Source organism: Pholcus phalangioides, unplaced genomic scaffold (assembly GCF_987345545.1).
Source record: "Pholcus phalangioides strain wild (caught in Gottingen) unplaced genomic scaffold, Ppha-v1.0 ptg000017l_1, whole genome shotgun sequence".
In the NCBI taxonomy this organism is placed as follows: Eukaryota; Metazoa; Arthropoda; class Arachnida; order Araneae; family Pholcidae; genus Pholcus; species Pholcus phalangioides.
In genome coordinates this window covers 49,133,352-49,277,530 of record NW_028301610.1, presented here as the reverse complement: position 1 = coordinate 49,277,530, position 144,179 = coordinate 49,133,352, and the positions used below count along the sequence as shown (strand labels likewise).

The window sequence follows — 144,179 nt, the reverse complement described above, 5'->3', positions numbered from 1 at the left end:
GTTACACATATATACCGCGTTTCTCCCCGAGTATAAGACCCGGTCTTATATTAAATTTTGCTCCAAAAAAATGCACGAGGACTTATTTTCGGCTTATGTATTCAATTTTTTTGTCCGAAAATACGTATACGTTACTGTAATTATCAGTGAATATTTTTTACGAATTTCAGCTTGAACAACTTCTTACGACTTCTTTACTGAGAACCATTGGCCTTAATCTCTTATGTCCAGCAAGAGAGCTCTCCTGAAATGAGAATTTTTTTCTACCCGGCACTGCTCCTAGAACAATAGCATAACAGCTGTCATTGATTTGATCCTTGGGTAGGCTCCATGCGTTAAAACGGCCCTGCTTTCAATAGTTTGCTTAGTATTTCTGCAATGTCACAAATCTCGAGATAAGAAGTACTTTCTACGTGAATCCTTACTTTAGAGCAGCGATTTCCAACGTGGGCGTTAACGCCCCTCGGGGGGTGATGGAATGTTTCTGGGGTGGTAGAAGCTACAAGTATAACATAGAATCCTATGGGTTAGATTGCGTTGGGAGAAAAAAATTTCTGAAGGGGGCGATGGGACAAAAAGGTTGGGAAACTATGCTCTAGAGCAGTGGTTCTCAACCGGGGGCCATATGGCCCCCTTGTGGTACTGGGATACTTCAAGGGGGCCATGGAAGTAAATGGAGAAAGGGGCCATGACAGGTGGTTTGGAGAGCTGAGAAGAAAAATTAAGGTGTGAAGAAATAAAGATTTTATATTAGTGACTAACACTTACAGTGAGGGAGAGAATCCAACAAAACCACCCATAAAACCAGGGCCTTCTTTAGGGCATGGGCCCAACCAGGCTTCACCGCCTACATTTTGCAACAAGTTCCCTAGGATGGGGTTTTTCTTAAGTCCCCGGCTAAATTTTTCAGACCCCCTTCCCTATATGAAATTTATTGTATGAAAAAAAAAAAAATTAAAACCATATTAGGCCCCGGGCTGTAGCTCTGTCAGTCCTATTCTTGTGAGGGGCCTCATGCGCATAAGTGACCCCACATTATGATATTTTGTATAGTACAATTAATTTTGAAAATAAATAGGAAATATGTAGGCTGTTTATTTTAAGCTAAAGTATGGGACTACCATAGCACCACTTTGCCTAAGGAGGGCCCCCCCCCCCCATGATATTGAGACGGTCCTGATAGAACTCGGACTAGCGGGGAGATCAATAAATTCTAGGCTACTGGTCTGGAGGCCAATTTTCTTTGCAAAATTTGCGTCCAGTATAAATTCACTGAAAAAAATAATTTCAATACGTATAAAGTATCTTGCTTCTAGATGAGAGTTGAAAACTCTGGGTAGGACAGGGGAGCCACGAGAAAAAAAATATGGTTCAAAGGGGGCCACGGGCAAAAAAAAGTTTAAGAAACACTGCTCTAGAGCATTTACCTTTCGTCTAAGGAACCTATTTGAGTATTTACAATTTATTTGATTAATATTGTCATCTATTTAAATAAAACAATACAAATGGTATAATAAACTAAATAATTAGCAAATAATAATAAGCTATAAATAAGTAAATGGTAATCGAGTAATAGAATTTATATATTAATACATTAAACCTCCTCTAACGGTCACCTCCGAATAACAGTAATCTCCGAACAATGGCCACATTTGGTTGGAACCGAACGCGTCCCATTGATTCAACATTACTAGTAACCTCCGAACAACGGCCACTTTCGATATGGAGTCGGAAAAAAAAATCGCATATCGCGATGAGAAAAAAATGTCAAATGATTTTTAAGGGAGTTTTTCCGCCCTTTGGGGGGGGGGGGGGAAATTATGTATGCTTTCTTTTGCTGGTCACAAATGCTAGATGGGTTTATTGAAGGCAGTGGAGAGGAGAAAAAGGGCTACTTAAATTATCTATAGTTGTGCCGCGGGTCACTCGAGTGATCTCCAAATGTGCAGCGAGCCAATTAAGGGATCTCTGAATGAACTGTGGTTCTTTTATGTGGTCTTTAAATGGGCTACGAGTTACTGAAGTCTTAAAAAATTAGGTTTGAGATCACAGGCCACATTAGACGACTCCGAGAGCCACATTTGGCCCGCGCATTATGGGTTGAACCACGACCACCTAGATAACGTTATATAGGAGGTCGTGGTTGAACACGTATGGTCTAGTTCAGGGGTCGGCAAACTTTTTTGGTTGTGGGTCAAAATCAACCAAAATGTGTGTGTTAAGAAGACGCTTCGGGTATATACTTTATATGCCCGAATATAATTACGCTTCATTTTCGAAACTCAAATGGGTCACACGGTGGCCCGCGAGTCATAGGTTGCCAAGGCCTGGTCTAGTTGATTGTAGGTGGGAACTAAGAACTATTTGGGGTTGCTGGTACACCGTTTTGGGGGGAAGGGTTCCATATCAGTTTTTTTTTCCGCCAAGTCGTTTCTGTTGTGCTCCATCTCAGCATTGCGGGCCTAAATTTTAGGATGGCAAAATAGCGCACTACAGATCGATTAATAAATTTGTATAATATCAATATAATCATTCTAATATAATTATCATGTATATACACATGTACAAAATATTTTATCATGTGTATATATTGTTTATAATTTGTGTTAATTGCATTTTTAATGGGGTTGCTGTATTTTTGAAACATATGACATCCATATTTTTATGGGCATCTTTTTATCAGCCACCTCGTTGGGCATTTTGCCTGTTGTGGCGTTGTATTTGTATTTGTATTTGTAATTAATTGTATAATTATCGTAATTAATTGTATAATTATCGTAATTAATTGTATAATTATCGTAATTAATTGTATAATTATCGTAATTAATTGTATAATTATCGTAATTAATTGTATAATTATCGTAATCAATTGCAGAACGGATTACCATTTCACATGTTATATAGATTGAAAATTATAGTTGTTTTTTTCCCCTTCAGAATGAAAACGGCTATTCCCAATAACGGCCACATTTTCACGGTCTCGTTAGTGACCGCTGTTGGGAGGTTTTACTGCAGAATTATTTTATAATAAATTCAACGCATTTGTCAAATGAAGCGGCAGACGTAAAAATGTGTCCCCCCCCCCCGGCTGAATATTTTGATTTGGGTTTATTTTCGGAGTATAGGGCTGAAATTAGGAGCTTCGTCTGAGTCTCCCAAACCTTTCTTTTCCATCGCTCCTATCTTCAAAAGTATTTTTGTTCTCATCGCCCCCCAACCCAAGCCAACTCATACGATCAGTGCCGTCTTAAGGCATGGGCCCACCCGGGCCCAAGGTAAGAGGGGCCTCACAAAAATGTTATCTGGTTGAAATTTTCGAGAATTTTCCTTGTAGGGCCTCAGAAAAATCCCTTGGCCCTGGGGCCCATGATGCTCTTAAGACGGCCCTGCATACGATCCTATACTACACCCGAGCTTCTACCACTCTCTTCCCAGACCATTCCATCGTCTCCGGGCGATATTGACCACTTTGGGAAAGACTGGTCTAAATCATAAATACAAATACAAATACAACGCCACAACAAGCAAATTGCCCAACGAGGTGGCTGACTTAAGAACATCATGGATCCCCGAGCCCCTACCTACTACTGCTACACCACACATGCACCCCTCCCCCCCGCGGAACCCCCCAACGAATTGATACATGCGGGAATGTGCGTGTACGTGTAGTGCAACCTGACGTAAATTTTGTTTCTGTGTAATGCTTGTTATGTGTAGTGCTGTCATCTGCCCCCAGTTTTACTAACTATGAGTGAAGTGTTATGGTTGAATGATTCTACTGTTGTAGGACTGTTGCTCTCTGTGGCGAGACTTTTTAACGGGGAGATCGGCTCGCATTTGCGCCTTGAAGTTGGGAACCACAGAAAACCAACTTCAGCCGACCACCACTGTGGGGTTCGAACCCGGATCCTCGCATCACGAGTCCGGCATTATAACCACTCGACCACCACAGCGGCCATCTTGACTCCTAGCTTGGTGTGGACGTCCTACACGAGGAGCGGCAAGGATACCATGACCTCAAGTCATCCGCCAGTTCCACCTCCCAATGAAGCTGGGTTACACGAATCAGCCACGACTCGCAGCCAAAAGGAACTGGGTCTGACTCATCTGGCACCCTTGCCCTCGGTATCCTGTCACGAACGATGTCCCATTACTGCTCGATGAGGAACACTTGGTCTCTGTAAATCCCCCTTCGCTTTGGATGGTTACTGTAAAGCCCTGTAATAACTTCTTACCTTGACCCATCAAGCGCCCCAGAAGAATTAGGGGCCTCCTCCCATGCTAGGGCTTATTTTGTGGTTAGGTCTTATTTTCCGGGAAACACTGTATCGACGTCATCTGATATTTCCATATACTCACAAGTTCAATTTTCATGTTAATTATTTCAGCAGCTCAATATACACGTTCCATTTGCCCTTTCCCACTGGGCCACTTATTTTCAGGGAAGTAATTAATAGTCATACAGCGGAACCTCTATAACGGACACTCCCCCGTTAGCAGACAACTCCCCTAAACGGACTCTTTTGAAAACTGAAACGGGGCCTCAATATATTTTGTTATATATTAACGGGCACTTGCCGTTAGCGGACAGAAATGTCAATACCATGGTGTGCGTTAACGGGAAGTACCACCGCATAAAATTTCTAATTTGAGCAGTTGACGTTCGTTATAACGACCCCCCCCCCCATCGTTCCACAGAAAACGAACCTCATATATTAACAAGCTATATAGCAGACGTTATATCGGGGGTCGTTATATTGGAAGTTTAAAAAAAACCTAAGAGACTATCACATTTGGACGGAGTAAAATTATTATATTAACCATTTTGTTCAATGCGAGTTAGTTGGGATGAAATCACCAAATCAAAAAATATTTAAAACGTTTTTTTCCCGCACATCTCTCTCCTCTCTAGAGCTCTTTTTTCCCAACTTTCCTCCGTTTTTTCGAATACTTCAGTGAATATTGCACTTACAGTTAGAAACGTACAATTTTTTTTGTTGGCATAAGGGAAGACAAGGCAACAACTTTCTACATATAGAAATGTCCTCTCCACTTGTCAATACAAGATTCATTGAAAATCTGGTTATTTGTGGAGATGAAGATTACAAGGAAGAAAATTCATCACTGCCCCCACGGGGACTCGAACCCCGGTCTCTCGCTTACCGGACGAATGCTCTCGTGGTTCGAGTCCCCGTGGGGGCAGTGGTGAATTTTCTTCCTTGTAATCTTCATCTCCACAAATAACCAGCCTTTCAGTGAATCTTGTAACAACTTTCTAACTGGGTTTTTGAACACACGGGGACTGTATAAAATGTTAATTCCTTCATTTTCTTGTGTACACGACTTTAAAATAAATTTTCAGACTTCCCATCCAGAAGAATGAAAGAACTTATCGGCAAGAAGTTTATGGTTAAAGAAAATGAACTCCCTCGTCTCTTCTTTTGTCAAAGAAGTTACTGATAAGTAAAGCCCGGATTATATGCACTACAAAAGTGGCGAAATATGCTAAAAAAATATGCAAATATGCACCTAAAATATGCAAATATGCACTTAAAATATGCAAATATGCACTTAAAATATGCAAATATGCACTTAAAATACCAAAATATGCTCAAAAAATATGCACTTAAAATACCAAAATATGCTCAAATAATATGCACTTAAAATACCAAAATATGCTCAAAAAATATGCACTTAAAATACCAAAATATGCTATTAAAAAAATGCTAAAATATGCATTAAAACTCAAAATATACACTAAAAAAATCCCGGGAAAGTTAACAATTACCAAAAATGAGAAAATAAGCATTTAAAAAATCACCATGCAATAAAAGCAGATATGCTTTTTAAAATGAATATTTTCTATATCTTAGTGCATATGCATTTACAAAAAATATTCCCACATATGTATACACTTGCTTATGTAAAAAAACTTCCACATATTTTTTATTTAGGCATTTTTTTATTTCTAGTTTGTTGTAATTGCTCAATAACGGAATACCAGAAACCAAAGATTTTCGACGCTATTTCTAAAAAAATTGAACGCTTTTGACATATCTCTAGAAATAGCCTTACTTATAAATAGAACACTTGATATGCGGAAAATACGAACATCTCTGTTAATTCACTAAATTCCACCTGCGGCAGAAAAAACCCGATTTTATAAAGATAAAGTAAAACCCTCTTAACGGACACCCCTCAGATGCTGTCACTCTTCTTTTACGATCAAACAATATTTTCCCCTTGTTTAATAGAAGTATGCATTTCAAATCCTTGATCAACGGTCGCCCCTCTTTTGCGAACAAATTTTTTTGTCCCGTCGGTGACCGCAGAAGAAAGGTTTTACTGTATTATTAGCAATATATTTATTTGAAAAATTATAAAAAAGTGAAAATGCTTAAATCAACCTTCAAAATTATGCACTTATTCTGAAAATTATTTGATTTTATGCATTTATATGCTGGAAAAGGCCAAAACATGCAAATGCATTTGCATATAATCCGAGCTCTACTGATAAGCAAATCCATCTAGAGCAGTGTTTCCTAGAGAAGGCGCTAGAAAGGTCCAAGGGTGGTAAAACCTACGGTATAACATAGGATCTTATGGGTTGGCTTGGGTTGCGGGGGCGGGGGGAGGAAATGATTAAAAAATATTCTGAAGAAGGGGGCGATGGAACAAAAAAGTTTGGGGGAACCTCTGATCCAGAGTTATGCACTTAGCTCCATATCTTGGAGTAGAGCTCCTACGGGGCTGGAATCTTTGGTGGATCCCTGGGTCAGACGTTTCAAGGGACCTTTATAGTGTGAAGAAAAAAAACTTATGAGAATCACTCCAGATACAAGGGCTGTAGCCCTGTTTATTTCGGTTTTTAACTCTCTCTTTAAAAACATCATAATCTCACCTGAAGGCCCCACCCTTGCATACTCCAGTGGCAACTGGAAGAGAAACAGCGAAATAATATCCGGATATAAGAATCAACCGCTCATAAGAATCAAAATTTCTTAATCAAACGTGGTTCTTCTAAGAAGCGGCTACTGTATTTCTTATCCTCGGCCAATTTGTAGCAGTTTCAACGATAATTGACAATTTCGCAATCATTTGGTATTGTTTTTTTTTGACAATTCCTAAACATTTCGAATTTTCCCGTATCTCCGATCCCGAGAGGAATTTTCCGGATTTTTTAATATTTTTCCTTACTTTATATCTCTCAAACACTACCTTCACACAAAATTTCATGTTTCTAGGGTTACTGAAACTGATGATTGGAGAGTGAATGAGTCAGTCAGTGTCAAAATACCCAAACTTTGAGTTCAAATTTCTCATTAACTACATATAACAGAAATGTGAAATTTAGAAATTTAATTAATGTAAAAGAACTCTAGATATGCCAAGTTTCAGATACCTGAAGAACTCCAGTACGGAGATACAGGGGGGGGGGGTCTAAAAAGTACCTCGAGTTGATTCCAGAAAAGAATGTGCAAATGGACATTATATTGAGAGGCCGTTAGGGGCCGTTCAAGTATTACGTCAGCAAATTTTTAGCCATTTTTGACCCCCCGCACGTCAGCAAAATTTCGTCATCAGATCTGCCCCTCTGAATCCTAACGCATATTGGAATATTGGAGGGATTCGGGAGTGGAGGGGGGGGGGGCATAGGAGAACTCGACCCTCCCCCCCCCCTCCCCGACGATCAAAAATTTATATTTTAATCCAAAAAAATATTTTTTTAAATTTAAATTGCGGGAAACAAATACCTTTATATGTTAATATAATCAATTTCTGAAAATTTAAATGCTATTCGAAGTCTATGAACTCAAAATTTATCTTTAATAAATTCATTGCGACCCATCCTCTAAGCCATATATGGTAAATCGCCCTGGGGGTTATCTGATGCGGCCTGCAATCCTCAAATCCAATTTTGTAAAAATGAACTGAGCGGCATATTTACAGATCGCTTAAGTAACCCGTGGTACAATTCCCGAGCATTTAAGCGGCCCGTGGCACATTTTCAGATAACTTAAATGACCCGGGACGCAGTTCCAGAACACTTAAGCGATTCACGACACATTGAGAGATTCCTTGAGTGACATGTGGCATAGATTTAGAGCACTTGAGCGGCTCCCAGTGCGGTTCTACATCACTCAAGTTACCCGCGGCACATTCGCAGATTGTTTAGGTGATCCACAGCATATGATTACGGACCACTTGAGTGATGCGTGGCACAGTACCAGAGCACTTAAGCGGCCGGACACATTTCCAGATCATTTGGATCCGCTAAACATTTAGAGATCCTGAAGTGGCTCTGTAGGGCACTTATCAATGGGATGGGGAGGGAGGGGGGGGGTGTTACTTAAAGTGCCCCACAAATTATCGAAAAGGTTTTTTCGCTTTTGGTGCACCGAGGAAGATCCATCAAGAATGTTTCATATTTTCAATAGATTTTCACATTTACACTGATTCTATGTCATCATTACTGATACTCGGGCGTCGACAAAAACAGGATCCAGATGAAATACTACAATTTAAGAAAGTAACATACCATTGGGTTAAGGGACACTCAAATAATCAAAACAATGATCTTGTTGAAAGACTTGCAAAAACCGGCACGAGAAACCCAAATATACAAGCAAAATATAGTAAAGCTCAAACCAGAAGAATTCTCAACAACGAATGCTTGAGAGAACGGCAGGACAAATGGAGTACATCTACTAAGGGAAGATCCGTTTTTGCTATATATCCAGAAATCAGTGTTAAAAGAACTAAGGGAAACTTCCTTAATAATCACAGAACACGGATCCTTGGCCTATTATCAATCATGGAGACGGACGTGAATGAAGGTGTCTTTTTTGCAGAGAACAGAGACCCGAAGACACCATTATGTATACACATGCCCATACTGGGAACAAAGAGAAGAACCTTATCAGTCAAATACCTTCTACGAATCAAAAGCGTCAAAGAAGTATTGACAGAAACAATATAAAGACACCTCACTGGAACTTTACCTAGAATTTCCGGTATAAATCATTGGATAAAGTTAATTAATTATTAAAAGAGAGGCAATACCACAATATTGTACTGAATATAAATATATATAAACTATATAGCGAGCCTCAAGAGACTGTGCGTTGAAACTGGATATTGCAAAGCATGTGCATTTTACAAGTGTAGCATGTATCAAATCTGCACAAAAGAACGAAAATTTTGATATAGAAACCAGAACGAATTTATTAACCTATAATTATAGTTAGGGAAATAAATAAGCCCCAATAATATTATATACTTTTCATTTCTTATTTTGTTAATATTTGATCATTGAATTGCAATTGATTTTATACCTGAGGTAGATGCTGAATTCATACGTGAATTGAATCGATTTTTCTTGATTTAATGCCCAGAGTGGGCATACAATTAGCAACTTTGATTTTGGGTATATAAGTGACTCCCGTTTATACATTTAACCTAACATTTTGGTATTAAGGAATTCAGTTTCCTATATTGATGCAAACGTAAACTTGGAAACTAAAATTGCACTTTTAGGTGCTAAACTTTGTGGATGCACACACACCCTGTATACTTTTGAATCAAATAACTGGATGTGTTGATACGATACCTATTTTTTGATACAGATTCAAATGACCAAGCTTTAAATGTAAGTATGTAATAATGAAACCAAACATTCGCGTTTAGTATAAACTTAAAACTGTATCACAGGTGACTTGAAAGTATGAACTATATGATAATTACCTCGTAATATGCTGTTGTGCAGTTTTAACTCGACGGTTTTTTGGATTTAAGACAATGTTAAGGGAACGCTGAATCTTTATATGTTCTTGAAACAAGTATCGTGTATGTATGCACTTGAATTGCACGGACATGGAATTAACTCGAATAGTTAACGACCTGAATATTGGCGCTGGACATGCGAATCTGTACAAACTTCGTGTTGACTTTTTTTCATCAATATTATTTAGCTGTGTCTCCGCTTCGTTTCGAAAGATTTCGGGCGTGACGTGGTAACTTTGGTTTTCGCGCGCGTTGTGTGTGTTTTATTTTATTTTATTTTGGAATCGAGACTACGCGTCTCTTTATCAAACTAATTAACCTTTGGCGTTCGACGCTACTTAATTCTTAACCGTAATTCTGAACGAAACGGCTCTAGAGTGGAACTGGATCTACGGATTTTGTCGCATATCCCCTCAGGGGATGGGACGAGTCTGCTACTTGAGCATATCTTTAATATTGGTTCACACAAAGAAATCATAATCTCTTAACTGTAATCTTGCGTTACGAGACAGAGAGCAGCTCTGCAAATGCGCTTTACTCTGGTTATTTCTCCGTGCATGGCATCTGCTCAATGGCATCCGGAAATTTCGCTTTTGACATTTTGCCCTGGTAAGTTTCGTCCCCGGTTCATTTCGGGCACTCATTCGTCCACGCACACCGTGTGGTCACTCACCCAATGAGTCGTCCTCTCATACGACCACTCACGCCTTCATTCATATGGTTAAGCACTTGATCAATCATGCAGTCATCCACCCACTCGGTCAGGGAAGGTAAAATGTCCGGGAGAAATGTCGGAGACGAAATTTCCATTAAACACATTGACAATAACATATTAAATGTATCATTTAAATGAATACAACTTGTGTCTAACTGTACGTTTCGTTCATTGATCCAAGGCAAGACGGACCCACCGATTGGACAAAACAAACCTTCACCGAAGACGTCTCTCAGCCGTAAGTGTTACTCTTTATCGAAAAAAAGCATTTAGTTTCAAAAATCTTAGTGTATAACAATAACTATCGCCCAGTATATTCGACCCAATAAAACTGACGCATGCTTCTAGTCCGCAAGTTATCAAACCCTTTGTTCACCAATAAGGTGTTAAGCTAGATGACTCGCTCCGATGGATATTCTATATTTTACATATATAGAATATAGATTTTCTGTATCCTGTATCTTATTCATTATTACAAGAGAGTCAACCTGAGTGCCCACATTGTCAAAGTCCATTAACCATTGCTCATGCTTTTGCCTGTTCACATCATCGTCATCATTTTACGACCGCTTTTGGTCAGAATCATCTTTCACTTGGCGATATTTTAAATGACCACTGTGATGCATCTCGCATTTTGAAATTCATTAAAGCCATTGGTTTTTAAAACAAATTATAGTTTTTTGCAATTCATCTGATTGTTTTTCGTTTCACTTTTTATCATGCGCAGTTTTAGTTTTTGACATGACAAAAGGACGATTTTTATATAATTTGTTTTGGCGCAGTTTGACCAAATTGGTTCTTGCGGCAATAAATTTAAAATCAAATCCAATATTTTATGGCCATTCCAAAAATAAACTATATTATGAAAAATGTGCCATTCTTTCCTTTAAAAAATGCATTCTTTCCGCCTGGCTGTCCAGTGGTTAGGGAGCTAGCTTCTGACTGTGCAGGTCTGGGTTCGAATCCCGGTTATGGCATGGATGTCTACTAACACTAACAAATTCTCAGGACAGATCGTAACGATCTCTTGGGAATACATGCTGATAAAAAAAAATAATAATAATCAGCACTCATTACTGTAGACCATTCTCCTAAAACATATATGCCCAACCTATGGCCCATAACACATTTACAGAACACGTAAATTATCTGCGGCACAGTTTCAGAACATTTGAGCAGACCTCGGTAAAGTTCCGTGGCACAGGTCGACCACAGGTTACACGATAAACTTGAACAGATACAGAGAACAGCATTGCTATCAATCAGAAAATGCTATGACTGTAGCAAACGAGTCGTTGACAGTACTCTTGTTGGCTGCATACCTATATATTACTTAGCAAAGGCCAAAAGAAAACAGTTCTTATTATATAACCTACAAGTGGGCGGAGAGATCTATACACCTGATATGGTCCAGCGAGTCAATCTATCCAATCTATGTCAATGTTTCATTAGCTTCTCTGGCTGTCTTGGCTCAGCGCGGAGTTAAAAAATTTGATTTGAAAGTTAACCACAATTGATGTAGCGAGTCAATCTGATTCTATAGGAACCATGGCAGATGAAAACTATTAAAAGGGATATGAATGACCTTGATAACCGGAAATGGTCCATCTACATAGACGGTTCCGGAATAGAAAATAGAACAGGATGTGGGTTTGCAATCTTTAATCACGGAGAACCAGTGGCTGAAAAAAGTTACCGAATAAGCGATAACTCCACAGTTTTTAGATGACCGCAATACGACTTTCTTAATTAGAGACATAGAAAAAAACCTAATTGATTTTCACATTTACACTGATTCTATGTCATCATTACTGATACTCGGGCGTCGACAAAAACAGGATCCAGATGAAATACTACAATTTAAGAAAGTAACATACCATTGGGTTAAGGGACACTCAAATAATCAAAACAATGATCTTGTTGAAAGACTTGCAAAAAACGGCACGAGAAACCCAAATATACAAACAAAATATAGTAAAGCTCAAACCAGAAGAATTCTCAACAACGAATGCTTGAGAGAACGGCAGGACAAATGGAGTACATCTACTAAGGGAAGATCCGTTTTTGCTATATATCCAGAAATCAGTGTTAAAAGAACTAAGGGAAACTTCCTTAATAATCACAGAACACGGATCCTTGGCCTATTATCAATCATGGAGACGGACGTGAATGAAGGTGTCTTTTTTGCAGAGAACAGAGACCCGAAGACACCATTATGTATACACATGCCCATACTGGGAACAAAGAGAAGAACCTTATCAGTCAAATACCTTCTACGAATCAAAATCGTCAAAGAAGTATTGACAGAAACAATATAAAGACACCTCACTGGAACTTTACCTAGAATTTCCGGTGTAAATCATTGGATAAAGTTAATTAATTATTAAAAAGAGAGGCAATACCACAATATTGTACTGAATATAAATATATATAAACTATACAGCGAGCCTCAAGAGACTGTGCGTTGAAACTGGATATTGCAAAGCATGTGCATTTTACAAGTGTAGCATGTATCAAATCTGCACAAAAGAACGAAAATTTTGATATAGAAACCAGAACGAATTTATTAACCTATAATTATAGTTAGGGAAATAAATAAGCCCCAATAATATTATATACTTTTCATTTCTTATTTTGTTAATATTTGATCATTGAATTGCAATTGATTTTATACCTGAGGTAGATGCTGAATTCATACGTGAATTGAATCGATTTTTCTTGATTTAATGCCCAGAGTGGGCATACAATTAGCAACTTTGATTTTGGGTATATAAGTGACTCCCGTTTATACATTTAACCTAACATTTTGGTATTAAGGAATTCAGTTTCCTATATTGATGCAAACGTAAACTTGGAAACTAAAATTGCACTTTTAGGTGCTAAACTTTGTGGATGCACACACACCCTGTATACTTTTGAATCAAATAACTGGATGTGTTGATACGATACCTATTTTTTGATACAGATTCAAATGACCAAGCTTTAATGACCAAATGACCAAGCTTGCGGCAATAAATTTAACCCTTCGACCGTTACGCATATTCAAAGAAAATCTTCTGAATCGGGCACACGATTTTACCAAAATCCTTTGAAAAACGGCAGGGCCTCTTGAGGTAAGACGATGCCTTCTCCCAGTTGTCAACAGTAGGGTGCCGGATTTTCACTGATAGGATTCCTCCCACCGCAACAATAAGGCCAGAGGTATGAATAGGTCTTTTGTAAGTTGACGATAATAGCCTTACTGAGTGTAAAAAGTCCATGAAATCGAGGGAATAAGTTTTCCGTCAGTGAAAATTCTTCTTTCCATCTGTTTCTTTGACTTCACACAAAATGATTCCCATTTATAGTGATTATAAAAATTACATCAATATCAAAATCTGCTATACTTTGATATTCACATGCATTCGATTAAAAATAATTAAATGACGTATCACTATGGATACATCTGATACGAATTCGTATACAAAAATGTATAAAGAATAGCTATAATTTTCCGTAATAGAGAGGTGTCACATTTAAATTTTACAGTCAATTTTTAGCTCCAATCAGCGGCCAATTCTAGGGCTCACGGCCTATTTGACAATTTTTTTAAGTACTATAGCTTCGACGATTCTAATGAACTTTTATGAAAATTTTTACACCCCAGAATATGGATTAGTGTTCAACCTTGGGGTCCCTTATGATTCTCATCATTTTTTTCCATGCCATAAATTCACTTTGAAAGGGGCCCCGAGCGAAGGGCATGCTGTCTTAAACCACGAGCCCAACCAGTCACGGCCCAGAGGCCTGGAGTGCAGACGGGAGGGGGGGGGGGAGGGCAAAAATAAAATCAGGTTAAAGTTTTCGAAAGTAAACACGTAGAGGGCCCACGATGCCTAGGCGATCGTGCCTAGGGCCCTGCTTCAGGATGGGGGGGGGATGCATTCAGAAGTTAAGTTGATTCTTCATAATTGAGTATAATTCAATTTTTCTAGAGAATTGAATATTTACAAGAAATTACAATACATTTTACTGAAGTTTAAATCAAGATTATAATATGTAGTAAATGATTCTTTTTTCCCATTCAAATCATTATTTTCGATAATGAAATGAAACACATATATATATTTCATTTGTATGGAAAAATTCAAATCCATAAACAAAAACAAAAAAAATCAATATTATATATGATATGCAAAGGCCTTTGTGGCAGTGCTCCTCAAAGTGTGCGTCGCGACAAGATGGAAGTATCGATAAATATCACCCTATTAATGCTTCGAAGTGATTCTGTTATGAATGCACATTACCTACTAAAATATCCCGGGGAGCCACCGATGAACCATGAGTGAGGCAAGGGAATTGCGAGTGACAAAAAAAATGTTCATCACTAATTTAGTTGATACAGTACTTTGATTTTTGTAGAATCACCTCAAAGTGCGTAAATAAGCACACAAATCAATATCTTGAGCTCGCCACTATGCCGCTGTGAGTCGCGATGAACCTTCGGAGAATGCTATATGAGTACGCATCCATTGTTTGTGTGTGTGGGGCGGGGGAGGTCGTGCCCACGAGAGGTAGTCATCTCGCTTATCTGCCCTGACAACGAATTGTTCGTCCAGGCATACATTCGTTAGCCATCGAAAAAAAATTGTGACTCGGTGAAAACGTTCTAGAAGAAAGAAACAACAAAACACATCTTGATGTATGGGAGCCAACTGAATTAATATTCAATGAATAGAAAGGATTTGGTGGAAAATGAATCAATGAAACGAATCTGATGCTTCCATGCATATTACCGAAATTAACAAAGAAAACCAATATACGTTTCCACCTGTGGAGCAAAATATCTTTAGTACAGAACAATGCTGGGATTACCATTTACCCATTTTTGGTACAAAGTTTAGATACGTGAAGAATTCACGCTAAAAGGCGTGTATCGATCGTCTTGAAAAAAAAAAAAAACAGTGTCGGATTATCTTTGCCATTGTCAAAAGTTACCTGTTATCAGGACTCAAGAATCAAGAGCTCATTCAACACTCCCAAAGAAGAGGGTGGGTTGGTTATTTTGGGAGTGTTGGTTCAATACGGATGAAAGTATTTAGGGGAAGGGGGGACGCGAGCATAGAAATGAGTACGTATTCGTGTGAATAGTTTTGAAGAAAAAGAGGGGGAAGATATTTATTTTCTTATCAAAAGTACGTTCGTAAATGAGGACAATACATGTCTATTAGTGAGAATATACAAATACAACACCACAACAGGCAAAATGCCCAGCGAGGTGGCTGAGAAAAAGATGCCCATAACAAATATGGATGTCATATACTTCAAAAATAAAGCAACCCAATTAAAAATGTATCGTCTCGTTTTTCTCAGTTCGATTTTATACTGTGTTTGCTAAAAGAAAACAAAAATGGGAGATATAATATGTGGCCCGACCAAAAATGAATAAGAAAATAATTTTTCGGACGAACAAAAATTAAATGAAAGAAATAATTTGCAGTTCTGTTGACGGGTAAAATGGGAATAAAAACCAATATAGGGGCAGTAGTATACTCTGTACTGTATTTAAAATTAAATTGAAAATCAAATCGAAAATTACGTATCGACTATATGAATTGGGCAAAATGTTCCATGGATGTTCAAGATCAATTGTGAATATCGATCTCAACGATTTCCTGTTCCTGACATCAGCACATCAAGCATTGGCCAGGGATTTCCAGCCACTTTGCGAAATAGCCGGTCTAAGCCCGAATCATTTCTGAAATTCAGACGGATTTTGGCCAAAACTCTTGGCCCATTCGCGAAGTGGCCGGCCCCGTCTCAAATCGGTAGCGATTCGGGATTTGGCAGTAACATGTATATAGGTGTACTGCTTATAGATCCTTTTTCTAAAAATCAACTGCATATATTCAAACTTTCAATTTTTTTCTCCATCTCTCGGTCATTTTACATGTATACATTATTTTATATGGTAATTTTTTTAAATACCAAAGAAAGTTATTTTTTACTCTCTCTCTCTCTCTAAGGGGCCGTTCAAGTATTACGTAAGCAAATTTTTAGCCATTTTTGACCCCCTACCCCCCTTGTCAGCAAAATTTTGTCATCAGCTCGGCCCCTCTGAATCTTAACGCATATTTCTGGGATCAGAGACGTACACGGGGGGGGGGGGCATAGGGGGGTTCTCTCGTGCCCCTTTTCCACGATCAAAAATTTATTTTTTTAATGCAAACAAAAAATTTTTTTTTAAATTGAAATTTCGGAAGAAAATACCATCATATGTTATTATAATCAATTTCTGTTAATTTCAATGTTATTTGAAGGCTATGAACTAAAAATTTATCTTTAATAAATTCATCGCGACCCACCCTCTAAGTCATATAATAATAAATCACATAAAGTTCCTTGGCCGGTGGACCAAATATAACCCTGGGGGTTACTTGATGCTGCCTGCCCTCTTCAAACCTAATTTTGTAAAAATGAACTAAACGGCACATTTACAGATCGCTTAAGTGTTCCATGGTACAATTTTCAGAACATTTAAGCAGCCCGTGGCATATTTTCAGAACACTTAAGCGACCCGTGACACATTTAGAGATCCCTTGAGTGACATGTGACGTAGTATTAGAGCATTTAAGTGGCTCCCAGTGCGGTTCTACATCACTCAAATTACCCGCGGCACATTCTCAGATGATTTAAGTGATGCGTGGCACAGTTCCAGAGCACTTAAGCGGCCCGGACACATTTCCAGATCACTTGGATCCGCGAAACATTTAGAGATCACTAAAGTGGCTCTGTAGGGCACTTATCAATAGGAGGGATGTTACTTCAATTGCCCACAAACTATCGAAAGGTTTTTCTCGTTTTTGGGCACCGAGTAAGATGCCATTAAAAAAAGGTGGTTGATGACGTAAGCATTATCCAAACTCCCCCCTCGTCATAAAAAGTCAGCAAATCGGAACCCCCCCCCCCCATCGATGATGACGTAATACTTGAACGGCCCCTAATGTACTGCAACTTGTTTCGACACCTCTTATTATTTGGTGCCCTGTGCCATTGCACAGGTCACACTGCCCTAAGACCCGCCATTGGCCTTATACTGTTCTGGTGGCCTCTGTATATCATTCACGGTATTGCATCGTCACCTTTACTTTATTGGCACAAAGGATCCGTGAAGCACAAAATATTTAGAATCCTGCTTATTTTATTTGTTTTAATTATATATATATGTATATATATATATATATATATGTATATGTATATATATATATGTATATGTATATATATATATATATATATGTATATATATATATATATATATATATATATATATATATATATATATAATGTATATGTATATATATATATATGTATGTATGTATATGTATATAGCATTTTATACCACATTAAAATGTTAAAATATATTGTAAAATGCGTCTATAATAATAATGAAAGAATGTTTTTACTCTTCGCTGCTGACAACAAACACACAGCTCTCTCTCATACCAACTGATAAGAAAATTCCATTTACTTTTCAATACATGTTGTATAGACACTTATGGATAAGTCAATGAATAGAAGAATTCAGTATGTACTTGTGGGGGTGTTATTTACAAAGGTTTTTGTGAAAGAGTTTATCTACTACAGAGGTACACACCTATCTGACATTTTCTTTTTCTTTCTCTCTCAATACACGGCTAGTCACATACAAATACGGATGTAAAAAACCTTATCCAATTTAAAAACAATTCCAATTATCCTATTATTCTTGGAATCCGAAATTTTCTTCCAGCACTGTACATGAAACGTCGTTTTATATACAGTGTTGTGTAATATTAATTAATTGCATCTCAATATTCCTTATTCTCATATTATTTTGTTAAAATTAATGTTACTGTAAATAGAAAAGGTAAATTTTTGTATCAATTTTTACTTCATAAGGCAAATTTTCGGTCTTTCGGGGCATAGTAATTTTTTATAGAGCATTTTTTATCAGTTTTCATGTCCTGAAAATCCCAGCCTTAATTATAAGCATACTTGACAACTACTATGGAATTTACGTAGTTCCTACGGATTTCCACCACAAAATATGAAACTACTGTGGAAATCGTGAAAAAATATATATGGTTGTTTTAGAAACTTCTTTTAATCAAGGATTTCCTTGAACTCCATTAATCCTATCGTGTATAACATGACGTCACACAAAGACTGCACTTCCAAAGAATAAATATCAAATTAATAACAAATCAAAAAGGTGCGGTTTACACTAAGATAACTTATCGTGCAGGCGGGTAACTAGGCTGGGGCGACCGGGGCCCTCTTTGAACTTCCTCCTTGAGAGAGAACACACATTACTATTATTATATTTTTTATAACAAGCTGCAACATTCCCCTCCGTTATATTTATTACCTCATCATAATATTATAAATTATAATGCAATTGTAAATCCTATAATTATTTTTATACAGTAATACCCCAACTTACGCTATCACGAGTTGCATGATCTTCTATGAAAAGTTGCATGTTCTGATATATTCAAACTTAATCACGGTATTAATGCTGAGATAGTAGAATATGTTAAATAAAAATCAAGAAAGAGTTGTTTTATTCGATCAGAGCACCATATGTAATGAAACTACATCGATTTCTGGGAGGCTACACTATACAAATACAAATACAAATACAACGCCAAAACAGGCAAATTGCCCAACGAGGTGGCTGACTTAAGAACATCATGGATCCCCGAGCCCCTACCTACTACTGCTACACCACACATGAACCCCCCCCCCACCCCGCGGAACCCCCCCAACGAATCAGTACATGCGGGAATGTGCGTGTACGTGTAGTGCAACCTGACGTAAAGTTTGTTTCTGTGTAATGCTTGTTATGTGTAGTGCTGTCATCTGCCCCCAGTTTTACTAACTATGAGTGAAGTGTTATGGTTGAATGATTTACCGTTGTAGGACTGTTGCTCTCTGTGGCGAGACTTTTTAACGGGGAGATCGGCTCGCATTTGCGCCTTGAAGATGAAAAATTTGCAGTGATTTAGAAATTAAATCTCAAGGGTTTTAATGGTACCAGCCATTTTTCTGTTAAAAAGTCATAATATTCAAAAACACACCCGGTAAAACGGGCGTGGGGGGGGGTTTGAAAAGGGAGACTATTTTTAAGGTTAAAAAATAAAAAATAAAATATATTTTTTCCCACAACGTAAATGCAAAAAACATTTTGTTTGCTAATTGATCATCATAGTGCACCTCCCGGAAAGAAATGCTAATTACGGACCTGGGGGGAAGATGACACAAGTAAGGTGTGACGGACCAGAGGTGTGCCAAAATGGATGTTGTCGGGCTGGCCGAATTTATGGCTGCAGCCCTGACTGAATTAACCTACTTATTCAATTCTTGAATGATTCTCGAACTCTCAAGAATCATTAAAGAAATATTATCAAAGAAGTATTACAAAAAATATTATTACAATTATTCAAGAAATGATAATTTTTAGAGAAAGAAATCTTGATATTTAATTTCTAAAGAAAGTTAATTTTAAAAGTTTAAAATTTTGAACTTGTCAGAACTATTGCTGTATTTAACAAGTGCAATCAATTATATTACGATGTTTCCGAAGTTCTTTGGGAATATTAAGAAAAAGTGTTCTTTACACAAGAAAAGGAGAAGGTAACTTTGGTTTTCGCGCGCGTTGTGTGTGTTTTATTTTATTTTATTTTGGAATCGAGACTACGGGTCTCTTTATCAAACTAATTAACCTTTGGCGTTCGACGCTACTTAATTCCCAACCGTTCGAACTCAAGGTTGAATTAACCGTTATTCTGAACGAAACGGCTCTAGAGTGGAACTGGATCTACGGATATTGTCGCATATCCCCTCAGGGGATGGGACGAGTCTGCTACTTGAGCATATTTTTAATATTGGTTCACACAAAGAAATCATAATCTCTTAACTGTAATCTTGCGTTACGAGACAGAGAGCAGCTCTGCAAATGCGCTTTAATCTGGTTATTTCTGCTCAATGGCATCGGAAAATTTCGCTTTTGATATTTTGCCCTGGTAAGTTTCGTCCCCGGTTCATTTCTGTCACTCATACGGCCACGCACACCATGTGGTCACTCACCCAATGAGTCGTCCCCTCATACGACGACTACCCACCCCTTCTATTGGTCACTTACGCGATCAATCATACAGTCATTTACCCACTCCTTCATCATTCACACGGTCAGGGAAGGCGAAATTTCCGTAAACCCCGTTAAACCCATTGAGAATAACATCAAATTTGTCATTTAAATGAATACAACTTGTGCCTAACTGTACATTCCGTTCATTTATCTAAGGCAAGAAGGATCAACGGAGACACAACAAACAACAAGAAGTAGCACCGGACAAGAAATCTGTCAGCCGTAAATGAAGGTTTTGAAAACTCCTCATCGTTTATAAACTCGGGATATCAGACTACTCTGTTACCGAACTTATATTTGCCCCGTTCTTTCCTACGCCGCTGAAATGAAATCTGGGGCCCCTACACCTCCAGTAATATAGACAAACTTGAATCAATCCAAAATAAATCCACCCGATATGCTCACGACTGCTGGTCATCTTTTTTTTCCGTGTCCGAAGTTCATCTTCTCCGTCTCACTTCTCGATTAACAATGTTTTATAAAATTTTTCATGGTCAATTCAACATTTTTTTTAATTTTAATAACGTGATCCTCACGTATTCCCAAGGGATCAGCGTGATCCATCCAGGGAATTTGTACCTCTGGTATCTAGCCAAACCATCCTACATCTCTAGAAGACTCGACCATTCCCTTAAATTAAAACCAATTTTTGCTTCCACTGACTGTTTTAAATACAGCTTCTTTCCTCATACCATTGGTGAATGGCAGAAATTCCCAAGCTCTATTGTCGAATCCCCCACTATATCACTAGTTTTTTGTCTAATGTCAAACAATATCTTTGTCATTTTCATTCGCATTCTCTTGTATAGGCCCCAACGCTAACAATATTGCATAAATAAATAAATAAAATTTATAATTTAAATGAATACAACTTGTGTCCAACTGTATGCTCCATTCATTGATCTAAGGCAAGACGGACCCACCGTAACAACAAAGACAACGAGTACAGATCAAGAAATCTCTCAGCTGTAAGTGAAGGTTTTGAAAACTCTTTATTGATAAAAAACATAAGTATTTAGTTTTAAAAATCTTAGTGTGTAACAACTACCACAAATAATCGCCTAAAATATACTGGGTGTCAACGCCCATTATATTTTACTTCCCTTTTACGTCCTTTTCTTTTCCACCATATTTGAAACGGAAAGTCATAAAATTACGCTTGTAATTTGGAAAAGCATCCATAAAGGTGTCGATATCAGATGTAATTTCATTTTATATTGTTCGCGTGTCGAGTAAATAGCGTCTCATATATATATGGAGGAGAAATACCCCTCTAGTGCAGTGGTTCCCAAAGTGTGGGTCACGACTACCGTTCCCGGGGTCTATTGTTAATAATACCAGAGCAGTGTTTCCCAAAGTAGGAAATATCGGCCCCCGGGGACAATGGAGTTATCGAGGGTTCGGTAGAAGCTTTAGGTTTTGAAGTGAAACTTCCTTAGCGATAGCGAAGGAACATTAGAGTGAAAGTTTATGAGGGAGAGAGAAAATTTGTCACAGAAAAATGAGATACTTTCTTTTTGTTTCAAAACCCATTGCATAGAATAACTGACTGTGTGATGAAGATCCGAGAAGCGGAGGTGGTGGTGTTGTGCTGACGCCAGTACACATTCGGCCGTGTAAGAAAATAAAGTTTGGTGGAAGTAAACATCCTATCGTCGCTCACACATCCTGAGAGACGCTGAAGAAAGTCAGTTATATATAAGCCGAGAAACGTCCAGTGTTTACAAGAGAACAGGTTCCGGGTGGCAGCAGCACCTGGCCAACACCTACTAGAGAATTTTCAAGGCCGCAACACGAGCTCGTGACGTCACTAAACTTAGGCGACTGCTTGCGCTACGCACTGTGGAATCGACTTGATATATGTACCGTACTCATTTATTATTCCGCGAGTAAAATTGGTGCTATGAAATGTTTCTGCCTTAACGTTTTACTAGATGAATTTAGGTTATATATATTTATATTTTTTTTATTTTATTTCAATCTCCCCCCCCCCCTTCCCGATTTTTCAGTTCAGACAAAAATACAAAAAATTCCCTGTACTTGTCCACAGAACCATTGAAAATATGAGCCACAGAAAAAAATTATCCTTTTCCTCCTTGAAAATGGGTTTTAGGAAAATAAATTTATAACTTAAATATGAATTTTTTTTTTCTCAATCAAGTTTCATATCACACACCTACAGAGAAGAAAAAAAAATCAACAGAAAGTGGAAGTTTTTTTTAAATTAATATTTTCAAATATATTTTACCAATTGAGAAAACATTATCTGCTTAAACATTGTCTTCTCAAACAATTTAAGCAATAATTTAAAAATTTCCTTCAAATGTTTTTCATTACACACAAGCAAGAATTTTAATATTCAAAAGCTAATAAAATGGTTCTTAATAACAGTAAAAGAGAACAAGATAACTTTCATTAAACTTTATTTACAAAATTATATATACTTTATTAAAAAATATATCTCATAAACAGTTGTATCGCACAAACCATCAAATTCCTTTAGTTTTTTTTTTCCACTTCATATACTTGTGTCAATGACACATGATATTGGGAACCAGCCAGCTGACGATAACGACCAAAACGGTCTTCCAGAGCATCAGTCTGGAATTTAGCTGGTAAAATAAAACTCATACCGAGTTCATCATTACAATAACTGACCATTTCAGTAATAGCATGGGTAGAATGCTTCAAGGCAAGTTGTGTTTCTTTGGTAAAACCACCAAATTGAGAATTACTCTCCCAACATTCCAACCAATGTAGGAAATCATTTAAGAATTTCAAACGTGTATCTCCAGCTTTATTGGTCAGTGGCTTTTGAAATTCATTAAGTTTATGCGAGCCTAGAAATAATGTTTTCACATTCATAATTTCCCACCAAGAACAAATTATATCAATGAAATCCGCAGTATCATTTGCACTTTGTATGTCGTAAGCTTCACTTGCCACTTTCAACCCAGCAGCAACATGCCGGTTTATAACCTGAAGCGCTAATTTTATACTTTGCTTCTCTATGTTTGAAGGAAATAAAGATTTTGTAGTGAGGGTATGTGCATGCTTAACATTAGAATCTGACTCCATGTCATGCAATTTTCTAATAGCTGCAAATGAAGCATACTTAAGGGAACTTCCATTGCAGTTGCATTCACCATCTGAACAACTGAATGAGAACTTTGGATAATGCATGCAAATGCCAAGAGTTTTCTGGTTCAACCAGTTGTTACGCATGCATTTCAATATATGAACACAATCAACAATGAAAAAAATGGGACGTTCGGCATCACATGGGTGCGGATAGCAAATGCTTAGCTGTGGAGATGTTAAAAGTGACATGGATTTTTTATTAATAGCATTATTATCAGTGCTAATACACATAACATGAAATCCAACACTTTCCAACCCTTTTATTACTTTCAATATTATCCCATTTAATATTTCAGCTGATATTTTTGAAATCGGAAGTATATGTACCACATTTTTGTAATTAGATCTTATACTCTGCACCATAAATGTGAAGGCAGAGTTTGCCACTTTATCACTATCGTGTGAAAATCCAATAATACTCCCACCTTTATATTCCAGGAAAGGTTTTATATGGATTTCATCAATCATTAAATTGACATATTTATCCTTATCAAGTTATTTTTTCCTTCACATATTTTAAAAATGTGTCTGCCAACTGCTCATGGTGGGGATCAGTTTTGAATTTTGAGCATAACCTTTTCAAAGTGAATGGGTGGGGTAATACAAAATATCCACTATTTCTGATGAAGCGATAAGCATGTGGTGATATTGAAAAAACCAATGAACAAAAAATTAACAATAAAGATGAATAACGTCGTTGAGTTGAGCAAGATGAATTGATTAATGACAACTGTTCTAATAAGAAATCGAGACTACATAGTCATTTTCTTCTTTCAACCCCTTCAAATTTTAAACAACACTTTTTGCCAACTTAATTATGGAATCAAACTTACAACTCTCTTTCGGGCAAACTGAGTTTGGTAACTTCTTTTAAAAGAGAAATTATTTCTAAAATATTTCCCATTTTTCGAGGAAACTGTTTGCCATTCACATCATTGAGTACCAAGTTATTATGATACACTGATACACTCGAATTTCGGTCGATAGTCACACAATAAGAAACTGCAGGGCATGGAAATACACTCAGATGTACAAACAAAGCCATATCGTTTTTGAAAATAACATCATATTCCTGTGGAACATTTACCTTTTCCAATAGCTTTTGAAGGTCTTCCACAGATTTGAAGTGGTTTTTGTTTTTATAGTCATTTTCAGAAATGACACTTTGAGCTATGCCTTCTTGAAGATGATCATTTTTGAGCCTCGTTCTTCTTGCATCAGGATTTTCTCGACAGCTTTTGTTCAATGACAAATACTTTGGGCATCCTGGAAATATTGATGGTACCGCTCCTTTACAAGGTCGAGGTTGTGAGAGCTTGACGACCAGTTTCTTGCCAGAGGCTGGATCATAATGTTGAGCGACTCTTCTAATGTCATTCACACACCTGTGTAAGAAAAAGAGAATTTTACTTGGCAATCTAATGATTTACAAGGATTCATTAAAATATCAATTAAATCATAAGATAAATATGCCTGATGAGGATCATGATAAGATAATGAAGCACTATAGTCAGCTTTGACAAAAATTGTTTGCTCCAAAAAAACCAAATTTTTTGAAAAAAAATTCAATATTTTATTTTTCCTAAATTTCGAGTCGAATCGAAAATTTCAACTTTGCAGGGCGTTTTCCTCTGTGTTGTGAATAAATAGAATAGCTTTCCTTCGGGGGGTCATGAATTCTAATACAACTGTCACATATTAAAAAGAAATGTGATAAACATATGGGTATTAATCAAGAAGCTATACATAATAAAAAATGAGACAACCATAATTTTTTATGGGCAGTATATTTATGTTTTATCATAATTATTGGTTTTTAATTGCTCTTATTGGGTTGCTGTATTTGTGATATATATTTAACATCCACATTTTTTAAGGGCAGCTTTTGTCAGCCACCTCATTGGACATTTTGTCTGTTGTGGTATTTGTATTAGGGGGTATCAAATATTTTTCATAACAGTTATAGTTCCCAGTTTTTAAATTATAGGCAATATTATTAAGCTCTGAAGATCTAAAAATCTCACTAAAAATCTCATTTGGCATACCAATGACATCAAATTTTACCAATTGTTTATCTCGCCCCCCCCCAAAAAAAAACTCCATCACATTTGTTTAAATATTAATGTGTAAATAATATGAACCAATCTTCACTTTACTGGTATTACATCACACATGTTAAAAAAAAAATTGTATTCAAAATTGCTTCAAACATTAGTCTGATTTAAATCAGAAATTTTTCGTTAGTAAATGTTCATTAGCAAATTGATTATTCAAATCAGTATTTTTAGCTTCAGTTACTTGTATCAAATTTCGGGAATAAAAAAGAAAATTCTACAATATGCAATTTGTATTATTTGTTTCTAAAATCTGGCAATTACGTAATTCCAATATTCAAAAATAATTTTAGTTATGCACTTACCTTGTGATTCTCTGTCGGAACGAAGTCTTTTCTCGGAATGGCTGAAAGCCAACGCTTCCTCAACATGGCATTCTCCGGGAATGAAAATACTGATACTTTGGGACCTTTAACATAGTTTCCCCGACAATAAGGTACACAACATTTATATGGCATGATTGTTAAATTTTTTTAGATGTTCAAATTCACAGAAACGAATAAAAAAAGAACGATTTTAAGAGCTTCGTTTTCGCACATGTCTGACAATAACAACGTGGAAGATACAAGGTAGAAGCCAAGCAACGTGCTTTGTTGGCGAGAAAACAGCGTGCCTACATGCGTTGAAGAAAAATAGCTTTTTATCACTTGGCGCGTTTTTCCGAATAACTAATGGCTTATCGTAGGCTGATGGCAACCACTCAATTTAATTCTTCGGCCTAACTATGCTACGTCACAACTACTTTTGGGTTACCGTGTACAGGCCTTGTTTTCTAGTGGGTGTTGACCTGGCGGGCAGGGAGTCCGCTTTGAATGTGTAGATGCACGCCGACCTGTGAACGACAACGATGACGTAGTACAAGACTTGGATCGGGTAGAGGTAAGACGCCTTCATATACGTGTATTAAGGAGTTCTAGGTAGAGGGAGAAAGAAAACCTTGTTGTTGGTGACCCGGCAGCGTTTTCTCCAATAAGGGAACAGAAGAGAAAATGCGTGGAACCCAAAGATCTGTTGTTATAATTAAATATCGTGTGAAATCGACGTGTCCAGTTTCTTAATTTATTATTTTAAGAGAGTGATTTCTGGCTCATAGTGTTGTTGATACGCAACCGTTCCAATTTGCTGTCACCGTCCGAAGGATTCAAAGCTAAGAACATGTGGGTAGTTTGAAACTTTTTATGATAAATCAGTTTGGCCAACTAAATAATTTAATTTCATTCCCCATTGATTATGGAAAAATAAAAGCACATTTTCATTAACAAAATATCACGAATATTCCACAAAACTGGGACATATCACCGTCACGTCATGTAGGGGCATCACCAATAAAATTCTCGTTAACAGGGTGTCACGCTTCAAAAAGTTTGGGAACACCTGCTCCAGTGATCCTGGGATATTTTAAGAAAGCCACGGGTGGAAATTGAATGAAACGGAAAGGAGGCCATGACAGCTGTAAAACAAAATATTCAGGTATAAATAAATATAACTTTCCAGCCCATAGAAATAAAGTCGTCTTGATGTTCCTGGGATGAGCCCATGCATTATGTCCTCAGGGGGCTTACTTGATTAGATATGGTTCTACGGTTTTCGATAGTATTTATATCACTGGGGCTTTTACTTCCGGCTAAGTAGGGGTCTTGCAAAACATCTCGAAAAGGCTAGTGTAAATCTCACTGATATTTTATAGCAATGTCACCGATTCCAGTGTCGAACAATTCCTTATAGTGTCACCAATTTATCAACACAGACTCGCATTCCATAGGAGATTTTCTTTTTTTGCCACTGCTGAGAACGAGCACTCACAGCTCCAACGAAACTGCTGAGGACCAAATCCTCAGCTCCGGTACTTGACCCTTTAAGCGGCACAGTAGAAATTACTAAACAACTTCAAAATGTCATACCTTTTTAGCGAAGTAGGCTTTCTTCCAATTTTCAGAAGGTGCAAACTAAGGGGTATAAAGGAAATTGCTCCACTGAGAAATCAACTTTACCAAATATCTCTGGGCTTGTTTATACTAAAAAAAAGCTTTCAAGAACGCAAGATATCTCGTCAATGCCACCTAAAGGGTTAAGCCGCCCGCTGAGAACGAGCTCGTAGAGCCCCCGGAATCATGCACAACTACCTAGAATAAGCACCCGCAGCAGCCCCAGGCTCCGAATTAACCGATGCAGATGAGCACACAATGATTGATTGAACTAATTGTGATATTGATACCGTATTGAAAAATTGTTAGTTTGTAGTATTTGCGAATAACCGTGGAATCGGAAAGCATGGATATTTGATGAAAAATGAAAAAAATATTTGTCTGATATGGAACAATATTCAATCGTGAACATTTATGGAGTCCTATGACAAAAATGGATGTTAATCAACACCATTTTTCATTTTCACATTTTCTTTTGTGATCTCTGCTTAATAGATTATGAAAGAAACGGGAGTGAGATATAAAACTAAAGTTTTATTTCCGATTTCTATCACGTTCCGCTTCCAGAAAATTCAGATCCATGTTTGAAATATATTGAAGGTGGTTTCAAGCGAAATATGGAAAAATGGCCTAAAATTAGAAATTTGCGTGAAATTTATCAATGCGTTTCCTTTTTCTTATCAATCGTAGAATTTTGATCACTTTCACACACTCTTTGTGAAACATCTCGTGCAGGGGCGGTCTTAGGGCGGTGCAGCTGCACCGGGCGCCAAATGAGAAGGGGTGCCGAAACGCGTTAAATATACATTACTAGAAAAATATCTTTAAGATATGTATTTATAAAAAAAGTCTATAAAATACATATGAGAATTTTTTTTTCAAAAAAAAAAAAAAAAAGATTTCAGTGTATATAATATTACAGTTATTTTTCGAAAAGAAAACAATCGATGGGCAGTGCTTAATATGGTCCCTTCCCCGGGGGCAGTCTTTTCTTGGAGTCTCCTTGAAATGGTTATGCTCAGAAAAAGCAGGAGTTACAAGCGCCCCCCTCCATTCGGCTCGTTGCACCGCCCAAGTTGCCTCAGAATAGTTACGGGCCTGCCCAAGTTGCAGGACCCGGTGCTTTAGCTGGTGTTTGCCTGCCCCTTCCGTTTCTTAGTACTGGGTCTGAAAGCTGATAATTTCAAATGAAGTTTATGAGTTTTATAAATATGAAAGAAATCATACGGAAATATCACTAATTTAACCACTTTTATTATCATCTTAGCCCGTACGGGATGCGTGAACTACACGAATTTTACCATAAAACTCAATTAACATAAGTATGAAGAAGATAGATCCTTTGTGATGACTATCCTGCATAAATGTGTGACGTTTTGCTTTTTTAATGTTTTTAAATCCCTGAATTAAATCAAACAAGTTGGGTTTTTTATGCCTTTATGCTTAAGTTAAATAGTGGGGTAGGGGGGGGGGGGGTCAGCACACCAAGAGTCTGATAATATGGTAGAATGAATCTGTCCCTAATGACTAGCAAAAATTGCCTCCTTTGGCACATCACTCTGGATTTTCGCGGGGGGGGGGCACTGACTACAGTTTTTGCACCGGACGTCACTAGGCCTAAGACCGGCCCTGACCTTGTGTGATATCTCTGCTCATCACTTTGACATAAAACAATAACACAAATTTTACTCGACATTTAAACTTTCATAACTCGTGTGTAACGGTATGTTTTTTTTTCATCAATCCAAGGAGAGGTGGATTCACCAGAAGAATAGACCATACAACTGTTCCAGACGCGGGAAAGTAAGTGACATAATTTTTAACTGAGAACTATCAAAAACAATTCTGCAAACAGTGAAGTTTTTTCTGTTTGATTAACAAAATATAGGAAAAAATATTTTCTAGATATTTCTGAGTTACAGGTGACGTAACCGTAAAAACAAAACAAAAATAATAGAATTTACATTTTGACACATACAGGATGGAAAAGTTTCAGTTCAAATAACTCGTAAAGCGTTGTTTATGGGAACGTTCTTTCAATAAATTAGAGAAATTATTCAAATAACGTGTCAGGTATGTCATTTGTTCTACAATGGACGTATGAGTTTCAAGATAGAAAATTCAATTCTTTTTATTCTTCCCGTTAAAAGTTTTCTTCCTGTGTAAGTGCAATATTAGCCGAGATATTTAAACTCAAAAACCGCAAAAAATTAGAGTGAGAGAAGAGCATATATCCTTCTTTGGTCCGATTTGGATATGGAATGAACATCAGAAAAAAATCTGTTGTTGGTAAAAACTCATTACGATCACGGAAAGGCTTTTGTCTTATGAAGAAACCCGATAATATTTTCGCACTGGGTCCTGCGTTTGCTAATTGTGACCCTGAGTATGGTTAACTAAGCTATAGGTGGAGTAGGTCGAATATGGGGTAATTATCGGCGATTCTGTGGTTGGGGAACTGGAAAACATGATGTGTAGGGACTTTAGGCGTTTCGAGCGCTGATTTCTTCCTGGGAGAAGAGTAGCAGCGTTCGAGACGTTTTTGATCATCGAAAGTTCTCTGGGCCGGTAATCCTGTGGATGGGAACGAATCAGGTACGATCGAATATTAGTGAGTCCCTGTCAGAGTACTGGGACTTACTATTATTTGCTTCAGATGTTTTAATGGTTCCAGTAGAGGTATAGGATCCACCAATTCAACTTAGGCCTGAAGGACATTTGCTCCTCACTTGGGGTCATGTTCTTGAACCTTTCCACATTCAACAATAAGTGGCGCTTGGTTGGGATGGGAGTCACCTGAATAGGAGGGAATTCTGGCAAGTTTACGATAGACTTTGGTCAGGTATTTTACTCCCAGACCACGTAGACGGGAATGCGGGTTAGTTAATGATTTTAAGAACAGTATAGACCGGAAATTGCCCGTCTCTGACTTAGATGGCTTCTCAATTGACACTAAATCACAGGGCAAATTAAAATGTGTATTAATAAATACCAAGAGCTTGGGTGATAAGAAATTTTTTTATAAACTATGGTAGCTGTGGAGGGCCTAGACCTTGTAGCCATTACAGAATCTTGGGCAAACGATGGGGATGAATCTATCTTACACATCTCAGGATACGATACTTTTTTTAAAAATAGATGCGATAGGACACAGGGGTGGAGTTTTGATTTGTGAAATCATGTTTGAAGGCTAGAGAGAGTAACGTGCAGAGAAGGGATATTGAAATTAAATGGTGACCGCAGCAAAAATTGCAACCGCACGGAGTCCCCCGTCGAGGGGTTAGCGCACCAACCTCTCGATGAGAATGAAAAACAAGCCTGCCGTTCGGAATCGGCAATAAATTGTAGGTCCCGGTCTAATTAGCCCTCGTGTGCAGAAAATGACCGTGGTGCGACAAAAAATGATCAAATGATCAAATGAAATTAAATGGGTTGAGCTTGAAAACAAAAAGCGTCACAAGCTTATTGTAGAAGTTTCCTATAGCTTACCAAATCGGGATCCAAATTATATCTCCAAGCTTCAAGAAGAAATTTCATACGTGTGTAAGCATAAGAGAGTAGATGTTAAGGGATTTCAGTAAGCCGGGTATCGATTGGGAGAACCTATCGGGTAGGCATCAATATGAGAGAAATTTTCATAAGTTGGTGCTCGATAATTTCTTATACCAGCAGGTGTCAAAAGTTACTAGGGGTACTTCTATTTTGGACTTGATTCTCACCAGTTCCGGGGATTTTGTTGAGCATATTTCGGTTGGAGACAGCTTTTCTTCCAGTGATCATAGGGTTAATAACTTTTTTTTGTTGCTTCTTCGCAGATAAACCGAACAATAAAAGAATGGTTCCTTGTTTTCGAAGAACCAACTTGGAACATTTTAAGGGGAAAGGTTAGGGTTAATTTTCAAAGACCCGTTGGTATCAGTGGGTGTGGTAAATCAGTGGGAGGAATTCAGAATAAAACTCTTCCCCTCTTTTGCACGATTTAACACCCTTTGTTCGTAAAAAGAGAGTTTGATCATCGCAACCTCTCTGGTTCACGGGTAACTTGCGTAATATATTTTTTGGAAAGAGAAGGGCATTCAGAGAATGCAAAAGTGGAAGAGGTGGCCTGTCGTCATTTACTAAAAAAAGACGGGTGTTGAAGAAAGCGAAAAGAAATAGTAAACAGAAAGTTGAATCTAGGTTGGCAAATAACATTGGCTCTGACCTAAAATCATTTTTCAGTTACTTCAGTAGTAGGTGTAACGGGATGGTTGGCCCCCCTCTCGATAGCAGGGTTTATTGTAGAGAGCAATGCAGTTATGTGTAGTGCATTCAATGTCAGTCTTTAATAGTGAAGGTGATATACAAAGTACCGGTTTTTCATGTGGTAACAAAGTCCTCAACGAAAGTGAAGTGGGAAATGTGGAAGTCCTAAAACGTTTAAAAAATGTATATGCAAGAGTATAGTCCAGTCAAATTACACGTGGTTCCTTGCAAAAGGTCAAGTATTTCTAATTTTTGAATATGTTGTACTTGCCAAAGCTACTAGTAGAAACCAAGTTTGCAAGCTGAGTTATACTGAAAAAACGTTGAAATTTTTGGACGTTTTTAGTTTTTGCTCAGTCTCTATTTTTATACATCGGAGAGCAAAAGTGTAAATTACAATATTGTAAAAGCCAAATTTGCTACAATTTTTGCTCTCATGATTTTTTTCTACTGGCCATAGTTATCGAACTACAGAGCAGTAAAAGTGCTGTAACTTTTGCAAAATTACGAAACACGCATATATTGGGGGAAAAAATGATGCAGAATTTAATTGAATATTGTAGATTAAATAATATTAATTTATTACACATTAATTAAAAAATTTTCAAAGTAAACACAGAATTCAAAAGTAGGTAATATATACAAATACAATCAAACATTAAATATTATTGCGTAATGATGTAATAATCGTCTATTAAAAAAAGAAATTTTTCACTACAATCTAACTTCACAAAAATTTTGATTCATTGCAGTTCTATAATTTAGTTCCCCTTGTAGGTGCTGGTAATGAATGATCCTCATCGTCACTCATTATGTTCACTGTAATGGCGAGTGAGCGGATAATTGGTGGCCCCAAGCCCTTCAATTTGCTCAAGAACGTCTAGAGCCTCATCGTCATTTATGTCTTCCAAAATAGGAGTAGGAGCATTTTGGCATGACGACAGAAAGTGCAAAGACCTGAACACTTTAGGCCTGCTTTTTGACAGGTACAAGCCCCATGGCATGGTTTCTTGCAGCGACATGATATAAATTTCAGTAAGAATTTTGGTACAGGATCCTTACTGGCTTGAATTAGTGCGAGCGCTTGATCTGTAAGCATCAAAACCCAGTCTGTAGGCTGTCTTTCGAACCCCAACCACTTCTGGACTGTATGGTATGTTCGGTAGGAATGGTATCTGGCAGCGTCTTGTGTCGGTGGCAGTCACAAGACTTAATTTGCTGCTCTTTACAGCAGCTTTGATGAAATGCAGGTAACGGAGATCCAAATTTTGTGTGTTCATCTTACCCTCCATACGAAGTGACAAGATACTTGTCTCCTGTGTTGTTGTAAGATCAGTGAAACTAATTCTTTTAGCTAAGGATTTTTTTAAATATAGAGCAGCATTTGATTTTGCCTTAGCCAAACATGGCCAACATTCCTTTTGATTCATAAAATTTTGTAGAGAAGTTTTCTGGTAATAACTACAGGTAAAGTAACTCTTAAAAAAATAAAATTTGCATTTTGATACATATACAACCATTAGTAAAATTTAATATGGCGTGCCTTAAATTCATGCATTATAGTATTTTTTGGTTTAAAAGGTTGAAGGGTGTGTAATGACTTCAGTTTATACCCTGTATGTCGAATTGATTATTGAGTAGTTCAACAATGTTTTTTGTCCGAAATGTAAGTCTGTAAAATTTTTGAAAATAAAACAAACTCTGTAGTATAGAGGTTGTTTGTAATTAAACTGACACTTCTCAGAGTTAAGGCACCTTAAAATGATCTTTGCTGAAGTTGTGGAACAACAAAACTAGTTAGCATATCATAAAGTCTCGCTACAAAGAGACCCACAGCGGTGCAAATATTCAATTATCACACTTTTTATCTAGTTAGAAAAATAGTTGGCAGCATTAAAACTCACGCACAACACTAGATACGCACTTGAAGTGTTAGGTAAACGTGCACACTCTCGCGGTATAATTCATTCGGTAGTATTTTCCCCATGGTAATAGACTGTAGTTGTGTTATTGATTGGATTCAAAAATAATGATCTCAACGATGAATTCAGCTGTGAAAGCCACAACAAACAGTGAGTTTTAATGGATCATCTCAATTTCCTGAGCTGCGTGGTGGTTGTTTAGATGCGTAAATTTGGCAATTCTGGGTCTTGACAGTCCCATTCAGATGAAAATGGGTCTCACCTCCCAACAGAATATAATACTCCACAGCCAAGCATCATCTGTCTCCATCTTGGCAATAAACGTCAGAGCGAATGTGATCATAAATAATTGATGTATTGGCTGCTGCACACGGTTGGTTGATAGAGCGGTCATGTATGGATAGTAGTGGAGAACTCTCCGCGAAACTTTTCATACCATCATTCAAGGTGTATTTACGGAATACTCCAGTGTGGCAAGTTCGGAGGGAGCGGAAATTTGAGGAAGGAATGGTAAAAAAAATTAGAGTAGAGTGGAATAAGTTGGTAAAATTTCAATAATAGCCCACAGTCGGTAAAACAGTATGAAATTATTACGGGTCTGCCGAGGGACTTCTTTAGTGAGTGACAAAACGAGTAACCTACAGAGTTTGCAAGCATGTGAGTGACCAAAACAGTGGCTTGGATTGGATTGTAGGTTTATTGGCGTAAGGACCAGTTTGGACAAACTGCGCCAAAACACATGATTATAAAAAAGAAGATTGTCCTTTTGTCATGTCAAAAAATTAAAAAGGCACATGATAAAAAACAGCATGAAACGTAAAACAATGACATGAATTGTAAAACTAAAATTTGTTATAAAAACCAATGGCCTTGATGAATTTAAAAATGAGAGATGCATCGCTATTGTCATTTAAAATGTCATGAAGTGAAAGATGACTATGACCAAAAGCGGTCGTAAAATGATGACGATGATGTGAACAAGTAAAAGCATGAGCAATGGACTTCGACAATGAGGGCACTCTGGTTGAGTCTCCCGTAATAATAGATATGATTGCGTGAGGCGACTGTGTCCTATGCGTAACCAGGCAAGCAGAACTTCCTCCTTTCGATTAGTCCTGCAGCTCGAACGCCACTGGCCAAGTGTGGGCTTGATGCCATGTAATTTATTATTTACTTGAGTGTCCCAATGATCCTGCCAGCGGCGATGCATCACTTCCCGGAGGATTGAGAAGTGGTCAGGAACCAAAAGGCTATTGTGAATATTAGTTGTTGTTCGAGCTGCGGTGTCTGCTTTTTCGTTGCCCGGTATTCCTACATGACCTGGTACCCAGTAAAATTTTACTGTGGTACCGTGATGGATAGAATGATGCAGTTCATGAAAAATGGTATGAACGAATTTATGAGTGTGAAAACTGAAGGAACATAGTGCTTGCAATGCGCTAAGAGAGTCGCTATAAACGATGCATCGTCGATGGTGTTTGCGTCTTATATGACGTAGAGCCTGAACGATTGCGTACAGTTCTGCCGAATAAGTAGGGAATGTGTTGGGAAGTTTGAAAGATGTCTCCTCACAGCAGATGTAGGCACAATCGACATGCCCAGGGCTCTTAGTACCGACAGAATATCTGTCGATATATGACATCTGCTGTGGTGGCTCTAGGGTATAATGATAATGAAAGAGAGACATCTGACAGAGACTGCTCCCTAATTATTAAAAGAGAGGCAATACCACAATATTGTACTGAATATAAATATATATAAACTATATACCGAGCCTCAAGAGACTGCGCATTGAAACTGAGAGTGACGTTGTATATTGCAAAGCATGTGCATTTCATAAGTGTAGCATGTATCAAATTTGCACAAAAGAACGAAAATTTTGATATTGAAACCAGAACGAATTTATTAATCTTTAATTTTAGTTAGGGGAATAAATAAGCCCCAATAATATTATATACTTTTCATTTCTTAATATTTCATCATTGAATTGCAATTGATTTTATACCTGAGGTGGATGCTGAATTCATACGTGAATTGATCCGATTTTTCTTGATTTAATGCCCAGAGTGGGCATACAATTAGTAATTTTGATTTTGGGTATATAAGTAATTCCCGTTTACATTTAACATAACATTTTGGTATTTGTTGAAAATTTATAACTGCGTCTAGCATATAGGATTGGTTGTATCAGAATTGATTTTCCTATATCGAACGCAAATGTAAACTTGAAAACTAAAATTGCACTTTCAGGTGCTAAACTTTGTGGATACACACGCACCCTGTATACTTTTGAATCTAATAACTGGATGTTGATACGATACCTATTTTTTTTATACAGATTCAAATGCCCACGCTTTAAATATAAGTATGTAATAATGAAACCAAACATTTGCGTCTAGCATAAAATTAAAACTGTATAACAGGGGACTTGAAAGTATGAACTATATGATTATTACCTCGTAATATGCTTTTATACAGTTTTTTCGATTTTGTTATGCAGTTTTAACTCGAAGGTTTTTTGGATTTAAGATAGTGTTAAGGAATCGCAGAATCTTTATATGTTCTTGAAACAAGCATCGTGTATGTATGCCCTTGAATTGCACGGACATGGAATTAACTCGAATTGTTAAAGAATTGGCAATTGTTAATGGATTGAATATTGGCAATGGACATGCGAATCTGTACGAACATCATGTTGACTGTGTTTCATCAATATATTGTAATTTACCTTATTTGGCTTTGTTTCGGCTTCGCTTCGAGAGATTTCGGATTGACGCTTGAATTTACGTTAATTCTGGACGAAACGGCTCTGGAGTGGAACTGGAACTACGAATATTGTCGCATAGACGGGATATCACATTGTCGGGACGAGTTCTACTTGAACAAATCTTTAATATCGGTTCACACAAAGATTTCATAATCTCTAACTGTAATCTTGCGCATTTGCAGACATGCTCTGCAAATGCGCTTTAGTCTGGTTATTTTTCCGTGCATGGCATCTGCTCAATTTCATTCGGAAATTTCGCTTTTGACATTTTGCCCTGGTACGTTTCGTCCCCGGTTCATTTCAGTCACTCATACGGCCACGCACACCATGTGGTCACTCACCCAATGACTCGTCCACTCATACGACTGGTCACTCCTACAATCACTCACGCTTTCACCCGGTCATTGCCACGGATAATCATGCAATCATTCACCCACTCCATCACTCACACTGTCAGGGAAGGCGAAATGTCCGGGGAGAAATGTCGGAGGAGAAATTTCCGTAAACCCCGTTCAATACATTGATAATAAACTTAAGTTGCATTCGTTTAAATGATAAATTTATGTCTAACTGTACGTTCCCTTCATTGATCTAAGGCAAGTAGGATCAACCGAGACACAGAAAACAACAATGAACACCCAACAAGAAATCTCTCAGCCGTAAGTGAAGTTTTTGCAAACTCTTATCGAAAAAAAACACATTTAGTTTGTAAGTTCTTAGTGTGTAAAAATGACTAACACAAATAATTGCGCCTAAAATATACTGGGTGTCGACGCCCAGTATATTTTACTTCCCTTTTACGCCCTTTTCTTTTCCAAAAATCGGAAATGAAAACTCATAAAATTACGCTTGTAATTTGGAAAAGCATCCAAAAAAAGTGTCGATATCAGATGCCATTTCATTTTATGTTGTTTGCGTGTCGAGTATGTAGCGTCCCATATTCTCTCGTGTAGTGGTTTCATATATATATGGAGGAGAAATAGCCCTCTAGTGCAGTGGTTCTCAAAGCGTGGGTCACGACTACCGTTCCCGGGGTCTATTGTTAATAATACCAGAGCAGTGTTTCCCAAAGTAGGAAATATCGGCCCCCGGGGACAATGGAGTTATCGAGGGTTCGGTAGAAGCTTTGGGTTTTGAAGTGAAACTTCCATAGCGATAGCGAAGGAACATGAAGGGGCCTACACACGTTCAGTTATGCCTGCACAGTTGGCCTGTACAGGCATAACTGCGCAGGCATAACTGAACGGTTCGATGCATCCACACCATTCAGTTATACCTGTGCAGGCGAAGCTTCTGGAACCGGTTCTAGGCAGTCTATGGGGATATTTTCGTTCTTCGATCTCTGTCTTCGCGGTCTTTTGATCAGTTCGGATTTTTTCATAGTCTATAAAGTTCGGAATTTTCTAGTATGATTTCCGCAGATGATGCTTTGGGTGTAAATGGATTGGTTACGGCACTGAAAATTATTAACTCAAAAAAAAAGAAAAAAAACGGGTAACGTGGTACAAAGATTGGTTTTAAAAAAAAGGCAACAATATTCGCACGTTAAATAATTACAGGAATTGAGATTTGCACCAAAAGATTGGCATAATTTTCTCAGAATGGATCAGGATACCTACTCAAAGCTTCTTTTTTTTCAATTCCTTTCGGAAATTGCTTCGCAAACTGTTTATTTTTTTAACAACACTGTCTCTTTTCGCTAGAGGATCTATTTCTCTCATTTTCACCGCCAATCTCTCATAACTATCATCTTTCTTAATTTTGTTATGGCAATCTTTAGTTTTCACCTGCCACAAGCATTTCTTATTCCTATACATTTCAATGAATTCTTCCAAACATTCGCGCTGCCCGTTTCGAAGATCGCTCGGCATTATAAACCTCGAGTCGTGAAAACTAAACTAAACTAAACTGAACTCTGAACTAAACTCTGGTGGAGTGTTGAAATCGGTGTTTCCCAAAGTAGGACTATTCAGGCTATGAATGGACACAAGGGGGTGATGGGGGGACGAGAGGAAAACATCAGTTTTCGAAAACTCAGACCATTTTACCAAGGAAGCCTTTGTAAATATGGGCCTTGGGCAAAAAAAAAAGAAAAAAGAAAACTAATATTTCACACAGAAATTCGTACTTGTTTCATCAGAGCTAAAGTGTTTTTTCTCCCTTTGAATGTGCGCTGTACATTCCAGATGTATTGTAACTGTAAATTGATCGGTAAAGCCTACTGTCACAGATCTCCACACCATCTGGGGTCCTGCATCCCCGGGGGCTGGTTTTACTAATGAATATTGTCATTATTCAAGCCATTTCCCCCCAACCCCCACAAAGATGGGATTGGGATCAGGATTCTGGTTTCAGAGCCCGAGATGATTCCAATCATTCTTTTTTCCCACGTTAAAAAATTCACTATAGTGGCGGCTCGGCAAAGAGAATAGCCTCTGTGCCCTGCGGCAGGATGTTGGTGGGAAGGGGCAGGGGGGTGACGCTCAAGAGCCGCGACACACACTTTGAGGAAGACTGCTGTAACGGAAGATGTTTGTTGAATCTACACCCTAAGTACAATAATGTATTTTGATGTTACTAAAACCTCTCATAATGACCGATTTTCATGACTTAAGTAAAAGGCACTACTGCCTACTCATGCTTATCAAGAATGCTATCCATATCTACAGTGATTATGACAATACGTATAGGCAATAAAAGAGAAATTTTGGTATTACAATCGACGCCCGATATAACGACCCCTTCGTCGCATCGAGAATGGACGTTATATTTGGAGCAAGGTCGTAGCGAGGGGGAGACTTGGGGGTGTGGTCGGGCCTGATTGGGACGGTCGTTATATAAGTAAAACATAAAACATCTGGGACTTACCCTACCAGTCTTTGTCGCTATAACGTGAAGTTGTCATAACGAGCGTCGACTGTATCTTCGAAAACAAGCATCGTTTCTCCTCTGAATATACAGATAGGGGATACATGCTCCTTCAGCACCGTATGATAGTATTTTCTTTTCGCGATACCGTCGATTTAAAAAAAATAATTTTTTTGACTTGAAAATTTTTACGGTAACTTACGTAGTGTTTTTCCTTGAAAGAAAACTGCATTTTCAACCCCGAATTCTTACGATCAATTCCACTCAATTAGAAATTGACTTATTATTAAGCATAGTATGCATATTAATAGTATTACTCAATGATATAATTATATTATCAATCGTATATCTCTCTCAAAGAATTTTTCGATTGTTTTCTTACGTTTAACTGGCGTAATTTCATCTGAATTTTTTTCTTTCAATGTTTGAGCTGGAAGTTGAAATTCGTTGCAATCTGACGAGATGTGTCCAAAAAACAAATTCAATGAGATTCATTGAGAATTACATGTAAAAGAAAATAATAAATTGCAGTGATTTTTGTCCTGTTGATGCTTGCTGGTTTTCGGTCAAGAAAGGAGTAGGAATCCTGCGTTTGAAATTGCAAACATTAACTGACTCGTATAAACACCTGCTTGATTTCTAAAGGTGAAAGAAAACATGTGAAAAATTTCCAAACATGTGAAAGAATACTAAAATAATCTGATGTCACGGGGCCCCTAAAATCTCCAAGAACCCTGATTAAAAACCTCTTCTCTAAATAATCAATGAACAATTAATAGTTATAGCACATTATTTGAATATAGAGTTTGTGTGTTTCGGTGCATAATTTCGGGCAAATTTATTGAAAAGAGTGATTTCAGAAACAAAATTGCGAATTTTAACAATGGTCGAAATATTTCTAAAATTTTATTTCGATTTTTTTATTCGATATGAAATTGCAAGAAAATATCGTGAAAATTACGCCATTAGAAAAATTTCTTCTAATTAAATGGAATCCCTCTCCAAAACAAGTTATTCAGTTGTTCTATTACATTATCAGTGAAAAGAGAGAGAAGGGCGTATATAAGAAAGTGGGGAAAAAAAACTGCGCAGTTATACCTGATGGCCCATACAAACGCTCAGTTATACCTGCGCAGGCATAACTGCACAGTTATACCGAATCGAAAAACCATTCCCTTCAGGTCGCCTGTGCAGGTCAACTGACAGCCCCTACACACGCTCAGTTATGCCTGCACAGTTGGCCTGTACAGGTATAACCCCCTAACCCCCTTTTTTTTTTCCTGACCATCAAAAGAAATATATATTTTTTTAAATAGGTGAAAATAATTTTTTCCTTGATTTTGTTTTTTTGGTCATATGGGGTTTCCCAAAATTACAATTATTATGCTTAATTTCCATTAATTAGAAATTTAATTAATTGGAAATCTACTTTAATTACAAAGAAAACGTGCTAAATTCATGGCCAATTTTTTTAAACTTCAAAAATATGTTATTTAAATAGTTTTTAATATATGTTATTTAAATTAATTATGATGATTCCAGTCATCATATATAAAAAAATTTGTGCGATTTGGTCACGAATCGTAAAAGCATCAAAAATGGGTCAACTTGTAGGTTGTCTTTCTTCACCTTTGAATTAATTTCAAACGGCAAATATTGTTACAGAAAATTAAATTCCATTACATGAATATTTTTATTAGTATATACAGTAAAACCCCTCCATTTTGTGAACACGGACAGGACAAAAAAATTAAATCCATGTAAAATGGATGACCGTTAAAAAGAGGTTTGAAATTCATACTTTTATATATTATACAACTGAATTATTGTCCGTAAAAGAGGGAGTATCCGTTAAGAGGGGGAGCACGAATTTGCATGCTAACTGGAGCCAACTTCAGCTTGGCGAAAATAATTTAGCCAATCCCGAGATGTCACGTGACATTAAAAAATAAAAAAACCCGGTTGCTAACAGCAGTGTGTGTTTCACGCGAAATTCCACGGTTGCTGATAAGATCAACCGCGCCAGCCGAACCGTAGTGTGCCGGCAGCCTAAGTGTGCGTTGCGGCTACTAGGGGCACTGCGCTGGGCCGTCGATATTGGTGTGTGTGGCAATCATTGTGGCCAGCAGTAAACCTAACATGCAAAAAAAGAAGACGATGACTAAGGCAATTAGTGCAATGCCGTTGCTGTAGGCACAACCATGCTAATAACATCCAATCACAATAAAGAATTGGCTATTGGCAAAATGGGACAACCAAACATAATCTTCTCACAAGCTTCTGCAGCTGGTTGTCGGCAAACTTTAGTGATCGTTTGATAGCCTTTTTAGCGTTGGGGAAAATGAAAGAACTTCGGAAAAAAAAGAAAGAGGAACATCAATGGTTTCAAAATCTTCCTTCCTTCCTTGGAGTTACCTCCACCTCACACAAATATATCCGCTGCTACTTCCGCTTTCTGGCATCCAAGGGGATGTTGGCCAAACTGCAAGACCCCGTCTTTGCATATGCTCTTTGGAATTCCTTCACTAATTGTAATAGCCACGAGCACTTTTTGATGTTATCAGGGTTTGAAACTAGAAGCTGTTTCTTCTCCCACGAAATGTGAGTTTCAGGAGGGAAAAAAAATCATGTTTCCCATTTCAGAAGAAAAGGATTTCTTTTACGAAAATTGCGGCCCCCTAAATTTTGCGACCAGGTGGGATCACACTTTTCGCAACTGCCTAGGTCTGGTCTGCTTCAACAAAATGGAAAATGAAAAAACAGCGAGATTTCTATCAGTTTGAGAAAGGGATCTTCCTTCTGTCACGCGGAACCCATGTGATGGTCACAGATGCATACCCCTTTAAAGAATAATATTCGGTATATAATAAAAGAATAAAAAGTGAATCGTTTCCTCATCCAAGATCACTGAACTTCCTGAAATCCTTCGATAGAACCGAAATAAAAAATGTTCGAGCCCACGTGATCATGGGCAGGGTTACCTTTAAACAAAGATCTAAAAATCATACCCCGAACTGATGGGGGAGGGGGGTAACAGGGCTCCTACCAAGAATGAAAATTTGTTTTGGCACTTCCCCCAAATTTCCCACCACGAGCCGCTACTTTGGAAATACTGTATACAGCGGCACCCTGTCTTGGTCGATCTCGTGGCACACCCCCTTTCACTTTCAGGTAGGAACCGTGGCTGTACTCGGCATTGTTTGATTTCCAAACAAAAATATTGCTCCAAATGGAACCATGGCTCCAGAAGCGTGCGCAGGAAGGAACAAAGACTGGGCTTCCATGTGATCAGAAATAGATAACTGAAAATATTGAAAATATTTAAGAAAATGTAATTAAAATATCATATTGGTATATAGAGAAAATACCCATATATGATATTGTGGACACCATATGTGGTTGCCGGAGGTGATAATGACATTTAAATTGAAGTAGCTATTTATCCATAATTAAATTTTATTTGACTCCACTAAGACTGTTCAATTTTAGATACGGTTAAATATACGGTTTATTAATTAGAAGAAACACACGGCACGTTAACACATATATACGAAATAAGAATACACGGACACACAGTTAAAAGACATCTCTACTCTGCAAGAAACCAAAGCCTTCTCTCCCAAACAGCGGAAGAGAGGCCAAGAAAAGGCGCGCACACATAACGAGGTGTTGGCAGATTTATGCTATTCGAAACCAACACCTACACACTCTTGCCGACAGCATCGCCACAGTACTCCCCCACGAGTCCGAAGGACGTTAAGCTTGATAAGGTGTTACAAAACGGACTTTCCGTCCGAACCTCGTGACGAAGCCCTGTGGCGAGGCTGGGGCATTACATATAGATGATTTGCAAACATTAGATTCTTTGCATTCGAGAGAATTAAACAAAAATGCAGGTTTTAAACGATCAATAGAAATACACTTAGATTCATTATTGATACGCAAAGTAAAAAATTTATCAGTCCTATTCAAAACTTCATAAGGTCCTTGGTAAGGCTGCTGTAGCGAACGCCTTACAGTGTCAACCCTCACAAAAACGTGTGTGGATCTGGCCAAGTCCTTGTGCACAAAAATGTTTTTTAAGGAATGATTGGACAAAGGCGAAGGACGAAGCTTTGACATAGTCATACGCAAGTTCGTGACATAATCAGATTTTGAGGTGTGCTTACCGGAATCTTTGAAGAAGTCTCCTGGTAACCTCAGAGATGTTCCGTAGACCATGTCCGCCGGCGTAGCACCAAAATCAGGTTTGAAACTTGAGCGTATCCCGAGTAGAATGGTAGGAAGAACGTCAACCCATCTTTCAGTGGCGTGACACATGATGGCAGCTTTCAAGTCCCTGTGGAATCTCTCGATGGCTCCATTGCTTTGTGGGTGGTAAGCGGTAGTACGCACCCTGTCCACACCCAGCAACTTCGCAAGAGATCGGAAGAGTTCAGATTCAAACTGAGAACCCCTGTCCGTAGTAATGCGTTCTGGAACGCCAAAACGGGAGATCCAATTCGACAGGAAAGCGAATGCCACAGTTTCAGCAGTCTGATCGGGTACAGGAATAGCTTCCGGCCATCTGGTGAATCGGTCACTGCAAGTCACAACGTAGCGATTTCCTTTACTTGGTGGAAGTGGACCCACGATGTCAATATGGACATGCGAGAACCTTGCGGAAGGTAATCCGAATGCACCAATAGGAGAATGTGTGTGACGACCAACTTTGGATCGCTGGCAATGGATGCAAGTTTTGCACCACTCTTTGCAGTCCCTTTCTAAAAATTTCCAGATGAATCGTCTGCGAACCATTTCAGTAGTAGCTTTGGCACCAGGGTGGGAGAGGTTGTGCACTGCATCAAAAATAGCGCGGCGAAACGTTGACGGTACGTAAGGTCTAATTGAACCAGTGGAAACATCACACTGTAGAGTGACTTCAGGAGAACCGAAAGTCATTGGTTTTAACTCGAGACCTGAGTCCATTTCACGAAGTAATCGCAATTCTTCCTCATCCTGAGCGCGAGCCATCTCGGCGAAATCGATACTAGGAGGTATTTCAATTTCCGATATTCTTGAAAATGCATCGGCTACTGCATTTCGATCGCCTGAAATGTGCTTGATACGGGTTGAAAATTGACTAATGAATTCTAGATGACGAATCTGCCTAGGTGAACATTTTTCACTTTTTTGGGAAAATGCATAGACCAATGGTTTGTGGTCTGTGAGAATTTCGAAGTCAGATCCCTCCAGCATATGTCGAAAATATTTAATTGCTGAATATATCGCTAGCAATTCTCGATCGTACGCACTGTATCTGCGTTCAGCTGAAGTTAGCTTACGCGAGAAGAATCCTAATGGCTGAGTTTGATCATTAACTGCTTGATTCAAAACTCCGCCAATCGCGAAATCAGACGCGTCGACAGCTAGAAGGAGATGCGCACTTGAAATAGGATGAGCCAATAGAGCAGCATTGGAAATCACTTCCTTGCATGACTCGAATGCAGATTTTGCTTCCTCAGACCAGACGATTTTTGTTTTATCCCGTTTTTGTTTGCCTTTAACTAGATCATGCAAACATGCTTGCGTAGAGGCAGCGTTTTTCATGAAACGATGATAAAAATTTATTAGTGCCAGAAAACGTCGCAGCTCATCGATTGTGTTGGGCAATGGATAGTCCAAAAGTGCGGTAACACGATCCGGCAACGGGGAAATGCCCTTTTCTGACACAAGATGACCTAAAAACTGAATTTCTTTGAGTCCAAATTGGCATTTGTCAGGATTGAGAACTAAACCGTATTCGCTTAGTCTCTTGAACAACACATCGAGATCTTGTTCATGCGACTTCTCATCAGCTGACGCAACAAGAATGTCGTCTAAGTAAACATAGCAGAAGTCGAGATCCGAGAGGATGCTGTCAACGAATCGTTGAAATGTTTGTGCGGCGTTCCTGAGCCCAAAGGTCATGAAAACATACTCAAAGAGACCGTGCGGTGTAATCACAGCCGTCTTGGGAATATCACTTTCTTTCACAGGAATCTGGTGGTATGCCTTTACAAGATCGAGTTTAGAAAATATTCTTTTTCCAGCCAGACCGAAAGAAAAGTCTTGAATATTGGGAATAGGATAACGATCAGGAGTAGTTACGGCATTCAACCGACGAAAATCACCACATATGCGCCAACCACCTGTCTTTTTTGGGACTAGGTGGATAGGACTAGCCCAAGGGCTTTTGCTAGGACGAATGATGCCTTGCTTCAAAAGCAAGTTAAATTCTTTCTTGACGGCAAAAAGTTTTTCAGGAGAAAGACGTCTAGCCTTTGCGAAGACGGGAGGCCCTGATGTTTCGATGAAGTGGATAATGGCATGTGGTTTGGGTTGAGAATTTAAGACCGAACCAGTGAGATTTGGGAACTTGGTCAAAATTTTATGGTATGTAGTGGCACCAGAAACTGTAGTTAGACCGAGAGAAGGACCAGTGGTAACGACACCAAGAGAGTATAGAGTTGTCAAATTATCAACCAACCGGCGATTCTTGACATCAACAAGTAAACCGAATCTCTCCAAGAAATCGGCACCCAAAATAGGACTTGTGACGTCGGCCACTAAGAAATTGAATGAGAATATTCTCCTCAGTCCGAGATCAAGTTCAAAATGCTTAGTTCCATATGTGTGAATTTTAGTGCCATTAGCCGCATATAACGAAAGGTCGTCAGGCTTGGAAACTTTGGCAAGTGATTTAGGAAAACAGCTCACAGCTGCACCACTGTCAACAAGAAAACGAATTTTCGATTTTCTATCACAAATGAATAAGCGACTTTGAAAGTGGCAATCTCCGGCCGCCGCTGTAACAGGATTGCCCACTAGTTTTCCGAGTGTTGGCAAGGTGAAATGCAACGATGTGCTTTTTCACCATATCGAGCATGATACCAGCACAATTTGCGTCGATCGGAGCGATCTGAAGATTTTTCCCGCTCACGAGTTTTCGAATTGTTTCGCGACCGACCTCTGTATTGGTTTCGAGAACGAGAGAGCTCTTCGACTCGTGTGGCGAGCGATGCAATTTCTTTTTTAAGCTCATGCAACTCTGAAGAAGGCAGAGGAGGTTGAGACACCTGAGAAACGACAGCGTTGAAACTCGAAGCTTCTAATATGCGATCAGCTATCTGAGCTAAAGAGTCAAGAGGATCCCGACAAATCGACAAAATTTGTTGAACACTGACGGGTAATCTTTGCTGCCATAATGTGCTCAAAACATCATCACTGATTGTGTTATTCGACAAGTTTCGCATCTCACAAAGTAGCTGGGACGGTTTTTTGTCGCCTAGCTCGCACTCATGAAAAAGAGATTTCAAGCGAGCAGTTTCAGATTGAGCAAATCGGGAAAGAATACGTTTCTTTAGAGTCTCATATAAATCGTGTGTGGGAGGATTACGTACTAAATCACTCACGTAAGACAAGATTTTTGTGTCGAGAACGGAAATCACCGAATGAAACTTCGTCTTATCCGCGGTAATGCCTGCCGTGATAAACTGGGATTCCACTTGAAGGAACCATAAATCAACGTCGGCTTCCCAAAATGGAGGCGCACGGAATGAAACACGTGAGACTTCGGTTCCCGAAAGGGAAAGTTCAGTCTGACTAGCAGTTGCTTGCGGATTTGCCATAGCGAAAGAATGAAGACGGCAATAGTCCTACGAAAGAGAGAAATATTCACTCACCACGAAACTGAAATTAAAATCCACGTTGCAGAGAGGTATTCATGATTCGTTATAACATACGAGGCTGAACTGGAACAGTGGTTTCAGAAGGTAATATCCGATAGTCCTGAGTCACCAGTTTGTGGACACCATATGTGGTTGCCGGAGGTGATAATGACATTTAAATTGAAGTAGCTATTTATCCATAATTAAATTTTATTTGACTCCACTAAGACTGTTCAATTTTAGATACGGTTAAATATACAGTTTATTAATTAGAAGAAACACACGGCACGTTAACACATATATACGAAATAAGAATACACGGACACACAGTTAAAAGACATCTCTACTCTGCAAGAAACCAAAGCCTTCTCTCCCAAACAGCGGAAGAGAGGCCAAGAAAAGGCGCGCACACATAACGAGGTGTTGGCAGATTTATGCTATTCGAAACCAACACCTACACACTCTTGCCGACAGCATCGCCACAATATTTTAATTGAATTCTTTCATCTTAAAATGCTGATTTTTTTGGTTGGTACCGCAAGCTTTTTCGGAAGATATTCCCTGTATCCTCCCGCAGCGGAGCCTCAGACTAAACTTTTTATGTGGTCTTCTATAGCTCATTTGCAATGTGCAAGACAAAAAATTAGAGAATCGTCCCCGGCCCCCCGGACTGAAACCCTGTTAGCGAGCTGCTCCTGCCCAATATAGAGTCTTTTGCTATACATTAATGAAACGAAGTTTTTTTACATAAACAAATTTAAATATCAGTGGTTCTAAAAAGTGCACCTTGCGGTTCCTAGTGGGTTCACTGTGACTTTGCAACATTGATGCGTGCCTGTTCCGTGCTCTAAATTGATTTATTTCAGCACTTCTAAAAGGCGGAGGAGAAACGATGGCTAGGACCAGGGCCCCCCCCCCAAGGGTGAGGCTGACAGGGCTCCAGCCCTGGGCCCGGGACGATTCTCACCATTTTTTGTTTTTCACGCTATAAATAAATTATAAAGGGGCCCGTGAATATCAGGTTGCGGCCACCCGCAAAAGATACCATTGGCCTGGCATCTTTTGAGCCCTCTCAATCTCATGGCCTCCACATCCTGGAGGAGCCATGCACGAGGGACCCATGGTTGGCAAACACTTGAGAACCACTTGATAACTGTATAAGTGGAACTATTGCTAACCTAGCTGCATCAAATGAAAGAAGGTCCAAACACTCAGAGACCTTGCCTTGATGAGCAGTCTAAAGCAGTGGATCTTAACCTTTATCTTCTCGCGCAGCCCTTTTTAGTATATAATTTCTATGACGGAGCTACGTAGATTCGTCTCTTTTATTTATTTATTAAATTTACTGATTTATTTTATTTTCTTCGAGTGATTGCGGAGCCCTTCCTGAAGTGCACATGGAGCCCCAAGGACTCCGCGGAGCACCGATCGAGAACCGCTTGTCTAAGGAAATAAATGCACGCACAATTGCACCACTGTCAAGACTTGTAAGCAAATTATCCCATATCTGCCGGCATAGGCATACGCTGAATTTTCTCGAGGGGGTTTTTCCTATCGGGGGGTTTACGTTTTTTTCTGCAAAATAATACTATAATCTTGGCTCAATGGGGGGTTAGAATCCCAACCCCCCCCCCTACGTACGCCAATGTCTGCCGGTATTAGTCGCAAACAAGGAGACAAATTTTCCTTAAAAAATCTTTGCAGGCATTCATTTATTCGAGTGAAACGTGTTGTGTCTGCATCACCCCCCACCCCCCTCAATGCAAAATTTCATTTATTGTAAAATACTTTTACCCTGAGGTAAAGAAAGGACACCTGCGTGCAGGGCCGCAACTAGATACTTTGTCACCCGGGGCAAGCCGGAATTTTGGCATCCCTTGCATGAAGAGGAAGCAGTAAAGGAATAAATTCGGCGCCCCTCCTGGTTCAGCGCCCAGAGCACCAGACCCGCCTGCTTCCCCGTAGTTGCGTCCCTGCCTGCGTGGACAGAATCGTAAAAAAAGCGGGTGTGGGCTCCGAAAATACCCATCGTAGGTGCCTGAAGCTGTAGGAATAACCAGTAGATGATAAATAGAGCAACAGGACAGAACAAGAGGATGAAGAAAAAAAATATTTTTCATTTTTTGTTTACTGCAAAACACTGTGGGTGTTCAAGCAACAGCAGCAGCACCGGGTTCTGACACCACACCAAAACATATGCATCTGGATACCCTCCATCCCTTGGGCAAAACACGGAACATAGGCACAAGCAAAAATGTGAGAAAGCGGGGGGGGGGGACACTACAGTAAAATGTTTGCTGTATCGGCGCCTCAAAGCTCTATCAATTGTGATGGCAGCGGGGACTATAGCAAGAATCAAGACTCATAGACTAATTTTTTTTTTCGTTTTCGGTATTTACGGGGGAAAAAAATCAAATCTGTATAGGAGGTTCCAGTAATTTTATTCCTGAATCAATTCTGTGGGTGCTCTGCCCCGTTCTACAGGAGAGTGTGGGTGCTCCCCGACGCCACTGGTTGGGGCACCATGAGAATCGAATCCAACGGAGCGAATGAACTGAACCCAATAAAACTGATACTGGCTTCTAGTCCGCTACTTATGAAACCCCTTGTTCACCAATAAGATGTTAAGCGAGATGACTCTCTCGCTCCGATGGATATTTTATATTTTATAATAAAATTCTCATTTCTTTTGTTTCTTATTTGTATCCTGTGTATATAATATGACAAGTGTAAGATAACAGATGAGATGGCATGAGCCCCCCCCCCCCATATCTTTTACAATATACCTCCATCCTAATATGCATACATTTGTGCATGAAATACATTTCAAATCACTGCCGACTTGCTGTAGCCCTGTATTACGCGCCAAGAGTTATTTATAAGGAATAATTGGGGATTTGGTTGGCAACATTTATAATGAGAATTGACGATGTTCTGTATTTACGATCCAAATTTCCCGTAATTTTCCTGATCAAAACATAAACCTTAATGACATTATTTGATTGCATTTGATGACATTATTTATACTTCAGACGTCTTGAAAATGTCAATGGAAATTTCCAGAACTAAAATCAAAACAGGGTGTTTGACGAAGAACGTTTGAAAGGAATGTAAATATTTTTATACATTATAGTTTTTTACAATTCATCTGATTGTTTTTCGTTTCACTTTTTATCATGCGCAGTTTTAGTTTTTGACATGACAAAAGGACGATTTTTATATAATTTGTTTTGGCGCAGTTTGACCAAATTGGTTCTTGCGGCAATAAATTTAAAATCAAATCCAATATTTTATGGCCGTTCCAAACATAAACTATATTATGAAAAATGTGCCATTCTTTCCTTTCAAAAATTCACTCTTTCCGCTTGGCTGTCCAGTGGTTAGGGAGCTAGCTTCTGACTGTGCAGGTCTGGGTTCGAATCCCGGTTCCGGCATGGATGTCTACTAACACTAACAAATTCTCTGGACAGATCGTAACGATCTCTTGGGAATACATGCTGATAAAAAAAAAATAATAATCAGCAGTCATTACTGTAGACCATTCTCCTAAAACATACATGCCCAACCTATGGCCCGTAACACATTTACAGAACACGTAAATTATCTGCGGCACAGTTTCAGAACATTTGAGCAGACCTCGGTAAAGTTCCGTGGCACAGGTCGACCACAGGTTACACGATAAACTTGAACAGATACAGAGAACAGCATTGCTATCAATCAGAAAATGTTATGACTGTAGCCAACGAGTCGTTGATAGTACTCTTGTTGGCTGCATACCAGAGAAACAGCAAAGGCCAAAAGAAAACAGTTCTTATTATATCACCTACAAGTACCCATACAAGTGGGTGGAGAGATCTATACACCTGATATGGTCCATCGAGTCAATCTATCCAATCTATGTCAATGGTTCATTTGCTTCTCCGGCTGTCTTGGCTCAGCGCGGAGTTGAAAAATTTGATTTGAAAGTTAACCACAATTGATGTAGCGAGTCAATCTGATTCTATAGGAACCATGGCAGATGAAAACTATTAAAAGGGATATGAATGACCTTGATAACCGGAAATGGTCCATCTACACAGACTGTTCCAGAATAGAAAATAGAACAGGATGTGGGTTTGCAATCTTTAATCACGGAGAACCGGTGGCTGAAGAAAGTTACCGAATAAGCGATAACTCCACAGTTTTTTGATCCGAAACGACCGCAATACGACTTTCTTAATTATAGATATAGAAAAAAACCTAATTGATTTTCACATTTACACTGATTCTATGGCATCATTACTGATACTCGGGCGTCGACAAAATCAGGATCCAGATGAAATACTAAAATTTTAAAAAGTAACATACCATTGGGTTAAGGGACACTCAAATAATCAAAACAATGATCTTGTTGACAGACTTGCAAAAAACGGCACGAGAAACCCAAATACACAAGCAAAATATAGTAAAGCTCAAACCAGAAGAATTCTCAACAACGAATGCTTGAGAGAACGGCAGGACAAATGGAGTACATCTACTAAGGGAAGATCCGTTTTTGCTATATATCCATAAATCAGTGTTAAAAGAACTAAGGAAAACTTCCTTATTAATCAAATAATCACAGAACACGGATCCTTGGCCTATTATCAATCATGGAGACGGACGTAAATGAAGGTGTCTTTTTTGCAGAGAACAGAGACCCGAAGACACCATTATGTATACACATGCCCATACTGGGAACAAAGAGAAGAACCTTATCAGTCAAATACCTTCTACGAATCAAAAGAGTCAAAGAAGTATTGAAAAAAACAATATAAACACACACCACTGGAACTTTACCTAGAATTTCCGGTATAAGTCATTGGATAAAGTTAATTAATTATTAAAAGAGAGGAATACCGCAATATTGTACTGAATATAAATATATATAAACTATATAGCGAGCCTCAAGAGACTGTGCGTTGAAACTGAGAGTGACGTTGGATATTGCATAACACATATATATATATATAATATTTTATACTTTTCATTTCTTATTTTCTTAATATTTGATCATTGAATTGCAATTGATTTTATACCTGAGGTAGATGCTGAATACATACTGAATTGAATCTATTTTTCTTGATTTAATACCCAGAGCGGGCATATAATTAGAAACTTTGATTTTGGGTATATAAGTGACTCCCTTTTATACATTTAACCTAAAATTTTGGTATTAAAGAATTGAGTTTCCTATATTGACGCAAATGTAAACTTGAAAACTAAAATTGCACTTTTAGGTGCTAAACTTTGTGGATACACACACACCCTGTATACTTTTGAATCAAATAATGCTTGCGTTGATACGATACCTATTTTTTTGATACAGATTCAAATGACCAAGCTTTAAATATAAGTATGTAATAATGAAACCAAACATTCGCGTTTAGCATAGACTTGAAAGTATGAACTATATGATTATTACCTCGTAATATGCTGTTGTGCAGTTTTAACTCGAAGGTTTTTTGGATTTAAGACAATGTTAAGGAATCGCTGAATCTTTATATGTTCTTGAAACAAGTATCGTGTATGTATGCACTTGAATTGCACGGACATGGAATTAACTCGAATAGTTAATGGCCTGAATATTGGCACTGGACATGCGAATCTGTACAAACTTCGTGTTGACTTTGTTTCATCAATATTATTTAGCTGTGTCTCCGCTTCGTTTCGAAAGATTTCGGGCGTGACGTGGTAACTTTGGTTTTCTCTCTCTGTCGCGTTGTGTGTGTGTGTTTTATTTTATTTTGGAATCGTGACTACGTGTGTCTTTATCAAACTAATTAACCTTTGGCGTTCGACGCTACTTGATTCCCAACCGTTCGAACTCAAGGTTGAATTAACCGTAATTCTGGACGAAACGGCTCTAGTGTGGATCTGGATCTACGGATATTGTCGCATATCCCCTCAGGGGATGGGACGAGTCTGCTACTTGAGCATATCTTTATTATTGCTTCACACAAAGAAATCATAATCTCTTAACTGTAATCTTGCGTTACGAGACAGAGAGCAGCTCTGCAAATGCGCTTTACTCTGGTTATTTCTCCGTGCATGGCATCTGCTCAATGGCATCCGAAAATTTCGCTTTTGACATTTTGCCCTGGTAAGTTTCGTCCCCGGTTCATTTCGGGCACTCATTCGTCCACGCACACCATGTGGTCACTCACCCAATGAGTCGTCCTCTCATACGACCACTCACGCCTTCACTCATGTGGTTAAGCACTCGATCAATCATGCAGTCATCCACCCACTCGGTCAGGGAAGGTAAAATGTTCGGGGGGGGGGGGGTGTAATGTGATAGGCCTCCTCGTGGTGCACCCTGGGTAACGCCAAATCTATCACACGTCATTGTCATCGCTTTTTGTGCTCATATACTTCTTCAATAGCCCAAATTACATGTTTATTTCTACACATCTTGCAGTACATGTCTTGCATCTCGTTTTGTCCTGTAAATGTTTTTGTCTTTTGTGCCCAACCCCTCATTGTGGGCCCCGCTTAGGTGGGGAGGGGTCCTCCCAGACGGGGCATTGCTTCTAGCGTATGCCCCATCCGGGACGCTGTCTACCTGCGTGTTTGCCGTGCGTGGAGACCCGTAAGGCTGGAGATGGGGATCCTGGTTAGCCTGATGCGCTAGCTTTGGCCTCGGATTCAGCCGAAACGGGAGGCCTGGATTAGCCCCGTCTGGGTCAATCGGCTGTGGTCGCCTCGGTGGCTGAAGGGGTTACACTACTGGGCAGGTAGAGGGGCCGGCCTGCCGGACGTCGTTGAGGTTTGTTGGTGCTGCTTCACGACGATCTTGGATCTTGAACGCGTCTGCTCGCCTGTTTCGGTGGTGTATAGCTCTCACCTAACCTGACGTTGCTACTAACCTTCACCGGTTACGTGTGCGCGTCCCCTCGTAGGGCTCCATGGTGGGCATGGTGGGTGAGAGTGGAACAATACCCATTCAAATATGGGAAAAACAAAAAATGCACCAAAACGTCAAAGATCTACTCTAAGTGAAACAATTGTCACAGAAACCGCTTCTTCAAATCTGTCTCATTCTTCTTTTTGCATAGTTCTGATACCGATAAACAGCTGGCAAAAGTATCACCATTCTTGATTGATAAAGCTCTCTATGGCGCAGTTGGAACTCTGAAATCAGTGAAGGCTCTCCGTTCAGGAGACCTTCTCATTGAAACTAACACTCCCAAACAAGCCGAACTCATTCAAAAGCTCACATCTCTCGGGGACATTCCCATAACAGTCAAAATCCATCCCACGCTGAATTATTCACGTGGCGTCATCTCAGACCCTAACTTAATTAACGTGGATGAAGATGAACTAACCCAGGAGCTAGCGTCTCAAGGCGTAACATCTGCCAAACATATCATGAGCCGCAAAGATGGCAATCTAGCTCCATCACGTAATATAATCCTGACATTTTCATCCCCAACATTGCCGAAAGATGTCAAAATCGGTTACTATAACCTCCATATCCGGCCATACATACCTAACCCTGTAAGATGTTTCAACTGCCAAAAATTCGGTCACTTACGAATGGCGTGCCGTAGTCAACCCACCTGCGCAAAGTGCGGTGAGAAGGACCACATTTCGGACAGCTGCACTAATTCACCATTCAAGTGCGTCAATTGCGGTGGCAATCACCCCGCATTTGACAGGAAATGTCCGAAATGGAATGAAGAAAAAGAGATCCAGAAGATCAAGGTTCTCAATAACATCTCATATATTGAAGCACGCCGTCGTATAATCTCTAACCAAACTCCAATAGCTAGTAGATCATACTCTAATATGCTAACAAATCCATCAACAGCTAATAAGACTAACAATGTCACCAAAGCATCTGTAACAACTCAGACTGAACCCATAGCTGATACATCCACTCAAACATCATCTAACCAACCATGTAATAGTTGTGGCTGTTGTTGCTCTGCTGGATTACGGAAGGAGTCCACCACCTCCGAAGAAGCAGGAAAAGCAACAGCGAACACATTCAAAGTAACTACAGCTACTAAGCCAAAAATCAATAGTGGAAATAAATCTAAAATTAAACTATTCAAGACCGGATATTCAAGAAAAGCCATTCAGAGAGCAAAGAAGAACCCTACATTACAAAACATGTCACTTCTTGATGACAAATCAATTGGTGACATGGATCTCGATAATCCTACAGAATCCGGTACTACTCGCCGGAAATTGGACCGAAATAAGTTCAAAGACCTTGAACCGTCTACATCTATTTGAAATTTATGGCCAACATTATTCAATGGAACATTCGTGGTCTTAGATCCAATTATGAATATCTCAAGGATTTGATCAATCGCTATCATCCTGTTTGCGTGGCACTCCAGGAAACTTTTACGAAGCCCTCGGAGACATGGAACATCAGGCGACATTCCCTGTTCCGTATTGATTACGATGACGGGAGTAGAGCCTGCCGCGGTGTTGCTCTGCTGGTTCCACATCACGTGTCGCCGCGCGTTTTAACGCTGCACACGAACCTGCAAGCCATCGCGGTGGAAATCTCTACAGGCCTAAGAATTACCATCTGTTCCATTTATTTACCACCAAATGACACCATCTTACAGAGAGATCTAGAAGATCTGATTGATCAATTACCTCCACCATTTTTTCTTCTTGGAGACTTCAATGCACATAATATGATTTGGGGATCTAACAGCAACACCCCACGTGGGGAAATGATTGAACGGCTGTTAGACAATATGGACCTCGCCATCATTCATGATGGTAGTTTCACTCATTTCCATGCCCCAAACAATAGTTTCACTGCAATAGATCTATCGTTATGTTCACCTTCACTCTTGCCCAACTGGTCCTGGTCGGTTGATCCGGACCTCCACGGGAGCAATCATTTTCCTCTAGTGGTTAAGTGCCTTGATCGAAGCCATAGCATACCTGAGGGTCCTCCTCGGTGGAAGCTTGTGGCCGCCCGATGGGCAGACTTCACGGTCAAGGCTGAAATCACGGAGGATATGGTTTCGCAACCCGACGTCGACCATTGTGTCGACCTTGTGACCAGTTGTATGATCTCAGCAGCCAATGAAACAATACCCAAAGTCTCCTCGAAACTTCCTAAATTTCCTAAACCTTGGTGGAACCACGAATGTAGTCGTACGATTAAAACACAAAAGAAAGCATGGAGTAGGTTCCGGCGGTATCCTACCCATGATAATAAGTTGGCATTTTTAAAAGCAAAGGTGAGAGCGAGAAGAACCAGGTGCCAGGTTCAACGCGAGTCCTGGCAAAAGTTTACGACGGGAATCAATTCATCAACTTCATCCAAAATCATTTGGGACCGGATCCGAAAAATCAATGGTCATTATCAGTCTCATCCCATCACCATTTTAAATACCAATGGCACAGCTATGTCATCAGCTATGGTAATCAGCTATGTCAGGGATATTGCGGACACCATCGCCGCCCATTTCGCCGCTGTTTCCAGCGATGCGAACTATCCCCCATCATTTCATTCCATTAAATCATCAGCCGAACGTACATCGTACACCTTCCGGCCTTTTACACCGGAGGGGTACAATTCATTGTTCACCCTTCATGAACTGACGACGGCCTTGCAACGAAGTCCTGGCTCAGCTGTAGGGCCCGATGCCATTCATTACTCCATGATTCGGCATCTCTCATCTGAATCACTCTCACATTTACTCATATTATTTAATCGGATCTGGGTCAGTCATTCATTTCCTGACACCTGGCGAGCAGCCATAGTTCTTGCATTCCCGAAGCCTGGCAAAAATCCTCAACAACCGAACAGTTACAGACCTATTGCTTTGACCAGTTGTCTATGTAAACTCATGGAACGCATGGTCAACTATCGCCTTATGCACTACCTTGAGGTTAACAATATTTTATCTAAACATCAAAGCGGCTTTAGACGGTTCAGGTCAACAACATGCAATCTGTTACGCCTTGAGACTTCAATCAGACAAGCATTCGTAAGGAGGGAGCATATGATAGCCATATTTTTCGACATAGAAAAGGCCTATGATCGTACTTGGAGGCACGGAATTCTTTCTGACCTCTATAATAGCGGCTTGCGGGGCAACTTGCCCATTTTCATTAAGAACTTTCTTGCTCGCCGCATCTTCCAGGTACGGATCGGAAGCACGTTATCAGCTCCCCAAATTCAAGAACAAGGTGTACCTCAAGGTAGCATTTTAAGCGTAACACTTTTTATTTTAAGACTCAACGGGGTGTTGAACCAACTCCCGTTGTCTGTCACTGGTGCACTCTACGTGGATGATCTGTTGATATCGTATCAATCAGTGAATATGAGTTCAGCCGAGAGACAATTGCAAACCGCACTCAACAAGATCAGCAAGTGGGCTCATGATAACGGATTCTCTTTCTCCGCCGACAAAACCGTCGCTGTGCATTTTTGCCGGCGTCGTGAGCTTCATGGTGACCCACAATTATTTTTAAATAATAGTCAAATACCTATTGTAGAATTTACTAAATTCCTCGGCATCACATTTGACAAGAAACTCACTTTCAAACCTCAAATTGCGCAATTAACAGCTCGTTGAATGAAGACGATGAACCTCTTGAAGGTCATCTCTTCTACATCGCGGGGAGCTGACCGTAAGTCGCTCCTCCACTTATATAAAGCTTTAATAAGATCGAAGCTCGACTACGGCTCCATTGTATACGGGTCAACACCTCGGAGCTATCTGAGTGTGCTCGACCCAGTCCACCATCTCGCCCTGCGGATTTGCTCTGGAGCTTTCCGGACATCTCCAATGGAGAGCCTGTATGTCGAATGCAACGAGCCATCACTGACATCAAGACGCCAGCAACTTTCCTTGAAATATTATTTCAAAATGAAGACTTTACCAGATCATCCACCCATCTTACGGTCTTCGTATGAGAGCACTTGTGGAAGAACTACAATTAGATATCAGTCGTGTGGCCCCAGTTGCTTGGCAACTGGCACCATGGGAGCAGTCTCTGCCAGATGTCTCTCTATCATTATCATCATACTCTAGAGCCACCACAGCAGATGTCATATATCAACAGATATTTTTCAGGCACAGGGGTAGGTACAATAGGTACTTCCCTATATATACCGACGGCTCAAAGAGCCCTGGGCATGTCGGTTGTGCCTACATCTGCTGTGAGGATACATCTTTCAAACTTCACGACACATTCTCTATTTATTCGGCAGAACTGTTCGCAATCCTTCGGGCTCTACGTCACATACGACGCAAACGCCACCGACGATGCATCATCTATAGCGACTCTCTCAGCTCATTGCAAGCACTGTGTTCTTTTACTTTTCACATTCATCCATTTATTCATGCCATTTTTCATGAACTGCATCACCTCATTCATCACGGTACCACAGTAAAATTTTACTGGGTACCAGGTCATGTTGGAATACCGGGCAATGAAAAAGCAGACAACGCAGCTCGAACAACAGCTAACATCGATAATAGCGTTTTGGTTCCTGCCAGTGACCACTTCTCAATCCTCCGGGAAGTGATGCATCGCCGCTGGCAGGATCATTGGAACAATCAGATAAATAATAAACTTCATGCCATCAAGCCCACACTTGGCCATTGGCGTTCGAGCTGCAGAACTAACCGAAAGGAGGAAGTTCTGCTTGCCCGGTTGCGCATAGGACACAGTCGCCTCACACAATCGTATTTGTTATTACGAGAGAGTCAACCAGATTGCCCTCATTGTCAAAGTCCATTGACCATTGCTCATGCTTTTATTTGTTCGCATCACCGTCATTATTTTACGACCGCTTTTGGTCAGAGTCATCTTTCACTTCATGACATTTTATCTGACAATAGCGATGCATCTCGCATTTTTAAATTCATCAAGGCCATTGGTTTATATGACAAATTATAGTTTTTACAATTTATGTCATTGTTTTACGTTTCATTTTCCTTTTTATATGTTTTAGTTTTTTGACACGACAAAAGGACATTTTTCTTATTTGTATGTCATGTTTTGGCGCAGTTTGGCCAAATTGGTCCTTGCGCCAAAAAAATTCAAAATCCAATCCAATCCGTAACCGAAGTAAACGTTCTGAAAGTGATTGTTGAGGCCCCAAAACCATTGTTGCCCGACAGTTTTTCGCCCATTTCGGGCATTTGCCCAGCTCTGACGAACTTTTAAAGTAGCCTACGGCTCAATCCCGGACCTGTTTGGTATATATGCAAAATCTGGCGACGATCGGTCTAAAACTGTAGATTTGTATAAAGAGCATACATACATACTTTCACATTTATATATAAGATTAAGCATTTGTTTTGGCGCATTTTGGCCTTGTTGGCCCTTGCGCCATTAAACCAAAAATCGAATCGAATCGAAAATGTCCGGGAGAAATGTCGGAGACGAAATTTCCATTCAACACATTGACAATAACATATTAAATTTATCATTTAAATGAATACAGCTTGTGTCTAACTGTACGTTTCGTTCATTGATCCAAGGCAAGACGGACCCACCGATTTGACGAAGCAAACCTTCACTGAAGACGTCTCTCTGCCGTAAGTGTTACTCTTTATCGAAAAAAAAAGCATTTAGTTTTAAAAATCTTAGTGTATAACAATAACTATCGCCCAGTATATTCGACCCAATAAAACTGACGCATGCTTCTAGTCCGCAAGTTATCAAACCCTTTGTTCACCAATAAGGTGTTAAGCGAGATGACTCGCTCCGATGGATATTCTATATTTTACATATATAGAATATAGATTTTCTATATCCTGTATCTTATTCATTATTACAAGAGAGTCAACCTGAGTGCCCACATTGTCAAAGTCCATTAACCATTGCTCATGCTTTTGCTTGTTCACATCATCGTCATCATTTTTGAAAGAAACAATATAAAGACACCTCACTGGAACTTTACCTAGAATTTCCGGTATAAGTCATTGGATAAAGTTAATTAATTATTAAAAGAGAGGCAATACCACAATATTGTACTGAATATAAATATATATAAACTATATAGCGAGCCTCAAGAGACTGTGCGTTGAAACTGAGAGTGACGTTGGATATTGCAAAGCATGTGCATTTTACAAGTGTAGCATGTATCAAATCTGCAGAAAAGAACGAAAATTTTGATATAGAAAACAGAACGAATTTATTAAGATATAATTTTAGTTGGAATAAATAAGCCCCAATAATATTATATACTTTTCATTTATTAATATTTGATCATTGAATTGCAATTGATTTTATACCTGAGGTAGATGCTGAATTCATACGTGAATTGAATCGATTTTTCTTGATTTAATGCCCAGAGTGGGCATACAATTAGCAACTTTGATTTTGGGTATATAATCAATCATATTCATGACAGACGTCACAAGTGGAGTTCCTCAGGGAAGTGTCCTTGGCCCCATACTTTTTTCACTTTTTATCGACAAACTCGATCAGGGTATCGATGGAATTACTAGCAAATTCGCAGATGATGTGAAGCTAATGGGGGTAATCGGAAATGAAAGCGATAGGGAGTTGCTCCAGACCAACTTAAACAAGATTGCAGCATGGGCAAATGAATGGAGCATGACGTTTAGCGTAGATAAGTGCATGGTCGCTCATTTTGGTTCGAACAACCCACGGTTCTCTTACGAGTTGAATGGTGTCACTATCCCGGATGCAACTAGAGTCACCGATTTGGGAATTCTCATTGACGAGCGACTTAAGTTTTCTGAACATTGTTCAGCGGTTGTCAAAAAATCAAATAGAATGCTTGGTCTCATTTTCAAAAAGGTCTCTTCGCGTTCTCCTAAAGTCATTCTTCCGCTTTTTCGAGGCTTAGTTCGTCCTGGACTGGAGTATGCTGTAAGGTTTTGGAGACCATACCTACAGAGGGACATAGACTTGGTTGAAGGGGTGCAGAGAAGAGCTACGCGTGTCCTTATTGGCACACGGGGCTTGAGGTATGAAGAGAGACTTCATTTTTTGAATATGTTTACACTGGATGAACGCAGGTGTCGAGGAGATATGATCGAAGTGTTCAAAATTTTCAATGGGATGGATAGGATGGACCATGAACTTTTAGTACACCGCCAATCGACTGCTTTTACAAGGGGACACCAGTATCGATTGGTGAGGGACAATGCAAGGTTATGGTGTCGCAGGGAATTTTTCTCCAATAGGGTTGTTAATAAATGGAATAGCTTACCCCCGGAGGTAGTAAATTGTAACACAATTGACACGTTTAAAAAGAAATACGATAAACATGTTGGGGTAAATCGAGAAGCTATCCATTCTTAGAATAAGACAACCATAAGTATTCTTTATGGGCATTGTATAATATTTTATCATGTGTATATATTGTTTGTAATTTGTGTTAATTGCATTTTTAATTGGGTTGCTGTATTTTTGAAACATATGACAACCATATTTTTATGGGCATCTTTTTATCAGCCACCTCGTTGGGCATTTTGCCTGTTGTGGCGTTGTATTTGTATTTGTATATATATTGCTGTCCCGCCCCTAGAGGCATACAGCGGGTTCTGAAGTTCAATATTAATTTTGGGTATATAAGTAATTCCCGTTTACATTTAACGTACCATTTTGGTATTTGTTGTAAATTTTTAACTGCGTCTAGCATTTAGGGTTGGTTGTATCGGAATTGAGTTTCCTATATTGAACGCAAATGTAAACTTGAAAAATAAAATTGCACTTTTAGGTGCTAAACTTTGTGGATACACACGCACCTTGTATACTTTTGAATCAAATAACTGGATGTTGATACGATACCTATTTTTTGATACAGATTCAAATGCCCACGCTTTACATATATGTATGTAATAATGAAACCAAACATTCGCGTTAAGCATAAACTTAAAACTGTATAACAGGTGACTTGAGAGTATAAAGTATATGATTATTACCTCGTAATATGCTTTTGTACAGTTTTTTGGATTTAGGACAATGTTAAGGAATCGCTGATTTTTTATATGTTCTTGAAACAAGTACCGTGTATGTATGGAATTGGCTTGAATATTGGCACTGGACATGGGAATCTGTACAAACTTCATGTTCGCCTTGTTTCATCAATATATTGTAATTTATATTATTTGGCTGTGTCCCCGCTTCGCTTCGAGAGATTTCGCAGTGACGTGGTAACTCTGGTCTTCGTTGTGTGTGTTTTATTTTGGAATCGAGTGTCTCTTCATCTAACTTATTAACCTTTGGCATTCGACGCTACTTAATTCCCAACCGTTCGAACTCAAGCTTGAATTAACCGTAATTCTGGACAAAACGGCTCTAGAGTGGAACTGGATCTACGGATATTGTCGCATATCCCCTCAGGGGATGGGACGAGTCTGCTACTTGAGCATATTCTTAATATTGGTTCACACAAAGAAATCATAATCTCTTAACTGTAATCTTGCGTTACGAGACAGAGAGCAGCTCTGCAAATGCGCTTTAGTCTGGTTATGTCTGCTCAATGGCATCCGGAAATTTCGCTTTTGACATTTTGCCCTGGTAAATTTCGTCCCCTGTTCATTTCGGTCACTCATACGGCCACGCACACCATGTGGTCACTCACCCAATGAGTCTTTCCCTCATACGACTACCCACCCCTTCTATTGGTCACTTGCGCGATCAATCATACAGTCATTTTCCAACTCCTTCATCACTCACACGGTCAGGGAAGGCGAAATTTCCGTAAACCCCGTTAAACACATTGAGAATAACATCAAATTTGTCATTTAAATGAATACAACTTGTGTCTAACTGTATGCTCTATTCATTGATCTAAGGCAAGACGGACCCACCGTAACAACAAAGACAACGAGTACAGATCAAGAAATCTCTCAGCTGTAAGTGAAGGTTTTGAAAACTCTTTATTGATAAAAAACATAAGTATTTAGTTTTAAAAATCTTAGTGTGTAACAACTACCACAAATAATCGCCTAAAATATACTGGGTGTCAACGCCAATTATATTTTACTTCCCTTTTACGCCCTTTTCTTTTCCACCATATTTGAAACGGAAAGTCATAAAATTACGCTTGTAATCTGGAAAAGCATCCATAAAGGTGTCGATATCAGATGTCATTTCATTTTATATTGTTCGCGTGTCGAGTAAGTAGCGTCTCATATTCTCTCGTGTAGTGGTTTCATATTTATATGGAGGAGAAATAGCCCTCTAGTGCAGTGGTTCCCAAAGCGTGGGTCACGACTACCGTTCCCGGGGTCTATTGTTAATAATACCAGAGCAGTGTTTCCCAAAGTAGGAAATATCGGCCCCCGGGGACAATGGAGTTATCGAGGGTTCGGTAGAAGCTTTGGGTTTTGAAGTGAAACTTCCATAGCGACAGCAAAGGAACATTAAAGTGAAAGTTTATGAGGGAGAGAGAAAATTTGTCACAGAAAAATGAGATACTTTCTTTTTGTTTCAAAACCCATTGCATAGAATAACTGATTGTGTGATGAAGATCCGAGAAGCGGAGGTGGTGGTGTTGTGCTGACGTCAGTACACATTCGGCCGTGTAAGAAAATAAAGTTTGGTGGAAGTAAACATCCTGCGTCGATCACACATCCTGAGAGACGCTGGAGAAAGTCAGTTATATAGAAGCCGAGAAACGTCCAGTGTTTACAAGAGAACAGGTTCCTGGTGGCAGCAGCACATGGCGGGGAGGGAGTCCACTTTGAATGTGGAGATGCATCCGACCTGTGTAGAACTCCTTAATACATATGAAGGCGTATATGAAGGCAACGTATATGAAGGCGTCTTAGACCTGTGAACGACAACGATGACGTAGTACAAGACTTGAATCGGGTAGAGGGAGAAAGAAAACCTTGTTGTAGTGACCCGGCAGCGTTTTCTCCAATGAGGGAACAGAAGAGAAAATGCGTGGAACCCAAAGATCTGTTGCTATAATTAAATATCGTGTGAAATCGACGTGTCCAGTTTCTTAATTTATTATTTTAAGTGAGTGATTTCTGGCTCATAGTGTTGTTGATACGCAACCGTTCCAATTTGCTGTCACCGTCCGAAGGATTCAAAGTTAAGAACATGTGGGTAGTTTGAAACTTTTTATGATAAATCAGTTTGGCCAACTAAATAATTTAATTTCATTCCCCATTGATTATGGAAAAATGAAAGCACATTTTCATTAACAAAATTTCACGAATGTTCCACAAAACTGGGACATATCACCGTCACGTCATGTAGGGGCATCACCAATAAAATTCTCGTTAACAGGGTGTCACGCTTCAAAAAGTTTGGGAACACCTGCTCCAGTGATCCTGGGATATTTTAAGGAAGCCACGGGTGGAATGAAACGGAAAGGAGGCCATGACAGCTGTAAAACAAAATATTCAGATATAAATAAATATAACTTTCCAGCCCATAGAAATAAGGTCGTCTTGATGTTCCTGGGATGAGCCCATGCATTATGTCCTCAGGGGGCTTACTTGATTAGATATGGTTCTACGGTTTTCGATAGTATTTATATCACTGGGGCTTTTACTTCCGGCTAAGTAGGGGTCTTGCAAAACATCTCGAAAAGGCTAGTGTAAATCTCACTGATATTTTATCGATGTCACCGATTCCAGTGTCGAACAATTCCTTATAGTGTCACCAATTTATCAACACAGACTCGCATTCCATAGGAGATTTTCTTTTTTTGCCACTGCTGAGAACGAGCACTCACAGCTCCAACGAAACTGCTGAGGACCAAATCCTCAGCTCCGGTACTTGACCCTTTAAGCGGCACAGTAGAAATTACTAAACAACTTCAAAATGTCATACCTTTTTAGCGAAGTAGGCTTTCTTCCAATTTTCAGAAGGTGCAAACTAAGGGGTATAAAGGAAATTGCTCCACTGAGAAATCAACTTTACCAAATATCTCTGGGCTTGTTTATACTAAAAAAAAGCTTTCAAGAACGCAAGATATCTCGTCAATGCCACCTAAAGGGTTAAGCCGCCCGCTGAGAACGAGCTCGTAGAGCCCCCGGAATCATGCACAACTACCTAGAATAAGCACCCGCAGCAGCCCCAGGCTCCGAATTAACCGATGCAGATGAGCACACAATGATTGATTGAACTAATTGTGATATTGATACCGTATTGAAAAATTGTTAGTTTGTAGTATTTGCGAATAACCGTGGAATCGGAAAGCATGGATATTTGATGAAAAATGAAAAAAATATTTGTCTGATATGGAACAATATTCAATCGTAAACATTTACATCCAAAAAAAATGGATGTTAATCAACACCATTTTTCATTTTCACATTTTCTTTTGTGATCTCTGCTTAATAGATTATGAAAGAAACGGGAGTGAGATATAAAACTAAAGTTTTATTTCCGATTTCTATCACGTTCCGCTTCCAGAAAATTCAGATCCATGTTTGAAATATATTGAAGGTGGTTTTAAGCGAAATGTGGAAAAATGGCCTAACGTTAGAAATTTGCGTGAAATTTATCAATGCGTTTCCTTTTTCTTATCAATCGTAGAATTTTTATCACTTTCACACACTCTTTGTGAAACATCTCGTGCAGGGGCGGTCTTAGGGCGGTGCAACTGTACCGGGTGCCAAATGAGAAGGGGTGCCGAAACGCGTTAAATATACATTAATAGAAAAATATCTTCAAGATACGTATTTATAAAAAAAGACTATAAAATACATCTGAGAATTTTTTTTTCAAAAAAAAAAAAAAAAAGATTTGAGTGTATATAATATTACAGTTATTTTTCGAAAAGAAAATAATCGATGGGCAGTGCTTAATATGGTCCCTTCCCCGGGGGCAGTCTTTTCTTGGAGTCTCCTTGAAATGGTTATGCTCAGAAAAAGCAGGAGTTACAAGCCCCCCCCCCCTCCTTTCGGCTCGTTGCACCGCCCAAGTTGCCTCAGAATAGTTACGGGCCTGCCCAAGTTGCAGGACCCGGTGCTTTAGCTGGTGTTTGCCTGCCCCTTCCGTTTCTTAGTACTGGGTCTGAAAGCTGATAATTTCAAATGAAGTTTATGAGTTTTATAAATATGAAAGAAATCATACGGAAATATCACTAATTTAACCACTTTTATTATCATCTTAGCCCGTACGGGATGCGTGAACTACACGAATTTTACCATAAAACTCAATTAACATAAGTATGAAGAAGATAGATCCTTTGTGATGACTATCCTGCATAAATGTGTGACGTTTTGCTTTTTTAATGTTTTTAAATCCCTGAATTAAATCAAACAAGTTGGGTTTTTTATGCCTTTATGCTTAAGTTAAATAGTGGGGTAGGGGGGGGGTTTAGCACACCAAGAGTCTGATAATATGGTAGAATGAATCTGTCCCTAATGACTAGCAAAAATTGCCTCCTTTGGCACATCACTCTGGATTTTCGCGGGGGGGGGGGCACTGACTACAGTTTTTGCACCGGACGTCACTAGGCCTAAGACCGGCCCTGACCTTGTGTGATATCTCTGCTCATCACTTTGACATAAAACAATAACACAAATTTTACTCGACATTTAAACTTTCATAACTCGTGTGTAACGGTATGTTTTTTTTTCATCAATCCAAGGAGAGGTGGATTCACCAGAAGAATAGACCATACAACTGTTCCAGACGCGGGAAAGTAAGTGACATAATTTTTAACTGAGAACTATCAAAAACAATTCTGCAAACAGTGAAGTTTTTTCTGTTTGATTAACAAAATATAGGAAAAAATATTTTCTAGATATTTCTGAGTTACAGGTGACGTAACCGTAAAAACAAAACAAAAATAATAGAATTTACATTTTGACACATACAGGATGGAAAAGTTTCAGTTCAAATAACTCGTAAAGCGTTGTTTATGGGAACGTTCTTTCAATAAATTAGAGAAATTATTCAAATAACGTGTCAGGTATGTCATTTGTTCTACAATGGACGTATGAGTATCAAGATAGAAAATTCAATTCTTTTTATTCTTCCCCACCCTTTTACTTTCACTCAAAAAATTTTCTTCCTGTGTAAGTGCGATAGTAGCCGAGATATTTAAACTCAAAAACCGCAAAAAATTAGAGTGAGAGAAGAGCATATATCCTTTTTTGGTCCTATGTCGATATAGAATGGACATCAGAAAAAACTCTGTTGTTGGTAAAAACTCATTACGATCACGGAAAGGCTTTTGTCTTATGAAGAAACCCGATAATATTTTCGCACTGGGTCCTGCGTTTGCTAATTGTGACCCTGAGTATGGTTAACCAAGCTAAAGGTGGAGTAGGTCGAATAGGGGGTAATTATCGGCGATTCTGTGGTTGGGGAACTGGAAAACATGATGTGTAGGGAGTTTAGGGGTTTCGAGCGCTGATTGTCTTCCTGGGGGAAGAGTAGCAGCGTTCGAGACGTTTTTGATCATCGAAAGTTCTCTGGGTCGGTAATCCTGTGGATGGGAACGAATCAACTACGATCGAATATTAGTGAGTCCCTGTCAGAGTACTGGGACTTACTATTATTTGCCTCAGATGTTTTAATGGTTCCAGTAGAGGTATGGGATCCACCAATTCAACTTAGGCCTGAAGGACATTTGCTCCTCACTTGGGGTCATGTTCTTGAAGCTTTCCACATTCAACAATAAGTGGCGCTTGGTTGGGATGGAAGTCACCTGAATAGGAGGAGATTTTGGCAGGTTTACGATAGACTTTGGTCAGGTTTTTTACTCCCAGACCACGTAGACGGGAATGCGGGTCAGTTAATGATGATAACAGTATAGACCGGAAATTACCCACCTCTGACTTAGATGGCTTCTCAATTGACACTAAATCACAGGGCAAATTAAAATGTGTATTAATACATACCAAGAGCTTGTGGGTGATAAGAATTTTTTTTATAAACTATGGTAGCTGTGGAGGGCCTAGACCTTGTAGCCATTACAGAATCTTGGGCAAACGATGGGGATGAATCCAACTTACACATTTCAGGATACGATACTTTTTTTAAAAATAGATTAGATAGGACACAGAGGTGGAGTCTTGATTTGTGAAATCATGTTTGAAGGCTAGAGAGAGTAACGTGCAGAGAAGGGATATTGAAATTATATGGGTTGAGCTTGAAACCAAAAAGCGTCACAAGTTTATTGTAGAAGTTTGCTGTAGCTTACCAAATCGGGATCCAAATTATATCTCCAAGCTTCATGAAGAAATTTCATATGGGTGTAAGCATAAGAGAGTAGATGTTAAGGGATTTCAGTTAGCCGGGTATCGATTGGGAGAACCTATCGGGTAGGCTTCAATACGAGAGAGATTTTCATAAGTTGGTGCTCGATAATTTCTTATATCAGCAGGTATCAAAAGTTACTAGGGGTACTTCTATTTTGGACTTGATTCTCACCAGTTCCGGGGATTTTGTTGAGCATATTTCGGTTGGAGACAACTTTTCTTCCAGTGATCATAGGATTATTAACTTTTTTTGTTGCTTCTTCGCAGATAAACCGAACAATAAAAGAATGGTTCCTTGTTTTCGAAAAACCAACTTGGAACATTTTAAGGGGAAAGGTTAGGGTTAATTTTCAAAGACCCGTTGGTATCAGTGGGTGTGGTAAATCAGTGGGAGGAATTCAGATTAAAACTCTCCCCTCTTTTGCTTGATTTTACACCCTTTGTTCGTAAAAAGAGAGCTCGATCATCGCAACCCCTCTGGTTCACGGGTAACTTGCGTAATATATTTTTTGAACAGAGAAGGGCATTCAGAGAATGCAAAAGTGGAAGAGGTGACCTGTCATCATTTACTGAAAAAGAAGGGTGTTGAAGAAAGCGATAAGAAACAGTAAACAGAAAGTTGAATCTAGGTTGGCAAATTACATCGGCACTGACCTAAAATTATTTTTCAGGTCGTCAGTAGTAGATGTAAGGGGATGGTTGGCCCCCCTCTCGATAGGAGGGTTTAGGGTAGAGAGCAATGCAGTCATGTGTAGTGCTTTCAATCACTTTTTCACGTCAGTCTTTAATAGTGAAGGCGATATACAAAGTACCGGTTTTTCATGTGGTAACAAAGTCCTCAACGTAAGTAAAGTGGGAAATGTGGAAGTCCTAAAACGTTTAAAAAATGTATATGCAAGAGTATAGTCCAGTCAAATTACACGTGGTTCCTTGCACAAGGTGAAGTATTTCTAATTTTTGAATATGTTGTACTTGCCAAAGCTACTAGTAAAAACCAAGTTTGCAAGCTGAGTTATACTGAAAAAACGTTGAAATTTTTGGACGTTTTTAGTTTTTGCTCAGTCTCTATTTTTATACATCGGAGAGCAAAAGTGTAAATTACAATATTGTAAAAGTCAAAATTTGCCACAATTTTTGCACTCATGATTTTTTTCTACTGGCCATAGTTATCGAACTACAGAGCAGTAAAAGTGCTGTAACTTTTGCAAAATTACGAAACACGCATATATTGGGGAAAAAAATGATGCAGAATTTAATTGAATATTGTAGATTAAATAATATTAATTTATTACACATTAATTATAAATTTTCAAAGGAAACACAGAATTCAAAAGTAGGTAATATATACAAATACAATCAAACATTAAATATTATTGCGTAATGATGTAATAATCGTCTATTAAAAAAAGAAAATTTTCACTACAATCTAACTTCACAAAAATTTTGATTCATTGCAGTTCTATAATTTAGTTCCCCTTGTAGGTGCTGGTAATGAATGATCCTCACCGTCACTCATTATGTTCACTGTAATGGCGAGTGAGCGGATAATTGGTGGACCCAAGCCGTTGAATTTACTAAAGAACGTCTAGAGCCTCATCGTTATTTATGTCTTCCAAAATAGGAGTAGGAGCATTTTGGCATGACGACAGAAAGTGCAAAGACCTGAACACTTTAGGCCTGCTTTTTGACAGGTACAAGCCCCATGGCATGGTTTCTTGCAACGACATGATAGAAATTTCAGTAAGAATTTTGGTACAGGATCCTTACTGGCTTGAATTAGTGCGAGCGCTTGATCTGTAAGCATCAAAACCCAGTCTGTAGGCTGTCTTTCGAACCCCAACCACTTCTGGACTGTATGGTATGTTCGGTAGGAATGGTATCTGGCAGCGTCTTGTGTCGGTGGCAGTCACAAGACTTAATTTGCTGCTCTTTACAGCAGCTTTGATGAAATGCAGGTAACAGAGATCCAAATTTTGTGTGTTCATGTTACCCTCCCATACGAAGTGACAAGATACTTCTCTCTTGTATTGGCTATCTCCTCAGAAGAGGAGTGTTGTTGTAAGAACAATGACACTAATTCTTTTAGCTAAGGATTTTTTTAAATATACAGCAGCATTTGATTTTGCCTTAGCCAAACATGGCCAACATTCATTTTGATTTATAAAATTTTGTAGAGACGTTTTCTGGTAATAACTACAGGTAAAGTAACTCTTAAAAAAATAAAATTTGCATTTTGATACATATGCATAACGTCATATGAACAAAAGACGTCATAAGCTTATTGTTGGGGTTTGTTACAATCCACCGAATAGGGATCAAAACTACATCGCCAAAATGCACGATGAAATTTCCTACATGTGTAAGCGAAAGAGGGTTCTCATACTAGGGGATTTCAATTACCCGGGTATTGATTGGGAGAACCTTTCATCTGGAAATCAGTATGAAAGAGACTTTCTTAAGTTGGTGCTCGAAAATTTTTTGTATCAGCATGTATCAGAAGCCACTAGGGGTACTGCTATTTTGGATTTAGTTCTTACTAGTTCTGAGGATCTAGTTGAACATGTTTCGGTGGGGGAAGAGTTTTCTTCCAGTGATCATCGTATCGTCAGATTTCACTGTAACTTTTCCTCGGGTAAGGTTGATAACAAAAGATTGGTTCCTTGTTTTCGGAGAACTAACTTTGATGTTTTGCGAAGAAGGTTAGCGGAAGTTTTCAAAGACCGGTTGGAATCAGTAGGGGTGGTAAGTCAATGGGAAGAATTTAGTACGAAGCTGTCCTCTGTTTTGCACGACGTCATACCCTTTGTTCGAAAAAAGCGTGTTTGTACATCACACCCTCTATGGTTCACGGATAGCGTGCGGAACCTTTATCTTGAAAAGAAAAGAGCATTCAGAGAGTATAAAAGTGGACGAGGTGACCTATCATTGTTTACTGATAAAAGAAGACTGTTGAAGAAAGCGATAAGGGATAGTAAAAAGCAAGTTGAATCTAGGTTGGCAGATAACATTGGCTCTGACCCAAAATCATTTTTTCGATACGTCAATAATGGATGTAAGGGGACAGTTGGCCCCCTCTCGATAGGAGGCTCAAAAGTAGAGAGCAATGTAGGCATGTGTAGTGCTTTCAATGACTTTTTCGCGTCGGTTTTTAATGGAGATAATGATATTCGATATACGGGTGTTGCATGGGGTAATAAAACGCTCAACGATATTCAAGTGGAAGACGTGGAGGTCCTAAATCTTCTAAGAAATGTATGTGCAAGCAAAGCACCAGGACCAGATGATATCTATCCCAGGGTTCTCAGGGAAGGTGCTAATGAATTGTTGGGGCCAGTCGCACAGATATACAGGAGTAGTGTTGCTGAGGGTATCGTCCCGAGAGATTGGAAACTGGCTAACGTTGTTCCGATATTTAAGAAGGGTAGTAGAGAAGTGGTGTCTAATTATCGTCCAGTGAGTTTGACGAGCTCCCTCTCGAAAATTTTGGAAATTATCATCAAAAGGCAGTTTGTGAAGTGGATAGACGAGAATAATGTATTGTCGGATAATCAGCATGGGTTCAGGAAGGGGAAGTCGTGTGTAACTAACCTCCTTTGCTTCTATGATTACGTGACTAAGGCTTTGGGTAAGAGAAAAAATGTCGACGTTGTTTACCTTGATTTCCAGAAGGCATTCGATCGGGTCCAACATGGCAAACTCTTGAAGCGTTTACACGAGATTGGAATAGGGGGCAACTTGTTGAATTGGATAGAATCGTGGTTAAGAGATAGGTCGCAACGAGTTATGGTGAACGGGGAATTCTCTGGTTGGACAGACGTCACAAGTGGAGTTCCTCAGGGAAGTGTCCTTGGCCCCATACTTTTTTCACTTTTTATCGATAAACTCGATCAAGGTATCGATGGAATTACTAGCAAATTCGCAGATGATGTGAAGCTAATGGGGGTAATCGGGAATGAAAGCGATAGGGAGTTGCTCCAGACCAACTTAAACAAGATTGCAGCATGGGCAAATGAATGGAGCATGACGTTTAGCGTAGATAAGTGCATGGTCGCTCATTTTGGTTCGAACAACCAACGGTTCTCTTACGAGTTGAATGGTGTCACTATCCCGGATGCAACTAGAGTCACCGATTTGGGAATTCTCATTGACGAGCGACTTAAGTTTTCTGAACATTGTTCAGCGGTTGTCAAAAAATCGAATAGAATGCTTGGTCTCATTTTCAAAAAGGTCTCTTCGCGTTCTCCTAAAGTCATTCTTCCTCTTTTTCGAGGCTTAGTTCGTCCTGGACTGGAGTATGCTGTAAGGTTTTGGAGACCATACCTACAGAGGGACATAGACTTGGTTGAAGGGGTGCAGAGAAGAGCTACGCGTGTCCTTATTGGCACACAGGGCTTGAGTTATGAAGAAAGACTTCATTTTTTGAATATGTTTACATTGGATGAACGCAGGTGTCGAGGAGATATGATCGAAGTGTTCAAAATTTTCAATGGGATGGATAGGATGGACCATGAACTTTTAGTACACCGCCAATCGACTGCTTTTACAAGGGGACACCAGTATCGATTGGTGAGGGACAATGCAAGGTTATGGTGTCGCAGGGAATTTTTCTCCAATAGGGTTGTTAATAAATGGAATAGCTTACCCCCGGAGGTAGTAAATTGTAACACAATTGACACGTTTAAAAAGAAATACGATAAACATGTTGGGGTAAATCGAGAAGCTATCCATTCTTAGAATAAGACAACCATAAGTAATCTTTATGGGCATCGTATAATATTTTATCATGTGTATATATTGTTTGTAATTTGTGTTAATTGCATTTTTAATTGGGTTGCTGTATTTTTGAAACATATGACAACCATATTTTTATGGGCATCTTTTTATCAGCCACCTCGTTGGGCATTTTGCCTGTTGTGGCGTTGTATTTGTATTTGTATTTGTATATACAACCATTAGTAAAATTTAATATGGCGTGCCTTAAATTCATGCATTATAGGATTTTTTGGTTTAAAAGGTTGAAGGATGTGTAATGATTTCAGTTTATACCCTATATGTCGAATTGATTACTGAGTAGATCAACAATGTTTTTTGTTCGAAATGTAAGTCTGTAAAATTTTTGAAAAAAAACAAACTCTATAGTATAGAGGTTGTTTGTAATTAAACTGACACTTCTCAGAGTTAAGGCACCTTAAAATGATCTTTGCTGAAGTTGTGGAACAACAAAACTAGTTAGCATATCATAAAGTCTCGCTGCAAAGAGACCCACAGCGGTGCAAATATTCAATTATCACACTTTACTCCTAGTTAGAAAAATAGTTGGCAGCACTAAAACTCACGCACAACACTAGATACGCACTTGAAGTGTTAGGTAAACGTGCACAGTCTCGCGGCATAATTCATTCGGTAGTATTTTGCCCATGGTAATAGACTGTAGTTGTGTTATTGACTAGATTCAAAAATAAAGATCTCAACGATGAATTCAGCTCTGAAAGCCACAACAAACAGTGAGTTTTAATGGATCATCTGAATTTCCTGAGCTGCGTGGTGGTTGTTCAGATGCGTAAATTTGGCTATTCTGGGTCTTGACAGTCCCATTCAGATGAAAATGGGTCTCACCTCCCAACAGAATATAATACTCCACGGCCAAGCATCATCTGTCTCCATCTTGGCAATAAACGTCAGAGCGAATGTGATCATAAATAATTGATGTATTGGCTGCTGCACACGGTTGGTTGATAGAGCGGTCATGTATTTATAGTAGTGGAGAACTCTCCGCGAAACTTTTCATACCATCATTCAAGGTGTATTTACGGAAGGGGCAGGGCTTAGCGGGCTATGCTCCAGTGTGGCAAGTTCGGAGGGAGCGGAAATTTGAGGAAGGAATGGTAAAAAAAATTAGAGTAGAGTGGAATAAGTTGGTAAAATTTCAATAATAGCCCACAGTCGGTAAAACAGTATGAAATTATTACGGGTCTGCCGAGGGACTTGGTTAGTGAGTGACAAAACGAGTAACCTACAGAGTTTGCAAGCATGTGAGTGACCAAAACAGTGGCCTTGGCAAGGGACCAGGTCAGTGAGCGACCAAAATAAGATATATAGAGTTTGCGAGCATGTGAGTGACAGAAGGGAGGACTAGGAAAGTTTGCTGAGTGGTCAAAAGTGTGAACGTGAGGTAGGGACCATTCAAGTACTATGTCAGCATCGATGGGCCTCGGGGTTCGGATTTGCTGACTTATGATGAAGGGGGGAAGTGTTTCCTCTTCCATTAAGAAATATAGAAAATAGTGGTCCAAAACTTTCCCTTAAATACGTTACTGCCAAATGTAGTTGTTACTGCCCGATGTAGTTGAGCCGGTCAATGTCCGAAATTCGGGCTTACGCCGGCCCGTGGATAATTTCGCTCGTATGGCATCGGCCTTACGATAGCAAACACAAGAAGTTTTCCTTGTGTTTGCGACACTTTCTTCGTGAAGTTTTGATCCCATAGTCTAACGAAATGCCTGTAAATAAACATTGTGCCTACAGCCATAATCACGAGAGAAAAGTCATCTTTACGCAGACTTCTTGTAACAGCAATTAATGTCACACTAAAATCAAAAATTCGTTGTTTTAAAAAAAATCAATCGAACTCGTGTATTTACCTTCGCTATTGATTTTTCTTGAGAAAAGCAGTTTTTATACGAAAAACCTATTTAGTAATCTATTCGAGATATACAGTCGAACCCCCCTGATGTCACGCCAAACCCGCTTAGCGCCAGAAATATTCATTGAACAAATCTTTCATGTTACACGCGTTAAATCGTAATTCGAAACGTCAAACTCGCTATAGCGCCAGAATTCTGAGAAATAAATGATGGCGTAAAATCGGGGTTCAACTGATGCTTTTCTAAAGCAATTACTCTATATGAAAATATACTGTCTTTATTCATGATTTTCTCATACTCGAAACTTATATCATAGTTTTAATTCAGGCATTCATGATGTGATGTGTGAATAATGATTTCTTTTTAATCACTAGTACGGAAAGCAGCACAATCAAAGAAGATTTAAAACGGTTCTTCAGGTAGGTTTTAATTTACTTATACATAAACATCAAATTGACTGAACAAATTTAGATGTTAATACAGTATCACAAATTTACCGTTGTTTGTAGCATTTGCGAACAACTGTAGAATCGGGAAGCACGGTAATTTAAAGAACAATGAAAAAAAAATTCATCTTAAATAAGGGGCCATGCAAGTATTACGTCAGCATCGATGGGGAGGAAGGGGGTTAGATAACGCTTACGTCATCAACCACCACCCTTCATGAAAATATGAAATATTCTCAATGACATCTTACTCGGTGCGCCAAAAACGAGAAAAACCTTTCGATAGTTTGTGGGCACTTGACGTAACACCTCCCCCCCCCACCCTATTGATAAGTGTCCTACAGAGCCACTTTAGTGATCTCTAAATGTTTCATGGATCCTTCAAGTGCTCTAGAACTGTGCCACGCATCACTCAAGTGATCCGTAATTATATGCCGCGGATCACTTAAATAATCTGAGAATGTGTCGCGGGTAACTTGAGTGACGTAGAACTACACCGGGGTCACTTAAGTGCTCTAAAACTACGTCACATGTCACTCAAGGGATCTCTAAATGAGTCACGGATCGCTTAAGTGTTCTGGAATTGTGTCCCGGGTCATTTAAGTGATCTGAAAATGTGCCACGGGTCGCTAAAATGCTCTGGAATTGTACTACGGCACACTTAAGCGATCTGTAAATGTGCCGCTTAGTTCTTTTTTTTACGAAATTAGGTTTGAGGAGGGCGCATCAGATAACCCCCCGGGGCCATATTTGGTCCGCGGGTCAAGGACCTTTATGCGATTCATCATTATATGGCTTAAAGGACGGGTCGCAATGAATTTATTAAATATAAATTTTCAGTTCATAGCCTTCAAATAACATTGAAATTAACATAAATTGTACGTCTCTGATCCCACCAATATGCGTTGGGATTCAGAGGGGCAGAGCTGATGACGAAATTTTGCTGACAAGGGGAGGGGGTGTCAAAAATAGCTAAAAAATTGCTTACGTAATACTTGAACGGCCCCTGAAGAACAATAGCATCTCAACATTTTTACCATAAACGTGTGTCACAAAAATGTGTGGTTGTCAGTACTCCGTTGAACACTTTTTCATAATTTTTTGTGAACTCTAACAAAGAAAGATCTTATTCGCCAAAGTTTTTTTCGCGATTGCATCAAGTTCCACATCTTGTAAAACGTTTTCTTTTATCAAATAATCGAAGAAAATTCAAATCCAATAACAATGTTGAATTTTATTTTGGACAACAATGAGTGAGTTTTCTTTGTCTAGTTTGTGTAACAGGATTCGAATAATACAGGATTAGGCTAAATGAATGATCGGATTTTAAATTGAAATATTTATATTTTCAAATCGATTACACACAAAAGCGGAACAGGGGGGAGCGTGGTAGGAGCGACCGCCCCCTGTTCCCAAAAAAAATTGTATTATTAGCATAAGCGGGAGGGCGGCGGTGGAAAATTTGCACCCTCCGTTCGAAGAGCCTGTATCCGCTTATAATTACAATATTATATACTGAAGTGCTAGAAAAACTGTTACAGACGAGTGTTCGCAAATAAAGGAGAAATGCAACCAATTAATGTACCTCGATGCGGTCAGCAGTGCCTATACAGGGTGATTCAGAAAAGATGGAAAAACTTTAAGAGGTGATAGTACACACCAATACAAACGATTGTCATCAAAGAACGCAAACTAGCTAGCGCGTTTCGAAACGGCCGCTACGCAAACGTTAAAACGACATTCCTGTTAAAATTTATCGGGAGAAAAAGAACACCAACCATGCAGATGTAACTTAGGGAAGAAGAAGAAACCGTACGCATTCGTTCTGGCAGTCCTTGTACGACCTGCATAAGACCGGGGAGCAAGAAAGAATCCCGTTTTGCACAGCCGCCAATGCAAGCGCGCAAATGGTTTTCGGATTGGGCATCACCTGTGGGGAAAACGCTCACCGTACATTCGTGCTGTCTGTGTGGTACTTCCGTTTGCCACTCCGTAAATGAAATGCATGTCTTCTTTTTTCAGTATTATTAAAGTGCGCCATTATCCCGTACGTTAGAACGGTTGCACGATGGAACAACTTCACAGGGCTGGCGCAACACGACCTATAGCACAGGGCCTCCGCAAGAAGCTTGTGATGTCAATGAAGACCGTTTCTCCTACTGCTATTGGATATATTGCAAAAAGGTAAAGATATCGCATGTGTCGGTCTGCTATATCCAATAGCAATTAGTGAAATGATTCCTTCTTTAGTGACGTCACGAGCTTCGTGCGGAGGCCTTGTTCTATAGGTTGTGTTGGCTGGTGTCCCTTTTATTCACTGTGACGCAGATTTGCACACGGTTTCTTCTTCACCAGGTTACATTTGCATGCATGGTGTTTTTTTTCTCCCGATAAATTTCAACAGGAATGTCGTTTTAACGTTTGCGAAGCGGTCGTTTCGAAACGCGCTAGCGCGTTGGCGTTTCATGTTAGGCCATGCCTTTTTTGACAACAATTGTTTGTATTTGTGTGTATTACCTATCACACCTCTAAAAGTTTTTCCCATTTTTTTTGAATCGCCCTGTATAAGACAACAGGTAGATAGGGAAGCCGTTAGATCCATTTCTGCTGCTAAAATGGCAGGTTATTACGATTTAAGAGACTTTGAGCGTGGTTTAGTGGTCGGTGCTCGTGAGATGGGTCACAGCATTTCGAAGGTAGAGATGAAATTTTGATTTTTGTGCACGACCACGCAACAGCGTACCGTGAATATAAAATATCCGGAAAAACATTGAATCTACAGCAAAGGTGCGGGTGGAAAAAGTCCCTGAAGGAACGGGACCACCGACGACTGACAAGAATCCGTTCCTGAAATATACGTGCAACACTGCCTCGAATCACCAGTGATATCAATGTTGGGGCATCAACAAGTGTCAGTATGCTAACTGTACAACGGTCCCTCCTTGATATAGGCTATCGGAGCCGAAGGCCCACTGAAATACGTTTGATGACTGAAAGGCACAAAACTATGCACCTCGCCTGGGATCTCCAGCCCCACTATTGGACTGTTGAAGACCAGAAAAACGTTGCCTCGTCTGATTAGTCACTCTCTCGGTTTTATCGGGCTGATAGACATGTGCGGGTATGGAGAATAAAACCATGGACACCACATGTCAACAGGATACTTTTCAAGCTGGTAGAGGCTTTCTATCACAATATGGACCCCTGATAAAGCTACAGATGACTCTGAATGGTGACCTTTACGTGAACATCCTTGCCGATGTCCCGTGTGCAATCCGACGGGTTTGGAAAATTCCAACAGGACAATGTGACATCACTCACTTCGGAAGTCACTACCTATTGGCTCCAGGCAGGCACGCTCTTCTGATTTCAGCATTCTCTGCAGACCACCTAAATCTCCAGACACGAACAATATTGAGCACATATGGGATACCTTCCAACGTGATGTACAAAATCACCCAGCATCCTCGTGGAATTGTGGACTACCCTGAGGAAATCATGGTGCGAATTGCCTTCACACATTAGCAGAGCCCATGCCACGTTGTGCTGAAGTAGCTATGAGTGCTCGAAGGGAACCTACACGATATTAGGCGGGTGTACTAGTTTTTTCGGCACTTCCAGTGTATAATACAAAAGGCTAAGCGTCAGAATACCCTTACAGAAGATAAAATAAACCCGAACTTTTAAGATGTCCGAATGTACGTGAATGAACATCTAACCATTGAAAACAAGAAATTATTTCACCTGGCAAGACAAACGGAAAATGAACTGGATTTCAAGTTCACGTGGGCAAAGGAAGGCAAAACATTTCTTCGGAGGGAACGAAATTTCAAGAGTAATCAGGATAGCAAATCAAGAACACTTACAACAATTAAAAGCAAGCTTCAGTAGAAATGAACAGAACCTCATTAAAAACAAACCGATAAACAACATGATTTGAACAACCGATTGAAACAAAATACATTAATAGTTGGTGATATTACTATAAATTTACATAGTGATGATAATGAAACTTCTCAATATCTTAACATAATGGCAATAAATGGACTGGCCCCCCTTCACAAAAATATAACAAGAGTAACAAATGATACTAAAACATGCTTAGACCATCTATTCTGTAGACCAAAAATAAATACAATAGAAAAATTCACGGTATATAAAACTCCGATAACGAATCACTATCCAGTATTAGGATACATAAACTTTATACAAAAGAAAAAGGAAGAAGAAAATAAAAACGAACATTTCAAAATAGTAAATTATGATAAATCTGAAAAATTCATTGAAAATATAAATTTTGTTAGTGTCCTTAGAAGAGAGAAAGATGTGTACAAAATAAATGCAAACGATTCGTGGATATCCAACAATCAAACTGTAAAAGTCCCTGTTGTATAGTCCCTCTCTCCCTACTTCTGTATCGTTTTTGCTCCTGTATGAGATGTGGACGAGAAAACAAGCTGCGATAACTTACGGGACAAGCGCAAAAAAGCTACTACTTGTGAAAACTACTTTCTTGTATAATGGAAAGCTGTGACCGCAACTGGTTTGTGTCTAGGTGGGATATTAGAAAAGAAGCAAATGTTTGGTGTATGTATTTATTATTACCCCTGAAATAAAGGATCACCCGTTGTGTTGGGTCACCTTGCACTCGAAAAAAAATTGGTAATCATTGGCTTGCGAAGACCAGACACATCCGCAGCAATTTCATTAATCGCATCTAATCGCAACTAAATACAAAGGAATTCAAATTACTCATCTTGCCAATGGCTGATCAACATCTCTGGAATTTATTAGGCACAGGGGTAGGTACAACGGGTACTTCCCATATATACCGACGGCTCCAAGAGCCCTGGGCATGTCGGTTGTGCCGACATCTGCTGTGAGGAGACATCTTTCAAACTACCTGACTCATTCTCCATCTATTCGGCGGAAGTCTACGCTAGCTCTCCGTCATATACGACACAACCGCCATCGACGGTGCATCATTTATAGCGACACTCTCAGCGCATTGCAAGCACTGGGTTCCTTCACTTTTCACACTCATCTATTTATTCATGCCATTTTTTATGAATTGAATCACCTCATTCATCATGGTACCACAGTAAAATTTTACTGGGTACCTGGTCATGTAGGAATACCAGGCAAGGAAAAAGCGGGCATCATAGCTCGCACAACCACCAACATTGACAATAGCTTTTTGGTACCTGCCAGTGACCATTTCTTAATCCTCCGAGAAGTGATGCATCGCCGCTGGCAGGATCATTGGAATAATCAAGTTAATAATAAATTGCATGCCATCTAGCCCACACTTGGCCATTGGCGTTCTAACTGCAGGACTAACCGAAAGGAGGAATTTCTGCTTGCCCGGTTGCGCATACGACACAGTCGCCTTACACAATTATATCTATTATTACGAGAGAGTCAACCAGAGTGCCTACATTGTCAAAGTCCATTGACCATTGCTCATGGTTTTACTTGTTCACATCATCGTCATCATTTTACGACCGCTTTTGGTCAATCTTCCACTTCGCTACATTTTATCTGACCATTGCGATGCATCTCGCATTTTTAAATTCATTAAAGCCATTGGTTTTTATAACAAATTATGATTTACAATCCATGTCATTGCTTCACGCTTCATTCATAGTTTTCCTTTCTTGACGCGACGAGAATACGGTTCAGCTTATTTTTAATTAATCTTTTTTTTTGGCGCATTTTGACCTTATTGGTCCTTGTGCCATTAAATCCAATCCAATGTCTGTAATTTATAGAAACCATGATGAAAACGAGAGCTCAATACTCGACAATTATCACCAACAGCAACGGCAATCTAAAGCATTCTTTAGTTAATGCTTAACTTAAACTAGTAATTAATAAACTAACAATATTAACTAAAAATGTAATGTGTCCGGTCTATAGTTATGTGAAAAATAATCACCGGGCGTAGATAGCAAAGTTTACTAAAGCAGTATCAGACGGTGATGTCAGACTTCCTATGTATATTCTCGAAGGACAATCCAATCAGAGGTGTACGCAGAGGATCCACTTTGGAGGGCGCACAGAAGGCTTATGAAGCTGGGTCGCAATGAATTTCTTAAAAAGAAATTACGAATTCCTAGCCCTCAAATAGCATTAAAATTAACTAAATAAAATTGATTATATTAACATACAAAGTTATTTTTTTGCATATAGCTGCGCACATGTCAGATCCCAATATGCGTCAGGAGGTAGGGGTCAGAGCTGTCGAAATTTTACTGACGTGGGGTGGGTCAAAAATGGCTAAAAATCTGGATGTAATACTTGAATGACCTGTAACGAATTGGAAATTGATCAGGCTAACCGCGGATCCCACTTTGTGTTGATAACCAGGTCTCAACTGCCGGTAAAATGCTCATCGCTTATTAAAATAACTTGTAGCATGACGATTTTGATTTTACCAATCGGCTGGCTTTTATAAGTGCCGAAATCAAAAATTAAAATTTCAAAATATATGTTTTTGAGGAAAACTTCTGCGAAAATATGTTTTCTACCCTGATGAGTTATTAATAAATAGTTTATTAGTAATTTATTAAATAAGTCGTACACATTATAGCAAGAGTGCTCAACATTTTGGAGATTGCGGCCACTTCATTTATTTGGAAATGTGTTGCGGGCCATGAGTTGAGTATGTATGCTATATATAAGTACTATAAACAATATTTTGTAAAGGGGTCCGCGGGCTTTATGTTATTGGCACAGGGGGTCCGTGAACCACAAAAGGTTAAGAACTCCTGATATAATGCAATTTATAGATTTCTGTGAACAGTTTTAATTCATAAATAAAAATATTTCTATCATTGATTCAAGCGTACGGAAGTGTCGAAAGGAGATGAACAAGTGAGTGAATATTTTATAACAACATTTATAAATTTTTTTTTCGCGACCACTTCACCGATTAACAAAAACAGCCGCTTATGATCAAACAAGAAAAATACAAAACACACATTCGAAGGTACGAGATATAGTGAAAAAACTGTCCGTTTATATATAAAAATACTGATTTCTCGAAAAATCTCATCTCTGCCTCTACCGGTACTCGAACCAGGGTCCCTGGTACGCCGGACGCACCTCGTACGAAACACCCGGGTTCAAGTCCTGGTGGAAGCAGAGATTAAATTTTTCCAGTAATAAGTATTTCTAAACAAAAAAACAGCCAGATATTTCACTGTATCTTGAACAAGTGAAGAAAGAGTACATGTCGCTCGCCATCTGATGACCTTGACGTTTACCAGCGATAATTGCATAATTTCCCGAGTGAAGTTATAAGTATGATAAATACGGGACACATCCATGCGGAAATATCACTTGAATTCAAACACTTATCAATTTCTTCCTTACGGGCCTTCCTACTTATCGGGCTTTATTAGAAGTTATTCAAGAATAACTTCTTTCGAATGCACAAATAAAAACAATTTCGAAAATTTTGACGAAACTCATCATTTGAAGCAGGACAGTCGCTTTAATGCTTATCGCGAATCATCTCAAAGAACAGCAACACATGTATCGAGTTCTATCGACTCTAAAAATGTCATTGTTCACGTATAACGGGTAACCGTTATTTGGAATAATTCATAACGATGACAAACTGGCCGTTATTCGTTACCTGCGATACTATCATCGAACAACCACCGCGCTACGGATAGCTGTGACGTTCAGTCAGTCACTTTGTGAGTCGGGAATCATGAATAAGGGCTGAAACACACTACACTGACGTGATGTGTTTTCACGTCGTGTCAGATACGTCGTAAATTCTGATGCGTGGAAATTCTGTGACGTGGGAATTTCAACGTCACAAAATTTCAACGAATCAGAATTAACAACGTCTCTGACGAGACATGATAATCGCGTCACGTCAGTTTAGTGTGCGTTCGGCCTAAGGGTGTGAACACACACACATAGTGTGTCCGTATTTACGATTCTAAAAAACCGCGTCGTCTCCGATTGGTTAAAAACACGAATTTCAAGCTAAAAAAAGTTGAAATTCGGGTTTTTAACCAATCGGAGACGAAGCGGGTTTCCAGAATCTGCAATGAGGACGCACTATGTTCACACCCTAACATTAGACATACAGTTCGTCGAAGTATCCTAGAAAACATTGTAGTTTAAACATTCTTCCTAGTAACATTGAAAATCGAACGAAAAACATTCCGATACGATAACAGACGTATGTGCCTCCGTCTATTCTGTCTACTGAAGGTACTGCGAGGTTCACGTCTCATATCGTGCCAGTTATACTCCCAGCCATCTGGATCGTCCAAGTTGAACTTTTTTTCACCACAGAAAATATCTCTCTCTTACACATTCGTCCTTCAAAAGCTTACGAGAACCAGCCCAGCGAATCGTGTACTTGGAGGTGTTTGCCGAAAAGTTTTACGTAGAAAAATATTTTGGTGATGAAAAAAAATTGAGTCATCTTTTTCTGTCGCATTTCTTGGCCGACGCAAGTATATTTCTTTCCGATAAAATCACCAACTCGAGTTAAGACTTTGCGAACACTTGACTTAATTCCTCATTTCACTATAAATTTGTATACAGACCGTCAATTCGGTTCAAGACCTCATACTTCAAGTTTTCCTCATAAGAAAAATGAACGTTGAGTGGGGCATTTTAACAACTAAATAGACAGTTAGGGTATGGCAGATTGAGTTACTTTATGTCGAAGTAATATCCATTCTTATATAATTTTTTTTAACTTTCTTTGGGAAGCAACAATTATATATATATAATCAAATAAAGATTAGAACAAAAATTAGAAAATAAAAGGGGAAAAAACCACTTTTGCCTATATCTTTTATACCTTTTTCTCTATACTTTTAAGACAGCGTTTTTTGAATACTTTGTTATTCATGTCAAAATTATTGCAAAGCCGTTGGGCGATTATAGTTGTGTTTTAAAACTTTTTTGGATGTTGCTTTCGTTCGTATTTTATCTAAAAAAATTACACGTTCTCTATAATGTTGAGACAAACTATAGTACCACCACTACGAGCATTTATAAAAAAAATTAAAAAGTCAGAAGTAATTTGTTCATTAATGAAATAGTACATTCAGGCACTTCACTCTATAGGAGTTTATTTACTAAATTTCAATCGTACAATTTTGATTACTTTCCTACACTCTTTTTGAAACACCCTGCGCGGTATCTGCTCAACACTTTGACTGTATATATGATTTGAAATTTTACTCGACATTTAAACTTGTATAAGTAGTGTGTAACAGTATGTTTCTTTCATCGATCCAAGGAGGAATGGATTTACCGCAAGATTTTCGTCAAACAATACAACAGTCACAGATGATGCGAAGTAAGTGATATTAATAAAAAAATAATAATAATTGTGAACAATTAAATGCAATTCGAGAAACAATGAAGTTTTTCTGTTTGATTCATGAAATTTAGGAAAAATATTTTCAAGATATTAGCTGGAGGTGACGTAACCGTGAAGAAGAAAAAATAAAATTTGCATTTTGACATGCACCGGTTGAAAACTTGAGTCCGTTTTATTTCAAATAACTCGTGAAACGTTGGTTATGGAAACACACTTTTAATTAGAAAAGTATTCAAATAGCGTGCCCATTTTACATATGTAAATCAATGAAAAAAACAAGGAAGAGAGAAACTCCATTTTTTTTCTATTATTCATGCTGTACGCGTAATCCCGTACAATCTCGAATGAAAAGGATAAACATCCTCTCTCTCCTTCTGTTATCCGACTTTGAACAAAAGCTGACTACGTCCACTGGCAGTTGATCGACTGGGTGGATGAAAACATGTTTGACTGTAAAAACAACTTAAACGCAGTCGTGATTGCCGAAACGAGAAGGTTTTAAGAACCTCAAATATTTTGGGATTTCCGAAATGAAGCGGATCGAGTTGTGCACTTCGTTGCCTCTGTAAGGGTTAAAATAAAAACAATTAACTTTTTTTATACACGGATAACCCTGTCCTAAAAACCCAATTAAAATGTTGTTGCCTTGTCCTGAAGCGAAACAAAAAAAAACGAATGCTACGTTTCAATGTCTAATATTCGCTGGGGTATTTGAAATCAGAAAACGGAAAAAAAGTTGGAGAGGGACTGCATAGTGAGCTTATCTGCTAGTTTATGCTGTTTCCCCCCCCCCCAACCTTTCTCCAATTTTTGAACTCAAATATCTCAGCGAATATTACACTTAGAAACGTGGGAAATTTTTTTTGTTAATCGCAGGAGAGACAGGGGAAACGACTTTCTCTAACTGGGTTTTTTAGGACACGGTATTTTTTTCATTTTAATAACTACACATCCAATACCAGATCTGAGGTCTACACACGTTATATGGATTCTTTTCCTTAACTGGAAATATGCCTTTAGGATCAACAGTAATTTGCGGTTAAGAGATTTAACATATCACCCTGTATACGGTATGTCATATCACATCTAACGAAAAACTTTCCCGTGAATTTATAGTCCCGTTTACATGTGCGACGTTGCGGTAAGCATTGGGAGTTCTAGCAACCGCTTGACGACTTTTTTCCTTCGTAAGGAAAGAACTGGAGAGCGGTCATCGGTGAAAATTCGCTATTTTTTTCTATTTCCCATGCAAATGGAGCTTATACAAGGTGTTTCAGAACTCGTGGCTAAAATACGTTAAGGGATGATAGAACACAACTATACAAGCGCAAATCATCGCCGCACGACCCATGGTCGGAACTCAAGTGGTTGAGCGCTAGAGGGCGGTGCCATTCCGAATGATATGCAGGTCCGTACGTCCGCCTATGCTGATTCCACCCCATACCATCCAACCAGCTCGTCTGTATTGTGACTTTTCACGAACGAATGCGGGGTTATTTCGAGTGCCCCTGTCCCTCCATACCAGAACACGTCGGGTGTCACACTCCAGACTGAATCGGGACTCGTCTGTAAACAGCACTTGGCTCCAATCATGTTGCTCCCAATCTCGATGTTCAGCAGCCCATCTTCTTCGGGCCGCACGGTGGCGTGGGGTCAACGGAATGCAGATCATTGGCCTACGTGCATAGAGCCCTCCCTCATGAAGCCGATTACGTACTGTTTGGCTGGACACCCTTCGTCCTGTTGCCAAGAGCAACCGTCTTTGCAGCTGCGTAGCATTCTCTGTTCTGTTTCGACGGGCTGTTAACCGTACATACCGGTCATCAGTTGCTGTAGTGGCGCGTGGCCGACCTTGCCCTGGTCGACGTCTAACATTTCCTGTTTCTTGGAATCGATTCCACAGCCTTGCAACAACACTTCTGGCGACTCCAACAGCGTCCGCGACACTACGTTGTGTTTGCCCGGATTCCAGTCTGCCTATAACACGCCATGCCATGGATTCCGGTAAATCACGTTGTTGAGACATCCTCAAGTCACCTTGTCTCAAAAAAAAATACTGCGCAATCGAATTTCACAGTTACGGCAGTAAAACAGACGTTTCTGCAACATCCCGATTTCTGCCCTTATCTGCTTTTTCTGGTTTTTGACGTCATGAACTTTGATTTGCATATGAAGTTTTCTTCTTCCGTTTCCTGCTAGGCTTTAAATTATGGATGATTCATTTTATGTTACTTATCGGTATACATCTTTGCGTAATTTTGTTAAAACCATGTGCTCCCCTAATTGTTTTGAGCAGTGTAGTTACAAAAACATAAGAACTTCAGATTTTCGATTCCGTTCGAAACATAAAAAAATACAGAAAATTGACCATATATTACGAAAAAATGGCCATATTACCATCAGACACATTAGATCAGGGGTTCTTGACCAATGTATCGCGACCCAAACTTTTGTCGTATATTCAACCAAACATTTTGTTCATAAGTAATGTTTGTTAAGCATTTTCATATCCGAAATAGAGCCATGGATCGCGAAGTTAGTCGCATTAGTGATTTTGGGTCACTGCTGAAAAAGGTTAAGAACCTCTGCCTTAGATTCAATCTGAATGCATTTCTCGAATACTTTCCATAGCAGATGCTTCCTTTACGGAAATTTCATGGCAAATTAATGCTTTTCATTTGTTAGTATTAGACTTGACATGCCTATGAAATGCGTTATGTACTTTGTACAGCTTTTATGCGGATAAAAATTTGAACTAATTAATTATTAATGTGATTATTTTCATTGATCTAACTAGGGAAAAGACGAGGGCGAAGAAACTCTTGAAGTTAGTATTGTTTGAGCCTATACTTTGTTTTAAATCTCAAATGGAAGAACGTTTCGAGCATAGTTATAATGCTTTGACAGCAATTCAGTTATAGCTCTTATTGACGAATTTTAATATGTATTTAATAAAAGTCGGCGGTAAATAAAATTTCTAAATCACAAAAATTGTAATTAAATCTAAATAAAAAAAAATGCTGTATATCTTGTTTCAAGCATTATGGATTAATTACATTATATATGTTTTCATTCCTTTCAGCAAACTCTGCGTGAATTTATATATACAGAAAAACGAGCTCTAGTAAGTCATAACTTAGATTAGCTATATAACTGAGTGCCGAAAAACGGAGTTACTTTGCCTTTCAATTTAATGTAGTTTCAATCGAGCAGTTTTATACAATACTCACTGGTTATTGTAACTAATCGCATTCATTATATAGTTTTTTCCACGTACTCGAAGTCTATCTTTTTTTTCAACGAAATTTTCCTAAACCAGAAAATTCTTAAAAACAAATGCATTTTTCTCATGGCTACTTCGAAGACTTCATTTATTTGGCCGTTGCAGCTCATACATGTAGCTGGCTGCGCCTATCATCATTGAAAGTTACAGCAACATTCGGATGCAAACTATGTTCGTATATTCAATTATTATTCAAGCCAGGACCGTAACTACGGGTTTTTTTTTGGGGGGGGGGGGACGTGATTTTGAAAACGTCATGTAAAATTCCATGATTTTATAACGGTGTTTTTGTTTCCACATAAAATTTGACACCCGACGCAGTTGCTCCCGTGCTCTCTAATTCCGTCCCTACGTGATTCAAGCTTCTTATTTGTTGATATTTAATTTGTGGCACTTATAAGCTGGTATACCCTCTGGTATCCTCCATCTCTAATTTTTGTAGTCATTTCGGTCTAAAAAATTTCTAGATCTGTTCGTTACGAGAAGTCACTGCTTTACTTTCCTCATTCCAGTCCAAAAATACGATTTGTCTTCTTTCACGCAACTTTTCGACTTATCCGTTAGATTTGCGAGGATCAGCATTCACTGTAAGAATTAACTCTTTAAGCGGCCTTCTGTTATCTTTCTTAATGAAGTATAGGCTTACTTTCGATTTCCAGCAGGTGCGAATGCCGTCTTAGTATAGGGAAAAGTGTTCCATTGAGAAATCAACAAAATATCTGGTCTTGTCAATGCTAAAATTAGAGGCTTTTAAGGAAGCGAGATATCCCGTCAATGCCGCTTAAAGGGTTAATGCGGTATAAAACATACTTTTTCCTGGTAGAAACAGGTATCTTTGTTCGTTTGTAATTTTTTTCTCTCCCTTCACTCCCGCACTGTAAAAAAAGAGACGGTCTTCTCTTTTCAAGAACTTCCATTTGTACAACAGGTAGTGTCTGTGTTAAATGAATGTGATATTCGGAGGTAGGCAAACGAAATGAATGTTATTCAACTTGCACTTCCCGAAAATGCCGTGAATAAATTATATAGGCAATAGTATGTGGTTTCAAACCAGCTCTTGCTCATCATTGTGACTGATTGTATATTTCAGTGATGGGCAAACTTTTTTAGAAGCGGACTGAAAAACAAAAAGGAAAAATTTTGGCTGGCCGGACGTATCCGAATATTGTTTCATACCGTATTCCCCGCATTAGCCATCGTGCCGTAAAATTCGAGGGACTTCAGCCTTTTGAATGTTGGGTTCTAGTCCGTTCCCGGCAAGCCGGAAAAAGCGAGATTTAATAAGGGTCACAATTTGCATTAAGCCAATTCAATGGATTTTTAAAATAAAGATACAATATTTAGGAATTTTCCAGAATCTGTGACTCGAATTTCCGGGCATGCTGGTCTCTGTCGCTGTTTCCCCAGTATGCCGACTGAATAGGGGGAATACTGTAACTCGAATTTTATGCTCATAGATGAAGTGAGCGGAATGTGTTGTCTTTGAAGTCTGCCAACGGCTTAATTCCGAATGAGACAATATGCGTTATCCTTTATAACTGGGAAAAAACAAATACAGTAAGTAGGTGCTCAACTTTATGCTCATTTATTGTATATGTGCGTTCCCCCATTTTTTTTATATGCAAAAAAGTTTTTACAGATCGATTTCTATTTAAATTCTCACAACAATGTTTTCCATATGCAAAAAAAGGATCATCTCCCTTTAATGAATTACTTAAAAAAACACTGAAATTGAAAATTTCTATACTAATATTTTTAGGCCTGGGAATCGATTAGAAATTTTAACCGGTTAATCACAAAAATTTTTAATCGATTAACCGAATTTTAATAGAATCTTTTGTCGTAACTATACAATATTAATTGATGCTATTAAAAAATATTTTTTATTCATTTCATCACCTATTCGCCAGATGTAAACAAATGAGGAAATACGTAGATTAAGAAATTAATTAACATAATTAATAGAATAGTATGAATGTAATAGAACTGAACGCTGCCCTTGAAAAAATATGGTTGTCATACATTCAATGGATAGCTTCTCGATTACTCCCACCAACTTATCAAATTTCCTTTCAAATGTGTCTTGAGTGTTTTAAATCATTGCGGTCCAGACGTTTTTCGGTATTTCGTCGGTACAGTTCGTATTTTCTAGCGCCTCCCCCCATAATAAGGAAGGTCCCCTGGATGTTAGTCCCTTCATGGTTTTTGTCTAGCTTATGAGAAGCCGAATTCGCGGGGCCTTCTTATTATCTTAGGGACCGTTACAACAATGAATTACCGTTGTTTCCTGATGCGATCCTATGTCGAATTCAACTCGACACAGGATAGCAAAAGGTTTAAATGTAGAAATTCTAGATTTGATAACATATGAATGAATGAACGCCAGGGGCTCTGCCACCGGACTTATCCCGTTGCCGAGATCTCTTCCAGCCCAACCTCGTGGCAGAGTCTGGAACAAAGTGAGTGCACCTAACGGTCTGAGTGTGTAGCTGGTGTTGTGCTTGATATTTCAGTGCTACCATCTATATTTCAAGTTGTGAGTGAAGTCTAATGATTGAATATTTGTTACGTTGTAGGCCTGTTGCTCTCTGTGGCGAGACTTTTAAACGGGGAGATCGGCTCGCATTCGCGTCTTGAAGTTGGAAACCACAGAAAACCAACTTCAGCCGACCACCACTGTGGCGCCGGTGGGGTTCGAACCCGGATCCTCGCGATGCGAGTCCGTCATTATGACCACTCGACCACCACAGCGGCCATATACCGTAGACAGTATATAAAGTCAAAATCGGACAAGGGTTGAAAAGGAGCGCGTGCTTTGAGTGGGAATTTTAAGGGAGAGGTAAATTTTTTATGTATGAAAGTGAAAAAAATTGTGAATAAGATTTTTATACTTCTTGATTAAAGTAGTAATTTGTTATAAAATTGAATATTATCATTTATATTTCCGATCAATTTTGTTGAGATTAAATATATTTGTAAGTACTCGTGATGCTGTTTATAATTCAATTTCTTCTCTATTTCGATTTGGGAAGCAAGTACTATTAATATCTTTTCGGTTGCATAGGGTTTAATCAACTCCTACAATATTATTCATATTGTAATAGTTATATCGAAGAATTTTGTGACACAAAATTATATTTCAAATGCATATGTAACTTTATTTTTCTCTTTTTTTAGAACTTTTCCATGGAGACGGTTTGAAGCGGTTCGACGGTTCTTTTTGAACTGACTAATAAAAATCGGTGACAAATACATATTAACCTGGAGTGCGTGAATTCTTATAATAAGAGTAAATCCATGCATATAATATTCTTCTTAAAAATTCAATTTCTGAAGAACTAAACTCCATAATTCCGGTATAGAGGCTCCCAATCCAAAAAGATGAAAAAAACTCATTAACATACCATTAAATGTCCCTGGATTTAAAGTCAGAGAATTAATTAATCAAAGTTAAATTAGTTTAAATTACTGTTACTATGCGTGGGCTCGTCCTTCTTTGAAGGGTATTGAAGTACAGTGGAACTTCGGTTGAAACGAGTATAATTCGTTTCGTGAATCACGTGAAATTTACGTTTAAAAGTACGTTACGATTTCGTGAATTCGTTTCGTGAAAGACTCTTTTTCATAATTTGGTATACGAATCACTCGTATATTCAAACTTCTCCATAGAAAATAATGTAAACTCGGATGATTCGTTCCATAATTATTCATTTACATTAAAATGACTGATAAAACGGCATTTAATCAGTATTATAACACAATAATAATAAAATAATACAGTACAATATCATTATAATTAGAGCTCGGAAGTTTAGGCACTAAAAATGGTCAAAATAAGCTGGCAAAAAAGCACCAAGAATGCTTAAAATAGACACTAAAAAAGGCATTTATAATTATTGGAAGAAAAGAATAAAAAACTAAAATATTAACAGTTAGGAAACTGGCTAAAAAATTGGTTGCACTCAACTCCCTCTACTGTGATGAATGAAAAAAATGATTTTTTTTTCATTTATATCACCACATACGCAAGACTCCTTCAAGTTCGGGGTCCGGAGTGTGGCCGTACCTGTCACACGCTTCTGAGAGTGGCTATGGTTAATTTAATCGAATACTGAATATACAGGGCGTCCATAATTGAAAGATCCTATTTTTAAGTAGCCTACACGCGAAACCAGTCATCAGAAAGTTGCGAAATTTTGTGGAGGACTTCATGGAGTGATGGGAATTTGTTTCGGGGGGGGGGGGAATAGTAGCACATGTCACCACCAGGAAGCGTTTTATTAAGAAATGACACATTTAGGCAAACGTTTAAATTGTTAACAATTGTGAAACACTTTACAATTGTTACTGCAACAAAACATGTTCCACATGATGGCCATCATTTCCAGATACCATATGAAATCGCAAGATGGCATGCTCGACAACTGACCGAAGTGTGTGCGGGGAAATGTTCCCTTTAAGGTCGGGTAAAGTTCTGGGATTTTCACAACTTGCCAAAAATTGCAAGGTCCGGGAATCGTGGAGGCCATAGATTAGGGAAGGCTGATGACATCTTTTCTAAAATGTATTTTAACATTCTTAACAAACACTGCAATGAGTGGAGGAGCTCCGTCTTGCATAAAGATTGTGTCTGCAAGGCAGTGACGTGCTTGCAGAGCCGGAACAATGTCGTTCTGTAATTTCAAGGCATATCGCTTCCCGGTGACCGAACATGCCACTGGGGGTGTAATGTGATAGGCCTCCTCGTGGTGCACTCTGGGTAACGCCAAATCTATCACACGTCATTGTCATCGCTTTTTGTGCTCATATACTTCACCTTCAATAGCCCAAATTACATGTTTATTTCGACACATCTTGCAGTACATGTCTTGCGTCTCGTTTTGTCCTGTACATGTTTGTCTTTTGTGTCCAACCCCTCATTGTGGGCCCCGCTCCGGCGGGGAGGGGTCCTCCCGGATGGGGCATTGCTTCTAGCGTATGCTCCATCCGGGACGCTGTCTACCTGCGTGTTTGCCGTGCGTGGAGACCCGTAAGGCTGGAGATGGGGATCCTGGTTAGCCTGATGCGCTAGCTTTGGCCTCGGATTCAGCCGAAACGGGAGGCTTGGATTAGCCCCGTCCAGGTCAATCGGCTGTGGTCGCCTCGGTGGCTGAAGGGGTTACACTACTGGGCAGGTAGAGGGGCCGGGCCTGCCGGACGTCGTTGAGGTTTGTTGGTGCTGCTTCACGACGATCTTGGATCTTGAACGCGTCTGCTCGCCTGCTTTGGTGGTGTATAGCTCCCACCTAACCTGACGTTGCTACTAACCTTCACCGGTTACGTGTGCGCGTCCCCTCGTAGGGCTCCATGGTGGGCATGGTGGGTGGGAGTGGAACAATACCCATTCAAATATGGGAAAAACAAAAAATGCACCAAAACGTCAAAGAACTACTTTAAGTGAAACTATTGTCACAGAAACCGCTTCTTCAAATCTGTCATCTGTCTCATTCTTCTTCTTGCATAGCTCTGATACCAATAAACAGCTGTCAAAAGTATCACCATTCTTGATTGATAAAGCTCTCTATGGCGCAGTTGGAACTCTGAAATCAGTGAAGGCTCTCCGTTCAGGAGACCTTCTCGTCGAAACTAACACTCCTAAACAAGCCGAACTCATTCAAAAGCTCACATCTCTCGGGGACATTCCCATAACAATCAAAATCCACCCCACGCTGAATTATTCACGTGGTGTCATCTCAGACCCTAACTTAATTAACATGGATGAAGATGAACTAACTCAGGAGCTAGCGTCTCAAGGCGTAACATCTGCCAAACATATCATGAGCCGCAAAGATGGCAATCTAGCTCCATCACGTAATATAATCCTGACATTTTCATCCCCAACATTGCCGAAAGATGTCAAAATCGGTTACTATAACCTCCATATCCGGCCATACATACCTAACCCTGTAAGATGTTTCAACTGCCAAAAATTCGGTCACTCACGAATGGCGTGCCGTGGTCAACCCACCTGCGCAAAGTGCGGCGAGAGGGACCACATTTCGGACAACTGCACTAATTCACCATTCAAGTGCGTCAATTGCGGTGGCGACCACCCCGCATTTGACAGAAAGTGTCCGAAATGGAATGAAGAAAAAGAGATCCAGAAGATCAAGGTTCTCAATAACATCTCATATATTGAAGCACGCCGTCGTATAATCTCTAACCAAACTCCAATAGCTAGTAGATCATACTCTAATATGCTAACAAATCCATCAACAGCTAATAAGACTAACAATGTCACCAAAGCATCTGTAACAACTCAGACTGAACCCATAGCTGATACATCCACTCAAACATCATCTAACCAACCATGTAATAGTTGTGGCTGTTGTTGCTCTGCTGGATTACGGAAGGAGTCCACCACCTCCGAAGAAGCAGGAAAAGCAACAGCGAACACATTCAAAGTAACTACAGCTACTAAGCCAAAAATCAATAGTGGAAATAAATCTAAAATAAAACTATTCAAGACCGGATATTCAAGAAAAGCCATTCAGAGAGCAAAGAAGAACCCTACATTACAAAACATGTCACTGCTTGATGACAAATCAATTGGTGACATGGATCTCGATAATCCGCCAGAATCCGGTGGTACTCGCCGGAAATTAGACCGAAATAAGTTCAAGGACCTTGAACCGTCTACATCCATTTAAAATTTATGGCCAACATTATTCAATGGAACATTCGTGGTCTTAGATCCAATTACGAAGATCTAAAGGATTTAATCAATCGCTATCATCCTGTTTGCGTGGCACTCCAGGAAACTTTTACGAAGCCCTCGGAGACATGGAACATCAGGCGACATTCCCTGTTCCGTATCGATTACGATGACGGGAGTAGAGCTTGCCGCGGTGTTGCTCTGCTGGTTCCACATCACGTGTCGTCGCGCGTTTTAACGCTGCGCACGAACCTGCAAGCCATCGCGGTGGAAATCTCTACAGGCCTAAGAGTTACCATCTGTTCCATTTATTTGCCACCAAATGACACATTCTTACAGAGAGATCTAGAACAACTGATTGATCAATTACCACCACCATTTTTTCTTCTTGGAGACTTCAATGCACATAACATGATTTGGGGTTCTAACAGCAACACCCCTCGTGGGGAAATGGTTGAACGATTGTTAGATGACATGGACCTTACCATCATGAATGATGGCAGTTTCACTCATTTCCATGCCCCAAACAATAGTTTCACTGCAATAGATTTATCATTATGCTCACCTTCACTCTTGCCGAACTGGTCCTGGTCGGTTGATCCAGACCTCCACGGGAGCAATCATTTCCCTCTAGTGGTTAAGTGCCTTGATCGAAGCCATAGCATACCTGAGGGTCCTCCTCGGTGGAAGCTTGTGGCCGCCCGATGGGCAGACTTCACGGTCAAGGCAGAAATCACGGAGGATATGGTTTCGCAACCCGACGTCGACCATTGTGTCGACCTTGTGACCAGTTGTATGATCTCAGCAGCCAATGAAACAATACCGAAAGTCTCCTCGAAACTTCCTAAATTTCCTAAACCTTGGTGGAACCACGAATGTAATCTCACTATTAAAGCACAAAAGAAAGCGTGGAGTAGGTTCCGGCGGTATCCTACCCATGACAACAAGTTGGCATTTTTAGAAGCAAAGGCGATAGCAAGAAGAACCAGGCGCCAGGCTCAACGCGAGTCCTGGCAAAAGTTTACCACGGGAATCAATTCATCTACTTCATCTAAAGTCATTTGGGACCGGATCCGAAAAATCAATGGTCATTATCAGTCTCATCCCATCACTATTTTAAACACCAATGGCACTATCATCAGCGATGTGAGGGATATTGCGGATACCATCGCCGCCCATTTCGCCACTGTCTCCAGTGATGCGAACTATCCCCCATCGTTTCATCCCATTAAATCATCAGCCGAACGTACATCGTACACCTTCCGGCCTTTTACACCGGAAGGGTACAACTCATTGTTCACCCTTCATGAACTGACGACGGCCTTGCAGCGAAGTCCTGACTCAGCTGTAGGGCCCGATGCTATTCATTATTCCATGATTCGGCATCTCTCACCAGAATCACTGTCACATATACTCATTTTATTTAATCGGATCTGGCTCAGTCATTCATTTCCTGACACCTGGCGAGCAGCCATTGTTCTTGCATTCCCGAAGCCTGGAAAAAATCCTCAGCAACCTAACAGTTACAGACCTATTGCTTTGACCAGTTGTTTGTGTAAGCTCATGGAACGCATGGTCAACTATCGCCTTATGCACTACCTTGAGGTTAACAATATTTTATCTAAACATCAAAGCGGCTTTAGACGGTTCAGGTCCACAACATGCAATCTATTACGCCTTGAGACATCAATAAGACAAGCATTCGTAAAGAGGGAGCATATGCTAGCCATATTTTTCGACATAGAAAAGGCCTACGATCGTACTTGGAGGCACGGAATTCTTTCCGACCTCTATAATTGCGGCTTGCGGGGCAACTTGCCTATTTTCATTAAGAACTTTCTCGCTCGACGCATCTTCCAGGTACGGATCGGAAGTACATTATCAGCTCCCCAAATCCAAGAACAAGGTGTACCTCAAGGTAGCATTTTAAGTGTAACACTTTTTATTTTAAGACTCAACGGGGTGTTGAACCAACTCCCGTTGTCAGTCACTGGCGCACTATACGTGGATGATCTGTTGATATCATATCAATCAGTGAATATGAGGTCAGCCGAGAGACAATTACAAACCGCACTCAACAAGATCAGCAAGTGGGCTCATAATAACGGCTTCTCTTTCTCCGCAGACAAAACCGTCGCTGTGCATTTTTGCCGGCGTCATGAGCTTCATGATGACCCACAATTATTTTTAAATAATAGTCAAATACCTATTGTAGAGAATACAAAATTCCTCGGCATTACATTTGACAAGAAACTTACATTTAAACCTCATATTTCACAGTTGAGAGCTCGTTGCATGAAGACGATGAACCTCTTGAAGGTCATCTCTTCTACATCATGGGGAGCAGACCGTAAGTCGCTCCTCCACTTATATAAAGCTCTAATAAGATCAAAGCTCGACTACGGTTCCATTGTATACGGGTCAGCACCTCGGAGTTATCTGAGTGTGCTCGACCCAATTCATCATCTCGCTCTCCGCATTTCCTCTGGAGCTTTCCGAACTTCTCCCATGGAAAGCCTCTATGTCGAATGCAACGAGCCATCACTGACATCAAGACGCCAACAACTTTCTTTGAAATATCATATCAAAATGAAGTCTTTACCAGGTCATCCACTTCATCGTGTCATTTTCAATCCGTCATTTCATAGACTTTTTGCTGCTCGACCTTCATGTGTTCCATCGTACGGTCTTCGTATGAGGGCACTTGTGGAAGAACTAGAATTAGACATCAGTCGTGTGGCCCCAGTTGCTTGGCAACTGGCACCATGGGAGCAGTCTCTGCCAGATGTCTCTCTTTCATTATCATTACACCCTAGAGCCACCACAGCAGATGTTATATATCGACAGATATTCTTTAGGCACAGGGGTAGGTACAACAGGTACTTTCCCATATATACCGACGGCTCTAAGAGCCCTGGGCATGTCGGTTGTGCCTACATCTGCTGTGAGGAGACATCTTTCAAACTTCCCGACATATTTTCTATTTACTCGGCAGAGCTGTACGCAATCCTTCAGGCTCTACGTCATATACGACGCAAACGCCACCGACGATGCATCATTTATAGCGACTCTCTTAGCTCATTGCAAGCATTGTGTTCTTTTACTTTTCACATTCATCCATTTATTCATGCCATTTTTCATGAACTGCATCACCTCATTCATCATGGTACCACAGTAAAATTTTACTGGGTACCAAGTCATGTAGGAATACCGGGCAACGAAAAAGCAGACAACGCAGCTCGAACAACAACTAACATTGACAATGGCCTTTTGGTACCTGCCAGTGACCACTTCTCAATCATCCGGGAAGTGATGCATCGCCACTGGCAGGATCATTGGAACAATCATGTTAATAATAAACTTTATGCCATCAAGCCCACACTTGGCCACTGGCGTTCGAGCTGCAGGACTAACCGAAAGGAGGAAGTTCTGCTTGCCCGGTTGCGCATAGGACACAGTCGCCTCACACAATCATATTTATTATTACGAGAGAGTCAACCAGAGTGCCTTCATTGTCAAAGTCCATTGACCATTGCTCATGCTTTTACTTGTTCACATCATCGTCATCATTTTACGACCGCTTTTGGTCATAGTCATCTTTCACTTCATGACATTTTAAATGACAATAGCGATGCATCTCGCATTTTTAAATTCATCAAAGCCATTGGTTTATACGACAAATTATAGTTTTTACAATTTATGTCATTGTTTTACGTTTCATGTTCCGTTTTATATGTTTTAGTTTTTTGACATGACAGAATGACATTTTTCTCATTTTTATGTCTTGCTTTGGCGCAGTTTGACCAAATTGGTCCTTGCGCCAATAAATTGAAAATCCAATCCAATCCAATCCAACATGCCACTGAACCTGTAGAACGTAACTCGTCGTAGAAGTAGGGACCGAGAATAAATGATGCAGTAAATCCACACCATAACGTCACTTTTGATGAATGCAACGGAACCGCTAAAACAGCGTGAGGAAATTCTGGTCCCCAAATTGGGCAGTTGTGAGTACTGACTGCAACATCCAAGTGAAAATGCACTTCGTCTGTCCAGAGGGTATTCCAAGACCATTCTGAATCGACCTCAACGCGATCTAGAAACTAGTGAGAACCGGAGTCGAGCGTCATAATCATATGAGAGCAATCGCTGCACAAGTGAAAGCTTGTACGGATAATATTGGAGGATATTCAGCATGATCTTATAAACAATTGAATATGGCCTATCCAACGTCTGTGCTACACGCCTGACACTAGTGCTATCAGAAGGAAGCGAAACCTCCTGTACTGCGTCGATAGAAACGGGGTCTCTTCCTCCTCCTCAGACAAGATTCCACGCAATAGGGAGCCATCATTTCGTCTGCGGTCAACTCATGGCCATGTTTCTCCACTAGTTCTTGAATGTCGTTCTCATTCACCTCCAATCCAGTGGCAGTCAAAAGCTCGCATCCCACTACGACTGGGTCCATGCATCGGCCTCGGGGAAGCAATAATTTATGGCTTTCAATACAAAGGCCATAGAATAATGACGGAACGGTAGGTTTTTTCTCCCCGGTTTGGTGACAGATCCACACGGTGCGTTTCCGCATAGGGGAGCATTTGGACACATTTCCGCACAATCAATCCTCTTCTTAAATATCTTTTTTTTACTTTGTACCCAACTTCCTGAAATGGAAAGAAGTTGTATAGGGGCTGTATCCACTTTACATTGTTAAAGTTCAACTATTTCTCATCACTAGGATGTGTTAACTTGATGAGTTAATTAAAGATAGTTAATCTTAACGAGATGAGTTAATTGATGGTAGTTAGGGAAAATCGAAATAGTTTATAGATATTATATAATAGTAGTAGTGATTCATGGAAAAACGAGCAGAAAAAGAAAGAAAAGTAAGAAGTTACAGTGAAGGTAAAAGAAACCTACTATAGTATAAGAATGTAGGTCAGGAGGCAAAATTTTGGGTAATAGTGAATCGCATGTGATGGGAAAGTTTAATCCCAGGAGACAGACTGTTGAATTTATGGGAAAAGCTATATTTTGGAATGCAGTTGTATGTAGTCGGAGATAATGAAGGAAATGTAATAAAACGGTACCCTAGTTGAGAACGTTAGGTGGGTAAAATAATATTCGTGTCAAGCTGAAGACCGTGGCACTGGAAATCTTATGAAAAATAAGATAAGGCTAATCTTTGTCGCTGGTCAAATGCATTGATTTACGAAGGAATGTGCGTCTAGACGGTTTCTATGGACGTGGAGCGGATCTAAATTAAATGGTAGGGTCAAAGGTTATGGGAATGTGAGATTTTCCCAAAGAAGGAGATGGGCCAATGAAATTATGTTTAATACTAAAAAGTGGTTCAGACGGGAAAAGAGAATTTCAAGATGGGCGAATGGAAAGTCTTGAAATAGCGCAAAAAGGTGGAGTTGAAATTATCAATCAAAATATAAAGAGATTTTAACAGAGGGATAGGGGGCATTCCGCAAGCAGAGGAGAAGAGAGAGTTTTTGGTAGTTAGATCAGAGGGATAGGAATCTTAGGACAGAAGGATGACGTCGAAGAAATTGTGGTCTAGGATCTTTGATGGGGTAAGTGGTGCTCAATATGTATTGTCATGTTTTTAGAATATGTTCCTCCACATCACTGAAAAAGTTAATTGTTAATGTGCATGTACCTGTGTAATCTGTAATGACTCATTATAATAATGTAAATAAATTCAATGTAAATTTAAATGGGAGTATACGTAATTATTTTCAAGTCTCTCAATAACTTCTAATTAGTTTAGAATATGTTTAACCCTGGGTTAATACGGGGATTTGGGGTTGCTCTTCACTATAGAAGGAGACCTCAATCTCAGTAGGAAGTTACACAACGCGATGGGCTACCAAGCATACGGGGAGAGCCAACAATGGTGCCGTGACAGTAACGTTACATATAAATGATTTTGGAGACTGAAAATAATTTTTAAATGTTTATAATTTTGTTTTCAAATAAGTTAATTAATTGAATCTGGTACTTGCACTCAATTAAACACTAAACAAAATGAGCCACAGTAATGAAGTAGAATCATCCGGTGACAGAGCAGCTGTCAAAATAAATACAATTGCGGGTTATTTAGGCCTCCTTAATAGTTTCTCCGGTTCAGAGCCGTCTTATCCGGCGGAATATTTCCTCCAATCTATAGAGGAAATTGGTAGAATTGCGGAATGGGCAGATACAGAAAAATTGATTGTGCTTAAAGCAAAATTGAAGGGAAGAGCCGCTGAATTTCTGGCAAACAGTCCGGAACTAAGAGAGGAAAGAAATTATGAGAGATTCAAGACAGAATTTTTGAGACATTTCAAGAATGAATTTCCTTTAACTTACCATCTCCAGAACTTTACGGGATGTAGACAAAAACCGAATGAATCGGTCAAGGAATTTGCCTCGCGTGTAAAAAATGCTGCTTTCGGTTTCCTGCAAGGAGCAAATTTCAATAGTCCAGATGTTGAACGATTGGCAGATCGTACTAAATTGTCACAATTTTTAGCGGGGCTGAACCCTAAAATACAAAAACATGTATTAAACCATGACCCCCAAGATTTGGCCACCGCAATTAAATTTGCTGCCCTTGTAGAGGGAAATGAGGGAATTAGTCGTAACTATGGTACAGTAAATACCATAGAGAGGCAAGCAACGGGCAATTCTTTTGAATTGAACACATTGCAGTCTATGTTAGCGGAAGTAGCGAAAGAAAGTATGCTCCAGCGTACATCAATGGAAAAATTGGCTCAAGAATTACGAGAAGTAAAAGAAGGAAATGTCCTTGCTCGTAGGGGAAGAGGGGTCCCACCACAAATGTCAACTACCCCACTTCCAGCTCAACGTAATATGCAGAGGTTTGAGGTGCCTCCGCGATTTTCGGGTCGAGGTTTCCAGCCGAGAGGGAATCTCGCGTGTTTTGGATGTGGGTCAACCACCCACCTATTGCGAAATTGTTTTCGCAGAGGGAATCCCCGTCAGCAGCAGGATTTTCGTAGGGGACAGGTTTCTTCCAATAACTGGGGCACTAGGGGAGAGACAGGGTTTTGTAAACAGCAGGTTTTCCGACCTCGGAAGTGACGGTCATGGGGTAGGGGAAGACATGTAAATAGAAAAGAAAACATTGTATATAGGATTCAACAAAATCAGGTTAGGGGTTTTCCTCTACCGATTGTGACAGTGAAAGTCGGAGATATAGAATTTTGTGCTCTTATTGATTCTGGTGCTTGTATTAGTGTAATTGATTCTAGTATTATGAATAATATAATGTGTACTGTGAAGTGTCGTCAATTAAGAAATCAAAATATTGAAATTCGTGGTGTAACTGGCCAGACGTTACCACACGAAGCGTGTTATAGCATACCTATAAATTTGGGAGAATTCAAAGTGAATCATAAAGTATATGTCTCCGAGTATGAGCTGAGTAGGGATTATAAGATGATTTTAGGTTATGATTTTCTCCAAAAGGGAGATTTTGTTTTTGATGTCAAAAGGGGCATGTTAAAGAATAAGTTTACAGAAATAAAACTATTGAATTCAGGGTGTGCTACAGTGTCGCAGACAGAAAATGTATGTGTAAATTTAGTAATGCCTAATAAAATTTGGGTGCCCGCGCGTACTCAGAAAGTGATTACAGTTAATGTGCCAGGATTTGAATATGGAAGTGAAATAGAGGTTACGCCAAGAAACAATAAGCTGAGTGATTTGTGGGTAGCAAACTCAGTGGGAAAAATTGACGAGACTGGGAAAATTCAGATATTAATTTCCAATATGTCTGAACAGCCCAGGCATGTGAATAAGGGTACAAAATTGGGAACTGGAACGATTTCGGAACAAGATGATGTTAGAGAGGCTCCAATTCCATTACGGAAAAAGACATTGCCTAGACTGTCGGAACAGGATTTTGACCTAAATAATTTATCACCGGCAATAAAAAGAAAATTATTACCATTGCTCTTGAAATATACACATGTATTTGCCAGAGATGTTACGGAAATCGGGCGAACTACTTTGGCAAAGCATAAAATACCGTGGAATGGAACGCCGATACAGAAATCCCCACGATATAGAACTCCGTATCATTTAAGAGCGGAATTAAGGGAGCAAATAAACGATATGTTAGAGAGTGAAATTATTTCACCATGTGTCAGTAGTCATCCAGCTCCCACTCTTATGGTACGAAAGAAAAATGGCGGGTATCGATTGTGTGTTGACCTTCGTAAGACAAATGAAGCAATTCAATCGGATGAATATGCTCTTCCGTTAATTCAGGATATTTTGGCACAATTAAATGGCGCTAAATACTTTAGTAGTCTTGATCTTTGTAGTGCATATTATCAGGTTGAAATTGATGAGAATGATAGAAAACATCTGTCTTTCAGCAATGAAGAAGGGTGTTATCAATACAATGTTGTACCAATGGGGTTAAAAACAGCACCGGCAGCATTTCAGCGTCTAGCTGACAGTTTATTGTCGGAATTACATGATGAACATATTCATTGTTTCATCGATGATCTTTTGATAGCTAGTCCTGATATAGAAACCCATATCCAGAAATTAGAACGAGTTTTTCAATTGCTTGAAAAGTATAACTTAAAATTAGCACCGAAAAAGTGTGATTTCTTGAAGAAAGAAATTAAATATCTAGGACATGTCATTTCAGAAAACGGTGTGCGTCCACATACCGATAATGTAAAAGCAATCGATGAATTTCCACAACCACGCACAGTCAAGGACTGTAGACGTTTCCTCGGAATGTGTAATTTCTTTAAGAAATTTATACCATTTTATTCGGATTATGCAAAACCTATTACGGATATGACTAAGAAAAATATCACATTTACATGGGGTCGGAGTCAAGAAGAAGCTTTTCAGTATTTAAAGAAAGCATTACGAAATCCACCGGTATTAGCATATCCTAACTTTAATATGGACTTTATAATGTCGGCGGATGCCAGTAAGATAGGAATCGGATGCTGTCTATATCAACGGTATGAACAGGGAAATCATCCTATTGCATACATGTCCCGAAAATTTAAACCGGCTGAGCAGAAATATCCAGCAATTGAACAAGAATTACTTGCCATTATGGAGGGTATCAATTATTTCAGACCTTATTTATTAGGTAGACGGTTTACTGTGGAAAGTGACCACAAACCATTGAAATACTTGCTTAACCTTAAAACACATAATCCGCGATTGACGAGATGGTGTTTGAATTTGTCAGAATACGATTTTGAAATTGTTCATAAACCGGGTCGTGACAATGTCGTCGCCGATTGTCTAAGTCGACAGATAAATACTGTCGAAACTCACTCGACTTCGTTAGAAAATCGAATACGCGAAGCGCAAAAACTGGACCCACATTTAAAACCAATTATAGACATGTTAACTTCGGCTAATGCAGAGCCAGTCAAAAAGATGGTTGAGGCATATTTTATGAAGAATGGTTTGTTATGCCATTATGCTTCAAAAGACATTAGGCCTGTCAGAGAAGAGTATATTGAACAAATTGTAATACCGACTTTAATGCGAAAAGAAATATTGGAAGAAATTCATGATAATTTGAGTAGTCACATGGGTTTCGACAAAACATTTGAAAGACTGCGTAGTCATTATTTTTGGCCGGGATACTATAGAGATTGTCAAATTCACGTTAACACTTGTCGCATTTGTTTAGAAAGACGAAGCCATAATCCAAATAAGAAAGCACCATTGCAACGGAACTTTATTCCAACCGAACCGTTTGAGCTAGTTTCGGTAGATATTATGGGACCATTCAACGTAACTATGTCGGGGAATAAATATGTTTTGGTCATGATGGACAATTTTTCTAAGTTTATTGAAGCCATAGCATTGCCAGATACGAAATCTGAAACGTTGGCGAAGACATTTTATTCCGAAATTATTGCACGATATGGACGGCCTCAATTTTGTCTTACAGACAGAGGTGCAAACTTGCATAAGTCAGTTTTTCGTGCCATGCTTGAGAAGTTGAAGATCAAACCTTTAGCTACCTCAGCATTGCACCCCCAGACAAATAGCAGTAATGAAAGGAGTCATGCGACAATTACGCATACCTTAGCGTGCATGATAACGGAAACCGAAGAATGGGATGATATGTTACCCCATGTTTTAATGTCTTATAGAAGTGCTGTTCATGCGGTGTTAAAGGAAACACCACATTTTGTCCTCTTTGGAAGAGATATGGTAACGGCAGGGGAATTGTTGAAAGAACCACCAGTTTTTAATTATTATGCGCATGAACAATATGTATTGCAGCTGCTGCCAAAGTTACAGAAAGCACATGATTTTGTACGTTCTAGCATGCTGCAAGCAGCAGAACGTCAAGAGCAGTATCGCGACAGAACGGCTGTTGACAAGAAGTTAAAATTAGGTGACTCCGTATATTTATTTAACCCGGGGAAACCCAAAAGAGGGGTGTCTCATAAATTATGTAGGCTATCCACGGGACCATATAGAATCATTGAACAAAAATCTCCAGTGCTATTTAGAATAAAAAACGTACATAAACCAAAAGATATTCAACTGGTCCATTCGGATAGACTCACAAAAGTATCATTACATAGGCCATATGACCCATTTCCTGAAATGAGGGAAAATGAGTCGCAAGTAGAGGACAGGTCAGAAGTAGAAATCGTAAGTGCAGGGGGAAATTCAGACGACGAAGAGGAAAAAGAAAATGAAGCCAATGGTGGGGAGTTACAACTGCCTGAGTTATGGCATTCGTACATAATCCCCAGAAGACAGACGCAGTTGCCTCCGAATGCAGAGGGGGGAAACCGAAACCAGCTGGGAAACCATGTCTCTCCAGAAAGTTTTCACGTAGACCCCCAACAGTTATCTTTTATTGATGACGCGTGTAGTGTAAATGAAACCGAAAACGAAAGCAGCTTAACTGCCGCGAATGTGGCTGATACTCAGTCAAATTCAGAGGCAACACGTTACAATTTACGTGCGCGCAATGTGTATGGTAGAGTGCAAAAATTGAATTCTATTGACAGGATGGCAGAAAGTACCAATCCTGCTGGAGATGGAGAGTTGGAAGGTGGAACTAGTAATGATGCGAGTAGCAATAATATGAATATTGCTGATAAATTATTTGCTTGGATGGCACAACCTAGTGCATCACAAGAGTCGGAAAAAACGGTGCTGGACCGATTAGCTGATAAATTGGCGAGTAAACTCTTAAATGTCATTGAGGTGAGGAATTGAGAAAAAAAAAAAAAATCCAAAGAAAATTTAAAGTAAATCATGTTAATTTAATGAATAGTAATATTAAATTGACTTAATGCAGTGAAGTGGAGGGACTAAGGAAGCATGGCAGGATTTGTTGAGTATGACTTCTCCATTTTAAAAAAAAAAAAAAAAAAAAAAAAAAAAAAACACAAGCATTATACCTTAAACGCATTCAATTAATTTCAGATTTTGGTGCTGGCGCTATTACCAGTGGTGGCGCTCAAACACAACGCAGAATATTGTTTGTTTAATGAAGGAACTAAGAAGTGTTCCCATGCGGTCCCCAAAGAATACCTCGAGTATTTCCCACAAAATAGTTGTGCTATCTCAAAGCTATGTAGCCAGTGTGACCAGAAAAAGTGGATTAGTTACATTTGGTCACCACTAACGGAGGAGAAATTCATTACACCTCGCCTGTTCACAATATCACAAAATGCATCATTAACTGGAACGTCACGAGTCTTCGAATGTGATAAGGATGGATTTCCTTGTGCGTGCACTACTCAGTTGCCTTGTAATGGAACTGCCGAGTATTGCCAAGAAGTAAATTGCAGTAGGGAATCAGCATGCTTTTGCCACATTAAGGTTGGTCGGTCCAATATTTTTCATTATGACGGTGTTAAAAGAATTGATGAACCCCGCGTAATATCTTTGACGTTTTGTGAGCACCCATTAGAATACTCACAAACACATCAACGTCATAGAAGGTCGCTACTTGATGAAGAGGAGGCAATATTCACCTTGAATGGTGAAACTTTGGAATTTCATGATCCTATTGTGGCAGTGTCATCTCCAGGACTTTTGATCGTGCGTAAAGAGGGCCTGGAAACAATAATTCACTTTAATCTCACATCTACTCAAGCCGTAGTTCCAGAAAACTTTCTTCGTTTTCCAGGGACATTGCGATTTATTTTCGTAGCCGAGAAAGGCGGTCACACGATACGAGAGGAGCTGCACGTCAATGGTCGTACGATATGCAGAAAGTTACCGTGCTTCTTTTGTATAGCAGCATTTCAGCATTTGAAATGTCTTCCAGCAACGGCAGCATATTTCGTCTACACCCTGTGTATATTGTTAGCTTCAATAACAATAATTTACTTAAAATCCGCATTGGTGGCGATTTTCCAAGTGGTAAAAACAACAGTGGTGGTTGTTTACCAGATATTTCGAATGATTAAAGGAACGGCTCGAATTACGATGATAGGAGGTGCTCATGTGGGAAATCGTTTGCGAAATTCAGTACAACAAACGCAAGAGTATTTTAATCGTGTAGGGATGCCAGAGCATGCAGTGAACATGCTGGTACTAATAGCATTATTTGCTATGGTGCAACCCTCATCAACCCTATGCAATAATCATTTAATCGTGCAATCGACTACGGCAGAGTGTGAAGATGTTCACGATGCGCAATCATGTAAAATGACCACTCAAGCGACGGTGACACTAGAAAATTTACATTACACTCACTGTTTATGGTTTCAGGATGAAAATAAAAATAATTTATTTTCATTGAGTATCAAACTGAATAAAGTTAGATGCTCATGGAATACTCAGAGGATGTACTTTACATTTCCCACGGAATTGAAGGCGGTAGCACAGGTAGCGTGTCCTCAAAATGTTATGTGCGGTTGGGGAGAACACTGTGTTTCTGGTAAAAGGTTCTCAGCCGAAACAACGGAATCTAAACAGTTTCCGGGAATTAACAGATGTATTGCGATTGATGGAGGTTCATCGTCGTGTCATATAATAGACTCGCAGCCTTGTTTATTTTACAGAGCTTTTCTGGTTCCAGACTATCTCCGTACCTACGAAATCAGGGCGATTACAGGGTATACTTGCTCATACGATCTCGAAATGGAGGAAAGTATGAACGGAACATCACAAGCCACTGTGATGAATTACGCGATGTCTACAACGAACGGCATAAAAATAAAAGTTCTAGGAGCTTATGATCAACCGATTCAACTTATACAGAAGTCGCTCATTAGGCGTGTCGGAAAACAACGTGAAGCATATATGGAATATGTTTCGCCAGCAGGGGTGCCTCAAGATAACGCAATCGGGCAGGTTCAAGCAAATGCATCACTAACAAAAACTTTCATTTTCGCGGAAAGTAGCATCGTGTGTAGTGCATATGAGGAGTTGCTTCGTTGTGACATGAAGAATTCCGCGCTCAACCGTATGATTGATAGCAAAGTCGCTGCGCTTCCTCGCACCATAGGCTATCATTATTATTTCATTGATGAAAATGAGCAGTTGAAATCGGAGCTGCTTTTCACCAAACCTGTGAATGTGCAACTCATCTTTGACAACTATAACATTGTAGTTGAAAGAAGAACAGTGTGTCCTAAATTTCAAAGTGAGGAAATCACGACAACTGGCTGTTATGCCTGTGCGCCACTCGCCAGAATGACGTTCATGGCGTATTCGACGTGTGCTGAGGGCATGGTGACTGTCAAGTTTGAACGAATCGAGGTCGCTACTAGTACTCTGAGACTACAATCTACACCCACTAAACAGTTGGTAGAATTTAAGGCGGAAACCAGGTGCATTTCCGACAAGCTATGTCTCTATGGCCGTACCGTACATACTTGCCAGCCGCTGTCGTTTTGCTTAGAAGCTGCAGACATTGAACTGTTGCATCCGAATTTAACTACATTGCAGTTTTACGCAGGACAAGTATCTCCTGATCGTTGGTTTTCCGGTTGGAATGGACTTCCCAATACATTCCTGTCACACTTTTCAAGAATTATCTTAATGACATTTCTAACGACATTTATTTTTATTTTCAGTTGTTCTACTCTTGTTTCTCTATGTAGACGATAAGAAGAAATGAAGAAGGTCATTGTATATATGATTTATTTAGGTACAAGCAGACTCACCTTATGATTCTCCCATTGGAAGATGATGCTAGCGAGATCTGTTGTCCTATCACATATTCTATTTTTCAAATGGATTTTCTGTTTATCATTTATGTTTAATTACAAGCTTTAGTTGAGGGATATTTATTCATGTGCTAGTAAATTTAATATTTTAATGTTTGAAAGAATATATGTTATTACTTATGTAACCCTTAAGTATTTGTGGACCTTGAAGTCAAATAATTTTAGTACTTGCATGAACATAGTCGATATGTGGTGAAGGTAGAAAGTAATAATCATTCTAGCTGAAATATTTGAAATGTTATAGAAAGAATTGCATTATATGGTGTTGTAAAATGAATGATATAAGTATGATTGTGTTTATCATGAAACAGTTATATGTTTTTGAGTATGACTTGCCCCAACCCAGCCTAGTATAGTATACAGTATTGTTGTTTCAATTCAAATCAACAATATGATGAAAGGGTAAATGGAAGAGGAGGAATGATTCAGTAGTTAACTAGTCCCAGGCTGAGAGGATTGAAAATTTGCTGTGAGCAAATTTTTTCCGGCAAGGGGAGGAATGTTAACTTGATGAGTTAATTAAAGATAGTTAATCTTAACGAGATGAGTTAATTGATGGTAGTTAGGGAAAATCGAAATAGTTTATAGATATTATATAATAGTAGTAGTGATTCATGGAAAAACGAGCAGAAAAAGAAAGAAAAGTAAGAAGTTACAGTGAAGGTAAAAGAAACCTACTATAGTATAAGAATGTAGGTCAGGAGGCAAAATTTTGGGTAATAGTGAATCGCATGTGATGGGAAAGTTTAATCCCAGGAGACAGACTGTTGAATTTATGGGAAAAGCTATATTTTGGAATGCAGTTGTATGTAGTCGGAGATAATGAAGGAAATGTAATAAAACGGTACCCTAGTTGAGAACGTTAGGTGGGTAAAATAATATTCGTGTCAAGCTGAAGACCGTGGCACTGGAAATCTTATGAAAAATAAGATAAGGCTAATCTTTGTCGCTGGTCAAATGCATTGATTTACGAAGGAATGTGCGTCTAGACGGTTTCTATGGACGTGGAGCGGATCTAAATTAAATGGTAGGGTCAAAGGTTATGGGAATGTGAGATTTTCCCAAAGAAGGAGATGGGCCAATGAAATTATGTTTAATACTAAAAAGTGGTTCAGACGGGAAAAGAGAATTTCAAGATGGGCGAATGGAAAGTCTTGAAATAGCGCAAAAAGGTGGAGTTGAAATTATCAATCAAAATATAAAGAGATTTTAACAGAGGGATAGGGGGCATTCCGCAAGCAGAGGAGAAGAGAGAGTTTTTGGTAGTTAGATCAGAGGGATAGGAATCTTAGGACAGAAGGATGACGTCGAAGAAATTGTGGTCTAGGATCTTTGATGGGGTAAGTGGTGCTCAATATGTATTGTCATGTTTTTAGAATATGTTCCTCCACATCACTGAAAAAGTTAATTGTTAATGTGCATGTACCTGTGTAATCTGTAATGACTCATTATAATAATGTAAATAAATTCAATGTAAATTTAAATGGGAGTATACGTAATTATTTTCAAGTCTCTCAATAACTTCTAATTAGTTTAGAATATGTTTAACCCTGGGTTAATACGGGGATTTGGGGTTGCTCTTCACTATAGAAGGAGACCTCAATCTCAGTAGGAAGTTACACAACGCGATGGGCTACCAAGCATACGGGGAGAGCCAACAGATGTCGAATTTTTCTCTTTTTTGAATATTTCACTCCAAACTATTTTTTATCCTTAAATGTTACGGGAAAGTTGCTAAAGTTGTCATTATGCATAATCACTGATCCCCTCGGTAAATTTGATGAAGTTAATGTGTTTATCACTCACCGGTGATTATATATATTCAAAAAATTGTCAACGAAATAATTCTCCCCGATTATATGTATGTAATTTCTAATTGAAGTCGGTATATTTGATAAATGTAAAAAAAATTATCACTTCTGTTCTCTTCATTTAACCAGCTTATTAGTTTGCGATACGTCTACGACACGTATTTTGCTGAAAATTAAATTAAAATAAGTTTCAGCCATGTTGCATGCACATTCTAGCGCAACTCAAAGAATAAACCAATAATTTACCGATTTGAAATCTGAATATTTATGCTAATAAAGAGTCCAAAAATATTCATTGTGTTTTTTTACAGATATTTAAAACTTTTTTTTCTTCAAATGAACAGTTTTGTCACTCCGCCTATGATTTTCTCTGGAATAAATCGTTTGAAGGTGTACGTCCTAAAATTTATCACTTATTAATTTAGCGTGTAACATGAATTTGAATCCCGGACATAAATATTATAATAGAAAATAGTGGGAAGTGCAAAATTTTAACTTTCCCGTCTGAAAAAACCTTGCTTTAAAATTTTCAAAAGCACATTTATAAGATGAGGAAAAAAAATCAGAGCTACAAATAAGAAATAATGGTTAAATAATAACCGAAAATTTGCCTGCAAAATATTTCGTTTATTAATTCGACAATAATTCGGTGCTATAATGAAAAAGCAGAAAGAATATTTCGGTTGAGAAGAGAAATATGGTTAATAAAACCACTTTAACTATGAGGTAACGTCATTTTTTTCATTGAATATTTTTTATTTCCCGGTACGTGTTTGATACATGATCAAACACGTAATAAAATTCCGATGCAAAAGTTCACTATAATCTAAGGATTCCGGAAATTTTTTAACATCTTTCGTGCTCTCATAATTAAGCAGAATGTTTGAAATGCGTTTGTCCAGTTTAGCGTACCTTTTGCATCTTTTTTTCCCCTCTAAATCCACCACTGCTCGACTCATGAGGAAGTCATTGTGTTTAAATTCATCTTTCAAACCCAGGATAAGCATTCTGATCTTTAGATTTGGCTTACCCATTATGGAATGCATGAAAGGTAATTTCAGTGGCACAATTTCATGTGGATACAGCCCCACTATAACTTCGGTGCATTTATGGTAAAGAAGGAAGACACACACACACAACAGGAAGAAAAAAAGAAAGACAAGGGCCTTTTTCTCGCAAGAGCGGGAATAGACTGTGCGGATTTGTCCCCAAATTCCCCATGTGCGGAATCGTCTGAACACCTTTCTTCCCCACCAAGCTTATTCCTTTGAAATTTCCGAAAAAGTACGGCTTTTCTTTTTACGCCGGCTGCCGATAGCATTTTGCGGTTTGTCCTATAAAGACTTTTTATTATCTTTTAAATTAATTATCGGACCCAGTCGTAGTGGGATGTGAGCTTTAGGACTGTGCAATCACACAGGGCTCCTAGTAATAGGAGACGTTGAAAAGGTTAGATGTACATTACTAGAAAATAATTTTTAAGGTATTTCAAAAAAATTATCGTACAAAATATCCATAAAAAATGATTGAGATGGAAAAAAATTTAAGTTACACACACAGTATATACAGTAGTTTTTTTATGAAAATAATCTATGAGCAGTGCACCTATATATTCATGCAGTATACAGGGTGTCCTGTAAGTGTCCTGCTAATGCGACCTTTATCTAATCAATCGCTCATCGAGAAGTATGGTTCCAATTTAAAAAGTGCTCAAAAAACGTGTTTAAGAATCACTCTGTGCCAGTTTCGAGGGGAAAAATACAGTATGTCACAAAATAAAAAAAATCTAAATGTTTATACATTTTCCCTGCCCTCTAACTTATTACAAAGTTGTTGCCCTGTCTTTTCTGAGTCAAACAAAATATACGAAGGTTTTAACAACTGGCTGCTGCGAAGATATATTTTGGAAAGAGAAAATTCAGCGGCACCTGCGGGGAATCGAACCCACATCCTTTCACTTTCCGGGTGAACGCCCTAGACCACTAGACTACAGAGGCACCGAATCTCTCAATCTTTCCTTGGAGCTCGTGTACACTGAAAGGGACCGTACATGGACGGCCGGACCAGACTCAGGCCAAGCTCACAACTGCTGACGCTGCCACCAGATGGCGAATTATACAAGGATGACGTCACTCTCCGCTACCATACGAAGGTTTTAACAACTGGCTGCTGCGAGGATATTCTCTCTTTATCAAAATATATCTTCGCAGCAGCCAGTTGTTAAAACCTTCATTCATATGGTAGCGGAGAGTGACGTCATCCTTGTATAAACAAAATATATCCTATGTTTTACCTACAATACTCGCAGAGATATTTGAATTCAAAAATCTGGGAAAAGTTGGGAAAGGAGCGTTAGTTTTTCCTATTTCCCAACTTTTCTCAGATTTTTATATTAAAATATCTCAGTGAATATTGCAGTTAAAAACATGTTTTCTTCGGGCTCAGAAAAAACACGGCTACAACTTTCTAATCGGAAGTTAAGTCAGGGGTCTTATAAAAATTTAGATTTTTTTATTTTCTGACTGTATTCTCACTCCGACAACTGGTACAAGGTAATTTTTGAACGCCTTTTGAGCATTTCTTAAATTAGAATCTCTACGACGAGTGGTTGATGAGATGAAGACCGGTAGGTCTTGCAGGACACCCTATATACCGATTTCACTCGAATAAAAATATAAACACACTTCAACTATTTTCCGTTTACCTCTCCAGAAGATATTGGACGCTTTCTTTTTTTTAATTGTTCTATGGAAAATAAAAAGAAATGGAGGAAATTTCCTTCCTTTTTTGCCCTGTTTTTTCCCAGAGTTTTGGAGCGTTCCATGCGCTTGGGCACCCAGACTTCTGGCCCGTCTTCCAGCTCGCCAGACTTTCCTAGTTGTGCAACCAAAAGCATCTCGATCACGCTGGGGACGCTCTAGAAGGGGCGGAAAGAAATTGAAAAAATATTTTCTGTGCCCACTCCAGTAGGGGCGGCAAATCCGAGGTAGAAGGGCGAAAAAAATTAGGGGAAATGATTTGTTCCTTCTAAAAGAGATTGCCAAATCCGAAGTAGAAGGGCGAAAAAAGATTTGAAATGATATGTTATGACAAAAAATCACGCTTCTCCTTTGAAGGCATCAAAACGAAGCGATTAAAACAAAATGTTTTCTTTATTCAATTAAATGGAGGTCAAGGTCACCAAATACAGATCCCGCACGGGTAGAGATTTTATCTCGAGCTGCCGCCGAGTGCAAAGTATGTGTGCGTGTGTGTGTCGGCTGAAAAATTCTAACAAACCTAATATACACATCTATCTCATAAACACCTTTTCGAAGTTTCATGGACCTACGATTTGATTCCCAGGTGAACACCTTCTATAGCAGAAAGCCTCAGTGAAAAGATTTGACGTCACTGAAGTCGTCCATTTCACCTGTAGCCATTGGATATAGCAGAACGAAGTATGCGAAATCTTTACTCTTTTTTGCAGTACTATATACCCAATGACTATATGAAATGCACAACTTCAGTGACGTCACGAGATTCGCGTAGAGGCTTTGTGCTATAGAAGATGTTGCCCAGAGTGAAGCAGGTGCATAAGGTCAAAGCCACCTAGATACTACCTAGGAGCCTCATAGTCTCTATCTACCAGGTTTTGGTGACGCCACGCCACACCGGGCCGTATAAAGGAAATCCCACCCCTTTTCTCCCTTTCAAGAAACTAACTTCTTCGTCGCTTTAAAGCTAAGTTGATGAAGAGCGGGGCAGGCGGGAACCAGAAGGGGAGACACGATGGGGACAAATACTTCTCCCCAAGAGTCCGATGATATAGGAGAATGAATTTCCCGTAATTTATGGGCTATATATTACTATATAGCTTCTTTGTCTTGATCTTCAGAGCGACGTTGTTAGCTAGTAGGCCCTTCTTATAGTCAGTTGTTGTTGTTACTTTATTTTTTAGAGAAGAAGCGAACAAGTCCTTGTGTGATGAGAGCCGTTTGGAAGAAGTCCGAACTATCATCCAGAGGGTTAGCCGCAGAATAACTTCAGTCTCTATTATTGATTAGATGGCGACAAGACACTAGCGGCTAAAAATCCGACATTCCCTAGTGAACTCGACCAATCACAGAGGAGCGGGAATGAGTTACTCTCGAACCGTAAATTTAGCGGCGTAAACACTGTAAGAGAAGTGTAAACAACAGATTGAAACCTTCCGAGCCGGAGAAAAGTTAAAATAGTTCCAGAAGGAAGTGGTTGAGCCGTAACTATAGACCGTTCAAGTATTACTTAAGCAAAATTTTATGAGATTTTACCCCCTCCCCAACCCCACTTGTCAGCAAAATGAAGTAAACTGGACCAAAACCTTCTAGATTAGTACCGTTATTAATCAAGGGGGCTTCGGCTGCCCTCCCCATTCTCGAGAGATACGCGGGTGGGGGATATAATGATATATTGTATAATGGGTGATCCCAAGTGACCTCCAAGAGATAAAAATTGAATTTAAAAATTTAAATTCAAATAATTTTAATGAAATATCGTATAAAAATATCTGTACTGTTTTCATTAATTTCTGTAAATTTAAAATGTTTTTTGAAAGCTTGTGATGAGAGGAAATATTTTACCCTGTACCCCCCCCCCCTTTTTAAAGGTAGGTCCTATGTAAGCCCGCCCCCCCCCCCTCCGGGCCCTCTTTACTTCTCTTGTTGATCTGAAGCAACCTAGTAGAATAGATCGGGATTTCAGGACATTGCACTGCTGAGGTGAGCACCTCTACCAATCAACAAAACAACCATCAATTGCCATTGTGCTTTATAATATTTTACTAACATCTTTTGCCAGCAAAACTAAAAAAATAACTTTTTGATTCCTTAATAGTGCATGTACATTTTGAATGCTCAGAAGAGCATCGATCAAGTTGGTTTCAAAACCCCTTTCATCTAAACCAGTGTTTCTTAACCTTTTTCAGCTCATGGCCCCCCCATGAATCACACTTTTTTCTCGTGGCCCCCTGTCCTATCCAGGCCCCCCCCCTACCCTCATCCAAGAGTGAGATACTCTCTATTTTTTATTATGAATGAAATTTTAATAAATCAGATCAATCTCTGGAATCCTGGCTAGGCACGGATTCAAATGGTGGATTATCATCTCTCCCAGGAGTCAAATTATATTGTAAAAAACGGTCTGTGTGAAATACGGGACGATTCAAAGAAAATGCACGATAAATCTACCCTACCAACACATCAACCGTTGTTCTGGCGGCCCTCCATACTTAGCTTTAAGTAACATCTTACATATGAAAATCATAGTAGCAGATCCCATATAGTGCAGTCCCCCTCCTTCCATTATAGACATGAAGATCCGGGTCATGCCCACATAGACCCAAGGGTTAAGACGCCCCCTTCTATGGACGAATCTGATGGATTCTGAAAGTAGTAATATTTTTCAACTATATTTCAATTTAAAAGCTTTTCTCTTCACAGCTCTCTATGACTTCCTTCACCACCTGTCATGTATCACCTTTCTTTTGATTTTCTCTCGTGGCCCCCCTAGAATATCCCAAGACCGCAAGGGGGCCATAAGGCCCCAGGTTGAGAACCACTGATCTAAACAATAATCTTCAATGCATGGTTTGCTGAGCTGTTTACTAATATGTGTAGCATATCTAAGTGCCCTGTGAGTTTCATTTCATTAAAATGTCAAATGTGGTCAAAATCTGGTCCAAGTACTGATGCATCATTTTCCAAATCGCATATCAATGCTTTGATTAAAAGGATGAAAAATGATTCTATTAAAAATCTATATCAGTGCGATGAATGCTCAATTAACAGGAAATTTTTGATAATTATGTCTTTAGTAGTATGAGACACTGTATTAAATTTGGTTGGAAATGAGGACAGGGCTGCAACTGGGGGGAAGACAGGCGGGTCTGGTGCCCTGGGTGCTGAACCAGAAGGGGCGCCAAATTCACTCTTTAACTGCTTCCTCTACATGCAAGGGGCGCCAAAATTCCAGCTTGCCCTGGGTGACAAAGTATCTAGTTGCAGCTCTGAATGAGGATACAGTATTGTATGAAGAAATTCGCTCCAGAATCACTTTTTTTGTTGAAACACAATTTCCCATAAGTTTCTATGGAATATTGTTTGATTTATTCCAGGTATGGCTCAAAATTTAAAATACCAAGTTTGTTTTTTAAAATACCAAGGAATGTTATAAAGACGATAAAAACTGACCAAATGCTAAAATGAATAGCTTTGATAGCTATAAATGAGGAATTTATAGGAGTATAAGATACAGATCTTTTTATTTTAAACTATGCACACAAACACCAGCTTTATTCTGCTTAAGCCAGTGTTAACACAGTCGAGTATATAGGTGTCCCCCATCCATTTGTGTTTTGGTACATCTGGAGAACAGATTACACAAAAGGGGGATGTGAGTAAATCAATGCTCCAGTGACATTCTGACAATGATTAGCTTAAATTCATCTCATGATGCAGCTGATTTATGTCATTGCTTGCATTTGTATCAAAGAAAATGTTCATTAATCACATCCGTTAGCCAAGGCAGAAAAACTATGAAAAAAAAATTGTTAGCCAAGGTACTGTAGTTATATATCCTCGATAAACTGATGTATTCAATTTTCTTCAAACCCGATTTGAAGAAAGCCATGCCAATATGTTCTCATCCAAATGCTTAGATAATCTTCATTCCAATCCCTTCCTTCCTTGCTATTAAAAGCAAATATAAAACCCTATTTTTCCCTATTGGTGCTTACGTAATATTTGAACGGTTGTGAGAATAATAGAAATGTACAAATTATACACAGTGAGAGGGAAAAAATTTTTGAACATAAAATTTTTTATTAAGTCATATGTTATTGAATGACGTTTAACATAAATAAACAAAGTTGCACACACTATGTCATAGTCCCAAAGGAAATTAGAAATAAACATGATTTTATATATTCTGAAATTTAAATTTTTTTTTTAATTGCTGCTTGTATTTCTGTAGATTGAAAATGCTATTTTTCATAGTATTCTGTAATACTGTGCAGATGTACGTGGTGTTTTGAATTTTTATACATTATAGAATACGCAATTTCCTGATATAGCAGAGAGGATCAGACCATCAAAATCAATATGAGATCAGACATTCTATAACATTGAAGATAAACATATATATATATATATATATACAGTAGATAAACAGATATAAACTGAAGAATAAACAGTTATTCTAACAGCCGAGCGGATAAGGCCATCAATAAGACATTGCAGACACGATTCTACAATATTAAAAATAAACATGATCATGAATTAAATTTTTAATATTATAGACCGTGTTGCTCTGCCCTAAGAGACCTTTTTTACCCTTTCAGTGGCAATCCTGAGATATCTTGTCAAACCTGATCTGCTTTATTTCTGTCACCCCGAAATATTTTGTCTTCTATTAAAATGCAGTGAAACTGTTTTTACAATAAAATGTTTACCATTCCCCTCCAACCAATCAACTGTTAGTGGGCAGAGTTAGCTGTTGTTCAAGGTTAGATAAGAAGAAGAAGAAGCGAGAAAAAAAAGAGAAATATATGCTCAATATATAAATAATACAAAAAGGGTTCTCTTCATAGAAAGCCACACACATAATGGCAAGGTTTTGCAATTTCAAATGTGGCAATTATAATGCTGATCAGGAAAATTTCAAAAACCACTTAAAGGGTTAAATGGGAGTTTGGCTTAGATTTGCACCTTAAAATTAAAAAACCAACTTGAGCTGACCATCCCAAACAGTGGGGCTAAAACAACTTTTAATAACTTACCACTAATCATGAGCTAATCCCAAAATATTGGTCTGAGGATGTGTTGTATCCACAGTGTGTACAAAGTCAAGAAAAACCTTAAGGGTTGTGGAAATGATTAGTTTTCTAAATTCAAAAGTCATAAGCTTGTCACAAAAGTTCAGCGATACAAGCAGAAATTGTAGTAAACCACTTTGAAAGTGCTCGAATGTTAATGAATTTAGACAGCTTTATTTATTTTTTTCCACATTGAATAAATCATGGAAACGGCATGCGCGAAGAGACTTAGACATTGTAAATTCTATTTTATTTCATTCCAAAGATTTCTTTAATTCTATTGATTCATATTTAAAAGGGGTTGACAGAAATTAAACATATAGTTACTTACACGAAAGCATAGGTGTACGTAGAATTTTCTCAAGGAGAGGATTTTCAGATTTTTTATCCTTCTTTGCAGGAAAGTATACATACTGTAGAAAATATAATTACAAGAAAATGTACTTAATATGCAGGAAAAATAAGAACAGAAAGGTACATGTAATGTAGGAAAAGTAATAACAGGAAAATGTATTTAATGCAGGAAAAATAAAAACAGAATTATACACAATGTAGGAAAAACAATAATAAAAGAAAAATCAATTAACTTCAAATACATGAACCCAAACCAACAGGAAATTGATGGAAAAAAGAGAACTACGTAGAAAATATTGATGGAAAAAAATGAGAAAAGAAGGCAGAATATTACAAAATTACGGAGAACGCGCTTGCGCATTGTAAGTTCCGAACAGTTTCCGAAGTCACACCAGTTTCCGAAGTATTTTACACGAAGTAACGACCGGTTCGAGAGTTACTCCCTCCCGCTCCTCTGTGATTGGCCAAGTACACCAGGGAATGTCGGATTTTTAGCCGCTAGTGACAAGACTCCCTCCTCTTCGTTTTGATCCTTTTACTTGTCGAATTCGGGGAAGAGGAATTATCCGGCTTTTAATGTCAGATTACCATTAGAAGCACTTAGACAAACCAATAACGAGTTAGTGTTATCCAGCTGATCCACGCTTCTATTCATTTCTTCCGTTGGTTGTATCAGGGACATATCAGACACCACATCTGGTTCATCCAGTGTGTTAGAAGCCATCACATATAAAAAAAAAATGACTGAGCACGTACTGAGACAGATTTAAGGGAGTACAAAGCAAGGGAATTAGCTGCCCATTACAATTAGAGTCCAAGTGCTCAAGTTCTAGAGAAAAGCAAGTGTAAAGTGCCCAAGTAAATAAATATTCTTCAACAAACAACCTAGAGTCAATGAATCACCTTCTCGCTCAAGATAGGAAAAATTTCAGATCCTCTTGATCACAGTGATAATCCGCTATATGAGCGTATTCTACTATAAATTAAGTAGGATCCTCAAAAAAAAAAAGACTGAATATATACAGAAATCATCTAGAATCTTCATATTTCTATATTAATCTGCGCTTAACTTCTTTTTTTGCAGCCTAAAAGCTCCAAATACCAATAGATAATCATTTTCGAGGATTTCAATACAAAGTCTTGGTCAATCTTATTACTTCAAATACCAGTATTTGCCCTTTTTTAAATAACTTTTGATCTAATCATCCAATAATCATACTTTTGGTCTCAAAATTCTCAGCATCGAGAGCACAATCAAATGCAAGTAGTTTCGAATCAATATTCTTATTAGATCATATCGAATAAACTCCAGATCTCTGTAACAAGGCATACCGTATTCTTAGTTACATACAAAAAACCTTAGAAAGTTGGTAACCCTATATAGTGAAAAATATTTTTTCCAGTCTAAAATGACAAGCAGGTACTAAGTATATCAAAAATTGCCACAGAATATTTTTCGCGCGAACTAAGCGTAGTTATCACTCTTTCTGGTATAAAAACATTCCTTATCCTTTTAAAATGGCCGATGCGTTCGAAAACCTAAAAAATCGCGATTTTACTCAAAATAAACTATAAAACAATCTGGAATCCACCAAATAAGGCAAGTCGGAGACTAATACACCTCTAAAAATCAAAGACTAACCTTAAACATAGCCCCCTCTTCTAGAATATTCCAATTCGTCAGTATAGCGAGCCAAAGGACCGGCACTAGCATGCAGTGCGATGAGGATATCTCAGTAAAAACTCGTCCGATTCCGTCGCCGACTGGACCGGGGGATAGCCGGGAGGTTGATGAACGTTGATCGAAAGCCGAATCACACGAAAACGTACAGTGTCCGGCCGAAAATCCGAATTCTTGCCCGTTGAACCGGAGCTCTGCACAAACAGATGTTGCTACTTCAGCGCCTTGGTAGCGGATGGGAAAGAGATAGACAGCTTTTCTCAGCCCAAGATATCAAGCGCCCGGGGCACGAGACCCGCCTGCTCAGCCCTAGTTGCGGCCCTGCCTCAGGGCTCCGATTACGGGCTTGCGAGCACTTGATCAACGTCCCAAGTAAACACCTTGCACACATATTGCATTGAAGGATTGGAAATCATTCTTCATATTGTAAGGGTGCTCTTCTTTTCATGATCGGTTCAAACAGTGCATAGGACTAGAAAAATGTTAAAGACTTCTGGTATATGGAGTCAATGTAGTCTTAAAGAGAAATTTCTGACTGCAAATGAGTACTGTAAATTCGATAAGATATTGAAATTTTCCTACGCCAGAAACATTGGTCTGTTATAGCTATTGCCGAGATACATACGAGAAATAGATTTTCGCATGATGCTACTTGCACAATGATAGGGCCACACTCACATTAGAACAATACGACCGCCAATATCGGCATGAACTGGTTGAAACTTGAAATTCGGGGTTTTAATGAGTACATATCGTGGTTTTATTGCCTTTTTCACATGGCATAAGCCTAAACTCACGGGCGGCAATGCCCCCTCCCCCCAGTGTCAAAGTTAAAAGCCAACTGATCTAACACGTATTTGTGTATATTTGAATTAACCCCAAAGCAGAATGTTTTGCATTGTTCTGCAATGAGCCCTCGGCTGACTGGAAATGTTCTTTAGTAAGAGTTTACATAATAGTTTTCTTAAAATTCTTCCAGATTGTTCTCGACGTACGTCGCAGATTTCAACATATTCTGCTTTGGGTTGAATTGACATCGTCATGCGCCCCCACACTTTCAAGTCTATCTCCGCCTATGACTCAACTACCAACCACCATCATCTGCCTCCTCATTTTTCAACCGGGCTTGGCACCGGCTTTGGCTGAGTTCCGATGACGGGTTGCTTGACTCTCACAATAGCTTAACGTGTTTGAAGGAGTAAGAAGATGCTGTTACATAACTATTTGGTTATCTGACAACATCTTCTTACAAGGGGGAAAAGGGACCAAAATTGTTGTTGTGAAATATCAATTCGGTTATTTAACAGCAGCAATTTTATAAAACCAGGCATTGGGAAATTGGTGCTTCAAATTCATCATATTCATTAATCTTCTAGCCTAGCGGAGAAAATAACGTTGACAGCCTTGTTGACAAAATGAACAAAGAATGGGAGCTGCTGACGATAGTAGATGAAAATAAATTCACTATCGTCAACAGTTTCCACTCTTGGACGAAGGCAATACTTTGTATGGAGTTCCTTGTGACATGTAAACATATATGTTTACTTTAGACGTGTCAAGTAAAGATATACATTTACTTCTCGTAAACATATATTTTTACCTGACCGGATATATTTACTTGTCACAAGAACACCAGATGATGGATGAAACGAAAGTACTTGAAGCTGGAATGTCCTTGAAGACCGAAGAGTAAAATGCGCGTCCATGTCTTTGAAAGTTTTCACGAAAAAATCGTTCGAGTTCTTGTAAGTTCTTTGAAACAAACTAAAAAATAATATTAATTAAGCAAATAATTAATAGGGTTTACATGAACAAAGGGTAACGCGCGCGAGAAGTCACTGTCACATTCAGTTCGAGCCACGTTAGGCGGCTTAACATAATGTTCTTGATACTGTTGGCACTCACTATTGAAGAAGCTGCGTCGGTGAAAGTCTTGAATGAACGTGAACGTCGATCCGCGACACAACTCGGATGATCATAGTTCTTTGAAATACTCGATTGATTATAGAAATAAAAAACTGCGTCAAATTTTCGTGACCGCACACAATAACGACAACTCCTCATTCCGAGAACGAGATTACGAGAATCAAGGTGAAACGAGATTAACGGATAGCAAACAAGTTCAAATGGACCCGTTCACTTCAGAATAAAAAATAAAGAACGCATCTTGATGTGATGAGTTTGTTCTTAAAATTTCATATCTTCGATTTCTTTTCTGCTTGAGATGGAAATTCTAAGTACAGTATCTATAACTAAAGGGACTATATAGCTTCTTTGTCTTGATCTTCAGAGCGACGTTGTTAGCCATAAGGGCCTTCTTATAGTCAGTTGTTGTTGTTACTTTATTTTTTAGAGAAGAAGCGAACAAGTCCTTGATGAGAGCCGTTTGGAAGAAGTCCGAACTATCATCCAGAGGGTTAGCCGCAGGAATAACTTCAGTCTCTATTATTGATTAGATGGCGACAAGACTCCCTCCTCTTCGTTTTGATCCTCTTACTTGTCGAATTCGGGGAAGAAGAATTATCCGGCATCGAGACTTTATGCGGCTTTTAATGTCAGATTACCATTAGAAGCGTTTAGACCAACCAATAACGAGTTAGTGTTATCCAGCTGACCCACGCTTCTATTCATTTCTTCCGTTGGTTGTATCAGGGACATCTCAGACACCACATCTGGTTCATCCAGTGTGTTAGAAGCCATCACATATAAAAAAAAAATGACTGAGCACGTACTGAGACAGATTTAAGGGAGTACAAATCAAGGGAATTAGCTGCCTAGTACAATTAGAGTCCAAGTGCTCAAGTTCTAGAGAAAAGCAAGTGTAAAGTGCCCAAGTAAATAAATATTCTTCAACAAACAACCTAGAGTCAATGAATCACCTTCTCGCTCAAGATAGGAAAAATTTCAGATCCTCTTGATCACAGTGATAATCCGCTATATGAGCGTATTCTACTATAAATTAAGTAGGATCCTCAAAAAAAAAAAGACTGAATATATACAGAAATCATCTAGAATCTTCATATTTCTATATTAATCTGCGCTTAACTTCTTTTTTTGCAGCCTAAAAGCTCCAAATACCAATAGATAATCATTTTCGAGGATTTCAATACAAAGTCTTGGTCAATCTTATTACTTCAAATACCAGTATTTGCCCTTTTTTAAATAACTTTTGATCTAATCATCCAATAATCATACTTTTGGTCTCAAAATTCTCAGCATCGAGAGCACAATCAAATGCAAGTAGTTTCGAATCAATATTCTTATTAGATCATATCGAATAAACTCCAGATCTCTGTAACAAGGCATACCGTATTCTTAGTTACATACAAAAAACCTTAGAAAGTTGGTAACCCTATATAGTGAAAAATATTTTTTCCAGTCTAAAATGACAAGCAGGTACTAAGTATATCAAAAATTGCCACAGAATATTTTTCGCGCGAACTAAGCGTAGTTATCACTCTTTCTGGTATAAAAACATTCCTTATCCTTTTAAAATGGCCGATGCGTTCGAAAACCTAAAAAATCGCGATTTTACTCAAAATAAACTATAAAACAATCTGGAATCCACCAAATAAGGCAAGTCGGAGACTAATACACCTCTAAAAATCAAAGACTAACCTTAAACATAGCCCCCTCTTCTAGAATATTCCAATTCGTCAGTATAGCGAGCCAAAGGACCGGCACTAGCATGCAGTGCGATGAGGATATCTCAGTAAAAACTCGTCCGATTCCGTCGCCGACTGGACCGGGGGATAGCCGGGAGGTTGATGAACGTTGATCGAAAGCCGAATCACACGAAAACGTACAGTGTCCGGCCGAAAATCCGAATTCTTGCCCGTTGAACCGGAGCTCTGCACAAACAGATGTTGCTACTTCAGCGCCTTGGTAGCGGATGGGAAAGAGATAGACAGCTTTTCTCAGCCCAAGATATCAAGCGCCCGGGGCACGAGACCCGCCTGCTCAGCCCTAGTTGCGGCCCTGCCTCAGGGCTCCGATTACGGGCTTGCGAGCACTTGATCAACGTCCCAAGTAAACACCTTGCACACATATTGCATTGAAGGATTGGAAATCATTCTTCATATTGTAAGGGTGCTCTTCTTTTCATGATCGGTTCAAACAGTGCATAGGACTAGAAAAATGTTAAAGACTTCTGGTATATGGAGTCAATGTAGTCTTAAAGAGAAATTTCTGACTGCAAATGAGTACTGTAAATTCGATAAGATATTGAAATTTTCCTACGCCAGAAACATTGGTCTGTTATAGCTATTGCCGAGATACATACGAGAAATAGATTTTCGCATGATGCTACTTGCACAATGATAGGGCCACACTCACATTAGAACAATACGACCGCCAATATCGGCATGAACTGGTTGAAACTTGAAATTCGGGGTTTTAATGAGTACATATCGTGGTTTTATTGCCTTTTTCACATGGCATAAGCCTAAACTCACGGGCGGCAATGCCCCCTCCCCCCAGTGTCAAAGTTAAAAGCCAACTGATCTAACACGTATTTGTGTATATTTGAATTAACCCCAAAGCAGAATGTTTTGCATTGTTCTGCAATGAGCCCTCGGCTGACTGGAAATGTTCTTTAGTAAGAGTTTACATAATAGTTTTCTTAAAATTCTTCCAGATTGTTCTCGACGTACGTCGCAGATTTCAACATATTCTGCTTTGGGTTGAATTGACATCGTCATGCGCCCCCACACTTTCAAGTCTATCTCCGCCTATGACTCAACTACCAACCACCATCATCTGCCTCCTCATTTTTCAACCGGGCTTGGCACCGGCTTTGGCTGAGTTCCGATGACGGGTTGCTTGACTCTCACAATAGCTTAACGTGTTTGAAGGAGTAAGAAGATGCTGTTACATAACTATTTGGTTATCTGACAACATCTTCTTACAAGGGGGAAAAGGGACCAAAATTGTTGTTGTGAAATATCAATTCGGTTATTTAACAGCAGCAATTTTATAAAACCAGGCATTGGGAAATTGGTGCTTCAAATTCATCATATTCATTAATCTTCTAGCCTAGCGGAGAAAATAACGTTGACAGCCTTGTTGACAAAATGAACAAAGAATGGGAGCTGCTGACGATAGTAGATGAAAATAAATTCACTATCGTCAACAGTTTCCACTCTTGGACGAAGGCAATACTTTGTATGGAGTTCCTTGTGACATGTAAACATATATGTTTACTTTAGACGTGTCAAGTAAAGATATACATTTACTTCTCGTAAACATATATTTTTACCTGACCGGATATATTTACTTGTCACAAGAACACCAGATGATGGATGAAACGAAAGTACTTGAAGCTGGAATGTCCTTGAAGACCGAAGAGTAAAATGCGCGTCCATGTCTTTGAAAGTTTTCACGAAAAAATCGTTCGAGTTCTTGTAAGTTCTTTGAAACAAACTAAAAAATAATATTAATTAAGCAAATAATTAATAGGGTTTACATGAACAAAGGGTAACGCGCGCGAGAAGTCACTGTCACATTCAGTTCGAGCCACGTTAGGCGGCTTAACATAATGTTCTTGATACTGTTGGCACTCACTATTGAAGAAGCTGCGTCGGTGAAAGTCTTGAATGAACGTGAACGTCGATCCGCGACACAACTCGGATGATCATAGTTCTTTGAAATACTCGATTGATTATAGAAATAAAAAACTGCGTCAAATTTTCGTGACCGCACACAATAACGACAACTCCTCATTCCGAGAACGAGATTACGAGAATCAAGGTGAAACGAGATTAACGGATAGCAAACAAGTTCAAATGGACCCGTTCACTTCAGAATAAAAAATAAAGAACGCATCTTGATGTGATGAGTTTGTTCTTAAAATTTCATATCTTCGATTTCTTTTCTGCTTGAGATGGAAATTCTAAGTACAGTATCTATAACTAAAGGGACTATATAGCTTCTTTGTCTTGATCTTCAGAGCGACGTTGTTAGCCATAAGGGCCTTCTTATAGTCAGTTGTTGTTGTTACTTTATTTTTTAGAGAAGAAGCGAACAAGTCCTTGATGAGAGCCGTTTGGAAGAAGTCCGAACTATCATCCAGAGGGTTAGCCGCAGGAATAACTTCAGTCTCTATTATTGATTAGATGGCGACAAGACTCCCTCCTCTTCGTTTTGATCCTCTTACTTGTCGAATTCGGGGAAGAAGAATTATCCGGCATCGAGACTTTATGCGGCTTTTAATGTCAGATTACCATTAGAAGCGTTTAGACCAACCAATAACGAGTTAGTGTTATCCAGCTGACCCACGCTTCTATTCATTTCTTCCGTTGGTTGTATCAGGGACATCTCAGACACCACATCTGGTTCATCCAGTGTGTTAGAAGCCATCACATATAAAAAAAAAATGACTGAGCACGTACTGAGACAGATTTAAGGGAGTACAAATCAAGGGAATTAGCTGCCTAGTACAATTAGAGTCCAAGTGCTCAAGTTCTAGAGAAAAGCAAGTGTAAAGTGCCCAAGTAAATAAATATTCTTCAACAAACAACCTAGAGTCAATGAATCACCTTCTCGCTCAAGATAGGAAAAATTTCAGATCCTCTTGATCACAGTGATAATCCGCTATATGAGCGTATTCTACTATAAATTAAGTAGGATCCTCAAAAAAAAAAAGACTGAATATATACAGAAATCATCTAGAATCTTCATATTTCTATATTAATCTGCGCTTAACTTCTTTTTTTGCAGCCTAAAAGCTCCAAATACCAATAGATAATCATTTTCGAGGATTTCAATACAAAGTCTTGGTCAATCTTATTACTTCAAATACCAGTATTTGCCCTTTTTTAAATAACTTTTGATCTAATCATCCAATAATCATACTTTTGGTCTCAAAATTCTCAGCATCGAGAGCACAATCAAATGCAAGTAGTTTCGAATCAATATTCTTATTAGATCATATCGAATAAACTCCAGATCTCTGTAACAAGGCATACCGTATTCTTAGTTACATACAAAAAACCTTAGAAAGTTGGTAACCCTATATAGTGAAAAATATTTTTTCCAGTCTAAAATGACAAGCAGGTACTAAGTATATCAAAAATTGCCACAGAATATTTTTCGCGCGAACTAAGCGTAGTTATCACTCTTTCTGGTATAAAAACATTCCTTATCCTTTTAAAATGGCCGATGCGTTCGAAAACCTAAAAAATCGCGATTTTACTCAAAATAAACTATAAAACAATCTGGAATCCACCAAATAAGGCAAGTCGGAGACTAATACACCTCTAAAAATCAAAGACTAACCTTAAACATAGCCCCCTCTTCTAGAATATTCCAATTCGTCAGTATAGCGAGCCAAAGGACCGGCACTAGCATGCAGTGCGATGAGGATATCTCAGTAAAAACTCGTCCGATTCCGTCGCCGACTGGACCGGGGGATAGCCGGGAGGTTGATGAACGTTGATCGAAAGCCGAATCACACGAAAACGTACAGTGTCCGGCCGAAAATCCGAATTCTTGCCCGTTGAACCGGAGCTCTGCACAAACAGATGTTGCTACTTCAGCGCCTTGGTAGCGGATGGGAAAGAGATAGACAGCTTTTCTCAGCCCAAGATATCAAGCGCCCGGGGCACGAGACCCGCCTGCTCAGCCCTAGTTGCGGCCCTGCCTCAGGGCTCCGATTACGGGCTTGCGAGCACTTGATCAACGTCCCAAGTAAACACCTTGCACACATATTGCATTGAAGGATTGGAAATCATTCTTCATATTGTAAGGGTGCTCTTCTTTTCATGATCGGTTCAAACAGTGCATAGGACTAGAAAAATGTTAAAGACTTCTGGTATATGGAGTCAATGTAGTCTTAAAGAGAAATTTCTGACTGCAAATGAGTACTGTAAATTCGATAAGATATTGAAATTTTCCTACGCCAGAAACATTGGTCTGTTATAGCTATTGCCGAGATACATACGAGAAATAGATTTTCGCATGATGCTACTTGCACAATGATAGGGCCACACTCACATTAGAACAATACGACCGCCAATATCGGCATGAACTGGTTGAAACTTGAAATTCGGGGTTTTAATGAGTACATATCGTGGTTTTATTGCCTTTTTCACATGGCATAAGCCTAAACTCACGGGCGGCAATGCCCCCTCCCCCCAGTGTCAAAGTTAAAAGCCAACTGATCTAACACGTATTTGTGTATATTTGAATTAACCCCAAAGCAGAATGTTTTGCATTGTTCTGCAATGAGCCCTCGGCTGACTGGAAATGTTCTTTAGTAAGAGTTTACATAATAGTTTTCTTAAAATTCTTCCAGATTGTTCTCGACGTACGTCGCAGATTTCAACATATTCTGCTTTGGGTTGAATTGACATCGTCATGCGCCCCCACACTTTCAAGTCTATCTCCGCCTATGACTCAACTACCAACCACCATCATCTGCCTCCTCATTTTTCAACCGGGCTTGGCACCGGCTTTGGCTGAGTTCCGATGACGGGTTGCTTGACTCTCACAATAGCTTAACGTGTTTGAAGGAGTAAGAAGATGCTGTTACATAACTATTTGGTTATCTGACAACATCTTCTTACAAGGGGGAAAAGGGACCAAAATTGTTGTTGTGAAATATCAATTCGGTTATTTAACAGCAGCAATTTTATAAAACCAGGCATTGGGAAATTGGTGCTTCAAATTCATCATATTCATTAATCTTCTAGCCTAGCGGAGAAAATAACGTTGACAGCCTTGTTGACAAAATGAACAAAGAATGGGAGCTGCTGACGATAGTAGATGAAAATAAATTCACTATCGTCAACAGTTTCCACTCTTGGACGAAGGCAATACTTTGTATGGAGTTCCTTGTGACATGTAAACATATATGTTTACTTTAGACGTGTCAAGTAAAGATATACATTTACTTCTCGTAAACATATATTTTTACCTGACCGGATATATTTACTTGTCACAAGAACACCAGATGATGGATGAAACGAAAGTACTTGAAGCTGGAATGTCCTTGAAGACCGAAGAGTAAAATGCGCGTCCATGTCTTTGAAAGTTTTCACGAAAAAATCGTTCGAGTTCTTGTAAGTTCTTTGAAACAAACTAAAAAATAATATTAATTAAGCAAATAATTAATAGGGTTTACATGAACAAAGGGTAACGCGCGCGAGAAGTCACTGTCACATTCAGTTCGAGCCACGTTAGGCGGCTTAACATAATGTTCTTGATACTGTTGGCACTCACTATTGAAGAAGCTGCGTCGGTGAAAGTCTTGAATGAACGTGAACGTCGATCCGCGACACAACTCGGATGATCATAGTTCTTTGAAATACTCGATTGATTATAGAAATAAAAAACTGCGTCAAATTTTCGTGACCGCACACAATAACGACAACTCCTCATTCCGAGAACGAGATTACGAGAATCAAGGTGAAACGAGATTAACGGATAGCAAACAAGTTCAAATGGACCCGTTCACTTCAGAATAAAAAATAAAGAACGCATCTTGATGTGATGAGTTTGTTCTTAAAATTTCATATCTTCGATTTCTTTTCTGCTTGAGATGGAAATTCTAAGTACAGTATCTATAACTAAAGGGACTATATAGCTTCTTTGTCTTGATCTTCAGAGCGACGTTGTTAGCCATAAGGGCCTTCTTATAGTCAGTTGTTGTTGTTACTTTATTTTTTAGAGAAGAAGCGAACAAGTCCTTGATGAGAGCCGTTTGGAAGAAGTCCGAACTATCATCCAGAGGGTTAGCCGCAGGAATAACTTCAGTCTCTATTATTGATTAGATGGCGACAAGACTCCCTCCTCTTCGTTTTGATCCTCTTACTTGTCGAATTCGGGGAAGAAGAATTATCCGGCATCGAGACTTTATGCGGCTTTTAATGTCAGATTACCATTAGAAGCGTTTAGACCAACCAATAACGAGTTAGTGTTATCCAGCTGACCCACGCTTCTATTCATTTCTTCCGTTGGTTGTATCAGGGACATCTCAGACACCACATCTGGTTCATCCAGTGTGTTAGAAGCCATCACATATAAAAAAAAAATGACTGAGCACGTACTGAGACAGATTTAAGGGAGTACAAATCAAGGGAATTAGCTGCCTAGTACAATTAGAGTCCAAGTGCTCAAGTTCTAGAGAAAAGCAAGTGTAAAGTGCCCAAGTAAATAAATATTCTTCAACAAACAACCTAGAGTCAATGAATCACCTTCTCGCTCAAGATAGGAAAAATTTCAGATCCTCTTGATCACAGTGATAATCCGCTATATGAGCGTATTCTACTATAAATTAAGTAGGATCCTCAAAAAAAAAAAGACTGAATATATACAGAAATCATCTAGAATCTTCATATTTCTATATTAATCTGCGCTTAACTTCTTTTTTTGCAGCCTAAAAGCTCCAAATACCAATAGATAATCATTTTCGAGGATTTCAATACAAAGTCTTGGTCAATCTTATTACTTCAAATACCAGTATTTGCCCTTTTTTAAATAACTTTTGATCTAATCATCCAATAATCATACTTTTGGTCTCAAAATTCTCAGCATCGAGAGCACAATCAAATGCAAGTAGTTTCGAATCAATATTCTTATTAGATCATATCGAATAAACTCCAGATCTCTGTAACAAGGCATACCGTATTCTTAGTTACATACAAAAAACCTTAGAAAGTTGGTAACCCTATATAGTGAAAAATATTTTTTCCAGTCTAAAATGACAAGCAGGTACTAAGTATATCAAAAATTGCCACAGAATATTTTTCGCGCGAACTAAGCGTAGTTATCACTCTTTCTGGTATAAAAACATTCCTTATCCTTTTAAAATGGCCGATGCGTTCGAAAACCTAAAAAATCGCGATTTTACTCAAAATAAACTATAAAACAATCTGGAATCCACCAAATAAGGCAAGTCGGAGACTAATACACCTCTAAAAATCAAAGACTAACCTTAAACATAGCCCCCTCTTCTAGAATATTCCAATTCGTCAGTATAGCGAGCCAAAGGACCGGCACTAGCATGCAGTGCGATGAGGATATCTCAGTAAAAACTCGTCCGATTCCGTCGCCGACTGGACCGGGGGATAGCCGGGAGGTTGATGAACGTTGATCGAAAGCCGAATCACACGAAAACGTACAGTGTCCGGCCGAAAATCCGAATTCTTGCCCGTTGAACCGGAGCTCTGCACAAACAGATGTTGCTACTTCAGCGCCTTGGTAGCGGATGGGAAAGAGATAGACAGCTTTTCTCAGCCCAAGATATCAAGCGCCCGGGGCACGAGACCCGCCTGCTCAGCCCTAGTTGCGGCCCTGCCTCAGGGCTCCGATTACGGGCTTGCGAGCACTTGATCAACGTCCCAAGTAAACACCTTGCACACATATTGCATTGAAGGATTGGAAATCATTCTTCATATTGTAAGGGTGCTCTTCTTTTCATGATCGGTTCAAACAGTGCATAGGACTAGAAAAATGTTAAAGACTTCTGGTATATGGAGTCAATGTAGTCTTAAAGAGAAATTTCTGACTGCAAATGAGTACTGTAAATTCGATAAGATATTGAAATTTTCCTACGCCAGAAACATTGGTCTGTTATAGCTATTGCCGAGATACATACGAGAAATAGATTTTCGCATGATGCTACTTGCACAATGATAGGGCCACACTCACATTAGAACAATACGACCGCCAATATCGGCATGAACTGGTTGAAACTTGAAATTCGGGGTTTTAATGAGTACATATCGTGGTTTTATTGCCTTTTTCACATGGCATAAGCCTAAACTCACGGGCGGCAATGCCCCCTCCCCCCAGTGTCAAAGTTAAAAGCCAACTGATCTAACACGTATTTGTGTATATTTGAATTAACCCCAAAGCAGAATGTTTTGCATTGTTCTGCAATGAGCCCTCGGCTGACTGGAAATGTTCTTTAGTAAGAGTTTACATAATAGTTTTCTTAAAATTCTTCCAGATTGTTCTCGACGTACGTCGCAGATTTCAACATATTCTGCTTTGGGTTGAATTGACATCGTCATGCGCCCCCACACTTTCAAGTCTATCTCCGCCTATGACTCAACTACCAACCACCATCATCTGCCTCCTCATTTTTCAACCGGGCTTGGCACCGGCTTTGGCTGAGTTCCGATGACGGGTTGCTTGACTCTCACAATAGCTTAACGTGTTTGAAGGAGTAAGAAGATGCTGTTACATAACTATTTGGTTATCTGACAACATCTTCTTACAAGGGGGAAAAGGGACCAAAATTGTTGTTGTGAAATATCAATTCGGTTATTTAACAGCAGCAATTTTATAAAACCAGGCATTGGGAAATTGGTGCTTCAAATTCATCATATTCATTAATCTTCTAGCCTAGCGGAGAAAATAACGTTGACAGCCTTGTTGACAAAATGAACAAAGAATGGGAGCTGCTGACGATAGTAGATGAAAATAAATTCACTATCGTCAACAGTTTCCACTCTTGGACGAAGGCAATACTTTGTATGGAGTTCCTTGTGACATGTAAACATATATGTTTACTTTAGACGTGTCAAGTAAAGATATACATTTACTTCTCGTAAACATATATTTTTACCTGACCGGATATATTTACTTGTCACAAGAACACCAGATGATGGATGAAACGAAAGTACTTGAAGCTGGAATGTCCTTGAAGACCGAAGAGTAAAATGCGCGTCCATGTCTTTGAAAGTTTTCACGAAAAAATCGTTCGAGTTCTTGTAAGTTCTTTGAAACAAACTAAAAAATAATATTAATTAAGCAAATAATTAATAGGGTTTACATGAACAAAGGGTAACGCGCGCGAGAAGTCACTGTCACATTCAGTTCGAGCCACGTTAGGCGGCTTAACATAATGTTCTTGATACTGTTGGCACTCACTATTGAAGAAGCTGCGTCGGTGAAAGTCTTGAATGAACGTGAACGTCGATCCGCGACACAACTCGGATGATCATAGTTCTTTGAAATACTCGATTGATTATAGAAATAAAAAACTGCGTCAAATTTTCGTGACCGCACACAATAACGACAACTCCTCATTCCGAGAACGAGATTACGAGAATCAAGGTGAAACGAGATTAACGGATAGCAAACAAGTTCAAATGGACCCGTTCACTTCAGAATAAAAAATAAAGAACGCATCTTGATGTGATGAGTTTGTTCTTAAAATTTCATATCTTCGATTTCTTTTCTGCTTGAGATGGAAATTCTAAGTACAGTATCTATAACTAAAGGGACTATATAGCTTCTTTGTCTTGATCTTCAGAGCGACGTTGTTAGCCATAAGGGCCTTCTTATAGTCAGTTGTTGTTGTTACTTTATTTTTTAGAGAAGAAGCGAACAAGTCCTTGATGAGAGCCGTTTGGAAGAAGTCCGAACTATCATCCAGAGGGTTAGCCGCAGGAATAACTTCAGTCTCTATTATTGATTAGATGGCGACAAGACTCCCTCCTCTTCGTTTTGATCCTCTTACTTGTCGAATTCGGGGAAGAAGAATTATCCGGCATCGAGACTTTATGCGGCTTTTAATGTCAGATTACCATTAGAAGCGTTTAGACCAACCAATAACGAGTTAGTGTTATCCAGCTGACCCACGCTTCTATTCATTTCTTCCGTTGGTTGTATCAGGGACATCTCAGACACCACATCTGGTTCATCCAGTGTGTTAGAAGCCATCACATATAAAAAAAAAATGACTGAGCACGTACTGAGACAGATTTAAGGGAGTACAAATCAAGGGAATTAGCTGCCTAGTACAATTAGAGTCCAAGTGCTCAAGTTCTAGAGAAAAGCAAGTGTAAAGTGCCCAAGTAAATAAATATTCTTCAACAAACAACCTAGAGTCAATGAATCACCTTCTCGCTCAAGATAGGAAAAATTTCAGATCCTCTTGATCACAGTGATAATCCGCTATATGAGCGTATTCTACTATAAATTAAGTAGGATCCTCAAAAAAAAAAAGACTGAATATATACAGAAATCATCTAGAATCTTCATATTTCTATATTAATCTGCGCTTAACTTCTTTTTTTGCAGCCTAAAAGCTCCAAATACCAATAGATAATCATTTTCGAGGATTTCAATACAAAGTCTTGGTCAATCTTATTACTTCAAATACCAGTATTTGCCCTTTTTTAAATAACTTTTGATCTAATCATCCAATAATCATACTTTTGGTCTCAAAATTCTCAGCATCGAGAGCACAATCAAATGCAAGTAGTTTCGAATCAATATTCTTATTAGATCATATCGAATAAACTCCAGATCTCTGTAACAAGGCATACCGTATTCTTAGTTACATACAAAAAACCTTAGAAAGTTGGTAACCCTATGTAGTGAAAAATATTTTTTCCAGTCTAAAATGACAAGCAGGTACTAAGTATATCAAAAATTGCCACAGAATATTTTTCGCGCGAACTAAGCGTAGTTATCACTCTTTCTGGTATAAAAACATTCCTTATCCTTTTAAAATGGCCGATGCGTTCGAAAACCTAAAAAATCGCGATTTTACTCAAAATAAACTATAAAACAATCTGGAATCCACCAAATAAGGCACGTCGGAGACTAATACACCTCTAAAAATCAAAGACTAACCTTAAACATAGCCCCCTCTTCTAGAATATTCCAATTCGTCAGTATAGCGAGCCAAAGGACCGGCACTAGCATGCAGTGCGATGAGGATATCTCAGTAAAAACTCGTCCGATTCCGTCGCCGACTGGACCGGGGGATAGCCGGGAGGTTGATGCACGTTGATCGAAAGCCGAATCACACGAAAACATACAGTGTCCGGCCGAAAATCCGAATTCTTGCCCGTTGAACCGGAGCTCTGCACGAACAGATGTTGCTACTTCAGCGCCTTGGTAGCGGATGGGAAAGAGATAGACAGCTTTTCTCAGCCCAAGATATCAAGCGCCCGGGGCACGAGACCCGCCTGCTCAGCCCTAGTTGCGGCCCTGCCTCAGGGCTCCGATTACGGGCTTGCGAGCACTTGATCAACGTCCCAAGTAAACACCTTGCACACATATTGCATTGAAGGATTGGAAATCATTCTTCATATTGTAAGGGTGCTCTTCTTTTCATGATCGGTTCAAACAGTGCATAGGACTAGAAAAATGTTAAAGACTTCTGGTATATGGAGTCAATGTAGTCTTAAAGAGAAATTTCTGACTGCAAATGAGTACTGTAAATTCGATAAGATATTGAAATTTTCCTACGCCAGAAACATTGGTCTGTTATAGCTATTGCCGAGATACATACGAGAAATAGATTTTCGCATGATGCTACTTGCACAATGATAGGGCCACACTCACATTAGAACAATACGACCGCCAATATCGGCATGAACTGGTTGAAACTTGAAATTCGGGGTTTTAATGAGTACATATCGTGGTTTTATTGCCTTTTTCACATGGCATAAGCCTAAACTCACGGGCGGCAATGCCCCCTCCCCCCAGTGTCAAAGTTAAAAGCCAACTGATCTAACACGTATTTGTGTATATTTGAATTAACCCCAAAGCAGAATGTTTTGCATTGTTCTGCAATGAGCCCTCGGCTGACTGGAAATGTTCTTTAGTAAGAGTTTACATAATAGTTTTCTTAAAATTCTTCCAGATTGTTCTCGACGTACGTCGCAGATTTCAACATATTCTGCTTTGGGTTGAATTGACATCGTCATGCGCCCCCACACTTTCAAGTCTATCTCCGCCTATGACTCAACTACCAACCACCATCATCTGCCTCCTCATTTTTCAACCGGGCTTGGCACCGGCTTTGGCTGAGTTCCGATGACGGGTTGCTTGACTCTCACAATAGCTTAACGTGTTTGAAGGAGTAAGAAGATGCTGTTACATAACTATTTGGTTATCTGACAACATCTTCTTACAAGGGGGAAAAGGGACCAAAATTGTTGTTGTGAAATATCAATTCGGTTATTTAACAGCAGCAATTTTATAAAACCAGGCATTGGGAAATTGGTGCTTCAAATTCATCATATTCATTAATCTTCTAGCCTAGCGGAGAAAATAACGTTGACAGCCTTGTTGACAAAATGAACAAAGAATGGGAGCTGCTGACGATAGTAGATGAAAATAAATTCACTATCGTCAACAGTTTCCACTCTTGGACGAAGGCAATACTTTGTATGGAGTTCCTTGTGACATGTAAACATATATGTTTACTTTAGACGTGTCAAGTAAAGATATACATTTACTTCTCGTAAACATATATTTTTACCTGACCGGATATATTTACTTGTCACAAGAACACCAGATGATGGATGAAACGAAAGTACTTGAAGCTGGAATGTCCTTGAAGACCGAAGAGTAAAATGCGCGTCCATGTCTTTGAAAGTTTTCACGAAAAAATCGTTCGAGTTCTTGTAAGTTCTTTGAAACAAACTAAAAAATAATATTAATTAAGCAAATAATTAATAGGGTTTACATGAACAAAGGGTAACGCGCGCGAGAAGTCACTGTCACATTCAGTTCGAGCCACGTTAGGCGGCTTAACATAATGTTCTTGATACTGTTGGCACTCACTATTGAAGAAGCTGCGTCGGTGAAAGTCTTGAATGAACGTGAACGTCGATCCGCGACACAACTCGGATGATCATAGTTCTTTGAAATACTCGATTGATTATAGAAATAAAAAACTGCGTCAAATTTTCGTGACCGCACACAATAACGACAACTCCTCATTCCGAGAACGAGATTACGAGAATCAAGGTGAAACGAGATTAACGGATAGCAAACAAGTTCAAATGGACCCGTTCACTTCAGAATAAAAAATAAAGAACGCATCTTGATGTGATGAGTTTGTTCTTAAAATTTCATATCTTCGATTTCTTTTCTGCTTGAGATGGAAATTCTAAGTACAGTATCTATAACTAAAGGGACTATATAGCTTCTTTGTCTTGATCTTCAGAGCGACGTTGTTAGCCATAAGGGCCTTCTTATAGTCAGTTGTTGTTGTTACTTTATTTTTTAGAGAAGAAGCGAACAAGTCCTTGATGAGAGCCGTTTGGAAGAAGTCCGAACTATCATCCAGAGGGTTAGCCGCAGGAATAACTTCAGTCTCTATTATTGATTAGATGGCGACAAGACTCCCTCCTCTTCGTTTTGATCCTCTTACTTGTCGAATTCGGGGAAGAAGAATTATCCGGCATCGAGACTTTATGCGGCTTTTAATGTCAGATTACCATTAGAAGCGTTTAGACCAACCAATAACGAGTTAGTGTTATCCAGCTGACCCACGCTTCTATTCATTTCTTCCGTTGGTTGTATCAGGGACATCTCAGACACCACATCTGGTTCATCCAGTGTGTTAGAAGCCATCACATATAAAAAAAAAATGACTGAGCACGTACTGAGACAGATTTAAGGGAGTACAAATCAAGGGAATTAGCTGCCTAGTACAATTAGAGTCCAAGTGCTCAAGTTCTAGAGAAAAGCAAGTGTAAAGTGCCCAAGTAAATAAATATTCTTCAACAAACAACCTAGAGTCAATGAATCACCTTCTCGCTCAAGATAGGAAAAATTTCAGATCCTCTTGATCACAGTGATAATCCGCTATATGAGCGTATTCTACTATAAATTAAGTAGGATCCTCAAAAAAAAAAAGACTGAATATATACAGAAATCATCTAGAATCTTCATATTTCTATATTAATCTGCGCTTAACTTCTTTTTTTGCAGCCTAAAAGCTCCAAATACCAATAGATAATCATTTTCGAGGATTTCAATACAAAGTCTTGGTCAATCTTATTACTTCAAATACCAGTATTTGCCCTTTTTTAAATAACTTTTGATCTAATCATCCAATAATCATACTTTTGGTCTCAAAATTCTCAGCATCGAGAGCACAATCAAATGCAAGTAGTTTCGAATCAATATTCTTATTAGATCATATCGAATAAACTCCAGATCTCTGTAACAAGGCATACCGTATTCTTAGTTACATACAAAAAACCTTAGAAAGTTGGTAACCCTATGTAGTGAAAAATATTTTTTCCAGTCTAAAATGACAAGCAGGTACTAAGTATATCAAAAATTGCCACAGAATATTTTTCGCGCGAACTAAGCGTAGTTATCACTCTTTCTGGTATAAAAACATTCCTTATCCTTTTAAAATGGCCGATGCGTTCGAAAACCTAAAAAATCGCGATTTTACTCAAAATAAACTATAAAACAATCTGGAATCCACCAAATAAGGCACGTCGGAGACTAATACACCTCTAAAAATCAAAGACTAACCTTAAACATAGCCCCCTCTTCTAGAATATTCCAATTCGTCAGTATAGCGAGCCAAAGGACCGGCACTAGCATGCAGTGCGATGAGGATATCTCAGTAAAAACTCGTCCGATTCCGTCGCCGACTGGACCGGGGGATAGCCGGGAGGTTGATGCACGTTGATCGAAAGCCGAATCACACGAAAACATACAGTGTCCGGCCGAAAATCCGAATTCTTGCCCGTTGAACCGGAGCTCTGCACGAACAGATGTTGCTACTTCAGCGCCTTGGTAGCGGATGGGAAAGAGATAGACAGCTTTTCTCAGCCCAAGATATCAAGCGCCCGGGGCACGAGACCCGCCTGCTCAGCCCTAGTTGCGGCCCTGCCTCAGGGCTCCGATTACGGGCTTGCGAGCACTTGATCAACGTCCCAAGTAAACACCTTGCACACATATTGCATTGAAGGATTGGAAATCATTCTTCATATTGTAAGGGTGCTCTTCTTTTCATGATCGGTTCAAACAGTGCATAGGACTAGAAAAATGTTAAAGACTTCTGGTATATGGAGTCAATGTAGTCTTAAAGAGAAATTTCTGACTGCAAATGAGTACTGTAAATTCGATAAGATATTGAAATTTTCCTACGCCAGAAACATTGGTCTGTTATAGCTATTGCCGAGATACATACGAGAAATAGATTTTCGCATGATGCTACTTGCACAATGATAGGGCCACACTCACATTAGAACAATACGACCGCCAATATCGGCATGAACTGGTTGAAACTTGAAATTCGGGGTTTTAATGAGTACATATCGTGGTTTTATTGCCTTTTTCACATGGCATAAGCCTAAACTCACGGGCGGCAATGCCCCCTCCCCCCAGTGTCAAAGTTAAAAGCCAACTGATCTAACACGTATTTGTGTATATTTGAATTAACCCCAAAGCAGAATGTTTTGCATTGTTCTGCAATGAGCCCTCGGCTGACTGGAAATGTTCTTTAGTAAGAGTTTACATAATAGTTTTCTTAAAATTCTTCCAGATTGTTCTCGACGTACGTCGCAGATTTCAACATATTCTGCTTTGGGTTGAATTGACATCGTCATGCGCCCCCACACTTTCAAGTCTATCTCCGCCTATGACTCAACTACCAACCACCATCATCTGCCTCCTCATTTTTCAACCGGGCTTGGCACCGGCTTTGGCTGAGTTCCGATGACGGGTTGCTTGACTCTCACAATAGCTTAACGTGTTTGAAGGAGTAAGAAGATGCTGTTACATAACTATTTGGTTATCTGACAACATCTTCTTACAAGGGGGAAAAGGGACCAAAATTGTTGTTGTGAAATATCAATTCGGTTATTTAACAGCAGCAATTTTATAAAACCAGGCATTGGGAAATTGGTGCTTCAAATTCATCATATTCATTAATCTTCTAGCCTAGCGGAGAAAATAACGTTGACAGCCTTGTTGACAAAATGAACAAAGAATGGGAGCTGCTGACGATAGTAGATGAAAATAAATTCACTATCGTCAACAGTTTCCACTCTTGGACGAAGGCAATACTTTGTATGGAGTTCCTTGTGACATGTAAACATATATGTTTACTTTAGACGTGTCAAGTAAAGATATACATTTACTTCTCGTAAACATATATTTTTACCTGACCGGATATATTTACTTGTCACAAGAACACCAGATGATGGATGAAACGAAAGTACTTGAAGCTGGAATGTCCTTGAAGACCGAAGAGTAAAATGCGCGTCCATGTCTTTGAAAGTTTTCACGAAAAAATCGTTCGAGTTCTTGTAAGTTCTTTGAAACAAACTAAAAAATAATATTAATTAAGCAAATAATTAATAGGGTTTACATGAACAAAGGGTAACGCGCGCGAGAAGTCACTGTCACATTCAGTTCGAGCCACGTTAGGCGGCTTAACATAATGTTCTTGATACTGTTGGCACTCACTATTGAAGAAGCTGCGTCGGTGAAAGTCTTGAATGAACGTGAACGTCGATCCGCGACACAACTCGGATGATCATAGTTCTTTGAAATACTCGATTGATTATAGAAATAAAAAACTGCGTCAAATTTTCGTGACCGCACACAATAACGACAACTCCTCATTCCGAGAACGAGATTACGAGAATCAAGGTGAAACGAGATTAACGGATAGCAAACAAGTTCAAATGGACCCGTTCACTTCAGAATAAAAAATAAAGAACGCATCTTGATGTGATGAGTTTGTTCTTAAAATTTCATATCTTCGATTTCTTTTCTGCTTGAGATGGAAATTCTAAGTACAGTATCTATAACTAAAGGGACTATATAGCTTCTTTGTCTTGATCTTCAGAGCGACGTTGTTAGCCATAAGGGCCTTCTTATAGTCAGTTGTTGTTGTTACTTTATTTTTTAGAGAAGAAGCGAACAAGTCCTTGATGAGAGCCGTTTGGAAGAAGTCCGAACTATCATCCAGAGGGTTAGCCGCAGGAATAACTTCAGTCTCTATTATTGATTAGATGGCGACAAGACTCCCTCCTCTTCGTTTTGATCCTCTTACTTGTCGAATTCGGGGAAGAAGAATTATCCGGCATCGAGACTTTATGCGGCTTTTAATGTCAGATTACCATTAGAAGCGTTTAGACCAACCAATAACGAGTTAGTGTTATCCAGCTGACCCACGCTTCTATTCATTTCTTCCGTTGGTTGTATCAGGGACATCTCAGACACCACATCTGGTTCATCCAGTGTGTTAGAAGCCATCACATATAAAAAAAAAATGACTGAGCACGTACTGAGACAGATTTAAGGGAGTACAAATCAAGGGAATTAGCTGCCTAGTACAATTAGAGTCCAAGTGCTCAAGTTCTAGAGAAAAGCAAGTGTAAAGTGCCCAAGTAAATAAATATTCTTCAACAAACAACCTAGAGTCAATGAATCACCTTCTCGCTCAAGATAGGAAAAATTTCAGATCCTCTTGATCACAGTGATAATCCGCTATATGAGCGTATTCTACTATAAATTAAGTAGGATCCTCAAAAAAAAAAAGACTGAATATATACAGAAATCATCTAGAATCTTCATATTTCTATATTAATCTGCGCTTAACTTCTTTTTTTGCAGCCTAAAAGCTCCAAATACCAATAGATAATCATTTTCGAGGATTTCAATACAAAGTCTTGGTCAATCTTATTACTTCAAATACCAGTATTTGCCCTTTTTTAAATAACTTTTGATCTAATCATCCAATAATCATACTTTTGGTCTCAAAATTCTCAGCATCGAGAGCACAATCAAATGCAAGTAGTTTCGAATCAATATTCTTATTAGATCATATCGAATAAACTCCAGATCTCTGTAACAAGGCATACCGTATTCTTAGTTACATACAAAAAACCTTAGAAAGTTGGTAACCCTATATAGTGAAAAATATTTTTTCCAGTCTAAAATGACAAGCAGGTACTAAGTATATCAAAAATTGCCACAGAATATTTTTCGCGCGAACTAAGCGTAGTTATCACTCTTTCTGGTATAAAAACATTCCTTATCCTTTTAAAATGGCCGATGCGTTCGAAAACCTAAAAAATCGCGATTTTACTCAAAATAAACTATAAAACAATCTGGAATCCACCAAATAAGGCAAGTCGGAGACTAATACACCTCTAAAAATCAAAGACTAACCTTAAACATAGCCCCCTCTTCTAGAATATTCCAATTCGTCAGTATAGCGAGCCAAAGGACCGGCACTAGCATGCAGTGCGATGAGGATATCTCAGTAAAAACTCGTCCGATTCCGTCGCCGACTGGACCGGGGGATAGCCGGGAGGTTGATGAACGTTGATCGAAAGCCGAATCACACGAAAACGTACAGTGTCCGGCCGAAAATCCGAATTCTTGCCCGTTGAACCGGAGCTCTGCACAAACAGATGTTGCTACTTCAGCGCCTTGGTAGCGGATGGGAAAGAGATAGACAGCTTTTCTCAGCCCAAGATATCAAGCGCCCGGGGCACGAGACCCGCCTGCTCAGCCCTAGTTGCGGCCCTGCCTCAGGGCTCCGATTACGGGCTTGCGAGCACTTGATCAACGTCCCAAGTAAACACCTTGCACACATATTGCATTGAAGGATTGGAAATCATTCTTCATATTGTAAGGGTGCTCTTCTTTTCATGATCGGTTCAAACAGTGCATAGGACTAGAAAAATGTTAAAGACTTCTGGTATATGGAGTCAATGTAGTCTTAAAGAGAAATTTCTGACTGCAAATGAGTACTGTAAATTCGATAAGATATTGAAATTTTCCTACGCCAGAAACATTGGTCTGTTATAGCTATTGCCGAGATACATACGAGAAATAGATTTTCGCATGATGCTACTTGCACAATGATAGGGCCACACTCACATTAGAACAATACGACCGCCAATATCGGCATGAACTGGTTGAAACTTGAAATTCGGGGTTTTAATGAGTACATATCGTGGTTTTATTGCCTTTTTCACATGGCATAAGCCTAAACTCACGGGCGGCAATGCCCCCTCCCCCCAGTGTCAAAGTTAAAAGCCAACTGATCTAACACGTATTTGTGTATATTTGAATTAACCCCAAAGCAGAATGTTTTGCATTGTTCTGCAATGAGCCCTCGGCTGACTGGAAATGTTCTTTAGTAAGAGTTTACATAATAGTTTTCTTAAAATTCTTCCAGATTGTTCTCGACGTACGTCGCAGATTTCAACATATTCTGCTTTGGGTTGAATTGACATCGTCATGCGCCCCCACACTTTCAAGTCTATCTCCGCCTATGACTCAACTACCAACCACCATCATCTGCCTCCTCATTTTTCAACCGGGCTTGGCACCGGCTTTGGCTGAGTTCCGATGACGGGTTGCTTGACTCTCACAATAGCTTAACGTGTTTGAAGGAGTAAGAAGATGCTGTTACATAACTATTTGGTTATCTGACAACATCTTCTTACAAGGGGGAAAAGGGACCAAAATTGTTGTTGTGAAATATCAATTCGGTTATTTAACAGCAGCAATTTTATAAAACCAGGCATTGGGAAATTGGTGCTTCAAATTCATCATATTCATTAATCTTCTAGCCTAGCGGAGAAAATAACGTTGACA

At 39.1% G+C, this 144,179-nt stretch overlaps 1 protein-coding gene across 1 annotated transcript; it reads right to left on the bottom strand.

Moving 5' to 3' along the window:
- Positions 1–23,175: 23,175 nt before the first annotated feature.
- LOC149074036 (THAP domain-containing protein 11-like) lies at positions 23,176–26,688 on the bottom strand. The gene is made up of 2 exons (XM_089246943.1): positions 26,227–26,688; positions 23,176–25,192 (listed from the first exon to the last, which is right to left on the bottom strand). Exons 1-2 carry the CDS (start codon positions 26,377–26,379, stop codon positions 25,181–25,183), a joined length of 165 nt encoding a protein of 54 aa, XP_089103069.1. The 5' UTR covers positions 26,380–26,688; the 3' UTR covers positions 23,176–25,180.
- Between the last annotated feature and the right edge of the window lie 117,491 nt (positions 26,689–144,179).

Coding starts and splice junctions, on each gene's coding strand:
- LOC149074036 (XM_089246943.1), bottom strand. CDS start 26,379: ATGCCATATAAATGTTGTGTACCTTATTGTCGGGGAAACTATGTTAAA.